The sequence below is a fragment of the Folsomia candida genome, unplaced genomic scaffold (genome assembly GCF_002217175.1).
Source record: "Folsomia candida strain VU population unplaced genomic scaffold, ASM221717v1 Fcan01_Sc005, whole genome shotgun sequence".
Classification (NCBI taxonomy): domain Eukaryota; kingdom Metazoa; phylum Arthropoda; class Collembola; order Entomobryomorpha; family Isotomidae; genus Folsomia; species Folsomia candida.
The window spans coordinates 6,743,991-6,888,169 of record NW_019091197.1 but is presented as its reverse complement, the minus strand read 5'-3'; the positions used below and the strand labels follow the sequence as shown (position 1 = coordinate 6,888,169).

Below are 144,179 nucleotides of genomic sequence, written 5' to 3'. Positions count from 1 at the left end.
ACTCGTGTCGTTGTAGTGGTGAAGGAGGGTCTTGAGTTCGGCAACTCTGCCGAAAAAAGTGGCGCATGGCTTGGGAAGATTGAAGTGGTGGACAGATCCATAGTTTTGAAGGAGTTCTATGTATGTAGGAGAGAAATAAGACAAGTTTGTAAAATTAAAATTACATAAAAATTTGTTTAATTTAAATTGTAAATTTGGTGGAAAGGTTTGCTTTTTCTGAATCTTTTACGCCTAATGTTAACTTATGCTTTTTACTTTCTCTTTGGTATCAACTTTCACTTTACTTTCCCGTTACTTTCCTATCGGTAATTTTAAGTTCAGGTGAAAGCCAGTACTTTCACCATGCTATCACCTTTTCCTTTCTCTTTAACGAGGTAAAGTTAAAATTACAAAATTAAGATTTATAGCAAAATTAATGTCATCTTCGACCAATTTGTAAAATACATAGAAATTGACCCAGCGTAGGGAGGTTCGGACGATATTTCCAAATGGAACTATTGAGGTGGACTTATTTCTAATTTCGACATCCACAATCGTTCATTCCGATTTTTTAAAACCGAATAAAGTCCGATTTTCGATTTAACCGAAAACCGGTTTACGAGTTTCAAGAAAACGGGTTTTGTAAATTTTACGCACCCGTAGACCGGTTATCGATTTAGTATTTCTTATTATTGAGATAAAAATTAATTTTTATAAAATACCTTATTCCCAAGTTCATGTCTAATTTTGTATTACATTTTAAAATTTGTACTGAAACCTTTTTGCATAGAATCGAAAACCGGTTTTACCAAAATTGAAAAATCGGAATAATCGAGAACCGGTTTTTTTAAAACCTTTTGATTTTGGAAGCCTCATTTCTAATACGAGAACTTTGAGATGATCCAGAATTATACCTGAATACCGCTACAAATATTTACACTATAATTTACGGATAGCAATAATCGTATTTATTGCAAATCATCATTTTAATTTTCGATAAAACAGTGAAATAGAAATCTTTTTTTTTTAAATTAGTGAAAATTACTTTCACTTTGCCTTAAAAGTAGAATCGCGATGTACTTTCAAAAGTAACATAAAAGTAACGGTAAAGTGAAAGTGAAAGTCGAGTCAAAATTCCCCGAATGGAAAAGTAAAATCTATGGTAAATCCAAAGTTTTACTTTAGCTTTGCCGTTGGAGTTAATATTTGCAAAATCCAAAGCAAAATTGAAAAGTGACGGCAAAAGTAGTGGTAAATCCCGAGTTAACATTAGGCGTTATTAGAACTACGCTTAATGTCTAGACTATTTATATTGAATCGTAATTTCCCAATAAGCCGATGTCTTACTGGTATGTTTAGAAACGCCAAATTTGCATGATATTGTTAGGATCTCGTAAAGACATGTCCAATGTTACATGTCGGCAGAGGCTTGTTAATCCCGTATTGAGGATTGGGGATTAGGATTAAGATTTGGGATTAATTAATCCTTAATCTTAATCTTTAATCCCTCATTGTTTTACTTTTAATCGCTAATCCTAACTCAATTTAAACCGAGATTTTAATCCAAAGTTGGGATTAAAATGGGATTAGATTAGGATTAAATCTCAAATTCATTTGATTTAACTTTTTCATAGGAAAAATCAAATTAATTCTTACTTTCTTGCATAAGAAAATTAATTTTCTTCACAAGATGGAAAACACACTGATTTTGAATTAATTATTGGGCGTGTTTGTAAGGAAGAGCAATCATGGAAAAGTTTACCCTAAACGTAAAGAGTAAGAAACCTGGAAAAACAGAATTGTAGTAGTACAGGTTTCAATTATAGCCAGATAAAATTTCACATCTCCCTTGAAAGTACATATCGTCGGACTAATTCTAAAACAACCTAAGTGACTTCGTTTCTTAATTCTAAAACAACCTAAGTGACAATAAAAACTATAGCTTTTACTGTCACATAGGTTGTTTTCGAATTAAGAAACGAAGTCACTTAGGTTGTTTTAGAATTAGTCCGACGATATTTGTTTGTTTGCTCATCCGCCTCAGTCGAATGAGACTTTATTTACGACGGAATGATTTTTTCATTCAAGAGGTCTAACCATTCAGTTGAAATGCTTACTATGATCTCAAGGTTTGTTACTTGTTAGTTTCATAAAAAAATAAGGTTTAAATTTAACTAAAAATGTTTGTGTGTTTTTCTAATCCGGGATTAAAATTAATCCAAATCCCTAATCCATGAATTCTGTCGAAACAATTTAATCCCAAGTTGATCTTAATCCCGCAGTTGAGTTAATCGTTAATCTTAATCATTAACCCTCAAATTTATGTGATTAATCCCTAGTCTCAATCCCCAATCCCGATTTCAATCCTAAGTCTCTGCATTTAAAGATTCATTATAACTATGCCCTTAAGATACCAATTTTTGTCACATTTCTGGAGATATCATTAAAAGGTGGTAGCCGAATGGGTTTACCTGCAGCAGCGTCAAGCTTATTGAAGCTCAGGATCTGGCACAGTTTTGAAATGGTAGCCTGGTCTCCATTGCGAGTCACCCAGTCTGTCAATACATCCCGTAATGTCGTCGCTGTAAGTGGAATTCCTCTCAGAAAGTTTGACCGAAGGTGATCCCTTAGTGAGAGAGACGTTTGTAAAATATCGACCACCAAGTATCTCTCCGAAGTCAGGTTAGAGTCGCGAATTAATATATTACTGATCTTGTTTGGTAGCACGATCGTCATTTTGCACTGAATAACAAAAAAATAACAGTAAAACTTATCTGGCCCGCAGCCGACGTTGGAATGAATGAATATTTGTTCGTGTAGATTATGACGTGGGGAAATGTATTGGTCAGTGTTCGCCCCAGCAAAAATGCGCTGTTTTGCTTAAATCAGCGGTATTTTGCTCTGGAAGTTCCAACAGGGTAGTTGTGTACTTAATACGCAGATACATGGCGATCTATAAAACAGTAAAAAAGCAAGAGCAAAAAGAACAAAACTGCAAAGAAAACCATGTAAGTAAAAAAGCAAAATAACATTCCAAGCTTGCCTGGTTTTTGGCTAACACTGGTATTAACTGATAGACAATGTTATCAGTGCCATGCAGGATGTTTATTTAATGACGAAGCAGTGAGAGCTTATCTACATACACACATTTCAACTACTTCATTCGATGAAGCGATTATGAACGTTGGTATAGTTTCATTTGAGCATCTCCTTTTTACACTTCAGTTACGGTTATTGACGGAACCGTTCATGAAAAACAATTTTTTTCATGGATTTTTCCATTACATTGGTTTCGCTTAGAATTAAACATGTAATTTAAGATTTTACTTGCCTGACCAAGACATGACATAATAGTATGGAATAGCGAATTTATTTTATATTTTATAAATGCCCATGAAATCAGATTTAAGTCAAATTTTTAACCGGATGATTAATCATTACAAATTTTTTTGAATGGGATATTTATCCATTAACCACAAACCACCTCATCCTCAGGTTTGCACTCGAGTGTTCCAAAATCAAATAAATGACCGATTGGACATCTATAAATCGAAGCCCCTCCCTCAATGCATATTATGTAGAGCGAGCAATTATCCGGGTGTGGAAACTTATGCATCCCTTCGGCCGGGCAGGTGATGGTGGTTGGTGGTGGTGTCGTTGGTCCCTGGGTTGGCTCGACTTCCGGGGTGTCCGTGGCTTGCTGGGTGGTGGGTGTAGTTATTTGTACAGTGGTCGGCGCAGATGTGGTCGTGGGAATTGTGGTCGTTACTTCAGTAGTAGTTATGGTAGTAGTTGTCGGTTCAAATGTGGCGCCAGGATTTAAATCAATCTTCCACACTTGGTCATGCTCAATATACGTGCCATTTCCTTGATTCGAATATCCTCCAATCATATAAATTCTGTCCAACTTTTCCACATAAACTGATCCAGGGGCGGACAACCAATGGCCGGCAGCTCCAACCGGGAAATTATCCACGGGAATCAACTCATACTGGAAATTGGCCGGGTTCAATTTTACAATCCCGTCAGTGCGAGTGGGTGTCGCCCAATCGGTTTTGTATCCTCCAATAACGTAAACATTCTCCCTGGTGGACACGATGGAGGGGTTATATTTTATCTCGAGGAAATCCGTGGGTCCGACCGTGCTTTGTAAATTGTCCAGATTAAAGATTAGTGCAGTTCGGGTCTCTGGAAACCATACGTCTTGTATAAATCCAACGATCACGGCTTTCCGTCCAACCCGGGCGGCCGCCCTGTTCCGCTGCGTTATTGGTAAAGGTCCCAACCTGCTGGTGGTTTCCGTTGACATGTCATAAGACACGATATCGTCATCGAATCCAGGAAAAATATAGACAAGGTCGGAATCTTCGTCGTACTTGACACAGGTACTGGAATCAATGCTGTACGGTAGGGAGGTGACGTCGGTCACGACCTAGATAACGGTGAGACGATTAGGATAGGATCATACTCATTGAGGAATCTAGCTTTGACAGGATCCAAACGCAAAAAGTGATTTTTAACCTTGTAGATTTCTAAATACAGAAATAATGTATTTAATCCATGTTTAAAAATCGGTGAGGTTAATAATCACTCGTCTGATTTTTGCGAGACAAGGTAGTAACTTTACTACCACTATTTTCGTGATGAGTGTGAGAGTTCGAAATAACTCGTGTAACGATTGGATGGAAAACTTGGGCTATTATGTGTACAGCTTTACTTTCATGACACTTTACAAATTACAATTATTATGAGAGTTACATCTCAAATTATTACTAATAATTTGAAGTGTAACTCTCATAAATAAAGTGCGGCAAAGCACGATACATAAGTAGCCCAAAATTGCTTAGAATGCTTCACAAAACAAAACAAATAATTCACCGATTCAAATTTTAATAATGCCTAAAAACGAATTAATTAAAAACAAACTAATTATCTTTAATTTACCACATGCTCTATACTGCGACATGTCGACAACACAGAAAAACATGTTTTGCCTAAATTTCATGCATATCGACCACAAAATGCCGAAATTAGTGCAGGCGATAAAGCATGTCGAAAAAAGTGTCGAAATCTTAATCGCCATATTGCGAAATGTCAACAACACCGAAAAACATATTTTCCCCAAACTTCATGCATATCGCCCGCAAAACGTTCCCCCTATGATTAATTTTGTTACATACTGTACATATTTATCACTATTTTTATCTACTAAACCTCCCACATCCTACCTGGGTGCTTGGATCATATTTGAACACCCCGGTGTAATTTACAGCATTGTGTTGTCTGCCAAAGTAGAATATGTTGCCTGCGGAGTCCATCTGAGCAGAGGAGGAGGTCGAGTAGGATGGCATTTCCCCAACAATCTCAACCGTCTCAGAGGAAATGCTGAAACGCAAGATATCATTGCGTAGCAGGCCTCGCTGATTTCCACCAAACATGTAAATGTAGTCGTCGCCATCGTAAACTGAGGCAAAGTTTGTGATCGCGCCAGGAAGTCGAGCAACCAGGTCAGTGTGTAAGGCTTGAGAGAAGCACTTATTGTTACACGAAAGGAAAACCAAGAACCAAATTTTTAATGGAAATGATCCCATGATTATGGAAATATCTGTTTCAATGATACGTATTATTTTTGAAAAATTTTAACTAAAATGCAGGTTTTTGTAGCGACTCTTCCCAGCGTCAGTAATATGGTGACTGATCACCAATTAAATACCTTGTTTAAATTGTGGCAGTGTCACAGTGACGTTATTACCATAAGTGAGATTCAGGTTCATAGATAAGATTAGTAACATTGCTTAATAATTAGGGCATTCGCTGAGCACGTGAGTGCCAAAACCTACGATTAGATTAGACATACCTACATACACTCGTGCCAGACCAATGTAGCTGGGCGTAGAATTTTTGCTTGATTTGATAATGTATTAATTTGTGACAGGAAAAATGATATTGAAAAATGGTATGAGGAAATGAAGGTATAAGAAAAAATTGTAGAATGAAGAAATGGTGGATGAAACAAAAATTTGCTCTTTAGAAAATCTGGTGGCCCTTAAACGGACTTTAGTTTTTGAAGATCCTAGTACAGAGGACTTGGTGGTAATGTTATTTACCTTTAAGAACTTTGAAACCAGAGTTTAGTTCCACGTTTTCAATATACATAGTATAAGCATTAAGGCTGAGTCCCCATTAATCAGGATTACTTAATCACGAACCTCTGCTTATCAGCCTCAATGCCGAGACGCATTATATTTACAATAGAATGTAATTAATTTAGTCACCGGAGCACAAAATCACAACTTTTCGGCTGATAATGCTTTATACAGGGTGAGGCATAAGTTCGAATAAGAAATTTGAACCCTTGTATCTTCAAAACTACTGGACAGATTTTATTCAAATTTGCATATGTTGTAGTACATGCACTGCAGATAATACGAGAAAATCAGGCCCTTAATTGACCTTCAAATATCGAAATAGTTTTGAACTACCTATATTGATCTATGGCCGATGAGATGTAATTTTGCCGGCATTTCTTTCATGATTTTTTTAGAGACACAAAATTTTTATGAAATTTACAGGGCATCCTTGCCGCCTTCAAAATTGTCCGTGCATAGTAACCCAGATGGTCGTAATTATGTCCTTATGGTGCCAAAACCGAGTTGTACAAAAATTCTAAATTTCATCATTGCGCGAGTGTTGGACTCGCTACGCCGTGCTAATTGCATCAGGAAAGTCAAGGGCTGATTTTTTTAAAGATAAATATATTGTGATTCTACAACATTAACCATTACTTCTTGTATCCATGTTTTATGACAATTTTGACCCCTAATAGGACAAACATGACCTGGCCCGAACACACTACCATAAAACTGCACGGACAAAATGATTTATGGGCCTTGGTGCCGTTCTTCACTCAAAGTGCACTATTCATTGTGTATTTTGGCAGTCCGATGGACAAAACTGGCCTAAACGTTGAAATTTGGTGGCACATGCAAAATTTCGATCTGAAATTTTAGCGGGTAGTGCAATTTTGACGTCCCGGAACGTCTCCCTTTTACATCCACTATATTCGAAATACAAATTTCAAGTCAATGAGAAAAATTACATTTGTTGCATAATGTTTGGGATCATCTGTCTTTAAATTTCAATTAATTTGGGGAAACAGCTCATAAGATATAAGGGTTTCACTCCTTATTCGAACTTATGCCTCACCCTGTACGTATGTAGCATGACTAGTAATCAGTGTAAACTGCGCATTTATGTATAACAATCAGTTGAACTGAATTGAACTCGAATTATTGTGTAATGGAGGACAACATTTATTAATCAAGGCAACGTTTTCTCCCAAAAATTGTGGATAATTATACAAGCATGTACATATGTACTTCAGTAAATTCCGTGGCGATGCATGATATACGTAATTTTGTATAACCAATCGTATAAATTTACAACCACTTTATTCTCCAGGGGTAGATTCCAAATCAACTCCAGCGAAACAGTCCAAGAAATTGGAAATAAAATTTATAAATTTTCCTCGTATACAATTAAGTACATGGTTTTTTGCAGTTCTGTTGGAATATCACCCTGTCGTGTGATTCTGGTAGTGGATGCGGACTCCTTTGAAGTCCAAGTCCATCAAAAAACTGACAACTCCACGATTAGCACACCCTGCATTGTAGGGACGGAATCTGGAATGTAAGTTTTAGAAATATTTGACCGTTTTAAAGTCAATCAATCAAGTACATAAGTTAGGTGTGATTGAATTTTCGCATTTCTATTATGTATATCTTTTCCTCACAATTTGTTCCTTCCGGACGAATAAATAAATGCCACAGACAATCCAATGGCTATCTTTACAGCTAAGTTAGCTGTTAGCTGAGCTAACACGATCACTCGATGAATCCAGATATCGTCACTGTTCGTGTACAACATACCAGGTCAAGAAGTGTCACGTTTCACAAAATACCAAGTTAAAAGTTTGTAGTTTCAATAAATACCAAGTCATTTTTGGGGAGTATTGAGATTTTACGTTTGTTCACGGCGCACAAGATAGTTTTTACCCCTTGACAATTGTGCCCAAAATATTATCATACCAATGAGGTGAATGTTTAAAATTGTGCTTGTGCTGTTATGAGAGCAAAATTTAAGACAACCCATCCACATATTTACTTGTCTTTATTAAAAGATAAAAATTTCAACTTAGATTTTAAATACTAATGTATTCTGTATTCGACTCATGTTTATGCGGTGTCAAAAATGATAAAATATGTGTTTTTTTACTGCGGGCATCAATTGATGTGAGCGGCTGAGATGAAGTAACAGAACTGCTGGCATTCCCAATGGAAGAAGCATTATTTAAATTGTGGAGTGGTATTTCTACAAAATTGGGGGAACCCTCTGTCAAATTATTTGGCAGAAAGGCGTGGAGCGACGAATTCTGGGGTTGGGGGGACCTGTATGTAGCATAACTGTAGGAGTAGCTATACATACAGGATGCGTAGCTATACGTGTAACTGTCAGGGGCGTAAGTATACGTCACTTGGCCCAGATCGCATCTTGAGGGGGATGATTTGCCATAATTGTCATATTTGGACGAACGTGTCATCTCCACCCCGCACGATGTAGAATTAGTCTCACAAATTGGTTGTGTCTCCTCCACAATTGCTGCTACGTCTTCATTCCGGTTTTGGAAGTAACTGAAAAAGTTCAAGAAAATCTGAGATCCTCTTTTTGTGTATAAAAATTAAGGATTAGTAATCCGGATCAGAGCTGACGGATTATTCAGTAACTAGCCCAGAAGCCCGTCTTAAAGACAGGCCGATTTTAAAATTGCCAACCACCATCTGAAAATTATGATATTATTGCAGTATATAATAGCTCAGTATATCTTTCCTAACTTTGCTCTATAATCATATATTGCCAACGAATTTTTTTAACGTTGCTAAGGAATTTTTTTAACGTTGCTAAGGAATTTTTTTAACGTTGCTAAGGAATTTTTTTAACGTTGCTAAGGAATTTTTTTAACGTTTCTAAGGAGTTTTTTTAACGTTGCTAAGGATTTTTTTTAACGTTTCTAACGAATTTTTTAACGTTGCTAAGGAATTTTTTTAACGTTGCTAAGGAATTTTTTTAACGTTGCTAAGGAATTTTTTTAACGTTTCTAACGAATTTTTTAACGTCGCTAAGGAATTTTTTTTAACGTTGCTAACCATAACCATAACCATAATCATAACCATAACCATAATCAAAACCATAACCATAATCATAACCATTATCATATTCATAACCATAACCATAATCAGAATCAGAATCAGAATCATAACCATAATCATAATCATAATCATAATTATAACCATAATCATAATCATAATCATAATCATAACCATAATCATAATCATAATCATAATCATAACCATTATCATAATCATAATCATAACCATAACCATAACCATAATCATAATCATAATCATAATCATAACCATAATCATAATCATAATCATAATCATAACCATTATCATAATCATAATCATAACCATAACCATAACCATAATCTTAATCATAATCATAACCATAACCATAATCATACTCATAATCATAACCATAATCATAATCATGATCATAATCATAACCATAATCATAATCATAATCATACTCATAATCATAACCATAATCATAATCATGATCATAATCATAACCATAATCATAATCGAAAATAGACTCGTGCTCTGATTGGCGGATACAGAAACCCAGCAGCCAATCAGAACGCAGGAATGTCACGGAAAATTTCACGGGACGGACTTTTCGAAATTATAATATAGATAATATGGATACGATCCGAATAATTTGAAAAATCCTATCCGGATTTCGTATTAGCCGGATCGGATTTTACTGATCGGATCCTTCCAGCCGCATAAATACATATTTATAAAATAAATAAATAAATGCGAACCTCATTATTTCGGTCTGTAACTGCTTGGATTTTGTGTTATTCACAAATCGGAGGAGACCATCATCTCCACGAATTAGATCAGCTGTAAAATTGAACATATTTCTGTTCAAGATTCCCCATCGAGCCACGTACTGGCGATCTTTCCAAGAACCGTGCCACAAGTGATTTATCCTCATCCCTGGCACGAATCCTACAATTGATTTTCCAGTATCTTTTCTCAAGTGGTGAAGTTTGTTGTATGATTCCTGAAAATTAATCGGATTATTGACAAGTGAAATTTAAATTTGTTAAGTACTAGGCATTTTTAAACATACTTGTGATTTATGGAGGATATATTCCTCAATTGCGGGGTTAAGCCAATGTTCCGCGGCACCAGAGACGGAGTTGATTAACGAGAATGCAAAGTGTAGATCGTTGGAACCCGTAATATCGAAGTCTGGGAGACCACCCATTTCCTTGAAGGTTTTCACCGTGGTTGCCCAACCGTAGCTTAATTTGAAAAAAATAATAAAAAAATAAAGTAATTGAATAATTGCAGACTCATTGTCAGATTAGGACTGACATTTTGGCCCGTTCAGGCCAAAATGTCAAAAATGTCAAAAATGACAAAATGCCAAAAATTAAACAAGAATTTGTTTAATTTTGTTTATCTTATTTATTTTTGAATGATCCTGAATTTCAGAAATATAAAAAAAATTAGCAACAACGAATGTATGAACACAAATTTTAAAAAAATAAGATTTGTTAGGTATATTTTTGAAATACTCGATTGCAGGAAAATAAACAAAGTAAACAAAAATAAACAAACATTACAAATTATCGGCCGTAGTCAGTTGTAGGAAATTTCGTTCCTTACCCAGGATGAGCATACCACTCCTGGTTTCCCTTAACTGAGGAATAACCAAATGAATGATCCGTTCTCAAGATCTCATCGTGGGGCCCGAGAAAATTTGCGGTTTCGAAAACCTGCACGATGAGATTGTCAGTCAAAGCAGCTTTTGTCCGATTGACCCAATCCGCATGTACAAACTCTATGTCGGCATCCAACCAGGCGACATACTTGGCATTGGGGGGCAATCGTGAGACTGCAATGTTGATGAGCGATTCTTTCACCCAGTAGACAGAGTGGGACCGGATCTAGGTAATAATTTTGTTAGATTTAAAAAATGCAAGTTAACTTAGTTACACATACTTGTGTAACGACTTATTATATTCCTTTTGGTGACCTAACCAATAACACATAAACGTATAATTGAAAATTTACGATTGACAATCAAAATAATTTATAAAAATTGAATCAATCCCATTACACATAAAATGAAAAAAAGTTATTACTGCAGACAACAAGTAGAATTTTCCAACCAAAATGTTTAACGTTTTCTATATCGACGCAATACAAGTGTTAGAATTGTTGAAATTTTTGTAAATGTTGAGATTTGCAATTGTTTCAAACAATTTGTTTGTCTGCTAAAAAATTGGGATTTGAATTTACGACAAAGACCCTTGTATAAGTACCTGAATGTGACTTTGGTTATTTTCCTCGGTTACTTGAAACTCATCCTGACCAATGGCTGGGAAGATGGCTTCAATCGTGACAAGCTGAGCTCCCGTTTGATTCATGTGTGTCTCAAAGCGACGGTAAAGATCGTACCGAGTTTTGTAGCAGGCTGGATTGAAGATGGCTGCTATTACGTAGAAATCATTCATGCTGGGGGTTGGTTCCGAGCCGGGAAGAGTGACATCTGTTATCCGGTCAGTTTCTGGGAATGCACTCTCCTAGAGGAGGCATTATTTATCAACATATGATCAATCACGATAAAACAAAATATGTACAAGTAAGGATTCGAATTAACAAATCAGATGACGTTCTTTTGCAGAACGTACTGTACTGGACTGAAAACAGAATTTCTGATAATGACGGTTTAAATGTGTGTCTATTATCTCCCATTTATTTCTCCTATTTATACATATTTCCTGCTTGCCTACACTCTAAAAGATAGATAATCATAATTGTATTCACCTGCCTCATAATAAAAATTTTACCACCTGGTAATAAGTAACTCTTAAGTGGTAAAAATTATTACTACTTTATTTACTACATTTTTATTTCCATGCAGTAATCAGTCCATCTATTATCGGATTAGTTAGTATATATGATTTCAGCTAGCACCAGATTATTTAGAGTGTATGCACATATTTTCATACTCCTCGATTTTCGAAAATTTAAGACATGCAAATATGAATTTAATATTTCAAACCTTCCGCTCCTCGTGAGGAGCATCTCCTGGTTGAGTTGGATGATGGAATTGGGATGTGAGACGGTTATGCGTGTAAAATAATTCAGGCATTTCACAATCTACGGGTCGACTTGCCAACCAAATTAGACACACCCATTGGATAGTTTTGCAATTCATGACAAATTTTAGTGTGGTGCAAATCTTTTGGTAAAATATTGCTACTACAAAATGTGAACGTTGCGTCTCAAGGGTGAAAGGTGACTGAAAGGGAAATGTTAAATAACCTGGATAAATGCCAAGGAATCCCGGTTTACGTGGTGATCATAGAATATTAAGTATGTATTGTATGGTAACAAAGGTTTATGTATGTCCCGGTATTAACGGAATTGTACCGTACGCATGGAAGAAGAGAAAAGGGAACCGGGTACAAAATACTAATTGACAGGTTGCCTTACTTATGTGGAATAACGACTTTTAACTATTCTCCAATCATCCCCAGCATGCATATGAACCGTATGTATGTAAATAGGTCAGGTTCAACTGTTAAAGATTTACAGGTATTCAGGTAGAATTATGTACTTCACCGGTAACGGAGGATGATACCGTTGGCTTTGGAAAGGACACACATCCAGACCGTTATGTTTCCCCACTAAACGAAGGAACGTGGCTCAAGCGAATTTTTCCTTGTGACACGTAGAGTGTGAAAAATCCTGAAGAATGGTGAATGCTTGATTGCACATGAGTCCAAAAAATGTCATCGCACAGGATAACAAAAAGAGCAAAAGTGGTCCTAAGTTTAACATATGTATGCAAGATGTTGCCCAGTTTTGCTGGTAAACATATTTGAGTGTGACTGGTAGCCTTTACCAGTAATTTCCAGAAGGTTAAAATAATTCAAATGTCAACTTAAACGTTAAAATGACTAACGTACATATGTAATTCTGCTCAAACTAATAAATTATTTGGGGCATTCACGTTGTGTAAATTGTAAATTAATCGTAGTATTAATCTAAATTGTAAACTTTTTGCTTGTTTTCATCCCTGACAATTACGACGGTGACGTGAATACCCTAGTAATATTTTAGAATCTAAAAATATGTATCCCTGAAATTAGTAACATACATGTCATAGTCCTACTTAACTTTTATTGTTTTACTCACAAATAGATACATCCCAACCAACCAAAGTCTGAAAATTTTGTACCAAATTTGTACTACTGGATTAATGCGTATTCACCGTTAAAATGTGAAGCGGATTTGCAGTAATTTTGTACAAGTCGCATGTACAAGATTCATACGAAAAAATTGTCAATGCAAGTTTACTTGTACAAAATATGTACTAAATTTACACAAACAGGTTTGTACGAATTTGGTGATGATTGATATGCAGTAATATGGTGAGAATTTAGTACCAATTTAGTGCGAATTTAGTGCTGATTATGCACTAATGATACGCATGAAATTTATGCACATTTATTTACACGGATTACTCAAATTTCAATTGTTTATTTATTTCAAATTCATCTTCATTATTTCCACATTAATTGGTTCTCAAATAATTCTAATTTATAGATTAATTTCTAATTAAAAGATGAATTGCAAATTGGCGTACAAAAATATTTATCATTAATCATCGGCAGAATTAAATATATGGGACCTTGAAGTAGATTAGCTGCTAATCGATTTGCGAATGGAATCTTGTCGCTTTTTTCCAGTATATCGAATTTTAGAACGAAGCTCATTCGTAATCATGGAATGAGTATGTCGTACACGTCCTTAGCCAACGACGATCCACCCTTCCTCGAAAGAGAAGCAATCTGAAATAATTGCATTGAGCTATAAAAATTGTTTTCCAACTTATTTGCATTGCATTGCTGCAGTAATTATACATACAAACTCTTACTTCTTCATTATAATAGGATGGATTTGCCAGTAACGCTTAGATATTCTCCAGCTCGTCCACAGTTTTTGAATTTGGGCAACTAGCTCTTGTTGATTTTATCAGAAGTTTTTCAAGATTTGCCACCCTTTCCAACAATATACATATGCTGATTTCTCAATGACTCTTCTTGAAATTCTGTATTCAAACACGAGTTTATAGAAATTTAATGTAAACATAATAATGTGAGACTAATAAATGAGCCTTACCTCTGAATTCTGATATAAGTGATTCAATCCCTGGGTCCGGCTCTAATTGCTAACTTTGAACCTGTGGGGTCTCGCTACTCACTTCTTCAGTTGAGGGGATGGCGATGGGGACGGTTGAGTTCCCGATGAAAATAAATATTAAGATTGAAGTGTGTTTCAAACTACAGTGAATTTATTATTTATGATTTTCTTACTATCGGTGCACAAATCGGTGTCAGGGGCTAGTATAATGTTCACCTCAGACGCTTCAGCTGAGAATTTGATTCTTGACGACGTCTTGGTATGTCACAGTCACTAGAGTCGATCGGTTTATTCTTTATATATTTTTCCAATTTCTTTACGGCTTTATCGTACGTATCTATAAATTTAGTAAAACATCTTTGCATTATTAGGCTAAATATGGATGAGCGTAAAATTAGCCAAGAATAAATAATTACCGTGTGTTCCGACATATAATATGCCATAATTCGTCCAACCTTCTTGCGGGAGAGAAAATGGGTCACTTTGATAACTCGAAAATCCCTTAGGAATGGGATTAGTAAACTGACAAAGTTGAATCCTTGAAACTCCATGTGGACGGCACAACCTCCACCCCCTCGTCAACTTCAAACTCGAATAATACGAATGCTTTCAAATTGTCCGACATAGGTTCACAATTAGCTCACCAACTTTCTGGTTGGAATTCAAAATGGAGAAAAAACGTGGCGACGCTACTTTGTCAGATGCCAACCTGACTGATTACGTTGCTCGAATTGGTTTATTTAATCGCTAATAGAGAAATAGTACTAATTTATTAATAAATTATCGCGGAATAATCGGCACGAATTCAGTACAAATATTCTAGCACATTTTTACTGCAATTGGATTCGTGCAATTTTCCAGGTGCGAATTATGTATGAATTTAGTGCGAGAAATCTCATGAGAATTTTATGCCAACAAATACGTACTAAATTTTCACTTCTCCATTTGTAATAATTTACTACTAATTAATTTGTGATAATTTAATGCGTTTTGCGTGCTAATTTATTAGTAGTAGACAAATTGATACCAGTTTTGTATGAATCTAGTACAAATTAATGATTGCATTTTTTTATGCACAAAAATTGCATAAACTTGCATTGGAATTCGCAGCAAATATGCATTGAGGTTACTTGGGATACGAGTAGGATGAGATGTTAATTATGCATAACTTACTTTAATAGAAAATATTACGATTGGTAGACTATTTTATATGGCACGTGCGACGCAGCGGGTTATGCACTGCATACATGTGTGTCTCCTGAGCTGTGTAGTCTACATGTATGTATAATGGGGGTTTTCAAGTCAACGTTGCAAATATGTAAATATCGCAACAAATGGTAAACGTCTCAAACTCTGAAAAATCCTAAAGCCTAAAAGTAATGAAATAAGTTACGAAATAATGGCAAGCATTGGCTAATTTCCATACAAAATATTTCTTTTTGGGCCAAGTTAAATCATCGCACTGGTTTACGATTTGTATATCGTCGTTCTAATTCTAAATAAAGCTCAGTGCAGTGAGTTCTTAATTTTAAAAAGAGCTAACTGCACTTGTTTTAAATATAGTGTTTATTGTGCAGTTAGCTCTTTTTAAAATTAAGAACTGACTGCACTTAGCTCTATTTGAAATTAAGCATTCACTGCACTTAGCTCTATGTAGAATTAGAACGACGATATGCATTCAGGGTAAATATTTTCATGGAATTCACATTGCAAAGTATACATACGTGTAGCAACACGTCGGATATTTTTATCTCTGCCAGATAAGAACGTATCCCGTCGTTTTGTGAATTACACGTAGTCATTCATTCCTCATCCAATTGTACTGGTAAAAACGAATAACTTTACTACAATATGTATTTGTACTTGTATTTAAGTATTTAAGCACAATTTGGTTAAACCGCTATTAATTGAGAATTTAAATTAAGATTTATGTACACACACTTGTCTACCGTCTTTTGAAATCTACACCCACCGCAAGTTCATAATGTTGCAGGGGGAAGGATCAAATTTTGGAGTAATGTGTTATAAAATAAACATACGAGTTTTTTATACTTAAAAAAATCATTTACATTATTATTTTTTAAGGAGAGTGCATCTAAGCTTTCCATTATGCCCCAAAACGAGTCGTTACTCTCGGAGTCGGAATCATTTCTTAATCACGATGTACATTTATTGGTATGCATAATGCATAGTGCATGAAAATGCATAATGCATTTTCCAGATTGGACAATTTTGATAAGTTAGGTTTGCTTATCTGAAAAATTGATCAGCCCCATATCGCGAATTTTTGAGTGGATTTCGTCACCATAAATCCAAATAAACTTCAGCTTTTAGTTTGGGACAATTTGAATTAAAATTTCACAAATTTTATTTCCAATTATTCATGCCAATAGTAGTCATAGTTTGTTACGGCTCTTGTAAATGCCGCTCCACTAGAAACTTTGAACTAAAAAAACTCACGGTTCCACCCATTTTGAATCGAACAAAATTTTTTGTTCGAATAAGTTTTTTTATGATTTAGGTGTTAGCACCCACAAATTTTCGACTTTTGAAACTTCTATGCATCAAAAGTTTCGTATTCATGGGGGCATATGCAAGTGTAGGTCTAACTCTTTTTTTTACCAAGTACACTCTCAATAATTTACAAACAAAATTGTCACCAATTTTGCTACCCTGACATGGTGACACCAACTGTCTCCCATCATGTAGTAATTTTGTCACCAAAATTGTCAACATCGAGGGTAATAAACATTATATCCTCCTAGGATATAATTTGTTTCCTCCGTGGATGTAGATTTACCTCCAAAATTATTACCCGTAGGTGAAAATTTGTCTCCTCAACCCCAAAGCCAAGTTTTAATGGCGGAAGAAACTCACTTTGAGTGAAGTGAGTTTCTCGAAAACGTTTTCCTCTCGCACCTGCCAAAATGACGAAAATTGTTCGGGTTTCGCATCGAAATTAGTAATCGTGGATTCCGATTATGAATCATTCTCCAGTTCAGGTAAATAATCTTAATGCATAGTTCATAGGATCACTACTGTAATTTTGTTGATTTATGTGCTCTATTTACAGTAAAACAGAAATTTTTACTTAATCCGGACACACAAATTTCATTCCAAGATGAATACGACGGAGGAGAGCCATACCAACTGTTCCACAAACCCTGTTTCCATTTTTAGCAAAAAGCAGAGTGAGAGTTGGACTCTGGTGGGTATCACCACCACCGGCGACTGTCGATGCGACAGTGCCGTATGGTGGTCTGTCTCACTTCTCACTCTCTGCAAATTGTTTACCGGGATTATGAACCAACTCGTGTTGAGATGCTTTTTATCTCTCACACGAGTTGGTTCATCTTTGGAATTCTCCAATTTTTTAAAATAAAACTAAAAAAGTGGGAGTTTTTTTTATAAAATATTAAAAAAGTGAATCATGGAGGCTCACTCCTCCCTCCCAAGAGAGCAGCCACCTTCACCACCACCCCCAATATCACCCCTGCCACCACCGCCACCCCCAATTTCGACATCACTTCCACCACCACCACCGGATACTACCACACCCACCGAAATAAGCCAAGGTAGGTACCTTTTAAGGTTGAATCTCTGAGAGCAACGGTCAAACGTGTCGAATTTTTTGTCTTGACCGTTTTAGATTGGTCGTGGATTTCAAAAATCGACTTTGTTTTGACTTGTCACGACCGTGTGACCGTGTCGCTTTACCTTTTTGCTACATTTCGATCGTTGTTTGCAACGGATTATTGAAAATGGTATGCTTTAAAAATCAGAGATGGGATAAATATTAAAATTGTTATATTATGTTATATTTTTAAAATTGTCAAAAACTCAGAGATGGAATAGTTTAAGTTGGGGTATATTTTAAAAATTTTCTAAAAAGCCGAGATAGCTTAATTATTTAAATTTTGCAATATTTTTAAAATTTTTAAACAAATAGAGATAGGATAATTATTTAAATTGGACAAGATTCCTGAAATTAAAAAAATCAGAGATGGGATAATTATTTAAATTGGGGAAGATTTTTAAAATCTTCAAAAGATCAGGGATGGGATAATTACTTAAATTTTGCAATATTTTTAAAATTTTCAAAAAATCAGCGATGGGATAATTATTTAACTTGGGCAGGATTTTTTAAATTTTCATAAAATCAGACATAGGGTAATTATTTAAATTTTGCAAGATAATTATTTAAATTAGGGAAGATTTTTAAAATTTTCAAAAAACAGATTGGGTTATTATTAACAGTTGGAAATTTTTACAAAAGTTTTGAATATTCAGAGACAGGTTAATTTTTAAAATTAGAACATGCTAATAAAATTCTATTGGAAGATTCCAATTAGTAAAAACGTTTCAAAGTATGTCAAAAATTCAAGTAGTGGTAATTGTTTTCTTTATAGTACGTCGCTGCGACATTAGACTCTGATTGCCCACCACCGATGGACTTGTTCTGAAGACGAATCTCGACCACTAGACAAGATTGTGCAAAGCAGAACTATGCAGTCTGTCAGGCAGTCATTTCCAGGTTTCAATTTCAAACTTATTTTCAGTGATAATTTTTTCTGTGCAAAATGCATTGAGTTTTTTGGACGGCGCCGTGTTCGCACATGTTGTCATCCAAAGCATAACAATAAATACAAAGGCAAAAATGTGAAATACATCACTGCGGAAGATTACTTTACCCAATACAAAGCCCTGGGATTATTACCAAATCAAGCGATATGCAAGGACACAAAATTCTGCTATGATGATACCCAAGAAATTCAAGATCAAGATTCGGAAGATCCTATCTTTGAAGAACCAGCCTCAAAGAAGAGATTGGTCGAGACGTTAACAAGTATCAAGCAAACAATTTCCCCTTCGGCCCCTGCAATAGCATTGAACAGAAGAAATCTCAAGCAACAAAGTAATCTAGTCACAAGAGAACTTGAGCAAGTAACGAAGACAATCACCACAGGATTCCAAGATGTCGGACTACCAATTCCAGACAAAGAACAACACAATCAAGAACAACTTCTCCAGGATTCTACAGATCTCAACTGGATCATGAAGCACTTGAAGCTAAGATTGCAAGGATGTTCTCAAGCCGAAAAAAAACAACTGCTTACCTTAGTTCCACCGTCTTGGAGTATTAAGAAGACTCAAGATTTCTTCAATATTGGGAAACGCTTGGTTCAGGGAAGCCGCAAACGTCGTAAAGAAACCGACACAATCCTTCCTCCAATAAAACCAAAATCTGGATACAAAATTACCCAAGAAACCAAATCCAATATTCAAGATTTCTATTATCAAGATGATGTGTCAAGAGCCTGCCCAGGACAAAAGGATTTTCTGTCCATCAAGAACAAGGAAACAGGAAGACGAGAACACAAGCAGAAACGATATCTTCTAAGCAATCTCAGGGAGCTCTACCAAAATTTCAAGATTCAGTACCCGGATTCGAAAGTTGGGAAATCGTCATTCATGATGCTGCGGCCACGAGAATGCATCTCGCTAACCAGCAAGGGATACCACAACGTTTGCGTGTGCATTTACCATGAAAATGTGAAGCTGCTGTTCCATGCCATCAAGATTTCATCCATCAAGCCTTCAATTTCACAATTAGTCTGTGAAAGTGGAGGCAAGGATTGCTACTACAGACGATGTACAAAGTGTAAAGGATCTACAACAAACTTCAAAATAGCTTTAAGAGAAAACGAAGTCATCAGGAACAACACGTCAATTTCATACCGAAGATGGCTGACGACAGACGGAACTCAATACGTGACTGAGGAAAAAGAAACCGAAGACTTCTTGGACTTTGCAACTTCGGAACTGGAGAAGCTGTTGAAACATCACTACATCAGCAAAGCTCAGCATGAATTTCTTGTGGATCTTCGAAAGAATCTCAAGCCTGGTGAGCTCTTCATTTGGGGAGACTTTTCCGAAAACTACTCACCTGTAATCCAGAATGCTGTCCAGTCCGAATACTTCTCCCACAAACAGATCACTATTCACCCCTTCACAATCTACTGGGCCGTGAACGAAGTTGTATACAACATGAGCATATCTATTATCAGTGATTGCACCACTCATGACACAAATTCCTTCTACGCATTCCAGACTAAGCTCATACCAAGACTTGTTCGAGAGTTTGCTGCTGCCCAAATCAGAATTACCAAAATTCACTACGTTTCAGATGGATCTGCAGCTCAATACAAGAATCGCAAGAATTTCTGCAACTTATACCACCATCAGAACGACTTTGGAATTATAGCCGTATGGCACTATGGAGCAACTGCTCATATGAAGGGACCTCAAGATGCTCAAGGAGGAATTGCCAAACGTCGAGCAAGAATTGCATCTCTTCAAGGTATCAAAATTACAACCGCAGAAGAATTCTTCCTCTGGTGCAGTTCAAATATTGAGGGAATTGAATATATATTCGTCTCGGATTCCGAAGTTCAGAAGATTATTGAAGAAAAAGATTTGACAACCCGGTACGAGACCATCACAACCATTCCTGGAACTCAACAAGCTCACCGTGTTGAAATTGGATCGGGAAAAATTCACCTTTATGAAGTTTCTCGGGACACCACGGTGATGGCAACTAAAATAATGGAATCCGAAGTTGCTCAACCTCTGGTCATCATCGATGAATGTGCCGTCAGCGATTGGATTGCATGTGTCTACGAAAACCAGTGGTACGTGGCCATCATCGATGAAGTGGACCTTGCTGACCAAGAAGTAAAGGTGACTTTCTGGAAACAAAACACCTCAAAATTAAAACTTGGAACCTCTTATATTTCTGAAAACGCGTCCTGTTACATCAAAATTGGACAAATTCTCAAGAAGATCTTCCCATCAAGAGCATCAAGACGTGGAAGGACAATCAACATCTCACTGGAGGAGCAGGAAGAAGTAGACAGACTCTTTAGACAATTTCAGCGATGAATAAGGAAGTGGTGGCGAAGATGGACTTCGAATGGTGGTGTTGGTGACTGTTTCCCAAAGATATTTTTTAATAAAGTTATTTATTAAATCATATCATTAAATAGTTTTATAAACCTGTTGTAAAATAGGTTTATAAACCTATTTAATTCATTCAATTTTACGAAAATAAAATCTCTTGGTAATTTAGTCATGATCGCATATCGCAAATTAATTCATCAACTTGGCTTTCAATGACTTGTTTTTAATTGGTAAGAATGTTAGTTTAATTATCGCGCGATAATTAAATTAACATCACCTAAGGCGCAAAGGACCAGGGTCCGAGATTGCTGCTATCTCGCTGATGACTGGATTTTCCAGCAGGAATTATTTATAATCAAATAATTCTTGGACTAAGCATAGTCGAAACCCAAAATTACTGCATATTGTCTACTAAACATTATAATACGAATTTTTTGTAATCGCCGAAATTCATGATTTTTGGCATTTAGAAATTCAGATAAGTTTTTAATTTGGAGCGATTTGGATAAACAAAACTTGCTAATCTGAAAAATTGATAAGTGCCGTCATAAGCTCTATAGCGTCAATTTTCGAGTGGATATCACCATTATAAAATCAAAAAAGCTTAAGTTTTAAATTTGGGGCGATTTGGATAAACCAAACTTGCTTATCTGACAAATTGATAAGTGCCGTGATAAGCTCTGTAGCGTCAATTTTCGAGTGGATATCACCATTATAAAATCAAAAAAGCTTAAGTTTTAAATTTGGGGCGATTTGGATAAACCAAACTTGCTTATCTGAAAAATTGATAAGTCCAGTGATAAGCCCTGTAGCGTCAATTTCCGAGTGGATATCACCATTATAAATTCGAAAAAGCTCAAGTTTTAAATTTGGGGTGATTAGGTAATTAAAATATCACAAACTTAATTAAGTTGGGTGGTTGAAATCCATATCTCATTAGTGGCCAGAGTTTGTTACGGCTCTTGCAAAATAAGTCCCTCCCTCAGAAACTTTGACCCCAAATTTCTCGTGGTACCATCGATTCCCTTCGGGCAACAAAAGCTGAAAATGTAGCTCTTCCCAAGGAGAAAAATCTGGCATCGGGTTGTCCGAAGTAAATGGGTGGTACCATGCGTTTTTTAAGGATTTCTGTGTACGTAAAAAAACCGCCAATTTTCGAATTTTGAAACTCTTGATGCATTAAAATGTTCGTATTTCAAGGGGAAGTCAAATTGCAAATGCAAGTATAGGTCTAACTCTTATTCTACACGATGTACATTGACTTTCTCATTTTTCCGAACTTTGTTCCTTTATTTTTATAGGGGGTGTGGTTGCACAGAATTCAAAAAATGTTGTGGTACATTTGTCCTTGTACCCACAATTGCATTTACAATTAATTTTATTTGATTCAATGAAATCGATGCGAAAAGCTATGGAACGTATCCGTCATTTTATCTCGACGCAGATATCGATGAAGATATTTTTCCGATTTTACTGGAACAACACACCATCCCAAACATCACATTGAAAATCTTTGGGGAAGAAGCAGATGTTATTTATGGTGAGGGAAAGCTATATTTCAAGTGGTAGTAATGTGTACTTAACATTGAGCAACATTTATTAGTTTACTGTTTTTTTTTAAATTTACATAGTTAACGCTCCTTTACTTCCGGCGACAATTGAAATCAATGCATCCCAAAGTTCAACTAACGAGCGGATCGAGATAGAAAGTTTTAAGCAGGTTAGCGCTCCTTTGTATTTATTTTCTGCAGTTTTATTGGCCAGTTATTAATTTAATTAGTGTGCTAGGGTCTCATATTTCTAATATTTTTGCTTTACAGATAATTGAGACATGTATTCAGAAGAATAATAAACTGGAGGAATTAGTACGAGAATCAGCGATAACTCATATGTGACTTCCTAGGCCTCTTCAATTTTGATAAAGGAACTCGTCGCCCAACTTGTTGACCTACAGGAGTAGAATATTTACTTCAAAATAGTTAACTTTGTCACATTCAAATCTCATTACGAATTCACATTTAAATAGAAATTCGATTTTAAATTAAATTATAAATTCAACTCGAGTTTAATTTAATTCTGAAGGAGGAGTTACATTTAGGGCTGTTTGCCGGCTAAGCGAATTTCGAGTTCTATCGTATTTATTTTGATAGATCATGGTAGTAGAAGCAAAAATCATAATGGGCGCATGGCCAAAAAATGCCTCCAAAACCTTCTGTAGGCCAAAAACTGGCGATATTGACATGTCAATTCTTGACACCTTCAGGGGCTATTATTTCCAAAACGGCTAAAGATTTCTTAATACTACCAATTTGAGAAATGATGGTACTTACATAGGGTTACTATAAAACCGCATACCAAGCTATGGACGGACTCTCGCTAATGGTATACATTGACTGTAACTCTATTTTTTAATTTAAAAATAAGTACCCGAAATGGATTCACATCCCGGCAAAAAAAATCGGAAAAATAATTTTTAGTCAAATTGCCCCACCCCCTCGCCCCCAGACGCCCCCAAAGGACCCCTGCGCTGGGTCAGCTTTTTCTCGGCCCCCAAAAGAGATAACTTGACCAAACTTGGCATGGGCCTCTCATATGAGGTCGTTCTTACTGACATGAAGTAATTAACCCCCTAGGTCAAAATCTATAATGCCGTTGACCTGAAAATTTTGGCCCTTTTTTTCGTTTTTTCTATATATTGTTCGTGTTTATGAAATGTTATCTATCCCACTTCAAAACTCTACAGAAACCCTATATTCTGCGTCCAATGCCGGTGGTCCGGACCTCCTAGCTCAAAAACAAAGGGTACTTTGTAGGAAGACCGACTTTGGTCGAAATTGCGACAAAGTGCCCTCAATGCTAACTTTCTTAATGACCGCTGGTTCGATTTGCTTCAAATTTTGGTATGTTATTGACTCTTAGTAAGCGAATATAGTTAAATTATAGGTCGAAATCGACCTGCGTGACCTTGTTTCAGAGGTCAGCGGGATAAATCGGAAGATAAAGTCTCACATAACCCCATACGTGGGGTATCGTAGAAAAGGTCTTCATGAGAGGATTAAGAATATATATACTTTGTGGGGTCTTGGATCACGCCCTCGTGGTCCAGGGGCAGAGAGACAAGAAATCTCGATTCTCCAGAATTTAACACAGCCGTAGATGGGAAGCTAATAGGACAAATATACAGAGAAACTCAAAAATATTCTTCTGCCCCTGGACCACGAGGAGGTGATCAAAGACCCCACAAAGTATATATATTCTGAATCCCCTCGCCAATACCTTTCCAACGATACCCCATATGTGGGGTTATGTGAGACTTTCTCCCCCAGTAAGTACCCCTGACCTCTGAAACAAGGTCACGCTGGTCGATTTCGACATTACGGTAATTTAACTTAATGTTGGGTTACTAAGGGCCAATAACATACCAAAATTTGAAGCAAATCGAACCAGCGGTCATTAAGAAAGTTAGCATTAAGGGTGTTTTGTAGAAATTTCGACCAAAGTCGGTCTTCCTACAAAGTACCCTTCGTTTTTGAGCTAAGGGCTCCGGACCACCGGCATTGGACGCAGAATATATGGTTTCTGTACGGTTTTGAAGTGGAATAGATAACATTTCATAAACACGAACAATATATAGAAAAAACGAAAAAAAGGGCCAAAATTTTCAGGTCAAGGGCATTATAGATTTTGACCTAGGGGGTTAATTACTTCATGTCAGTAAGAACGACCTCATATGAAAGGCCCATGCCAAGTTTGGTCAAGTTATCTGGTTTGGGGGCCGAGAAAAAGCTGACCCAGCGCAGGGGTCCTTTGGGGGCGTCTGTGTGCGAGGGGGTGGGGCAATTTGACTAAAAATTATTTTTCCGATTTTTTTTGCCGGGATGTGAATCCATTTCGGGTACTTATTTTTAAATTAAAAAATAGAGTTACAGTCAATGTATACCATTAGCGAGAGTCCGTCTATGATCATTTAAACTTGCTCCACTAAAAAATCAGATGTCACAAAAATCATTATTTGTTACGGTTTTTTGCAAATATTTCGCTTACTATGCTTAAATCCCACCGTACGATTTGGCTCGGGTAATTTTTATTTGGAAGGGCAACTATACCCATACAACATATCAAAAATTTGGAGATGGTACATTCTTAGTTTTCGAGATAAAAATCAAATATGTCAAAATTTAACCATGAAAACTTGATAATTTTGCATTTTTTGACTAAAGACTATACATGAACGCCTTATTTCGGATTTCCAAATGTTTGATATGAAAGAAATACTCTAGCCTAATAATATATGCACAGTTGGATGACAATAACAGTTAGGAGTTTTCCTATAAAAAACATATTTTTGCAGAAAATAGTGATTTTTTTACAAAAGAACTAATAAGTTTAATAACTTGTTTTTATGATTATATGCTAAAAATGCTGCAAAACTCCGTCACTAGAGACTTTCGGCTTCCTGTAAAATGTGTACATATTATTGGTTACGGCATCCACAAATGCTCATTTTTGATATGAAAGGTACCGAGGATGAACTGCTGACTCCTTCTGAACATTCTTCATCTTCGTCACTTCCATCGTTTCCGTCACTTCCAGAAGGCACGTCCCTAGCATCTAAGACGTTTCGGAATAGGTCTTGGGCTGGGTACCGGACTGCGTCAAGATGTCTCGCATACCCAAGATACCAAATGCAGGATGAAATGTGAGCACAAGCTCCTACGTTCCGCGCACCACAAGGACAGGTACAATACCACCCAGTGATTGACTCGCTGCCTTCATCGAACGGACTATACCTGAAATATTATAAAAGTGTATTTAGGTGACGTACGAACCTCACACAGTTCTAAGTTTTACCTTATATAAACCTTGTAGTCAACTGAACCTTTGCCTCGATTGTAATCTGACATGCAAGATGTTACGAAATTTTTTCTCTTTGTGATAAGAAAGTTTATATTTGCCATCAGAGAATAGATGCTCGGCTGTGTAGGATGGCGCAAGGTTGATTTGGTAGGAACCTAGTTTAATTTCCCTGAGATCGTCCATGGAAAGCCTTGGAAAATCCACCAACTCTTCTGCGTCGACAGTTTGCCAAATGATTCGCCTGGTGAGCATCTTATTTTCGATAAGAATTGACGAAGGATACCATTGAGAAAAGAAAGGAGGCGATGGATAAGCAAGTTACTGAGCAAGCCTGGAAAAAGTAGAATCGTAGATGTTTTGTCAAGATTATTGATTTCTAAATTTCAATGTATTTCATCATAACTTGCATCATAATAAATTTTCATTTTGATAACAAAATCTAATAAATACATTTTCAGATAAATTATGTAAAAATCACCCTTCTGCATTAATATGCTTTTTTACTTCGACAACCGTGACCCAGATATTTTGTACGTTGTCAGGCTAGAGTATATCTTTCATATCAAACATTTGGAAATCCGAAATAAACCGTTGCAAACGAAATGTCGCAAAGGGGTGAAAACACACGTAAATGTCCTTGTGGCACACCCACATCGTCTTTCAATACTTTCCCGTAAATTTCCCCAATTGTCTCACATTACCCCACGTCTCATTTCGCCCCGTGTAGACATAACTCCCGCGTACTTTGAACGTACACGACTATACCTTTCGATAGACATCCCACATGACATAATTCAGTTTGTCGACATGGCGTCGTCTACACGGTCACACGGTCATCGTACGTCAAAATGATGTCGATTTTCGAAATCCCCGTCCCAAAATACGTCTAAAACCGTCGAAACAAAAAATTCGACACTTATTCGACACGGCGTCGTCGCCATGGCGCCGTGACCTTACTACCTACAACGCCCATCTTCGAACTCATCCGTAATTTAAAAATTAGAAGTACTTTGGCGAAAACCGCATGTCGAAATTCGCATCCGTTCTAAAGTTATCGTGGATACGGACGGACGGACAGACAGACAGACAGACAGACAGACAGACAAGACATTCCCATAAAGGGGTTTTCACCCCTTAATAAGGCGTTCATGTATAGTCTTTAGTCAAAAAATGCAAAATTATCAAGTTTTCATGGTTAAATTTTGACATATTTGATTTTTTATCTCGAAAACTAAGAATGTACCATCTCCAAATTTTTGATATGTTGTATGGGTATACTTGCCCTTCCAAATAAAAATTACCCGAGCCAAATCGTACGGTGGGATTTAAGCATAGTAAGCGAAATATTTGCAAAAAACCGTAAAAAATAATGATTTTTGTGACATCTGATTTTTTAGTGGAGCAAGTTTAAATGATCATAGCTTGGTATGCGGTTTTATAGTAACCCTATGTAAGTACCATCATTTCTCAAATTGGTAGTATTAAGAAATCTTTAGCCGTTTTGGAAATAATAGCCCCTGAAGGTGTCAAGAATTGACATGTCAATATCGCCAGTTTTTGGCCTACAGAAGGTTTTGGAGGCATTTTTTGGCCATGCGCCCATTATGATTTTTGCTTCTACTACCATGATCTATCAAAATAAATACGATAGAACTCGAAATTCGCTTAGCCGGCAAACAGCCCTTAATGTAACTCCTCCTTCTGCATTTAGAATATCGCCGACGTCCAAGGACCAGAAGACGTTTGCTAAAGCAATTTTTCTCGTAATTCCTTCGTGGCGCTATCCTGGTAGTGCGGACGGGACGGTAAAAATATTATTTGAAACTCATTTGGAATTTTTATTCAGCTTTCTTTAATTATATGGATAATTTAATGTAGGATACTTTGTTCGACCAAATTGGACGAGGCGGACTGATTCAAGGTAGATTGCGGCATATCCACAGATCTCTAAATAAGGATACCCCAAAAGTTCTTAGAAAGCGAGCGCTACCCAGGACGGAAGATTCCTCGCAAAAACCTGTCTTTGTTGAATCAGAGGTGGCCGATGATTTGATGCTTGCTTTGATTCGCAAGCTCAGTGGCCTATGTCCCAAGACGGAGGAACAAGAAATAAAGCGACTCATGCATGCGACACTCCCACATCGTTCGATTTTGCGGCAGACAAACCAACTTGAAATTCTCAATACCTACAAGAAGTTTTTGGAGTGTGATTTCTTGGTACGCAAACACTATACATAAGTGCAATTGAATTTTACGACCGAGAAATTTTTGGAAAACATTTCAGATTAACTTCGAATTCTCTTTGATGCATGAGAATTCCGTAGAAAATTTTGTTGATATTTGGTCAGCTGCTGCACCGAAAATTAGACAAAAGGGACCGGAAATTAACAAAACTCCTGCGCTGCAAAAATTCTTTTTGGAAGAATCAAGCAAGTTTTTTAGTGTGGATCGTGGGACTGGTTAGGTAGATTGAAAAATTAACCATCACACTAATTTACAGAAAACTGGGACACAAATATTTCCGCGCTTTTCACACTGTTGCACCTTATTCCACCAGCTCCGCAGGGACAAGGACGAGGAAGTCGCTCTAATATTGGCGACGCCAAAGAACTCTTAATATCATTTTTTAAAGTAAATATTTTATTCCTTTTAATTTAAAAATATATTTTGGTAATATGAATTTTCCTGAATCTAGGTCGGAACACCTCTTCAATCAATTTTGGATACCTGGCCGGATAGGAAAATTCAACCAAATCTAGTTTATCTGGGCGATAACAAAAAGGACATTACTTCATTTTTCATCGTGTGCGACCGAAAGATAATGCCTATTGCAGCGGTAAACACCGTACAAGCCATCGACTGTTTATTCAAGTCACACTACGTTTTTGCCACAGAATACGATAAGAATTTGTCTGGATTCTGGAAATTTATTCAAGTGTATTTATACAAATTAGACGTAGAGACGACCCGGCTTCCGCGCAAAGTTAAAGAGGTCTACAGTCAACTCGCAAGTATTTTTTACGTCAACCAAGATTCTTAAGCCAATTTACCATGTTTCAATGTCCGGAATGTGTTAAATTGTTTAGTACAGCTCTAGAAATTAAGAATCACTTAAAATATATTCATGCTTTTGGTCATTTAAATTTTCATTCTATAGTTTGCCATGATATTCCCTGCCCCACAGAAATTAATACTTGGGGTGGCTTATGGGTCCATTTAAAAGCATTCCAGGGTGGTGGAAGTATTGCCGAAATTGAGGAACAAGGTGCTGACCTTGAAGAGGAACAAGTTAGGCAGAGTTCTAGTATTTCCGGTGCAACATCTGTCTCACAATTTCCTGAAAATTTAGAACTTTTAAGCGACATATCGACTGAGGTTGGAATTACAATTTTCACAGATCTACTCCATGATTTATGTTCGTGTTTATTAGCTAGTGGTATTAATAATTCAATTGGAGATTTGGTAATTAAAGAAATGAGGTATAGTTTCTCAGAGATTTTTAAACTGATTTGTAAGATTGGATTTAAATTGAATTGGATTGGATTGGATTGTACAAATGATTTTGAGGCCTTTTCTTGTCAGGTTAATAGCTTGTTGGCCGCTTCTTGTAAGGTGAAATCTGCTTATCAGAGGCTAAAAGTGTGTAAAAAATACCATCAGATTATTCTACCTGTAGAAATAAGTTTAGGTAGCCGTACCGAAACGAGAATTCGAAATCACTAGCGACAACAAGTCGTTGTTTCAGAAACATTTATGTATGTACCCCTCCTAAAAACTTTAGAGAGAATATTAAACTGTCCTGAGCTTACTAAATATTTAACTACTCCCTCGGATAGAAATAGTTCTAAGTATAAAAATTTTAGCGACACAAATAGTTATAAAACAAACGAATTGTTTTCAAAACATCCTATGTTCAATTATTTAAGATTCAATTATTTTACGTTGATTTTGAAACTGTAAATCCGCTTGGCTCGAAAAGAGGGATTCACAAAATTGGTGCCTTATATTTTATATTACGTAATTTTCCCGATTTCTTAAATTCACAGTTAAAAAATATCCACCTCTTAGCCTTATTCTGCTCAGAGGACGCAAAGAAATACGGCTATAGGTCAATTTTTAATCATATTATACCAGATATTAAAATTTTAGAAACTAAAGGCATTAAATTAGTCGGGACAAGCAATCCATTTTTCGGCACCATTTGTACGTTTGCCCATGATAATCTGGGGGAATTCCTTGTTAGGTTTTATGGAGTCCTTCAGTGCAAATTATTATTGTAGGATTTGTTGTGCATCAAAATCTGAAGCTCAGGAAAAATTTGATCACACTGACTTTATATTAAGAAATAGATATAATTTAAGGGACCATTTAAATGACTTGTCGCATGGGGTTGTAGGCTGCTGTCCACTCGACGATCTTAATTTTTATTCGTTTGTCGATTGTCCGTCGGTGGATATTATGCACGATATTTTAGAAGGGGTTGTTCCTTTTGAGGTTAAAATAGTATTGCAAAAGCTAATAAGTTTAGGTGGTCTGACTTTAAATATTATTAATGACAGGTTAATGGTGCATGATTATGGATATCTGGAGTCCAAAAATAAACCAAGTCCTGTTAAATTAGATGGTCAAAGTCATCGGATTGAACAACAAGCGGCTCAAGCCTGGTGCCTTATTAGATTTTTGCCTGTTATTATCGGTGATTTAATTGAAACTGCCGAGCAAAAAAAATATTGGAAATTAATAACTTCTCTGCTTACTTGTATGACCTATATTTTCTGCAGGAAATTTTCTGACACCATTATTAAGGGGTGAAAACCCCTTTATGGGAATGTCTTGTCTGTCTGTCTGTCTGTCTGTCTGTCCGTCTGTCTGTCCGTCCGTCTGTATCCACGATAACCTTAGAACGGATGCGAATTTCGACATGCGGTTTTCGCCAAAGTACTTCTAATTTTTAAATTACGGATGAGTTCGAAGATGGGCGTTGTAGGTAGTAAGGTCACGGCGCCATGGCGACGACGCCGTGTCGAATAGGTGTCGAATTTTTTGTTTCGACGGTTTTAGACGTATTTTGGGACGGGGATTTCGAAAATCGACATGATTTTGACGTGCGATGACCGTGTGACCGTGTAGACGACGCCACATGTCGACAAATTGAATTATGTCATGTGGGGGGGGGTCTATTGAAAGGTATAGTCGTATACGTTCAAAGTACGCGGGAGTTATGTCGAAACGGGGCGAAATGAGACGTGGGGTAATGTGAGACAATTGGGGAAAATGACGGGAAAGTATTGGAAGACGATGTGGGTGTGCCACAAGGACATTTACGTGTGTTTTCACCCCTTTGCTACATTTCGTTTGCAACGGTTTATTGAATGTCTGAAAGCCAGTATAATCAGGCATCACAAATTATTTAAAGAACTTTTTCCAGAAATTAGACTGATCCCTAAACACCATTTTATGTGCCATTATCCTTACATAATTCGCCAAAGCGGTCCCCTTATTTCTATGGACGATGCGATTTGAAGGGAAACATTACTATTTTTCTCAATTAGCTAACCGTAATAGAAACTTTATCAATATTTGTTATTCCCATATATTTAAAAATATTGACCTTCATGATGGACTTGAATTTGACAATGTGACGAAGGTTTCCATCTCAGAACTCGCAGATTCTTTTCATATTATTGAGTCTCTAAGATTAATTGAGGGGTTTGAATTTTCTTCCGCAGATACTTATGTGTATTGTACGAGTAAAATTATATATAAGGGCTATTCTTATAAATCAAACTATGTAGTATGTTTTGGAATGGGACCGGTATTCCCAAAATTCGGGATAATTTCTGAATTTATTCTTATTAACGATAATATGTGCCTGCTAATACTTAAAGAGACTACGGTCGAATATTTTGATCCGCATTTCTTTGCTTATAAAGTTCTAATGGGCGAAAATATAATTTTAGTTTATATTAAGGATTTAATTGTACACGATTGTATGGAAATTCAGAAAAATTGCAAAGTTGAAGGTTTGTTTTTAACGACAAGGCATCATTTGTATCTTATAATCTTATATTAAGCAATTTTATTATTTGTGGACACAATATTACTATAATATACATTTATATAGAAATTGTTTACATAATTTAATTTTGATATTTTTATGTATGTAAAAAATGTGACGGTATCTGATATCTAAGATGCCCAATGAAATAAATAAATAAGTAGTCACAAATTGTATATTTACCACCTCAGAGTTATAATTTATCACCGCAAGGAGACAAGAATATGCAAAACGGAGATAATTTATCACTAGTATTGTCACCGCAAGGAGACAAGCATATGCAACACGGAGATAATTTATCACCCATATTATCACCACGCGTTGGCAGTTTATTTCCCAGCAGAGACAAAAGTTACCTTCGTGTTGAATGCATTCTGTAACCGGCGGTAATAAGTTGTATCCCAAACGTTGACAATAATATTTGCCACTGCTCGGGAGACAAAACTCATTTGCCAACAGGCGGAGGTATATTACTACCCTACGGTAGAGATGCATAGTACCTACACGCGGAGACGATTTTAGTGACATTTTTGCTGAGAGTGTATGCAAAGTATGCACTGACTTCACATTTTTCCAAATTTCCTCCCATTATTTTTCCAGGGGGCGTGGTTGCACAAAATATAAAAATTTATGTATTAACTTGATCCTTCCGCCGTGAATTTCATGTGCAATTATTTTTATGATTATCCATCACATGGACCCGAAATGGTATGAATACGATTCGCTCATTTTTTCTCTGCAAAAAATTCAAAAGTTAGGCCAATTTTGTCCATCGAACCACAAGAATACGCAGTAAAGAGTGCATTTGGAGCGTCTAAGCCCTTCGGTTACTTCGTCCGTTAAGTTTTATGGTGAATTCGGGCCAGATCATGTTTGTCCCATTAGGGGAAAAATTATCGTAAAACATGAATGAAATACTTAGTTGTTAATGTGGTAGAATCGTTGAACATGTCTTCAAAAAAATCAGACTTGACTTGACTTTCTTATGGCAATCTGCACGGCGTAGAGAGTCCAACACTTGTGCAATTACGAAATTTCGCAAGTGAAATATACTTGCGTACGTAATAAAAATATACTTCATTTATTTGCAGGTACATTATATACACTTTATACATATACATTTATGCGTATGGATTTATATGTATATATGTATAATATGTAATTATGTAAATACATGCATGCTGTACGGGCGAGAACTCAGATGAGAGGAGAGAGGCAACCTTTTACGAGTTGCAGAGTGAGCGTGCTCAAATGCGTTGAGCAGCGTTTTTGAGATTGGAATAGGAGTGTCACTTACATATAGCCTATATGATATAGGACAGAGAGCGGTGTGATTGCCGTGTCTGTCTGGAAATGATTAACCAGAAGCTAAATGGGACTTTAGCTCAAGGATATATAAAAATGGCAATGCTTTTAAGCATGGCCATGTGTTTATACATAAGTTACCAGTGGAGAGTTTGGAACTGCCTATCTTGCACTGGTTGTAGGAGGCCTACCCATGCTATATAAGAGTTATGCGGCGGAACGGAGTCGAATTGGGAAAAATGACGATGCTTGGTCTTATAACATTAATCAAGTATAAATTTATTGTAGGGAAGAGGATTAGTTAGCAGAAAGGGGCCATAGAGCCGCTACCCCTGTCTTCAGTGGTAGAGACAGTCGCTGGCTTGTTAGTTTACATACATAAATGTGCATGGCTGGATCGGCCGCTCGTCTCGAGTGACTTAGGCCTCAGCCACATATGCGTCTTTTGCTGCGTGATGCGGCATTTTTTGATGTCACATCACGCATCACGACCGTTCACATTTGCGGCAAAAAATGTGGCAGCAAAACTTTTGCTGCGCGCAGTTTTTGCTGTCGCAGCTTTTGCTTCCCTACTGTTCACATATAATTTTGCAGCAACATCAATTTGCTGCCGCAGCTCATTTTCCTGTTGCGCATCTCAAAATCTTGCGGCTTCTCCCAGAGAAGCAGCAAAGTAGATTCTTCTGCATCTTTAAGGTAAAATCATGATCAAATCGGTTTTAAAACTTTGTTCACTGGTTCTTTGATTTAATTTTGATAAATTATAATTAGTTACGATATATTTCAACAATTTCAGTCAAAATATTAATGTACTCAATGCATTGTATTTATTTATGTCGACATAAAAATTAAAGCTAAATAAATGGAAATCAAGGAAATGCAAATGAGAAATTCAAACATAAATATCAAAATTAAATACCAGGCAACTTGTAATTTTATTTATAACTTCGACAAAAATATGCACATTTAATAGCAAACTTCAGGAATACTATTATTATATAAAAATCAATTTGAGCCGACTCAATTCCATTAAATTTTCTGTCCATTCTAAATTGATTATTGAGATCTTTCCAATAAACACCAGCAGTGACCATACGTAGATTTTGCGAATTAATTAACTCTCGATCTCCAACTGAAATAGAACAATAGCATAGTGTTATTAACATTGTTAAAAGGAGGGATCACATCGTTATCTTTATTCCGAATAAAGTTTAATAAAACCCATCTTAAATGGATTCGTTCCTCTGCCTGCTCGTGTACGGACCGATGGCAATGTCAAATTTACTTCAGGTCGACCTGATTCTATTTTTGAGGAACGCCCGAAGAACGTCGCATTGGTATTGACATGCAGGCCTGAATGTCGCTCAGTTTCTCACTTCACCTTCTGGTTTCGACTCCGAGCGTTATTGGTGATAACTAAACAAAGAAAATGAACAACTACATATACCAATCAATCGGTAGAAATGCACCATTAATTGATAAAAATTAAGTAATTAAATGGTCTCATACCCTCAAAGTTTCCGCAGCAATACTTGCGTTCCTTGATATTAGTGGGACGATTGTACATGTAGAAATATGTGCACGATATATACGCACTTCCTGTCGACAGGACTCGAAAAAGAGTTTATAAAAATTTAGTCGCCGCAATTGGAGCCCATTTTTAATATATGAATTGGAATAATAACCAAATTAATTTATTATTTCCAAGACTTGAAGAGAAGTGTCAACTTTTTAGTAAGATTAGCAGGTTAGCTTAAGTTTCCCACCAATTGTATCATGCCATTGAGTTGAGAATCTTGTGAAAGAACTGCAAAACTATTCACATTTGACAAACAAGTTGCAGCGTCAAAAACTGCAGAATCTCAGATGTGGCATCAAATTAATGTGGCAGAAAAATGACGCAAATGTGAACGATTTTGCATTTTTTGATGTGGGTAATGCGGAAACCGGCATCAGCATCAAAAAATGCCGCATCACGCAGGACAAAACGCATATGTGGGTGAGCCCTTATGGGGAGGAAGAGAAGTTGACTCGTCTCGAGTCACAATCATAGTGGGCGAAATCGAGCTGAGCAGCTCCTTAAATGGTCGGTTGCGGGCATCTCACCCGCCTTACATATATTTGTCCTTCACGGCAAATTATGTAGAACCAGTCTCTGGCTCTGCAGAGCCAGACTGGATAATTAAATAAATATTAAGTCGACGCGACTGACGCATGGAATTCGCGTTGTGTAGGCTTTCAGCCCTACAATGCATACAAACATTACTTATTGTGTCAGGCGGATACATATGTATACCAATTTAGCTAATGGCACTTGCTCACACATAGGTACGTAAGTATAATATGATTTTTAATAAGTGCCTGGTAAGCGATACTTCAAACCGCCTACGCTTATTTATTTATATCTACTTGACACAGTTATGTATCGATTTCCAATTAATGTAGGACAAAGTTAAATTGACCCCCTTCCCTACAATAGCTTTGCAAGAGTTAAGAATCCGCATCACTCTTGATAATGACGACTGCAGATATTTTAGATGGTTTAAAATCTCATTGTTTCTTTTGGTTTAAGATTTCCCTACTTTTTACAAAATTCCCTACTTTTTACAAAATGGTGACAAAATAATGTCACCATGTTGAGTACGGAGGACTCTTTCATACCATGCACTGTATCGTCCCCACGGCTTGAGTGGCCCATGATTCCGGGCATTGTTAAAGAATGGAAAGTTTAACGCATTTCCTCATCCATTGTCATGCAAATTCAATTTCTAGTTCGCGACACAATGTTGGGCATTTATGTACAGATTTTGGAACACATTTTTTGAGGAAATTGTAACCTAATTTCTATAAAAAAGACATTTTACGTGATGAGATAGTTCTAAAACTAAAAACATGGAAATATGTATGCATGAAAATGGCGTTGCGAAAATTGGCTGAATTTTCTTCATAAACTGATTCCGTACAAAATCTGTGCAGAATTAGACAGAATTGGGCAGAAAACCACTGCATAGTGGTTTAGGCACAACTTTTTTGCTTACATAAAATAGACAGTTTGCAACATCCTGCACAAATTTGTGCATAATTGTGCACGAAATTCAGCCAATTTTCGCCAGGTCATTTTCATGCGGGTCGCAGTATGAAAAGTGAACATTTTTTATGAACATTTGTACAGGGACTCATTGAAATATTGAATTTTTAATTTCGTTTTTGGCAAGTTTTTTGATCTTGTCTTTTTATAATTCGAGAAATTCATTCCAAAAATATTCCTTGTGACGAGTAATTCCTTCTGTAAACATGCTTTTAATCGGTCGTTTCGAAATACATATGTAAATCTGTACATATGTATGTACCTGGATTCCGACGATGGAACATAGTGGATACAATTTCAAGACATGCTCTTTCACTGGTAACTCCAGTTTGGAATCAAGATCGCACATGCATAAAAACTTGTGCATTTTTTACCATAATTAGATATGTTTTAGCAATACACACATATGTATATGCGCAATTGGGAAACCCATCAGCCATTCCAGGGAATTTCCAATAACACAATTTTTACGTAAGTTACATACATATGTACACACGTGTCGACCTATTGAGCAGGTTTGTAAATGTCAATAAGCCGATAAGATAATAATGACAGTTTTAATTAAATATAAATTAATACGTAGTATACAGAGCTTCGTGTAGCCCGAATTACATGCATATTTTTTCGATGTCGCGACTGGCCAGGATATCTTACATTCGTGTCGGTAAAGAGGGTGATCTTGGTCCGACTGTGATGATTATGTGATTGTTGTGATTATGATAACTTGAGGTTTTAACCTCTTTGATACTACTAATTTGCATATACAATTTCTCTTGGGGAAGATGATGATTTCATAATTAAACCTGATAGCAACGAATTAAAATCTTCATGATTTCCCATAAACGACGGAATATTTATTTCACCCAGTTTCCAAGTTTTGAGTTTTTTCACGAAAAACACGAAAAATCCACTTTTTAACATTGGTTGATATAGGGAAAATTCCGAAATTTGTGAAGAAAAATATCGAAAAAAATCCACTTTTCACCATCGAGTTTTCCACAAATTACCAAAGAACTGCTCTTATTTTTGAGAAATTTTTGTGTCAAGGTAATTTTTGCAGTGCACAAATGTGTGTACTTCGTCCTCAACGGAAAATCATCTCCTACACAAATGTGTGTATTTCGTCCCCAAGAGAAATAAAATTGTTGCACAAATGTGTGTACTCCGTCGTCAACGGAAAATAAAACAGTACACAAATGTGTGTAGTTCGTCCTTAAGAGGTTAAAGTGTAGTGTTGCGATAAGTGATTTATTGTGAGTTTAATAGACGGCGTCTATTAGACGCCATCTACATACATGTATACGTATGTAAGCAACGTAATACGGCTTGATGGTGACAAATAAAATCACACTAAGTCACACAATTCTCGACAAATCACACTGCGATGTGATTTCAGGAAGACGGTCTCAGAATTTCTGCCCTTGAAAATCATCCACTTCATCCTGCCTCCGTCCACAGTTACTGGGACATGCTACTTATGACCAGAACATTGGGCACAGTGTCAGACTAGCTTCTCGATAAGTTCCGAGAATAATCGGCGGAACGGACAGAGTGACACGATCAGCCAGTAGTCTCGAAACAGGAGATAATAAACACTTGAAAGTTACAAAATGCGAGTAAAAACGCGTATAAATAAATGCATACGTGAAGTGAAGCTTATTGCACAGTACATATTTAACATTCCAAGGAACCGAGTAACAGAGGCCAGCCACAAAATTCGCAAAATTTACAAAAATTCACAAAAACCAGAAATGAGAAACTGTCACCTACACTTAGCCCTTCTTGCCCTGCTGGGGATAGCTCATATAACATCCGCAACCCCGGCGGGAGAAAAGGTTACAGCCAACTTTTACTTTATCATGTTACTCTTATGCATAAAATTGGCAATTTATCCAGTGTCCCGCCTATTGTGTTAGCGACCTTATGTGTTGCGAGGCAGGCGGTTGTTATGGGGGAGCATGCGTAAGTTACTGCATCGAATGGAATGATGCCAAGAGATGTGTACATACATACATAAATATTTTTTTAATTATTACATGTAAGTAGATAGATTGCCGCCCAAACGGATTCAACTGTCTGACTGATCGACACTGTTGCCAAGCTGGTGGTTGCTATGCGACGAAATGTGTATGTTTTTGGGTATGAATCTTTGACTACGATTTTGAAGTAATGTTGGTCTGAATGCATAGATTCAATGCCGAGATTGGGGCTTTGTGTGTCAAAATCACTCCCAATGTTGTCCTGGGCATTGGTGTGGACCTCTTGGGCGGTGTGAATATGTGGTATGTAGAAGAATTAGAGATCGGTCCCAGAGGAGGACGAGGGGACCGATCCATGCCTAACACGTGGAAATGTTATTTATTTATTAAAATTTTAAAAATGTTTTTCTTGTTTGTTAGTTTCAACCGTAAAAATCGAGGTTTGTTGAGACGAATATCCACGAATGAAATTTGTTTCTGTTTAAAATTATGCAAACTATGTACATACCTATGTAGGTTATAGGAAGCAGTAAAGGCTCTATTTATCTGGGTTCTCATATTGATGTATGTACTATTTATTCACGAGTTGTTTAGCCCGCCAATTTCGAGCAGCACTTTGTTAAGCCCGTCGTCTCAACTTGCCTCGAGGGGAAGACCGAGAGCGAGTCATAGAAATCTCGGTGCGGGAGTCAAAAAAGCAGACACACACAGTTGAACTGGCTACTCTTTGTATGATGAGCCAACTCTGACGATGAGACTTATAATAAAACTTGTTTAAATTTGCGCTAGACTTATCGGTGCGTGGGAACTGAATTTTTAGCAGGGTTTCGATTGGTAAAAACCAAATTGTCCAGGGCAGCGGGAAAAAGTGTGAAGAAGGCACTTTTTCCAATATCAGTGGGAAAGGGGAAAAACGTTAGTTCTTACGCGACATACACTAGGTGGGGAAATCTTTCCCATTTTTCCCACTATTTCGCACTTTTTCTCACTTCCCACTGGGAACAATGTGTTCTGGACGGGAAAAACGAGACCCTGATTTTTAGCGCTCATTTATGAGCAGAATTAGGAACGCTTGTGGAGAATCCGGAAGTAACAAAAGTTACGGATGTGTTTTTTAATTCTGTTAAAAAATCAGTGCTCAACATCTTTCCAAAAACTTTCTTCTCCCACGCTCGGTTAAGAATGACGAATACTTATCTTTATTAATTACAACTTGATCATGATATCATCTGATAGATTCCAACGGCTCAATCGATATCCCAACTTGGGTCAATTGAAAATCTGAAATTTTGGATGAAAAAATATTTGTAATTGGAAGTAGTCCCGAGTGTTACACTAAATGCCTTCGTATTGTAAGCGAAGTTATGTATGTAATAGGTTCTTGATATAAATAGACATAGAATAAAATTCTAGCGAATTTACGTTCTTATTATGTAAAAGTTTATATCATAAGTAGCTATGTGCATCTGGAATACTTAATCTCCATAAATATTTATATAGATATGTAAGCACATTGCGAAACCAAAACAAAAATAAATAACATAATAAAGGTGGATCATCCGGTTCTTTTAACTGTGAGCAAACCATTCTAAAGCCCTTTACACACGACGACGAGAGTGTACACAATTAATGTGGCAGAGATATCGGTGCCATGAAACTCGGGAAGTTGAACACACAGCTCGAGTGCCATCTCTGCAAATTTTCTACAAGACTACATAAAAACTGACCCATGTGGTGGTGACTTGGAAACAGGGTGGCGTTTTGGAAACTAGGAGTTAATGATTAGTTCAGAAATCGCGCCCGGGAAGAATGAGACGCGAGCATCCACTCACAGCACGCTGATTTGTGTGCTGCACCGATATCAATTCAGTCCGATGAATTGACATCAGTGCAGCACTGACATCGGGGAAGGGGTGCATAAATCCCGACTACATGCAGATTTGATATTCACGCAGCCGATTTAACTGCTTGTCAACCAGATCGCCCGTGTGTAAGGGGCTTAACCCTTATTGAAATAAAGACGTCAAACATTCGACTTATGCAATATGTATGGACTTATGCAATAATTATGCAACTGAATATAAATACTCAATATCTTATAAATATGTATCTCCGTCTACCATTTTATTCTCCGCATTCCAAATCTGGATTTCCGATAGGCAAGACTTCCACAATGTTCGACGACCACAGTTCCTATTTCCTGCGGCGCCTTGTTCTCGACATCCAACGAAGTTCGCTACATACAGCGTATTGCTTTTCATGGAACGAGAAGACAAAACGGGCCATCCCATTGAGAAATAAGCCGCAATATTGGTTATTTCAAACAATCTGCTTATCCATAACTTTCGCCTTCTTACCTATTTCAACATGGCAAAGCTACCAAGCATTTACAATGGAAGCTACTAAAAAACCAGACAGACTTGCTTGCGTGCTCGCTTACGCCTTCACTTTGAGCATTTGGTCATTCGTCCCATACACTTGGGTATTCATGAGGTACTCTGGGACTACTAAATATATCCATGTTTTCGAGGCCACACAAAAGTTGGAGCAACGATTTACAGGTAAATATATAATCATACATAAGTAAATATTTAAACAGAAACTGGTTTGATTGATTTAATTTTATGTATGTGTGCATTCAGAAATTGTTGATACAAATAAGAGCTCTATCGACGCTGATATTTCCGCCATCCGGCTAAGAATTTTCAATTTGGGGAAAAGTATCTACTTTTGGTTGGATTGTATACTTCCTTTTTTGCTACTGTTTGTCAGTTTTTCCAAATCAAATCCACTTTTACGTTTTATGGTACAACTTCGTCGTCAATACGTATCAGAAGAAGTTCATGTACTGGTTTGTTACACGGGACAAGCTTTTTACGGATTCGTGACCTGGATTGGGGCTTTAATCTTGCTGGCTAGTTTTGGAACAGGCATCTTTATAAGTGGGTATGGCGTCGCACTCGCGCATCGGTGTACATTAGGCCTCGTCCCAGGCAAGTATGACGGCAAACTTCGTGGCGGACTGTGTTTCGGGGAAGCGGTAAAAATTTACAAGGAAATTCGCATCATGTGCATAATCCATTCGGGCCTGGCGCGAGACTTTGTTACAACCTGCATGCATCATTTCTATCTCGTTGCATGGGCGAGTTTGGGAATGTGGGCGTTACTCGAACCGATTGTGGATGGGGGACCGATATCAATCCTGATAACGCTTGGGTCTAGTACGACTGTCGTTCTAGACTTTACTTTGGAATGGTTCATGGTTAACTTTGTCTCAAAGGCGGCAACCGGATCGAAAGAATTTTTACATAGGATGAAAAAATATAATGCAAGGAGTAAATATAGACGAAGAGTGTTGCAGGCTCTGCTGCCAAATTCAATAAATTTGGAAATTATTGGATCCGTGGACACCATAAGGGATGGCATACAAGGCGACTACTTTATAAATTTCGTCTCCAGAGTTACCGACAATACGATTGGATTGCTTCTTGCAAAGAGCAAGACAGAATTTTTGTAAATTAAGTATTCGGTTCACTTGTAAATATGCGGTATGTTTTTTTTGCAGTAATTTATTTAACAAATTCATGTATGCACTTCGTATCGTAATAATTATTGATTTTATCAGGATATAGTTACCTAGCAGCATTCATGACTGTTGACGTATGTATTAATATGTATGTATCATTCATAAGTATTGGTAAGCAATGAAATTTAGTATATTACATTGAACTACATACACAGGTGAGCCTGCCATGGATGGATGTAGAAGGTGTTCAATAATGAACCGAACCAACTTAGCAATGCAAACACAATATGAAAATGATCCTTTCGAGAATTAAATGATGGAGGGAATTGTGGCAAATTTTATTTGCAACTTATAAATTAAAATTATGACATATGAATAACTTTGCTTGTAACTATCGTCCGCTTATGGCGTTTCCTTGACGTATAGGTTACAGAATCTCGTTGTAAGTTAGTTGGAAGTAAGTCCATTCCTTGGAAATACATGCGTATAAGTTTTAACATGTACATCTCACGAGGGAACGTCTCGAAATGTTCGGAGCCCCCAGCATAACCACTATATACATTCGACGTAGTTTTTAATACTAGTCCGATGATGTGACAAAATTTACGTCATTAGGTAATTTGTCACCAGATGTTATAATTTTAGAATTTTAACATTTTTTCCATGAATAATTTTCAATTTCCCGATTCCAGAAGAGGGAAGCTATCTCTATAAATATTTAATATGTGGATTACATACACAGGAATTTTAATCTCTCGTTTTATCTATGTATAAAGCTTACGCTTAAGTTAATACCAACGTAGTGTAATGTAATACACATATTTATGTTGAGTGGAGTAATTTACATAGTGCAAAATATTCTATAATTTGTCCAGATTTAACTTGTCAGATTTTAAATGATTGATTTCTAACAGAAACTCACTTAACCTAAATCTCCTCCAACTTATATACTGCTGCGGTAATACATAATCAATGGAATACAACGGACAAGCAATGACCCACGACTGCTAACCGTGGCCAGAATATTTAACCGCAATGTTATTAAAAGCTACGACACAGAGACCTGGATGGAGGATACATACGTTTATATTTCCGTGTAAAACTCGTACTTGGCGCCTCGGCGTGGTGCAAAAATTCGTAAAATTTGTTATATTGTATAATTCAAAGCCTTTGAATCTAAGGGCCATACGTAACTTTTGAAACACTTATTAGATTTAAAAAAATTGTGTATGGAAATGATCACGGGTTAAAATTTTAACAAAAAATACACGGACATGTTTTGAGCTTTTTCTTAAATTGAAATTTCGCGGCTAATGCAGAAAAATCACAAAATCTTGTTTTATTTAAAAATGTTTTTACTTAGTGATTTTTAATGTAAGTTCTTAAAAATTTGTTTCTTTGGATCATTTCAATCCAAATGGTTTGAAAATTTTATGAAAACTTGGAAAAATTTGAAATTGGTCGAAAGCCATATTTTTTAAATTCGTCATGGATTTCCACAATAATTATTATTTCTAATCTATTTACTACAGTAATTTATTTGACATAATTTTTTATCATGAACACGGCTCAGGTCTGATTGAACTATTTCTTTTAAGCAAGAAAATTAACACACGGTTTCCCTTCCTCATTCGTTGTATGATTTATACCCGTTTTTTATTGTGAAACAATCTCGACTCCCATTTATCAAAAGTTGCATGTGCACCACTTAAGAATTTGAATATTTTCTAGGAAAGGAATGGATCTCGTTAAATAATATGTGGATTACGGTGGAATTTTAATCCCTCGTTTTTTGATCCATAACGACTACAGCAGGTTGTGCAAGTTAATGCGAACGTATGTAATGTACATAATAAACATAGTTATGTATGTTGACTGGATTAATTTACGTAGTACGCAATATTGTATAATCTTCATCGGATTAATGCAGTCAGACTTTACATGATGGATTTCTACTTCAAACTGGCTTAACCGAAAAAAATCTTTACCATAAATCCTGCAGCTGACAAGGAATGAGCCTGGACTGTTAGTCGTGTCCATGGTACCAATAATGTTCTTGTGGAGCTTAGTATTGCCCTAGATGAAGGATTCATATTTCTGGATCAAACTAATATTTGGCGCCATGGTGTGGCGCAACAAATTCTTTGGATTTCAAAACGCCATAACCTTAGAAATATTAATTGGATTAAAAAACTGTATGAAAATAATTACAGAGGTGAATTTACAGGAAAGCGTAAAATTTTTGGAAAAATTTGGCTGAAGGTCGAAAAATCACACAAATTTATCTAAAAATATTTTATAATTTATTCTGAATTAAGTTCTTGAAATTTTAATCTTAAGATTAAAATCAAATGATTAAAAATTTTTAATAATTTGAATCGAAATGTTTGGAAAACTTTAAATTTGAATTAATTTGAAATTGGACAAAATCTTGTTCATTTAAGGTTTTTGGCGTGTCTCTGTGGCTTTAGCCGAATACGAATGGAAACGGATCCATGCTAGCTTTTAAAAAATTGTGGATGTCCTGACCACGAGGAGCAGTTGGGAGTCATTCCTTGTTAGATGTAATAAACTAATAATTATTTGCAACTGAACTGAATGTTGTTAATCCATTATATCATATCAATGACTGATACATTCACAAATCCTACTTAACATGGAAAGCTGCTCGCATTTTTTACTATGTGTACATACATAGCTCATCCCGTCAGCTCCGAAGCAGGCAGTCTCCTTCTCTGTGTTCAATAATTATTAAGGCATGTCAATAAAAATGATATAAATTGTGAAAATTCAAGAAATAAGTAACTCATTAAATTATCGTATTTTAACTTTATAATCTTGCAAATCTTTATAAACCATCTTTTGTGTAAATATGGCAACCGCTACGTACGTGATTGGTTTAATAATCGGGATGTTCCTGGGACTAATTATAATTGGCATTATTGGCGGGAACATGTTGGTCATGTTGGCCTGGATATTTCACCCGCCCGTCCGCAAACCTCAAAACCTTTACCTGCTCTCCATGGCAGTGGCTGACTTTGCGATTGGGGTTATCCTTGCCCCCACCCTTATGCAGGAACTGAGGTCGGATGACTGGCCCTTTTCGACGGGATGGTGCCAGGCATATCTCTTCATTATTGGGACCCTCACCTCAGTCTCGTTCATCCACGTGGCGGCAATTGCTCTGGACAGGTGAGTTTTTTTAAATTATGATTGTTAATTGTAATAATTATTGAGAAGCAACAAATCTAAAAATTTAGGGAAAAAAGAAGGACATCAAGAATTGATAAATTGTAGAATTAAATTGTACAAGGGATGATTGATAAGTCGTTGGAATTGTATCTAGTGCTGAAAGTGAGTCTAGTTATAACATGGTAGGCTCGACTCGACTCACTTTCAGCACTAATGTATCATTAAGATTAAGATAGAGCTTAGAGATTTCATCTTCTAAACGTCATACATCCAGTATATCTTGTGCCAATAATCATGATAATCAGTTAGCTTATTCTTTTTGCGAAATTCGTACAACGAAAACATCACAAGTAAAAATATATTTCAACAAGATTAAGATCCGACCCAATAGTTCGGTTTTTCGTACTAATTTCTATAGACGTTTAGGAATTTAGAATTTAATACAAATTTCAAATTTAATTGTAAACAGAATGATATACAAACAAATCAAAATCCTCGAAGTATAATGGTTTAGAGGAAATTTCGCCAAAATTTTACATTATTGTTTGAATTGATTTGTTTCAAAAATCCAGGTACCACATCGTATTTGACACCACCACATACATGCAGCGCCACACGTTTTCCTACTTTTTGCAGAGGATTGCCTTCATATGGATCCTGTCCATGTGGATCGGTCTCCCTGATGTTGTCGAGATGCCAGAAACGGAGAATTTTTTAAGCTTAACGGGCCAATGCGTGACCCCATTGAAAAATGGGTACCGGATTTTTCTCGCCCTGGGAAATTATTTATTGCCGACGATCATTATTTTGAAAACATATCGGGACATTTACCAGAAACTGAAGGATGTGGACATTCAGTTCAACAGTGATAAAAAGCAGGAGGCCTCCATGATTAAGGAAAATGACGACGAGGTGATTCCTCTCAAACGACAGAGGCGGGCTCTGCACATGTTGGCAATTATAATTTTGGCGGCGTGTGTTAGTTGGCTGCCATTCACGGTCGTCTATGCCGTCCTTGGCTACACGGACTGGTCTGGGAAACTCCTCACAATGCGGACCTGCCTGGCCATTGGATTTTCAAATTCTGCCATGAATCCGGTCATTTATGCACGTTGTAATCCCGATTTTAGAACGGGTTTTAAGAAGGTTATTACTTTAGGGGGAAGGATAAGATGTCTGTAGACGTACATACACTCTTAGCAACTTGGTAATAAAAAAAAACAGCGGAGTAGATATATGTATGACTCTACCGTGACGGAATTAAAAATTTACACCATGTTGGTATAGATTTAGTAATAAAATAACACTTTTTGGTGCTAATTTTGACACTAATTTGTGTTAATTTTTTTACCGTATAGTATTGTTTTAATACCAAAACATTACTATCGCGGTAGAGTCATATATGCACTCCGCGCAGTAATGATTCATTAAAATTTTGTTTAGAGTGTAGAAGTTATTGGTTAGGTTATTTCAATTATTTATAAATAAGAAGCCGAATATTTGTATCTATGTAAAACTCCATTGTATGAAATTTGTGTACATATGCACTTATGTATGTGGGAATTCTCTCTAGTTCATGCTGGAACAGCGGAAGTGGAAGAATGGATTCTTAAATAACAGAAAAAAATATTCACAACTTACCATTTAAAACTGGAAAATCCCTTCACCTGCACTACCGACAATGTAGTAAATGTATCCTCCCGCATGAAAATGTTTCGGCGAAAATGGGCTGAATTTTATGCACAAAATTTCTGGCATATGTATGCATGATTTATCGAATTTGGGAAGGATTCTACAAATTACGTGTGTGTTTTATGCACAAAAGTAGTGCATTAACTTTCATTCAGTATGTTGTGCATAATTGTACATATTTCTGCACAACTGCAGAACCAGTTTAGGCACAAAATTCAAATTTATACCAGGCCATTTTCATGCGGACTTGCACAGTATCGATCACCTATCATAGTACTTATCACAGTAAAAATCACGTGCAGACCGCATTTCTGCATAATGTTCTTGCAATTTATTAAGGAATTCCATTTTCAATAAATGAAGACCCATAATAAAACATAATTGATTTTAGTAAAATTGAAATTGGTTCCAACAGGCTTAAATAATGTGACAGTTCATGAAGGATGTTGGAAAGGGTTCATGGTTCCCATAGCTTTTTCCCGATTGAATTTTTTGGGTAGGATTCCCTTCTTTAAAAAGGGCGCTTTTCCCTCCATCTTGTCACATTTAGGGGGATTAATTAATATTGCATTCAAATAAAAAATTATGGTGCAAAAATACTTCGCTGCGGGGTTTCGAACCCACGCCCTTCAGATTAGTGAGGAAACAGAAAATCCGTCCCGCCACGGGGGCACAAGCTCAAAGGAATGCTGATATTCTTTTACTCTATGGTGGTAAAACTCAGTAATTTAAACCTGATTAAATTTTTCTCACGCCCCCTTCCACACCCTCTGGGGGCGTGGTTTCAAAATTCTAATAATGCTGTGGATATCCACTCATACAGCGGAGAAAATTGATATATCACATGATATTGTTTTCGCTAAAATCGACAATTTCCTTGGAGCCACACCCATTGGGGGGTGTGGTTTCAAAACTTTAATGAATCTGTCGGAATCCCCTTGCCGAGATGAGAAAAATGATATCTCACATGACATGATTCGGTTAAGGTCAAAAATTCGCCGAGGGCCACACCCACTGAGGGTGTGACATGCGACCATTTGAAAATTTCATGTAGTACCCAGGGTGTCGAGGCAGTTTTTCGACATACAGTTCGATGTTTAGTTATTAATTATATTTTACAATTTCTTTGACCTTGTGACCTTAATTTCGAGGGGGTGTGGTCGCATAAAAAATCTGGAAATATATATTTCCCGCATTGACCTAAGGTTTCCAAAACAGTCACGACTTCGGTCAGTAATTTGAAAAGTAATCGGAATTTCAATTGTCAATGTTGTTAAGCACAAGATCGGCGATTAAGCCTCTCAGCAAGAAATGTCTTTAATTTTGATTCCTCTATCAGAGTGTGTGGTTTTTACACCCAAAATACGCTCCTGCCACCACAGTTTGCTGAGAAAGTCCAATGAGTGAGTATACTAAAAGCATACTTGAGTAAAAGTAATTCAACTTGAATTTGATTTTTTTTAAATTTTATGACTAAAAGTGGGTGTGGTTGGAATAAAGCTTGATGGTCGCAGATGGTCGCAGCGGGGTATACCCAGCACACCATGGGCTGTTTAATGGCATTCGTTTTGAGTCCGCTATGCACGAAGTTTTAGGAAGTTTTTAGAAAGTGTATTCGCCCTATCTTCATAATGTATTATGAAAAGTTTACCCAACTGGTACGCCTGAGTGGGTGTAACATTTGGTTTTATATTTTGCATGGAGGACAGGTTGGTTCCGTACTACACGTTGAAGTATGTAAATAGCCAATTCAAGATACCGCCTTAATGGCCACATTTTTAGGCTCCTGGCCCATTGTGCAGTAGCCGAAGAAAGACTGAAACTAACAAAGCATGGTAAACGCAATTGAGCCTCCAAAAATATTCCGGGCGGGGCTATATGAGATCAGTGGTGAGTCGTTGCAAATGGAATATTTATTTTCGGTCATTCACGTTTGGTTAATTCGAACTTTTAAGTATTTTTATAGTTCAGTTACCAAATTAGCCGTAACTTTTTAAAATCAACTTAGCCGCCAACAATGTCCAGTAACCAGCGCAAGCATTCCATGTCATACAAGTCACGCTACAATTTGATGCAAAAGGTAAAAATCCTAAAATATCTGGGTATTCTAAAATTTGTATATCGAAATGATGTAAAAACATATTACATTGATGTTGTGAATTTTTTCGAAACAGATTAAATACTTGTTTAATAAGATAATTTGTCGCTTTTTATTTCTTGCAACTACAAATGTGCAATTCACTTTAGCAAAATTCATAGTAAAACTTCATATAGTTTCAAGTTGGATTAAACTTTCATATACGCCTTTTCGTTGTTAACCTCAAGTTTTTCCAAAATGAATAATTCAGATATGATATTATGTTTTATAATGTATGTTCCAATACGATCCCGTAAATGGTAACAATTCCATTGGGGACCCATCAATCATTTTCCAATATAAAAAATTCCAATTGGATTTTTTACATTGTTTGCATATATGCATCGCATCCTGTAGGAAATAAACTTTAATCATAAGGGATCCTGCAGGATCCCTCTACTATTCAGATTTCCCAATGGATCCCAAGTCTCAGAAATGCACGGGATAACCAGAGTCCGGAAATGTATGTATTTTCAACTTTTCAATAACAACCCGATTGAGTTGAAACTTTGGGATCTTGCTAATGATCATGCATAGGGCACAGGGTCAAAAAAATATTTTTACATATTTTATATATTTCGTGGTTTTGGTACATATAAATATGTTGTTACATATTTCGACGATTTTGCCTAAAATGTGCATTTTTTAATGCACATAAATATGTTTGTACATATTTTGGAAATTTGGTCAAAAATGTATATTTTTTTGAGGCACATAAATATGTTTTTACATATTTCAGCAATTTTGCCAAAAATAAATGCATGGCGTTTATTTTAATTTATTCGATGAAGAGCAATTATGGCCAAAAAGTGACAAATTTTATTTACTCAAACTAAATTATGTAGTGCACAATCCGGTACTCCAAGTTTTTAAATCGGCCGATATCCTCCCCATTAAAGAAGGAACCGTGCAAAATGTATATCATCGCAATTGAGCTATAATTTCATGAGTGATGCGTACATTTATGTGCATGTACATGTCTAACGTCAAAATTACTACATGCTGCCTTATGCAAGGAATGGATTAATGACTTATTTTTATTAAACTTCTAATAATTCAAGTACATTTGCATACTTTCATATCCTTCGTATTTAAATGAACTCACCGAGGAGGGTACCCGTTCAGTTAAAACTTGCATTACCAGAATTTTACGGTGTCATAACAACCTTTTACTCTATCCAACCGAGTATATTTTTAGAACGTAATATATTGATTACCATTTCTGAAAGCTTTCTAGTTCACGTTAACTTGTTCGCGGTGTGCAAATATACAGGGTGTAGCAAATTCGGAAGCATCATACTCGTTTGCGATTTTTGTTCGATTTTTCTCGCATATATCGCTTCTAAGTTTGGCAATTAGTATTTTTTCGCCATTTATATTTTTTAGCCACTACACTCTTAAAAAAATCATTACCAAGCTTGTTGTTTCTGGTGACGTTACCTGACGTATTGACTAGATACTAACATAGGTCGGAGTACTCCGGGCTTGGAGTACGTACTCCGGCCTCCGGTGGCCGGAGTTGTCGTCTTTTTTTGGAGGCCGGAGTACTCGGAGGCCGGAGTACACGAGATTTGCCGGAGGCCGGAGTACTCGGAGGCCGGAGTACACGAGATTTGCCGGAGGCCGGAGTACGCAAAATATCCGATCTATGGATACTAATGGGTAATAAATCATACCAATGCCGTATTAATACTATCAAATGAAGTATTGGATTAATACGATGCAGTAATATCAGGCCAGAAAAAATTTTAATACCGGAGTACTGGTATTGAAACTTTTAAAAATCAATACCCAGTTTCTTAGACTGTACCCAAACAATCCACTCGTAAATTATTCGCACACAACACCATAGGTTGTGGGGAGAATATTTAAAATAATAATAATGCGCATATTTTTTGCATGTGCTCTTTCCAAGATGTGGTAAAAAAAATGAGGACAAAATCTGCTGATTCGACTTGAAATAACTGAAAATTCCAACCATAAAAATTGCAACTTTGAGTATTTAATCCTCTTATTGTAAATTAAATTCTGATATTCATCTGTGTAAGTGTAAAAATTTATTGTTATAAATTATAAATTCTCAACCTATTCTACTTTATGGTACGCAAAACATTGACTGCAAATAATTTACAGTGCAAGCTGAAGTTAAACTGATCGTTGTTAATAATTAATTTAGTTAATATAGACCTATACCAATGAATTTTATCCACCCAACGACAGACAGGAGATAGGTCAAAATTTTCGTAATTTTTAATAGACTAAGAATCTGCAAACATATTAGGTCGTACCATATGTAGTTTTCCCGATAAAGTTCAATATGCAAAGTAAAAAAAATTAACTCATTACCAAAACTCGTGAAATATCGTTCAAACTCGGTTCTAAAATTATTTTTGACCTAGGTTTGGATTAGATTTGATGGCCAGATTTGCAATTTGCCAATTTTTAGGTTTCCCTTTCTCTAAGGTTTACAAGCAAACTTGTAACACCACTTGCAACCAAAACAAAAAATTCTAGCATACTATTATACGTAAAAGCTCTAGTTGGTCCACAGCTCACCCCAAAAGGGCGAAGGGACTTAACCACCTTTCTTGTAAATTTTTCTACAATTTGCGATCTAACAATTCCAAATTCTGTTCCCATACGCAAGACTTTCTCCGTCTGTAATACGCTCGCAAGTTTACAGCTATTTTTATAAACCCCTCCGGACACATTAAGAAACAAAATTCCACAAAGAAACATTGCGAATCCAAACTGGAACACGAGTCCAAGCTCGGCAAATGTAATTTTCTCCCTGAATCGTACCAAAACTACGGCCGCTTCCAATCCAAACATTCCAAAAAGTGCAAGTCTTAAAGGAATTAGTGTTGGAAGGTAGCAAATGTTATGAAATGTATTCAATAAGTTAATACAGCGAAAGTAGATGACTCGTTTTCCAAGTGGATCTCTGCATTTCCTGTTAAAAATTAGAGATTATAATAAACAATGTTCAAAATACTGAACTGATTTGAATCTTACCTTATTAAAGTTATCGATGTAGTCTTCATTGCAACGGCAATGATAATCCAACAATGGATAAGAATCCCCCATGGCATTACGACACATTTTATGTATACTTCCAGCATAGCAAAGATAATGTAGGCCGGAATGCTGTCAGGATTCGGCCATGCAGGGTACTGTGGGGCTCTTGGATTGTACAAGTAAACTATGGTAGCAAATGTACAGAATGATATTGCGGTTAGCACATTACCCTTGCAAATATAGTAGGCCAGTTTTTCTCCATTTTTTCGTCTCCGTTGAAGATCAGAGATTTGCAATTCTGAAAATATTCAAAATTTTGTTTAGAGTTTTGTAATCAGTTTACTAAAATTAGTTCAATCAAAATAATCCAAAGTCATATATAGTCACCGGCCTGGTAATAGGCAAACTTATTATCAGATGATAACAAAAACATTACAGAGCGGTAAAAAAAACTGCCATCACGTCTCATCTTTTTGTTACCACTCGGAAATAGTTTTGTTACCATTAGGTAATACGTTTGCCTATTACCAGGCCGGTGACTATATATGACTGAATTTATTACCGGATTATTTTGAGTATTGTTGTTTATACTTAAATATTTACATACCGTTTAACTTGTCATCGAAAATGACCACCTGTTTGTAGAAAACTGCCCAATCATCTTTTTTGAGAATAGGATTTAACAGCCCTTCAGAACTGATAAAATGTCCATAAAGCATCGTAGTTATCCAATAGATATCCATAATCTTGGGCTGTGGTTGTTTCACCGTGAGGATAAGTTGCATTACGAGATATAGAACATAGGTGACTTTGAGGCAAAAAAATAGTTGTGAGGAAAGGAAGGTTAACCCATTATTTTTTGTCCCAATAGTGTTCAATCTATTGTCCCAGCGGAATGGGAGGACTTGAGTGTAATCCATGTATGTGAAAGATTTTGCGATAATGTTTATAACTCTAGGAGAAAACATGTTGGAGACTGCTCTTTTGTATGAAATTGGAACAAATGATTAGAAAATTTGAACTATTTTCTAAAGCTAGATATAAAGTTTCGATTTAGTTATTAGAGTTAATTTACTATTAAATATTTCATGGGTTAACTATTATGTTCCTAGTTAATTGAGAACTGTCACCAATAATTTGTTGAGAAAAAGAGTCATGCTAATATGCGTATAAACTTAGAAAATTACACTTAATTGCATTTGTGTTATTTATTAGTAATAACTAGTTAATTGAAGTATTGGAGAAATTATGCTACAAATTGTGCAAGTTGTGCAATTATTGCGAATTAACTGGATTTGAATGAGATTATTATTTCGCGATTGCAACATCAGCGACGACTATTTATCAAAATAGTGTCAATCAAAGACACCAAACAAGGAATTAAGTTATATACACGTGGCAGATTCTTGGTAAATATTGGTGATGATAAATACTCTCACTGTTCGATAAATATGAAGACTGAAATTCGCGATGATTTATTCAATATATTTGTGAGCGATGATTTATTCAAAACCCAAAGTCAAGTCAGGTAATTGGATTGGGAAAATAAATAGTAGTAAGAATTGAAGATTTGCATATTAATTCAATGTGTTCCATCGGAATCAAACATGCAATGGGGGAAGAATCCATTGATTAGTTTTTGGATATATTTATTGTCACAGGTTAGAATCATTAAATTGAGAATCACGATTCATATTTATGTCCATATATTACTCTATTATGGCACCACATCGTCAGGAAATTGTCTACCAAATTTAGAACTTCTTGCATCTGATTTTATCTTTTCCCTGTAGAAATAATTGTTTCACGAACTGGGTGACTATAAAATCAACGGTTGACAAATGATAATGCGCGTTATATTTGTAAAATATTTAATTGAAAATAAATCAAACACATTCGTATGAAAGCACAGTTTTCAGAGTCCGGGGGAAGTCCACTGCATACTCCTTTTTAGTTTGTGTAACAATTCTTGGAGTAAAAAATTTATGTAAACCTGGAATAAGAATATGTAGTCCTCAATAAAAATAACTGTACATAAAATGTTGGACAAAGGTATCCAACATATTCTGTCCATTAAATGACATTTAGTAAATGTCCATCTATTCTTACAAAGTTTGAAAAAACTACGCCATGGTGCGATATGTATAACTTTTGGGGACGTCGTTCATATTAAAATTTTATAATGTAAGTATAAAGAAATTCAGCCTCTATTATATACGTATGTGGTTTCAAAAAAATCGAATATTCGGATTTCGACTGAATTTTCACTTAAAGTCCTTACAAAAGAAAGCAATGTACTGTAGAAATCATTGTACTGTAGAAATTTGAAGAAAAAATCTGATACAGGAATTGAATAAATTTTGTTATTCTTCCTTTTAAATTAGTTGTATCAGTTGATTTTAATCGTTCATGGTCTCATTTTACAAAAATCATAAATTTTACACATTTTGTCATCAGAAAATCATCAATAAAATAACCCCATTGAAAGCTATGGATAAAACACAGCGCTGGCTGCGCGATTGGTACGCACCCTCGTCATATATTCCACTCGTCGTTCGTCTCGCAAAGTGGTCCTTGCTATTAAATCAGTTCCCTTTCACAATACATGGTAAAAATTTCGTAATCGTAACCTCAAGAAAATTTCAACGTGTATCTGCAATTTTGGTTCTTCTCCTTCATTTATTCGTAAGTCTTACCTGGGTTATAGACCAGTCGCGGTATCCGTCAAATCCACCAGCGCCAACTTGGAAGTTTGTCCTGATGTATTATTGCATTACGGTTTATGCTTCTCTCGTGATTTTCATAATCACCTGCTCAGTACGGAAGGAAGAAACGGTATTGCTACTAAATTCCGCGGTTCAGGTTGAACAAAATTTTATTTCAAAAGGTGAGTACAGTTTGACGCAGGAATAAAATGGTTTTACAACTCCATGAATTTTTTTGGAGCATTTTAATTCCCTCCAAGTTCAAATTATACAAATGTCTGTTACATACATTTTAAATAAAACTGCAAAAGCCTTTTCATCGTACGCATAACTACTTGCGGGGCATACGGTTTTCCCCTAACATTCAAATTTTACCTTTCGCTCACCATAATTTATCAGCTAATCGGATGAGTAAACAGCCATCGCGTATCCTTATCCAATTCTTCTGAAACATGAATGATGCACTGTTTAAATTTCCAAATTTAATATACAGACATCATCCAGATGATTTACGTCCTAATTATCGCCATATCCATGATGTCCCTCTTTCTGATGCCGATAGCCTGCTTTGCCATCGCATTAATTCGACCCTGCATGCCGCTCGGGTTGTCGAGCGTTGTTCACCTCGAATGCAAATCGTGGGATAATGATGCCGATATTGGGATAATTCTACGAACCGTGTCAGCTATTTTGTTCTACTACTTGGCATGTTCTGCCGTATACTCGGGTGTTTTTGCGCTAATTGTCGCCCTTACATATCCCACTATTGTCAAGCTAATTCTTCTCGAGTCCATGAAAAGGTATACCGTATGCACGAATTATTAATTAATATTTGTATATTTGGTTAAATTTTACTCCTAATTTTACAGGGATTTGATCACAGGAAGTCAATCCAACTTTAAAACGTGCTTGAAAAAGTATCGGACCCTGCAGTTGTTATCGGACATGCATAATTCCGTTTTTAGAAACCCAGCAATGGCGGCAACCGTGGGATGCGTAACGATTGGCGAAAGTTTTGCATTGTACCCTTTAATAGCATCCGCATCTGTGGTTCCCCTCCCACTTCTCGTTCTGTTCGCGAATGTATCGCTTGATTTCTTCATTGCAATCGTGGGATTATTTAAAATCATGTCGTTCCCGTTCACAAAGTCGGTCGACCTATTGAATTCTCTGCAAAGAATTAATATCAAACCAGCAAATTGGGTAAATCGATATCTTCGGTCGTGCTCACCTTCAAAACTGACGTTGGGCGATGGTAGATTTTTTGATAGATCGACATCTCTTTTAATTTGGGCACAATGCGTCGACCTTCTTATTACTTTTCTTCTAATGTAGTTGTCTCAGAATTATGTGGGGATTGGATCCGATAACCTTAAAGTTTTGAACATTACGAGGGACTATCTAATAGTTACATGTATGCATTGACATCTAATTTTGGAGCATGCTTTTAAACAATAAATATTTTTAATTGGCTTCTATCTCTACATACAAATTTATTTATCTGGCAACACCTTTAATATTAATACTTTAATTTCGTAAAACTCGGGAATATGTTTGAAAGTTTTTGCTGACCAAAATTATGTTGTTGTGTGCATGGTGGGCTTTGATTTCCCTTCAAATTAAGGCACACTTTCTCACATATCTTCTTTTACCGTATATACATACATGCATATTTCCCACTTTCATACATCTATATTATTCAATAAATCATCTTAAACTTTCAGCTGTACATTGTTCTCACATTGTTGTGCTGATTTTTATAAAATTTGGATAAAAGCAATGACCGACACAATTTATTTACTAAGGAGGGCATTACGCCACTGTGATAATGATGAATGGCCTTAAAACCTAAATATTATTGTTGTTTGGCGTTTGTCAAATGTTTATGTGAAATATTTAAATGCCATGGCCAGAAACAATAGAATAAAAACAATTAAAATTTGGGCCTAGGTTTTCATGGCGGAGGAAAATAGTGCAGTGCGTACCGTGGTCCTCCACTCTACGAAATAAAGTTAAGTTAAATACCTACTCCAACACGCAAGTCATGGTAGCGCAGTGAGGAAACGCGTTTTTATTTTTGTTCACATAGTAAAACGGCGTGGGTTCGATCCCTGGCCGACACATCCATTAAATCGAGTTTTTGCATAGTTTAAATGACTTTTAGTTGACTTTATAGGATCATTTTTTTCTATACAAGTCAAAAACTATTTATTTCCGCAAGATTTTCATTATAAATAATTTAGTGTTCAAAATAGTCGATGTTTTTGTAGTATGAAAAAATTAAGTAATGAAGTAAATCAATTTTTTGTATCAATTTATCATCAGTTTTAATATGTTAGTATTCTCATATCGTTGCACAATTTCAAATATAACTTACAGTATAGACCTTATTGAATTGGTTGTCCATGTATTATGCAAACAAAAGGATGGGTCATTTTCATTCTCCTATCTTACCCATGTTAAATTTAACATGGTAGGATAGGATGACGAGGGTGGGTGGGTAGTTTTTGGCAATGATTTATATTTACATAATATGTATATGGACATTCCCTGAATCTGGTGAGACAAATTTAAAATTAATTCTACACTAAACTGTCTCGCTATAACTTTTATAAAACTTATCAAACATATATGTCAAGATTTTTTTGGGAGAAATTTCATTACACGGAAAATAAAAATGCAAAAGATTATCTGGTGGGCATGCTATGTACATATACATTACATACTTCCCAAAACAAATTTTTGAAGTGTACACAATAATTTATGTCATTACTCTGCTGAAATTTGCAGAAACAACGTTCATAATTAAATAATTACAGCAGAGTATTTCATAAGTAATCCTTATAATATCTCGTTATGTATGTATGCCTTTTAATTCTTCACTATTAAAATATATATGTAAGCTATTTTTTATTAATCATTTCAAATTTTGTTTTTTCCTCTGAAGCTTCTCTGTAGTGAATAAGTGGAGTAACACTAAACAAAGGATAATGATACTATTTTACAAAAACAGAAATATATACATACCTACATATTATAATACTATAACTATTACAACGAAACTATGCTCAAATTTACATAATGCGTTCTCTAATGTTCTATGTGAGACATGTTCCTAAAACTTAACTTCTTTAGTCTATCAACAAAAAGATTAATTAATATGATTTTATGAACATAATTACAAATTATTATTTGAATGGAGAACTCTCACATAATTCATAATGATTTGAAACCCAGAGGTCATGTATACAAATGATTTTTCGACAACGGGCACATTTAATGAATCTGGGATTTTCACAATCCGGCATCTGGCATGTTCCAGCTTCTTCGTCATCAAATGTAAAGCACACCTGCTTAACATTAAGGAATTCGGGCTTTTCTGTTGACAAGCCACTAGAAAACCAGGCGTACTTTATCATCGGTTCGAATATTGGAGCGGACATCATTAAATGCAGGATTGACTGCAATTTTAAGACCCCTTTCCTAGTGTTCCAGTTATCCTCTTGGTTTATTCCGTTTATATTAATGAAAACTTCCAATCCAGCTAAAATTTCACGAGCCAAATACTTCAATTGGCGATGAAACGTAGTGTCAAGTGGTTGCGCAATTGGTGTACATTTCATAGTCGATTTGTCATAGTCGATGGTCGATGATCGATGGTCGCGAAAAATTGGTCATGGTCGATGGTCGATGGTCGCAAGAAATTTGTCTTGGTTGATGGTCGATGGTCGATGGTCGCGTGAAAATGGTCGATGGTCGATGGTCGCGTGAAAATGGTCGATGGTCGATCGTCGATCGTCGATAATATGCCGATCTATGGTTACAAGCACAAGCGAGAAACTCGATCACAAATTAGTGAAAAGGGGTGTGACCACAAAAATTAAGACCTATACAAAAAAGTACAAGGAATCCGAAAATGATAATTTCAAAAACATGTGAATAATAATTATCAACTTTGACCTTCGTATGTTATGTAAGTCGATTGAAATATATTTTATAAACATCTATAAGCAATTATTCCTGTTATGGCAGCGAAGTTAAATATATCCGAGCATTAAAGTTAATGGTGAAAGCAAAATGTTAGAAGCTTTGTAACAAAACTAGTAATTTAGGAATACTTCGTACGTCCTACAAAACGTGATGGATATTCTAGAAGTGAAAAATATCTCTTTCAATATCCCTTATAAAGTAAAGACCGAGGATAAAATTTTGTTGTTTCCGAAAGTATGTATTGTAAAAATTCCATGATTGGTAGGTGTAGATTAACATGGCGTAATATACAGCAATACATGTAAGAACCTTGTATCGGGTATCTCTTGTTATCCACATCGATGGGGTATCTGCATCTCAAAGCAAAATTAACATATATATTTGTAAGCTGTATATTTCCAAGCTACATAAAGCAGGTGATACCATACATGTAAAACTATATTGGACCTGGTGGAAGAATAATGCAAGTGAAGCCCGTAGGTTTTCCAAAAAAGCCCCCATGGGGGAGGTGAAAAAAAATCTAAATACGAAATTGATAATGGAGTAAAGTCTAATTTGGTTGCGGTTTGCTACCGGTTGATATATGGTGAAAATAATCCCAAAAAATCCTTAAGATCATATTGTAGACGATCTGCTCCAGTTTCGCAGAAGTGTAAAATTTTAGGATTCCATGACATGATGACCCATCCATGATGACCCCCGATAATATGACCCGGCCATGATGACCCCGCGTCATGATGACCTTAACCCATCGTGACGCAGCGCCATGATGACCCCTATCCATTATGACCTTACGCTATGATGACCCATACACATGCATACATGTTCACTCTCACTCATAATTGTGCATATGAGAGGGAATGATAATAAGTGAAAATGAGTTTGGGTTAAAGTGAATGAGAATGAATGAAATAACATTCAGTCACTCTCACATGAATGAAAATGAGTGAAACGTCACATGACATACGTGAGAAAGTTTGAGTGAATGAAAATCTCATTTCACCTCACTTCTCATTCTCACTCAATTCACTCGCACAACGAGACACTATATGCTGCCCTTGCAGTACTGCGCTTAAATCATATGTATCTATGTATGCATACCGAACTAAATTAAAGCGAATGACTATTTATGGGTGTGAATGAAAATGAGTGAATCTGAATGAAAATGAGTGACTGAGGAACGTGAATGAGAGTGAATGAGAGTGGAAAAATGAGATTGAAAATGAATGAAAATGAATGACAGTTGGCTATTATCAATGTAAATGGGTGAAATTTGAATGAAAAATTACATTGAACATGCACGGTGCATATTCAATGTATTCTGTTGCATATTCAAGAAGTTCTACAATTTGGTTTGGCGTCTAGATGCCCCCGTCATGATGACCCCCGATAATATGACCCGGCCATGATGACTCCGAGTCATGATGACCTTAACCTATCCTGACTCAGCGCCATGATGACCCCCGATAATATGACCCGGCCATGATGACTCCGAGTCATGATGACCTTAACCTATCCTGACTCAGCGCCATGATGACCCCTACCCATCATGACCCCACGCTATGATGACCCATACACATGATGACCCCCTATTATGATGACCCCAACCAAAATATAAGCATCATATTAAATTCCATGAATCAAACAAATATTTAATTCATCTAGTATTGCAATTTAAAATTACTTAACCTGTGAAAATTATATTTTCTACAATATTGTTATCCTATTTTAAAAATAATTTTAAACTTAGTCATAACAAACACTTATAAACAAGCTTGATGATATTTATATTCCAATTAAAATTTGCCATGTTCCAAGTTAAATTATTATTATATTAGCAAAATCAGTCGTAATGAGGGAAATTCTTTCTAATCCTTAAAATAAATGTCATTTCTATTTTGTCATTATTGATATCAGTATAGCATTTATAAGCAAAAGGTTGGTCCCTTTTTTGAAAGGGTATATATGGTTACTTCCCCAGCTCACACATCCCTCCATCCCTCCTACACACTCTTTAAATGCACGCATATGTATGTATGTAAAGCATACAAGGCGAACATCCATGGCATTTTGATATTCAAATATTTATTTGATTCGTGGAATTTATTTTTTGGTTGGGGTCATCATAGTAGGGGGTCATCATGTGTACATACATGTTCAACTTTCATTCATTTTCATTCATTTTCAATGTCATTTATCCACTCTCATTCACTCTCATTCACGTTCCTCAGTCACTCATTTTCATTCAGATTCACTCATTTTCATTCACACCCATAAATAGTCATTCGCTTTAATTTAGTTCGGTATGCATACATAGATACATATGATTTAAGCGCAGTACTGCAAGGGCAGCATATAGTGTCTCGTTGTGCGAGTGAATTGAGTGAGAATGAGAAGTGAGGTGAAATGAGATTTTCATTCACTCAAACTTTCTCACGTATGTCATGTGACGTTTCACTCATTTTCATTCATGTGAGAGTGACTGAATGTTATTTCATTCATTCTCATTCACTTTAACCCAAACTCATTTTCACTTATTATCATTCCCTCTCATATGCACAATTATGAGTGAGAGTGAACATGTATGCATGTGTATGGGTCATCATAGCGTAAGGTCATAATGGATAGGGGTCATCATGGCGCTGCGTCACGATGGGTTAAGGTCATCATGACGCGGGGTCATCATGGCCGGGTCATATTATCGGGGGTCATCATGGATGGGTCATCATGGCCGGGTCATATTATCGGGGGTCATCATGGATGGGTCATCATGTCATGGAATCCTAAAATTTTACACTTCTGCGAAACTGGAGCAGATCGTCTACAATATGATCTTAAGGATTTTTTGGGATTATTTTCACCATATATCAACCGGTAGCAAACCGCAACCAAATTAGACTTTACTCCATTATCAATTTCGTATTTAGATTTTTTTTCACCTCCCCCATGGGGGCTTTTTTGGAAAACCTACGGGCTTCACTTGCATTATTCTTCCACCAGGTCCAATATAGTTTTACATGTATGGTATCACCTGCTTTATGTAGCTTGGAAATATACAGCTTACAAATATATATGTTAATTTTGCTTTGAGATGCAGATACCCCATCGATGTGGATAACAAGAGATACCCGATACAAGGTTCTTACATGTATTGCTGTATATTACGCCATGTTAATCTACACCTACCAATCATGGAATTTTTACAATACATACTTTCGGAAACAACAAAATTTTATCCTCGGTCTTTACTTTATAAGGGATATTGAAAGAGATATTTTTCACTTCTAGAATATCCATCACGTTTTGTAGGACGTACGAAGTATTCCTAAATTACTAGTTTTGTTACAAAGCTTCTAACATTTTGCTTTCACCATTAACTTTAATGCTCGGATATATTTAACTTCGCTGCCATAACAGGAATAATTGCTTATAGATGTTTATAAAATATATTTCAATCGACTTACATAACATACGAAGGTCAAAGTTGATAATTATTATTCACATGTTTTTGAAATTATCATTTTCGGATTCCTTGTACTTTTTTGTATAGGTCTTAATTTTTGTGGTCACACCCCTTTTCACTAATTTGTGATCGAGTTTCTCGCTTGTGCTTGTAACCATAGATCGGCATATTATCGACGATCGACGATCGACCATCGACCATTTTCACGCGACCATCGACCATCGACCATTTTCACGCGACCATCGACCATCGACCATCAACCAAGACAAATTTCTTGCGACCATCGACCATCGACCATGACCAATTTTTCGCGACCATCGATCATCGACCATCGACTATGACAAATCGACTATGAAATGTACACCAATTGCGCAACCACTTGACACTACGTTTCATCGCTAATTGAAGTATTTGGCTCGTGAAATTTTAGCTGGATTGGAAGTTTTCATTAATATAAACGGAATAAACCAAGAGGATAACTGGAACACTAGGAAAGGGGTCTTAAAATTGCAGTCAATCCTGCATTTAATGATGTCCGCTCCAATATTCGAACCGATGATAAAGTACGCCTGGTTTTCTAGTGGCTTGTCAACAGAAAAGCCCGAATTCCTTAATGTTAAGCAGGTGTGCTTTACATTTGATGACGAAGAAGCTGGAACATGCCAGATGCCGGATTGTGAAAATCCCAGATTCATTAAATGTGCCCGTTGTCGAAAAATCATTTGTATACATGACCTCTGGGTTTCAAATCATTATGAATTATGTGAGAGTTCTCCATTCAAATAATAATTTGTAATTATGTTCATAAAATCATATTAATTAATCTTTTTGTTGATAGACTAAAGAAGTTAAGTTTTAGGAACATGTCTCACATAGAACATTAGAGAACGCATTATGTAAATTTGAGCATAGTTTCGTTGTAATAGTTATAGTATTATAATATGTAGGTATGTATATATTTCTGTTTTTGTAAAATAGTATCATTATCCTTTGTTTAGTGTTACTCCACTTATTCACTACAGAGAAGCTTCAGAGGAAAAAACAAAATTTGAAATGATTAATAAAAAATAGCTTACATATATATTTTAATAGTGAAGAATTAAAAGGCATACATACATAACGAGATATTATAAGGATTACTTATGAAATACTCTGCTGTAATTATTTAATTATGAACGTTGTTTCTGCAAATTTCAGCAGAGTAATGACATAAATTATTGTGTACACTTCAAAAATTTGTTTTGGGAAGTATGTAATGTATATGTACATAGCATGCCCACCAGATAATCTTTTGCATTTTTATTTTCCGTGTAATGAAATTTCTCCCAAAAAAATCTTGACATATATGTTTGATAAGTTTTATAAAAGTTATAGCGAGACAGTTTAGTGTAGAATTAATTTTAAATTTGTCTCACCAGATTCAGGGAATGTCCATATACATATTATGTAAATATAAATCATTGCCAAAAACCACCCACCCACCCTCGTCATCCTATCCTACCATGTTAAATTTAACATGGGTAAGATAGGAGAATGAAAATGACCCACCCTTTTGTTTGCATAATACATGGACAACCAATTCAATAAGGTCTATACTGTAAGTTATATTTGAAATTGTGCAACGATATGAGAATACTAACATATTAAAACTGATGATAAATTGATACAAAAAATTGATTTACTTCATTACTTAATTTTTTCATACTACAAAAACATCGACTATTTTGAACACTAAATTATTTATAATGAAAATCTTGCGGAAATAAATAGTTTTTGACTTGTATAGAAAAAAATGATCCTATAAAGTCAACTAAAAGTCATTTAAACTATGCAAAAACTCGATTTAATGGATGTGTCGGCCAGGGATCGAACCCACGCCGTTTTACTATGTGAACAAAAATAAAAACGCGTTTCCTCACTGCGCTACCATGACTTGCGTGTTGGAGTAGGTATTTAACTTAACTTTATTTCGTAGAGTGGAGGACCACGGTACGCACTGCACTATTTTCCTCCGCCATGAAAACCTAGGCCCAATTCAATCTTTCAATTCAATCTTTATTCAAGTGACTTCAGCATATAATATGTTTACATATTGATCTCAATACCAGGTCACATACGCGTAAATAAATTAAAATCATCAATATAATAAAAATTGCAATAAATCTATAACACACATTTAAGTTAAAATAAAATAAATCCAGTAGCACAAGCAATCATAATAATAGACACAAATCAACATCCTTACTAAGTTACATCAACAATGAGCTGAAGATAATTAAATAAGGATGAATTCAAAAATTCATTCCGAGTTGCAATTGGCCATTAGTACTGAAGAGTAATCTGAATTTATCCTGGGTCATTCAATTCAAAAGTGGCTATTTTACAAAGAAGATGTCTTATATTACATAAAAACGTGAATCTAACCTCCACTGATTCAAAATTTTTAATTAGCAGGGGGTTGAGTAATTTGGCTAGTTTGTTCATAAGCTTGTCGACATTGATTGCTTTTTTAAGGTTAAACAGTACATTTACATTAGATATCTTAAATTCGGGTACACAGGTTGGACAAGCCCATTGCCTGTTCTTGACTATATGAAGATAAGAGTTTGTTGACATTTCAACATTACATCTGACTTTATGGTAAAAATTTAGACAGTACACGCATTGCAAAATATTTACTCTTTTTTTTGTATCTACGTCCCACTCATCTGAAGTGACTTCGTCTTCCCAGATGACAGTATACATGCTCCCATTGTATGTTAATTTTTCCTGGGTGGCGATAATTTCTTCATCACACAAGTGACAGGTCGGTCCAAACGCTTCCGAATCATCCCAATATTCAGAATCAAGATTCCGGAATATGAGCAGGTAACGGTCTTCGGTCACGTTCCCTTCCAGTATTATTACATTTGTGATGGGGTCAGCGAGTTTGATAATGTCCTGTAGAGTTAATCTGGGAGGGAGGTCCAAAGAAGTCATCTTCAATTCTTTGCTCCTCCTTTGGATTCGTGTCGATATATGTCGCCAAGTAGGGAAAGTAAAGCGTGAATGGTCCTTGGGGAGAGCTGAGGATAGCAAGTCCTGAACTTGGAAGAGTCAAATCTTAATTAGGCACTAAAAGTGCAAGAGAGTCGCCGGCCCCGCAGATACCGGTCATTCACACTCCGCGCCGGTGCCTGAGGGCGTAGAGACGACCCCCCTACACCAACAGAGTGGTGGGTATCCTTTGTGTCGTGGATAATCCTCAAATTATGGCAGATATGTATTAGGAGAGAACGGGCATTCAGATGATATCACAAAGAATATGTCAAAGTCAATTTAGGCCTGTCATGTTTGAAAATCCAAGGTAGTGATTGAGACATCTGAATATAAACAGTAGTAAGGCTGTATTTATAGTAAATTAATATCCAATAGCAAAAATAGGTTGGAATTTTCTCGCCTTGAATAGGCACTTCAAGTGCAAGAGAGCCGCCAGCCCCGCAGCAACCGGTCACTCATACTCCGTGCCGGAGTCTGAGGGCGTTGAGACGACCCCCCTTCACCAGCAGAGTGGTGGGAATCCTTTGTATAATGAATGACCCTCAGAATTTTGGCAGAACTGTAAAGTTGGTATATGCAGCCAGGAGCGACTTATTTTGGGGTAGAGTGTAGTTTTTATATTGAACAGAGTACAGTAATGTTACTTATTTTGGGTAAAAAATAATTCGCAATTTAGAACACTTTGGGGAAAAATTTATCAATCAAATTTATGATAAAAACGATCAGGAGAGAACGGGCTTTCAGATGATATCACAAAGAAAGCTGTGCGATAACTTTGTAATTAATTATCGTAGAAAACAATTTAATAATATGGGAGAGGCAGTTTAGTTGCTGCCTCTCTCTCTGCTATCAGCTTAAATTCACTCGTATGTTATTAGATTGATGGCCCAAATTTTAATTGTTTTTATTCTATTGTTTCTGGCCATGGCATTTAAATATTTCACATAAACATTTGACAAACGCCAAACAACAATAATATTTAGGTTTTAAGGCCATTCATCATTATCACAGTGGCGTAATGCCCTCCTGAGTAGTTTGTATGTCAAAATCAGGATGCCTTAATCGTTCATGAATCGACTGAAATAGTGACTTATTTTCATTTAATTCCTGATTTTATGTGTGTATCAGTACAAGTACATACACACAGCGATAATGAAGAATCACCCAGCATTAAAAACCACGAGAAATCCAGTAATAAATCAATAAAATTTCAACACCACCACAGAATACATACCAATCCATACAATTGAAGTTCGATAAACGCACGTGACTTTTAAGTTTGTTAAGTTTGTTTCACTCTAATAATCAAAGGGTTGCATTAAAACCGCTGTTAATTGGCTTAAATATGTGCTTCTTTATGAATGCCAGTATGCACAATGTTGCTTTAATGTTTGTAGTTTAAAATTATGCAAAAAATCCTGTTAAATGGTAGCACTTTCAGGTACATCCTTCTCATCATGTAGTGCAGATTTTTATCTCTGGACGAGACAAACAACAGCCAAGATGTGCAACAAAGTATCTAATCAACTTCTTTCAATCGTGCAATAACATGGATCTGAATGTACACAACCTGCAAACTGGTCATGAACATGCTTACGTTGTATGTTTTCATCATCAAAACTAACATAACACGATTAATCACCAAATCCGCTTTAAATTAATCCTCTTCTTCATTCACGTTGCCCAACAGCATTAAGCACACATTCATATATAGATATTCAAATTAATGCGACGAGACATTTCAAATCGGTGTTGATAATAAAAAAACTTGCACTTCCACAGTTTGGTAGTGTCGCAAGTGCCTTAACTAATCACGTACATCGTCACCCAGGTTGGCAAAATTCACCCAGACCTCTCCAAACTCTAACCGAGTTGAGTTCATTTATTTTTAAGAATCGAATTTTACAGAAATTTCCCTTAAATTTCTAAATATATCCCGCATACATCTAAAAATTATATCAAATGTCGATTAAACGAGATAGTCGCATTATTATGGTACATACCTTTTACCTGATTGATTATTCATTTTTGTATCAATAAAATAGTAACTTGTTTAACGACACTGCAAATATTTAGAGATTGGTCAACATGATCGTATTCGCAAGTTTATTCACGACAATTTTATCAAGCCCCACTGAATCTAGACATGATTGGAAACAAACGATCGAATCTGGATCCACAAGGCGTTCTTTAAAAGGTGAAAACAATTATTTGCATGTACTTGTAAGTCTGAATGTGCACAAAATTACAGATTACATAACCACGATTAGAGACATGTAACTTGAGTTTAATTCAGTTAATTATTTAGTCAACCATTGCTAAATTAGATGCGGATGGCTTGATTATTTCCATACATATTTATTTACATTTCAGCTTTGGGGATGACAAGATTAAACTTTCACAGTCGCCCATCTCCACCAAAAATTTGGTAAGAAGAACGAAATCAATTTATAATATGCAGGCAAATTTTCCCCAGTTTGATAGCGACCCAGACTCCATAAATACTCGAATATATAGAAATATGCATAAGCCTTGTAATTTTCAGTGTCCACGTTTTCGCTGTTAAAGATGAATACAAATAAGTATGTATGTGCATATATTTATATATTACATCTAATACAATTGTTTAGTTTTATATCGTCATAGTTTTCAATATGCACATATTTTCGCACGTTGACTAAAATGATGTGTCTAAAATTGTGCAGAAACTATTACATTAAGGATAAAATAAATTGTAATTTTATCCATGTTATAAATTGCAACGGGGTTTAGATTTGCTCAATGTGTTTCGCACAGATCTGTATGTATTACTTGGTGCATACAGATCTGTGCGATGACATAATTCTTGCTTGTAAATATTTAGATAAGATTGTACAAATAATTGAGTGGTTATCTATCAGTCCTGCCACGTAAGCTTGGACCCAACCCAATTGCAAATTCACATAATTCCCCATATGGAGTGAAGCACACACCCAAATTACTCGACTATATTTTGTGTCACAAATTTAACCGTTTCTTTGCATAAAAAATGGCTGCTTCCTCACCTCCGCCGTCAACTTTGACATATCAAACCTGCCTCGGCCATGGTGCATTTGGCATAGTTTTGAAAGCCGTCGACCAATCACTTATTGCTTCCGCGGTGAAGTTCATATTTCCATCCAGCGAGGACCAAGAGTCGAAGGAGCTGACTCAAATTTCTCGTGAATGTAAACTTTCCTCAGAACTGAAACCCCACCCAAACATTGTGCAGGTTTGGGACGTCACGGAACGTAAATTCTCGCTTTCCGAAATCCAAGTTATATTAAGCGATTCGGTTTTAAAAAACGAAGAACAAAGAAAATTAAAAAGCTACTACGTCGATAAAGCAAAGCGGAAAAATAATATATTCGGAGTTCGAATTCAAATGGAATTATGTGGGGAAAATTTAAGGACATGGCTAAACCTTCCACATGCTGTTAATGGTCCTACTCACAGAAAATATCAAGATGCCATAATACAAAATCTCACTTCCGGATTGGAACATTTGCACGACAACAAAATTATCCATCGTGACTTAAAGCCGGAGAATGTAATGTTCTGCAATGCGGGATTCGAACTTCCCGTAAAAATCGGTGATTTTGGTCTTTCCCGAAACATCCTTACCGCAGAGCGTACTGCTTTAACAAGTCAGGTCGGAACGAGAGACTACATGGCGCCAGAGGCCTTCACGAAGAAATACGACTTTCGGGCTGATTTATATTCCTTGGGGCTCATCATCTGGGAGGTCACTGAGCTGATTCCGTTTGTTAAAAGGAGACGCTTATTCGACCGCCTTGTCAACGGCAATGAAGAAAATTTGATTCAATCTAATGCAGACATTGCGCAACTAATTTCTCGTTTAACGAAACGACGGGTAGAAGACAGGCTGAAAAATATGGACGAAGTAACCAACCTCATGAAGAAGTGGAAGGCACCGGAGATTGGATTTTATCAATGTGAATTAAGCACAATTTCAAGAGTTAGTCCTGAAGGAAGTCAAGTTTTAGTTGCCAAAATTAGCTCGGAGCTACACACCTGTTTATTACAAGCAACAAGTGGAATGACAATCAAGCTGTTGGATAACGAATACGTGGGAAAATTTGTTCTTGATAAAGATAATATTACGCTAATTGGAGAAGGAGTAGCCGTATTTTTTAAGCGCGGTTTGGAATCGGGAACTTGTCTTTTTGTGTCGGGAAACCACAATAAAATTTCCAACATAAAGTTCTCCACAGCAAGTAGCGTACGAGTGTACCATTTAGACCTTACTGGAGATCAAAACTGTGTGAAAGGTGTAGAATTTACGGGTGGATACTGTGGCATTGGAATTTGTGGGAGGAAAAACATATTACAAAACATATATTGTGCGAAGTGTGATTATCCAATTAGTGTCGTAGGATCCTACAATATTATTGACGGAGCGGAGTTGTACTCCATTGCGGGGATTAGTATGTACGTTGCTAACAATTCGGAGGCAAACATGATTCAGAATATTACTGGGATAAATATGACACGTGGAATTGATTGCTGTGGGAAGAATAACAACTTTCATAAAATTCATTTCACGAGCAAAGACAATTACAAACACGAAGTAGGCGTATTGCTTAGAACTGATGGGAATTCTAACCACATAAAAAATCTAACTTGCATTAATTATTCCGGACAATATTTCGACCTAGAAATTCAATCGGACCGATCCACCGTCATGGGTTGCACGTGCAGAAAAATCTGTGTGTGGGGCGTAGATGTTACAGTTACTAATGTGGATTGTGATGAACTGGTCGTAGGAAAAGAAGCTGCTAACGCCACCTTGCGGAATTGTCAGGCTAAACTGCTATCATTATGGACATCCGTGGTACAGATTGAGTGTCGATTTAAGAAAACAGTAACGAAATGATTGATTCTTACGTTTAACATACTTACAATCATCTTCACAATAATTATCCATGTCAACTTGTGAATTACTATGGTGTATAAAAGAATAATAGACCCTCGGACGAAGTTTTGAGTTTTCTTCCCATACGCGAAATGTAAACTCCTAATCCCTCGCTGTGTTAAATTATGGCTTAGTGAAAAATTGTAAACTCAAAATTTTGGTTCGTCGCGCCAATCTCAGGGGGTTGCTCAACACCCAGCAAAGTACATATTTTCTGAATCTACTTTTTGGTATCTATCGAACGGCGTAACAAGATTTTTATAATTTTCATTGATAACAATTTTGTAGCCACTTCTTAAAAAATTTGGCCAGGTTTCTGTTATTCTTTAATCAACCACAGCTACTAACAAATTATTTTATGGAATGAAATCGTTAATTTACAAAATAAAGTATGCCGGGGAAAACAAAGTCAATGTAGGTTTGAAAACGAAAAAAAAATCTGGGTAATTTTATTAATAGTAAGATTTTACATTTTGTTCACCGTGATGGTCCTAAACTTTGATACTCTTATTGTCAGGTTTATTGTCAATTGAGTGGAAACATGGCTGAACATATGTACTCAAGTAGTATGATACTTCCCGATATTTTAAGGTTATGATTCTTAATGTGTAACTCCTTTGTAGTCCGTTTTTCGATATACATACATTTGTAATTTAGTAATTTTTAATAATGCGAACTATGTGGTACACTACATTGCTAATGCTAATAAACTTAATTTTAACATGAAATATGTATGTACCTTGACCCCAGCGTACTGACAAGATGACTGTACCATTAAACAAAAAAATTAAAAACATATATTTAGACAATGAAGCTATAAATGAACAGCTGGGCGAGCGAAAGTGTTGGAACCGAATTTTTTGGGACAGGTCTACAATCTCATTGTGAATGAAAATTAATTAAAAAGGAATGAATGCATAAGATCGAGCAAAGATAAACTAGAATAAATTTTAACATGGACAGAAATGTCACTGATTGTATGCACTATTTATATATGTACATACATATGTCTAATATACACATTTTAGGTTTAACATAATTATCAACATGTTTTTTGCCTTCTTGATTAAATAAATAGATAAATACATCAATACATATTTCCAGTTTTTTTAGTTCGAATATGTTCATAATGTATTGTAAATGTGTACATAAATACATACATCAATGGATATATGTATCCATTGATGGTTGAGGATTTATGCCAAAATCGGCTCCCAAATTTCAAAAAATTGCTAATAGAAAAGTTAAGCTAATAGAAAAGAAAAGACACAAGATTGCTGCCGAAAAAATTTTTCGTACAAAAAATGATACAATTAGATATCCATAGAACCTACTTTGCTGGAGATGAATCCTTCCTACAAGGTTTGATTGATTCGGCGGACAATTTGAAAGGTTTGAAAATCATGGGAATTTTTTACCCGGGTTTGACGAAATGTGCAAAAACGTTAAGAACTTTTAAATTGGTGTCCACAATACCGAATGATGATGACGTGAGAAGGGACAACAGGTAAGTAAAGAGGCTTCATTAGCAAAATTTAATCTAGAGAGTAAGGCGTTTACTCGGTCTCAAGTCTGGTGATGTTGCCGCCAGTCATGTGCCAATTTACCTACGGTCTGTACGCAAATTAGCTCCCACTTTCCCTCGCGCGCGGTTTGTGTCTAGTAAGCGACTGTATAAAAAGTGCAGTTTTGAGATTTCGCCCCATAAGCGCAATGTTATAACTTTTTAAAATACAACTTTTCAGAAAATCACTGTGGGCGTACAAAAAATCACACAGAGGTGTATGACATGTCTAAATGTTCGGAATTACGTCTTCTTTCGATATAAAAATAAAACCACCAAATAACAAAATTCTTTCTGGTAGTTGAAAATGAAAAGTGAGCTATTTTTGAAAAAGTTGTGACCTTTGACCTTTTTTAAACATTTCGAAAATGGGACCGGCATTCCTCCTAACTCTTTCTATTCTACTAACCTGCAAAATTTCAAATGTCTATGTCCACCAAATTGGAAGATAAGGCAAAAATTTTGTGGTGTGCAGACTTATGCTGCCTACTCTATGCATGTGAACAAAATACACGCATATTTAAATTATAAGTGGTTTCCACAGATGGCTAAAAGTTATGTAATGCATAATACATTTTTGCGATTCGGATTCAGGATATTCTTGTGACGAGATACGCAAATAAAAAATTTGGCAGCTATTATCAACGTATTCTGTAAAATTTCCACAAAATCTATCTACTCAAGTACTTTTTGACCTGTGAGGAATATTTATGTCACGATGAAATAATCAAGAATCCATTCCACCACATTGAAAATATTTTTTAAAGAGTTTATTTCACACACCATTCGTAACCCTAAATACGACATGATTCGAAATAATAAGGGTTCCAACCAAGGCGATGTACTGTTTTTATACTTCTGATAAGAATTACACCAGATGATCCGAAGTGATCCAAAAATTTAAATGTTTCAAAGCTAAATAATGCGGGATTATATTTCAAGCTGTTTATCAACTGGATAAATTCCCAGATTCCTAAATTTTAAAAAACCCAAATGCTTTGTCACCTCTCATCACCCGACGTATGTAATTCTTACCATAACTAAATACATAAAAAAACCTGCACGTCGCCTTAGTTTTAACTAGTCGTTCCCAAAAACACGGACACGGTACGATGCACAAGCTATCTTGTTTGCAAATATCTGCCACATGTCTGTATTTCCATTGGTTGGCATGGATTTCAAACAATCTGAACAGAAGGAACATGTTGCCTCGATCCACATCAATACATCGCCTTGATTATCCCAATCGACGCCTGCTTCATTTACAATTCTCGTTATTAGAACATTTCCATGGCGCAAGGTGTAGGCAACTTTCATGTTCGTATAGTCATTCACAAAAATGACGCAGCCGAAACGGATGCTAAGATGGTCGTCAATATGTCCATAGTTCAAACTGCAATTATACATATGGTTGATTAAAAGTTTTAAAATTTGACATGATTTTTTTCACACTGCGAATTAAAAAAATTAAATCCCCCAAAAAATGTTACATATAAACTCAAAAGACTATTTCAAAACTATGCTTGTTTCTAAATAGTTGATCTATCAAACTGTCTGAGTGGAACATGGTTTCAGTTCGCATTGTTGGTAATATTTAAATATGAAGCTTGCAAATCGTCCCCAGTCGGACATAAACCTTTACAAATCCGGTAATAATGTTTTACCAGGGCAGAGTGTGTATTTATGCATGTATACGTTTACTACTCTACTGCATAAGCTGATATTTTGAGAATATTAGATTTACATGCGAATTGAAGTTTTACGAATGAACGTAACATCCTGGAGTGTCGCAACGGTTCCATTTTCATGATTTATTTCCGTTACGTTTACTTGGTAAGAAAACTGCAGGGCGGTTTCTTGCATCACGACCGGAGTTATGATTGGGTGTACGATTTCACTTAGAAAACTCATCGCTGCCTTAGCAATGATGAAATTGGAGTTTTTAGCCAACCCAACGATCTTGTTGGCCACGATGAACGGTTGGGCGGTATTATATAACTGGCCGTTGGCAAGAACAGCATGGTAGAGTTCTTGGTATCCCCAAAGTTTCTGAAAACAAAATCCATATAATTTTTAATGTGGGAAGATCACAGTAACCATTTTTTGAAACATTTTTTGTCCGATGTGACAGGAAGTTTGTGGGTAGAAGATTGCAACCTCTCAAAATGTACTTTTAACGACAAATACGTACGCAAAATACATACATAGATATGTAACTCGAATTATTTTTTCTAGATCAAAAACACTTTAAATCGTTAGAAATTAAAAATATAAAGCAATTGGCTCGTCGATTTTGGCTGGCTAAAAAATTAATCCCGAAATGAGATTGAATTTGTCAATTTTACTCACAATATCGTTCTCAAGTAGGGAAAGAAAATCCAAAAGATTGAAGATATGATTGACATCTTTCAAGATTTCGCAGTAGCTTAACGTCACAATGGTGGATATGACAGTTGGGGCGTTTCCCTTCTTAAAGACGTCATTTTCGTAACGGGGCACGGGTCCGGAAATAATTTTTGCCACAATGTCCACAATTTGTACCTCCTTAAGGCGACTTTCTATATCCGCGATAGTCAATTTTAAGGAAAAAAGGCTGACACACACCGTGCTTACGGAGGCGATTAGCCCATCGATTTCCGGTTGGAGTTCGTCAGTCGCTAGAATTATATAAAGCTACAATTTGAAATTTTCAAACTAGGTCTCAAAAAATGTACTCAATTTCCGCTACCAAATTGTCAACTAGTTTTGTAAAATTTCTGTAAAAAAAAGAGTCGAATTTTCTAGGATTTGAAAATTAAATACCAAAAACATCTTAAAATGTGGTATCAAGAGACAGGATGCTTTTTCTGATAAAAATAAGTTCTGGCAATTGTTGGTACCAACTTTTACAAATCTTTACCATTTTTCGCCACGTTGTCAAGGGTTGTGTATAATTGAGCCAATTTTTTCTGCACGAGCGAAATCACGGCTCGCAATTCGTCGAGGTTACTGGCTGGGTGGAGAGAAGCGATTTGTCCTTCCATGTCAGCCAGGATATGATTCACTTCGTCAATCTGCTTCTGTATATGACCATGCGGATCGAAAGCCTGGAGAGATCTGTGAAAATATTTAAATTTCATTTTAAATCCAGCTTTAAAAGAACAATTTAACAGTTGTCAAGTTGAAGACCGAAGTACTTAAACATGTAAGAAAACGTCATTTTTTTTTACCAAAAATGAGCCAACGCAGGCAAACAAATCATATCCTTACATTTGAAATTTGCTAAAATTTGTAAAATAAAAATTGTGAAATTGTATTCAAAAATTAAAATAATTCCATAAACTTTTACAAAATAAAAAGACGCTCTTGCTTTGTGCTTCGAAACTTTTAGCCTCAGAAATTTTTGGAAAATTTTAGCCAACTAATTTTTTTTCTGTAAAACGTTACCCACAATTCTCAATGCAACCTAATCATTCCTAATTTCATGGTCCGTAATCCAGCAGAAATCTTGAGAACAGCATGATTCATCTTTTCATCAAAGTTATCACAATATGTTGAATTATCTGGAAATTCTTGTCGACAAATGGTCCATATTATTGGTCCCGATGCAGATGTTGGATTCGTCCTGCAAAAAATTACCAAAGTTGCATTATTCACAAAAAATGCAAAAATTTCATAATTCCAAATAATTTACTTTATAATTTAAAACTATATTTTACCCGATCAAAATATTAACACCACTTTCTTGCATGGCCATCCACGAAAAGATTCCCGTGACGACAGCGTTCGCGTAGAAACTTATCACACCTCGCAACATTTCATGCACCAATGACTAATAAATTTTATCTTTTTCAAAAGAAATACGAGTTGCGATTTAACAGAATTTGTGCTACTAACCGACTCCAGCAAAGTGAGTCGAATCAAGTCTATTTTATTCCCAATTTTTACCTAACTCAGCATTTCTCTCAGCATGGATATGAACTTGACAAATTGAAGGAATAAGAGTGAACTTCATTTTACGTACATGAGTTGAATAAATAGCTTTCTTTATGTCAGCATTTTTAGCGGAATGAGTGATGGAATCATACAATTAAGAAATGAATGAATTCTGTATGTTAAGTAAGTTTTATACATGAAGGCGAGAGATAAACTGGAGATTGATGACTACATAAATCTTCTTGCCATGCATGAACGTACTGCTGCATGAGGGTAATACATACATATGTACACACGAGTATGTGCACATTTAGATAATAAATAGGTATATACACATACAAATAATGACTGGATGAAGATCGAGCATATTTATTTATTCACGAAAACATGTTATTTAATTTGCGTGATTAATTTATCCGAATGACATAAATTATCAAGTTAAGCAGTGGTGTCTTATTGCATTCATACATACCTGAATTTGCACATATCAGTGCAACAAATGTCATTCATACATAATTAAGGAATAATACTTGGGCAAAAGATATGTATAAATCGCTCAGTACTTTTTGTGAGATTGCATTCCCTCATATTAAATAAATGGCGTGATGCTTGTTCAGCGATATTTTGTTAAAACTTTACACTGCAAAGACACAGAAGTCTTGATTTAAAGTGACAAGGGAAATATTTCATACTAATTTTGCAACAAATTATTATGTATATTTGGGTCATCAAGTTTGATTAAAAAATGATTTGAAATTCGATTATGATTCCATAATCAACATCCACTTCAAAACTTTGATGTGTATAATTATGTAAATGTGTAGAAAGCTGACTAAGTTTAAAAAATATATTTATTGGAAGCCTTCCTACTAAACGCGAGTATAAATAAAACAAATGCAATGTCAAAGGTTCAATGTAAGCTTGATTATTAAAAAACAAAGTAAATATCCATGAAACGCACAGATGAATTATTACAAATAGAAACGTGATGGCTGAGAATAGGTTTTTTTGTACGTTTTGAGCATAGGTAAAAGGAGAAACATTTTTCGAAATGATGTCCACTAATGAAAGCACTTTCTCGGACTCACCCACGTATGTATGTGTGTATGTATATGTGTACTCTTAGAATAAAGTACGATAATAATTACCCATTCTCCATCTGCACCACTTTCACCGATACATTTATCGATTACACCACTCCAAAGTTAAGTGGAAGAATAATAAAATACCCAATTCCTTTCTTGCTCAAAACTGGTAACCTATTATGTACATAACTGGTCGGACTAAATATGTATAGGAATTTAAAACCGTTTCGGCAAGATGTGTAGTGTTTATCAGTCGGAAAATACTGCAGGCAATCAAATGCAATTTGAAACGAGAAATAATTACAATTATGAGACCGTACGGCTCCTAAGTCCTCGATTCTCTTAATTTTTGCGAAAATTTATCTAGGAATGTATTAATTACTGTAGAATATTTATTTTCAAGCCATATTTTCCAGCACTTGCATAAATACCGATATTTACGAATTATGAACTTCTTATGCGTAATACATATTTGTGAACTTTTTTTTCGTTTTTTCAATAGAAGCATGGGAAATTAAAAAAATCAAAATCAAGTAAAGAGTCAAAACCATTCATCAAAATTTGTTCGGATTTCTTTAATTGTAAAGATTTAGAATAAAAATTAATACATATTAAATATTACGTCATGATATTAGCGGCAGGTTTTTAGCCAAGAAATTACTTGGCTACAAATTACTTGGTTTACAAAACTGGTCCTTTTAATATGTACATAATTGAGAAACATTGAATACATAAATATTTCCAGTAATTATTTTTAAGCATAAAACCCATTTTATCTGCATTTGTCCATTCCACTTACCTAATTATAAAATTCGCAAAAACTTAATTCTTTAATGCAACATACGAATGTCGGACATATTGCACCATCAAACCATCAGAATTATTTAAACGTTATTCACTTGAAATCTGTCTTTTTAAATTTTGTTCTCGCTAACCTTAAATTCAAGCAAGGGTTGTTTAATAATATACGTTATTACTTGGTTAATTAATTTAGTTAGTTAATTAGTACGTAAGTTAATCTTATCAATGTACTTTGTAAACTCGAGAAAATATTACTAGTTGTTTTATTTGATTCATACAGGTGCGAAGCGTATGCTTGTAAATCCTGAATCTTGTAATCGCTAGTTTTAGTAATTGAGTATAATAAATGCTTCAATTCAATTCAAAAACCAATTTACAAATAAATTCTATCCGCCAATTTCTTCTGTCTTCGTGACCGCCGCACGCAAAGTGCTATCATCGAGATTAAAATCACAACAAAAAATCCAATCACACAATAGTCGCCCATCGTCATCTCCCTATTTTCTACCACGTCGCACGCCAAGTTGCACGTATGTCCAGTGTGGCGGCCTCCTCCTACCGGGGTGAAAATGGGAATGAAGCTACGCCCCATACCGCCCCGATTTATGAGCCCTACTCGATGCACAGATCCAGTCGACTGTCCACCCGGAAGTAATATTTTTCTAAAAGAAGATGACGATCTCGAACTGGACGAGGAGGATCGACCTCGACTTGATGAACGTCCCCCACCACGACCACCACCACCTCCCTTCATCGCCATGACGACGGGTTCATCCTCCCCCCAAATCAGACTTATTCTGTCCTCACTTTTTTCAAGATCAATCACATTAGTCACGATAACTTCGAACTTGGCGCGACAAAGGGCAAGAAGTGCACATGTGTCGACAGTTGACACATTGTGGGCTACAAAATCGTCTAAAAATTCAAAAGTATTAATTAAGAACCAAATGGACGGACAGAACATTGTCATAAAGCAGTACTAACGACATAATTTTTAATAAACCATATATTTCACGTGCCTATTAGGATCGGGTCCAGATTTCGAATCAGTTGGACACACTTTTCCACATCCTCCAATTTCCCGTGGAGTTTGCATGCGTGCTTGAGCAAGGAAATCTTGTCAGTCTGCATAAGTAGGGTCAATTGGTCACTTTGATACATAAATATGTACACAATATTAGCGATACACAACCTACTTCATTTTCTTGTCTCGTATTAATCTCGTCCTGACACATTTGGCATTTGTCCATCGTCGGAATGATGACATCGTTCCATTTGCAATGTATGCAGTACGGGACCGTTTGGCAGGCTTCGGCTTGGCTGCAAATGGCAAAATTCACATCAATGAATGATTATAATTTTTTGGACAAAATCATTATTAAAATAACCCATTAAAATTACAAAATATTTAATATCGCAACTTCAAATCGCAAATTATGTAATCCTACCATTCAAAACTCTAAAAAAAAATCCATGTAAATTCCATCCCGAATTTGTGACGATATTTGCACTCAAGACAACTAAATATGTGTGCTCATGCCCAACAAATTGCAACAAACATGCAGATGAATTTCGAATTTCCGATAGCAACAAATATTTTGTTGGCAAATGTAAACATGTATGTACTTAACTTACCTCAATGATTCGCATAATTCTTCCAACCGTAGCTTGCAAAAATAGCGTGGTCCACTTATTTCATAACCTGCTTAAGAAAAATTGTCCGGATTTATATTTGCAAGATATACAGGACACTTTTTTCACCAAAATTTCAAGAGTATGTGTAACCTTTAAGACAAGAAATGTATCGGTATTTCATACAAAGTACGGTTAAAATCGCAGTCAGACTAATATTAATATTTACTCTGTACTTCCTCCCTGCATCCAGCCTGGTCATTTTAACGGGACACATGGTTCCCATACCAACAGGTTTTAGAAACTGAGGATCAAACAAGTGCAGTGCACGGAGAAAGTAGTGAAAGAAGGAAGAGAAAGTGGTGGTATGTATGTATTTATGAACGTGGGCGAGAAATCGATCCACCATCGGAGTGAGTAAACCCGTCAACGGATTGAACGGCATGCACATCGTCACCAATCGTAAGTTGCACGTAGTCAATTTTAGACTAAACGCAGCAAAACTTTCTCCACACACTTTCAGCTATGCGTGTACAGTATGGTACATACTACACGTTTTTATGTACAACATTTACACCTTGATTAGCAATGCGTATGATCAAGAACTTGTGCACTATTTACAAAATTTTAGTCATTAACTGCCAACGAATCGCTTATATATGTAGCTAAATTATCAATTGTTTGTTCTTAATATGTTGAGCAGGGTTTACGACTGAGTACTATCCATGAATTAAAATAAGCATCAGCCTTAACCAGATAGGAATTTTGTACATAAATGTATGGACTGATTTTGTAATACGTCACCAATCCTACTCGTATATGTGCAACACCGTGTTTACCCGCCCGTATTATGACATACATAATGTACATAGTTATCCAATCAGTCCAGGAAATAAATGTGCACATGCGAAAACTTATGATTGGCAAGGTAGTGTGACCATCCCCATCCAGTTCGGCTGATCACCGACCTGGATGAGGATTGTCCTTGAGAAAAATAATATTCTTAAATATTTAACGAGACGGATTTCTAGCTTGGCCAGCTAAAAATTCACTCAACATTGCGAGATATAGGCAATTGGAGTGGTGAATGTGATAAGAGTGTCGCGTCTCATATCACATTCCTAATTAAATTAAATATCCACTTCCTTTGGAAGTGGAGACCTCATACATATATTGGGATTTTTATCCCAATTCAATCACTTCTTTCTTAGCCTTCAGCTCAAGATTACGTGCCCTAAGCACTTCTCCACATTTTTTTTCAATGTGCCTCCATAGATAATTATTTCACCGTTTCTATAAAAATTTCTAAAATATAAGTTTCTGAAATAAATGCCTTTACAATTCAGTCTAAAAACGGCTCTCCCACACAAAATCGAGTTATTCCACCATAAAAACATGTGAACCGCGAACCTGTTATATCCTAAATACTTGTAAACGTCGATTCAACAACTTCAGGTCTATTGCAGAGGAATTTGTGCATGTCGGCATACACTTACGGTCGTATTCTTAATGACATAAAAATCGCCACTTACACTCAGACTTAGCTGAGTGTGAGTGTGAGTGGCAAATCTCCACTCAGCTCGTTTCGTATTCTTAATGAAAATGAATCTCCACTCAGATTTTGCGAGCTGAGTCGTTGATTTGTGAGCTGAGTTGAGATTTAAATGCGGGATTTTCAATTTCACTCTGCTGGAGAAAGTATTCCGATTCGCATAAATTGCTCACAATAATAATTTTAACAACTTTTAATTATATAATAAATTGGCGCATCAAGCTAAAAACAAATAAAACTTAAAAGTGTCGCAACGAAGTACAACTGAGCCAAGTGACATGTCAAGTTCGGAAGATGAGTCGGATAAAAAGAGCGCAAAATTACCCGCATTTACTACGTTGGAAAAAGAAATTTTGTTGGAAATTCTAAAGAAGCCAGAGGTGAAAGCTGTCGTGGAGAACAAGGCGACAAATGCGGTGTGGACGGCCCAGAAAAACGACGCCTGGGATAAAGTTAGTACTGAGTTCTGTTCGCACATATCTGTAGTGAAACGTTCTGGACCTCAATTGAAAAAGCATGGGAGAACCTGAAAGGTCGTTGTAAAAAGAAGGTTCGTAATTTTTAAAAGTTGTGCAATGTGTTAAGTTATACGGCCCATTAAATTTTGCTGAATTTCCTAGATTTCCAAAAGGAAGAGAGCGAGAACAAAGACCGGAGGAGGCTCCAAAGACAATTCTCTTTCGCCTACCTCTACTAAGGTCGCCGCCATTGTACCAGCACAAATTGTCTCACTTGCCAACAAATATGACGACGACGCTGATTCAGCGGGATCGGGTGTCGAGCTTGGATTTGACGAGTGGTTGCGTCGTACGCTATTTTGTCACAATACATTAATTTGTGTAATTAAATTTGTTTCATATTATTTAGGGCAAAATGCAAAGGAGTCCAACAAGGGAACAATGGCTAACCATGAACAAATTCCGACTGTCGTCCCTTCTGATTGTACCGAGATGAATGAAACATCGTTGGGAGATTCAATTCAGAAAACTAGTGAGTAAATTTCAACACTTTTGCCAGTTTTAAAGTTTTTGTGACCAGTTGTAATTTATCAGTTCAAGAAGTGTGTGATAAGCCCCAGAAGACAAGAATCACAAAACCACAAGATCGAAAGCGCAAACTTCTTGCAGGACACGAAATTATAATTTCAATGGAGGAGTAATTGCAAGCGAAAAAACTGAAATTACTGGATATACAGATTGACAGGGAAGAGCAAAATGTTAAAATGGATGCAGAGTTTCACAAGGCGAGGATGGAGCTAATTCGTATCCAGATTAAAGAATCAAAACAAGACAGTGATATGTAAACATCATTTTCTTTCAAAACAATCTAATTTACTATTCAATTCGATTTTGTTATGTATCAACGAATTATATATATCTCAAAAGATATATAATAAACAAATATATATATCCAATTACAACAAACGTATAACAAATAAATTCTCGTACAATTTATGAAAAATGTGATGTGATAATTCTATTCCTAGCAGCAATTCCTGAAGTTGTCGTTGCAGATTGGTTGGGCAGGTTTCCGTGCACATCGTCTTCGTCATCATCAAATTCCAAATCATCACGGTACAGCAGGGCAATATTATGTAGCACACAGCATGCAACAATTGTGGTCAGCGTCGTTGACAATTTTAGACGCATGTGACGCAGACAATTGAAGCGCTGCTTCAAGACACCAAAGCAGCGTCCGATCGGATTTCTGGTTTTTATTTGACAACTCTGGTATCGCTTTTCCGCTGCAGTTCTTGGCATTGTTAGAGGGGTCATCAGGTACGGGGTGCAACTGTATCCAGAGTCACCGACAAGAATGCCGGGTACTTCGCCTCGCTCCAGTTGTCCGCAAAGTTTTGAATTTTCGAAGATCCGGTTATCGTGACATGAACCGTACCAGCGGGGTACAACATTCGTAATTTTAAGATCGGACGTACACACTGCTTGAACGTTGACGGAGAAACTCCCGTGTCGATCTCGGAAAAGTTCTGCATTTTCTCCACCAACCGATTTGATAGGAACATGAGTGCAGTCAATGGCTAGTTTGGAGACGGTACCTTGTGATAATTTTGCCAAATCGCCGACTTGAATTTGGAAAGTTCCTCCAGCATAAAAACGTAATGCAACAAGTAATTGCAAAATTGGAGGGATTTGCACTCCTCGCTTCAGTGAACTGACAAGTTGATCCTGTATGAGATCAGCAACAAATATAGTGGCATTTTTGCTGAGTCGGCGGGCCTGAAATTGGTGTTCCGAGAGTGATTCCAGTGGATTGGATTTGTCCTTCAATTGCCGGCTCGGGATAACGTTAATATGCTCCAATCGGTCTTCATAATCTTGCAAACGAGAAAGCGACATGTTTTTACCCTGTTGAAAATTTTATGAAATTAATCCAAAAATCCAGAAAAATTTCAGGTATTTATAAATATGATATTAATTAATTTAATTGGTTGAATTTCTTACCTGATGATCCCAGAAAATAGTTTTTGAGGCGTCGTGAATATTTTCCGCATATATAAAATAATTACGTGAAATTTTGTGAAGTCAAACGTCGAAAGTGGACCCCAAAGATAGCTCGGTGCGTAACTAGCGAAATTGAGTGAGACTTTGAAAAATTCGTTGAGTGGAGAAATAAAAAAGTCATTAGGAATATGAAATGTGAAAATTTTCTGAGCTCCACTCATTTCCATGACCCAAAGGTCACTCACCTTTTCTCAAAGTCTCCACTCACGTGAGTGGAGATTATTTTCATTAAGAATATGAAATGCACTGAGCCTAAATGGCCACTCACACTTAGGGTGAAAAAATGTCATTAAGAATATGGCCGTTAATCTAATAATTGAGATTATTATGAGAATGAGGAAAAATAGAACTATTTGGTTATGCATACTTATATTTTTATGGGCTTAGTTTCACATAGACGAAATAAGTACATACATTATAAAACTAAAGATATCGTACATATTATGAAAACTTCATAATGAAATTATATAATCCACGAAAAATTAGGCACGACGCAGACCATAATTTAATTAATTACAATTTTATATGAAAGCCCCGAAATACGTATGCAAAATCTGCTGGGTTCCTAGCCCACCAGATTGCCGAATTATTTATATGAACCTTCCAAACCACAAGTTTAGTACTGTAGAAACAACGCAAAAACCAACTTCATGATGGCAACCCCCGGAATGTGGGGACTTTTAAACCTATTTATCAAACTGTACGGTGATAAGTTATATCTACTTCCTTTCAAAGTTTCCATTTCTAACAAGCAATTCCTCCTTGTTCCCAACCTATCAAAATCAAGACGATATTTAACCATATTCTGTGCCATTTGTACTTTCTGTCATACCCTGTTCTGTTTCGCTGTTTTGTGTAAACCCTTCTTCGTAAAGGACAAACATGAGGATCATTCTCTTCCAGGGATATCTCAAACCCTTAAAATTGTCCGCATCTATGGACAAATACTTGGCGCTTTATACCCTTCCGCATTTCTAGCTATGAATTATGTCCTGGCGTTTACACCAATAATTGCGCAAGTGATTCTTTGTAGCATTGCAGATTTCCAAGAGGAAACTAAAGGTAACCAGATATGACAACTATAAAGAGTGGGCCTAAGAAATTGAGACACGCTCCAATCAGCACCGTGCATGTTCAATGTAATTTTTCATTCAAATTTCACCCATTTACATTGATAATAGCCAACTGTCATTCATTTTCATTCATTTTCAATCTCATTTTTCCAATCTCATTAACTCTCATTCACGTTCCTCAGTAACTCATTTTCATTCACATTCACTCATTTTCATTCACAACCATACATAGTCATTCGCTTTAATTTAGTTCGGCATGCATACATATGTAGATGCATGTGATTTAAGCGCAGTACTGCAAGGGCAGTATATAGTGTCTCGTTGTTCGAGTGAATTGAGTGAGAATGAGAAGTGAGGTGAAATGAGATTTCTCATTCACTCAAATTCATTCACGTATATCAAGGAACGTTTCACTCATTTTCATTAATGTGAGAGTGGCTGAATGTTATTTCATTCATTCTCATTCACTTTAACTCAAACTCATTTTCATTCATTCTCATTCCTTCTCATATGCACAATTAGGAGTGAGAGTGAACATGTATGATCAGCACATTTATATTGATAACCTTTTTGGTAGTTGATCCATTTTCCTCAATTACAATTTTTTGAACTCGGACAATGTTAGCCTAATCACAAAATTTCAAAAAAGTGGAAATAACTTCGGGTTTCCGTCTTACAAAATTTGATGGAGTTATTTCCCAACCAAATCAATTAAATTATTTACGCTAACCGGGGATCTACGAGATAATAATAAAAGTTGACCGACATAAGTTCCGTAGTTTTGAAGTTATTAGATTTTGAAATTCGCATGCAACTGTGTCTCAGTTTCTTTAAGCCAACTCTTTACATAAATACTCAATTTTGTATTCATATGCATACATATCAATTAAACTGTACCAACTTTCAGAACTCAGCGCACCCAAGCTTCGTCATCCCAACTATTTCTTCGTCGAACTAGGAATGAAATTAATGCTTCCATTCTGTTTCTTCGTATCCATCCCATTTGCCCTAACTGCCGTTTACTTACAACTTGACCCACTTTTTGTTCTATCACAACACACGCAAAATATAATTTTACTGTTTTTACTAAGGTGCTTGATACTCGTCATAGTTGCTGTGGAAGCTACAAAAGCTACCAATGCTTTCTTCATCATTGGTCTTATGGTGGTCTGTGCGACAAATGATATTTTAAGAGATCTCACTGAATGTAAAGTTCGCTTCAATTTGGACCTGAGATTCCAGGAGAGTCACCTCTACATAAAACTGTTTCTCTGGAATAAGTACACGAATCAAAATTTCTGCACGTTTTCTGTCCCACCATTAATATTTTTTGGTTTTTCCGTCGTTGTTTTGTCATACTATGGTACAATCAGAATGTTTGGCAAGGCTAGTTTCCTAGTTTACCTTATAATTCCAAGTTTGGGGATATTATCAACTTTATTCGTTATAATGTTGATCCCACATGGAACTAGGGTTTTGGAGTTATCAGAAATCTTCATTTTGAGTCGAATCAATGCGACAGAGGTATCGAAATTTGAGCGAAAAATGTGGAAATCTCGAAGACCTTTAGGCACCCAGGTGGATTCTTTTGGACATGCGGGAAAATCTTTGAAAATATTAGCGTTTAAGTATATTGCTGAAAGTACGATTAATTTACTGCTCACATTCTAGTATACTTAAGGCTATGTGAATATGTATGTATTTGCTAGGGTGTGCGAGGGCAAAACGGAAGGACAGGTCGCTTTTTGCATGAGTTGTATAAATAATTACTTAAATTTGACTTGTTGCTGGATTGATCGCTTTTTCTCTAATTCAGTAGGTGGACTCATTGATCGAAAAGAAGCTCACGGGCTTATAAACTGAACAATATTACCAGGAAAAGATGCAGAAGGAATAGAAAAGATAACTATTTAGAGTGATCAAATATGCCAGTTAATGCTACAAGTAACTAGTTAAGTTGTCCACCTAAATGTCTTGTTGGATAGCTCCGTTGTTTTCATTAATGACAAATATTGCTATTTTAACCCTTTGAAGCGGAAGGACATGTAATGCCATTGTATTAACGTGAATCTCTGAATATCATATAATGAATGAATAGAATTGAAATCTAAATGATAGCTTCTAAAATAACATATTGTTTCGATTTTATTACATGCATGAAAATGGACCAGTGATTGAATTGTGTAGCTTATACTTATACAAGTGAATAAATTTAGGTGTGTATTTATTAGCCTTTATCCATGCACGCTAGAGATCCTTTCTACAACAGAGGTACAACAGGACCGAATATTTTTTGCGATGATTTTGCGATTTGGCCACATAGCTATTTTTAACTGTTTAATGTGGATATGTAAAACTATGAAGGCTCCTTAATTGAGGAATTTGTGTCCAAGAACAGAATTTCTACCGTGAAAAATATAACATAAAATTGACCTGTAAGCCCATAAATGTGCAAGCCAACCTTAACGTCTCCTTCCTTCGGCTCTACTTAAAAAGAAACAAATAATTCCTTACTCTATTTCGAATCGAGGCCATCATGAATAACTGACATTTACCGGATATGTACAAAAAATATGATGCGCATCTAATTCTTAATGGATCTGCTATTCTACAAATACATATATATTTTCATAAGAATACAATTCAATATTTCCGTTGTGGCATTTGAATTCCAAATCTAGCTAATAAATAATTCAAAAATGTCGCGAATACATATCAAGTTTACTCTTTTTGCAATTCTACATACAGTGCTCCAAGAAACCATAAAGCCGGCCTTGCATTTTGCAAAAAACCACTATACTGTAAATATTCCCAATTTTTTTTATATAATATTATACATTATGGTAACACGAGATTATATGCAAAAATTTATTATTCTCTTTTAAGTATCAGCTGAGTTTTCGAAAGAAATGTAAAAACATGGGTCAAAAACTTGCCAAGAAACCATAAAGCCACTTCCGAAAAAATGCAAAACATTAAAAATACTTGCAAATTCCATGAGAAATCAACATTTATTATAATTCTTAGTACTTTGTGAGTCCACCACGACAAAAAATGACATCAGCTATTTTTCTTGGCATTGAACCGACAAGTTTTGTAAATAATCTTGCTCTACCTCGGACCAAGCCTCGAGAATACATTTTTTAAGATCACGTATATTTTTAAATTGTTTGCCATTAGCATATACTTTACGTGCGAGCACCTCCAAACGTTTCCAATCGGATTTAGGGCAGGGGAATGTGGTGGCCAGTCAAAAATATTCATTTTTTGATCCTTGAACCACGTCTTCATGAGGGTTGGAGTGTGTATGGCGGCATTATCTTGCATAAAAGTATATGTTGAACCACCAGTTCTTCACCAAACTGGAATTAGATGAGTTTCCAACATGTTTTTGTAATGTACTGCCGTGCTGTTTGGAGAAACAAAGCCAATTTCCGATATGCCTTTGGACGAGAAAGCAGCCCAAATCATGACATTTCCGGTTCGTCTTTAGCGATGAGAAAAAATTTAATTTGGACGGACCTGATGGGTTTCGACATTACTGGAATGATCTGCGTAAGGAAGAACATATTTTTTCCAAGCGACACTCTGGGACTGGAACTGTCATGATTTGGGCTGCTTTCTCGTCCAAAGGCATATCGGAAATTGGCTTTGTTTCTCCAAACAGCACGGCAGTACATTACAAAAACATGTTGGAAACTCATCTAATTCCAGTTTGGTGAAGAACTGGTGGTTCAACATATACTTTTATGCAAGATAATGCCGCCATACACACTCCAACCCTCATGAAGACGTGGTTCAAGGATCAAAAAATGAATATTTTTGACTGGCCACCACATTCCCCTGCCCTAAATCCGATTGGAAACGTTTGGAGGTGCTCGCACGTAAAGTATATGCTAATGGCAAACAATTTAAAAATATACGTGATCTTAAAAAATGTATTCTCGAGGCTTGGTCCGAGGTAGAGCAAGATTATTTACAAAACTTGTCGGTTCAATGCCAAGAAAAATAGCTGATGTCATTTTTTGTCGTGGTGGACTCACAAAGTACTAAGAATTATAATAAATGTTGATTTCTCATGGAATTTGCAAGTATTTTTAATGTTTTGCATTTTTTCGGAAGTGGCTTTATGGTTTCTTGGCAAGTTTTTGACCCATGTTTTTACATTTCTTTCGAAAACTCAGCTGATACTTAAAAGAGAATAATAAATTTTTGCATATAATCTCGTGTTACCATAATATATAATATTATATAAAAAAAATTGGGAATATTTACAGTATAGTGGTTTTTTTTGCAAAATGCAAGGCCGGCTTTATGGTTTCTTGGAGCACTGTATAATGTTAAAGCGGAGATAAAAAGGGTTTTCATGTTGTAAGGCAAGTCAAACCTCTCCACAATTATGGCTTAATTATTAATTGGCTTTCTAAGCCTAATATTCATAAATTCTTATTTTGTGCCCTACTTTTACTGCATAAATCCATAATTCCGATCCTGAATTATTTAGCCACGGTAGAATATACTAGATATATTTTAGATTTCTGCACGTAGAGCGCCACAATGTGCCAGAATAAAAAAGTTGGGAAAAAAATACTAAGCCCCAGGAATGGGATTTAGACAAAATAAGTGAACAAAAATATTGTGGGGTGTGGCTATGAGGATTTGATGGGCGTGGTCGTCGGAAAAAAAATTACCGAATTTAAAAATTCCAACGAGGGGGGCTTATTAGGCATGTTGTTCGGGTAATTCACAAAAATTTTTGGACCTGTGACCTTGACCGTTCCAAAGATATTAGAAGAAAACCAAAAAAAGTGGTCAAAAATCGCCGGATTTGTCATGTTTGAAGGTGTTTTTCTAGAAATGCTTACAATTCGGGCAGGTTTTCTCATCTGATCTTTGAAGTACACTCATAAAACTTCAATTATTGAGAAAAACCGGCTGCCCAAATATCGAGCATTTTTTGAAAATCGCCATCGAAAATTGACAAATGTGCGAAATTTACACGGGTCAAGTCTCACGTAGCCCCATGTATTGGGTACCATTGAAAAGGTGACCGCGAGTGGAGTCCGAATATATATACTTTGTGGGGTCTAGGACCACCCCTTGAGATGTTAGAAGAAGATTTTGAGTTTTCACACTTCAAGTCGCGAGAAACCGTGTAGAACTCGCCAGAATTTAACACAGCAGCAGATTAGGAGTTTACGTTGCCGAGCAAATGACCAAAGTACACCGATTCTCGCGACTTGTAGAGTGAAAACTCAAAATCTTCTTCTAACTCTAACATCTCAAGGGGTGGTCCTAGACCCCACAAAGTATATATATTCGGACTCCACTCGCGGTCACCTTTTCAATGGTACCCAATACATGGGGCTACGTGAGACTTGACCCGTGTAAATTTCGCACATTTGTCAATTTTCGATGGCGATTTTCAAAAAAGGCTCGATATTTGGGCAGCCGGTTTTTCTCAATAATTGAAGTTTTATGAGTGTACTTCGAAGATCAGATGAGAAAACCTGCCCGAATTGTAAGCATTTCTAGAAAACCACCTTCAACCATGACAAATCCGGCGATTTTTGACCACTTTTTTTGGTTTTCTTCTAATATCTTTGGAACGGTCAAGGTCACAGGTCCAAAAATTTTTGTGAATTACCCGAACAACATGCCTAATAAGCCCCCATGGTTGGAATTTTTAAATTCGGTAATTTTTTTTCCGACGACCACGCCCATCAAATCCTCATAGCCACACCCCACAATATTTTTGTTCACTTATTTTGTCTAAACCCCATTCCTGGGGCTTACAATGCGAAGCCGTGAAGTGGTACGCTCGGATTTGAATGGGACCAATTTTAGTTTCTTCATCAGAAAAAATAAGCGTACCCGTATTTTTGCTTTTTCGATAATGGGTGAATTTAAGCGCGTGGCGGGCATTTCAAATATTGTTTCAGCCAAAACACCCGTCATTAAAATGGCTGTAACTTTTTGAATTTTGGCGCGAATTCAAAAAACTAAAAACATGTTTGCTTAGAATTACGTCCTCTAAAATATAAAAATCCATTTTCAAAAATTTTTGAAATTTCGAATTTTTTTCGGGATGTTGCACACTTTGAAGTTCAAAAACCATCTAAAAATTTGAAATTTCAAAAATTTTTGAAACTGGATTTTTATATTTTAGAGGACGCAATTCTAAGCAAACATGTTTTTAGTTTTTTGAATTCGCGCCAAAATTCAAAAAGTTACAGCCATTTTAATGACGGGTGTTTTGGCTGAAACAATATTTGAAATGCCCGCCACGCGCTTAAATTCACCCATTATCGAAAAAGCAAAAATACGGGTCCGCTTATTTTTTCTGATGAAGAAACTAAAACTGGTCCCATTCAAATCCGAGCGTACCACTTCACGGCTTCGCATTGTTAGTAGTACACATAACAACAAAAAGAATGATTTTTTTCCCAACTTTTTTATTCTGGCACAGTGTGGAGCGTGTTCCAAATGTATCTGCGCTCCTAACAACAGTAGTTTTTGCCGACTTGTAAGAACGTACCGATGAAAATTATCAAATTAAAATATTTTTTTCCAAGTACCTTAGTAAGTTGTGTAACCACCCGAGTTAGCCATCATTTGGTCCACCCTCGTTTTGAAACTTACCAGACTTCAGACGGCGTCGTCTTGCAGAAGTGATGTTCTTTTACATTCTAATAGATTCCAAATAAGCAAATCACAATGCATTTCAATTTCTAATTCATCAATATGCATATATAGTTTCAAGTCATGCATATAATAATTTGTGTTGAATTGTTTCTTACGTTTTACTCTAATGCGATTCTAAGTCATCTGATGACATGATGCTAACTCTGCCTAGATACAAAAATTCGTTGGTTAATTATTATTGCGTTGCTGTTTTACAATTTGACTTATTTCATAAATTCGCAATGTGCATGTATGTATGTACACACTAACTTAAATATTATTACACGATGACGACGACACGAGCAGAGGGTGGACAGAACACCAAAACCAAAACAAGTCTTCCTCCTGTTCCTCGTATTCAAAACTCGGTTCTGTAAAATAAAATAAAATCAACTTTGAATCTAGAATTTAAAAAAATAAACTACTTCGTCCTCCTCCTGATTATGTAATATAAATATACATATGTACGCACACATTCACACAATTAAATATCTCGCACAACGGCGACGAGCACAGCATAGCCAGACCAAATTAAAATTTCATAAAAAAACCCATAGTTAAAAAAATAAAAGAAGCATCATAAATACATATCTGAACAGTTTTGCTATAGTTGAACCATGTTTTTCTTCCAAAATTACGAAGAAAATTTGTGTGATGCATGTATTTATGTATTTTGAATGTAAAGCCGAGAGTAGGTTGATGTATGAGGGTGTGATGAATTGGAATGTAATAAATGTTGTGTTGTTGCATGGCATGATTATTGCAAAAAAATTTATCTGTCCCTTGCGTTCCGACTCAACCACTCAACTGCTCGTCCTTTATTTTATAAATTACTCGTCGTACATTTGGTAAAGTCCACACTCAGTTAATACGAAAATTCGTACGTATAATATGCTATCAGAGGTTGTCAATTAATTACTACGGCTGCAACTTCAAACAACTTTCCTCGGATATTAAAGATAAAATCTCATGAGACCGGGATTTTTCGAGGTCTCTCTAATGAATGCTAGATAATAAGGTTGAACACTAGCTCGATGCGTAACTTATTCAATACGTTGCTCATAAGATTGTGTAAAAAGTTAAAAAGTTGTTCCGAGCTTCTAGACCTTAACCAAACCGAAACCTTAACCAAAGTTTGAAACCTTGGTTATCTTGCATTTTGCTTTGTTTCAACACATAATGATTTTGTTTTACACACCGGATATCTTAGCCATTTTGGATAGTAATTCTCTAGAATCACATTTCCCTTTTTTATTCCATCTGTTTTGATAAAACAACAGCAAGATCTATTTTTGTCTCTTCGCTTTACCTCACCTTTTGTGGAACAATATGCCGTGGATTTAGTAATCGGACAAATTAACAAATTTTTTAATCCCTCTGATGCTTCGGACATTAAACCTTTCCTTAATTATTCTTCCTATTTACCCTTGCGCTTATCTTATCTTATTCTTTATGTATCTACTACACCCTATGATTGTCTTATTCACAACTTAACTCTTATTTTATCGACTTAGGGATGACAACTCACTCTACCCTCGTATTAAGACTGCAATAAGCCTTTGGTGCTTGCGCAGCTGACGGTCCTGTGTAACAATGGCAGGATCGTCACCCCACCAATTCATACATACCCTCGTATTATACATGCCCCACAGCAAGGTTTACTTGGGCTTGCTCTTCCCATAGTCTCAATCTGAATATCCAGATTGACCCAGAGCCGGATATTTCTTCCCTTGAATAAGATCTTATGCTTTTTCGTTTCTGCGAATTTGGTTTGAGTAACACATATTCCTCAGTTTGTTCTCCTCCTCCTCCTTCAGTCCTTTATCATAACCCTTATTATGCATGGAATTCTGTCTTTATTTTTCCATAACTACCTATTTGGTAAGATCTTTCCTCAAAATGTTACTTCCATCACAGGTTGAACAATGCTCAGCTTCTTTACAAAATTTTGGTAGTATGCCAAAATTTCTTTAGTATGCCAAAAAATGTTTAGTATGCCAGAATTTTTTTTAAATTCTGATTTCATACTTATTATCACTTTCACCAATACTTTCGTTTTCCGAGAACCGGTACTCAGACGCTTAATTTTTCACGTCTCAATTTCCCATGAATGTGATACATAGTCAGCTTTCGTGGAGCAGCATATCAAAATAGAGTCTCCGTTTCAGTGCAACTACTGTACTGGGGAAGTTGACAAATTAATACACTGTATCAGGAATGGTAATTCCTTCATATAGAAACTAGTATATGTATGCATAGTCACTATAATATAGATATAGCCAATAGTAATATGTATGTAAGTATGTAGAAGAATCGAGAAGCATCGAGCAAGAGAAAGTAAAGTTGAGTTGTGTAGTGAGAGAGAGGAGAGCGAGTCAGTCTACGAGTGGTGGTCGAGGAGAGAGGAAGCAATAAAGACTTGTGTGGAAAGCAACTCCCAGCCTTGTTCACTTCTCATTATTTACGATTAACACCTCCACCATCCTCATCTTATCAGTACCACACCCACTAAGGATGAAACCTGCACCCACATCAGGAAGTGGGACCACGGACCTGGAAACTACGGTTGGGTAAGGCGTGTATCATGTGAGACGAGGTCGATACGGTCCATGTGTAGGTATCAAGTCGTCATCCCCTTTTCCATTACCCGTACCCATAGTCTCATAAGTGGTAAATTTTTAAAAATATAACTGATCATGACTTTTTATTTGAAAATAAATTTACAATTATCAATGCTTGTGCGCTTTGTACACGTAACAAAATTAATTTAGGATAATACTCCAGAAAGAACATGACGCTTTAGCACGAAATCGAATTTCTTTAAAACAATCAATGGTGTAACGTTAAACTTAAATTGTTAAAATTCGACTTATCTATTGAAATACAACTTGCATTTCAGAAATCGACTACATCGTCGACCATTGTGCTCTACTATTACCAACGAGATTGATAGTGATATTCTTAATGTACATAGAATAAATCGATTCACACTTTGTTGAGAAATCAAACTCCACTCAGATTTGCTTCCTGAGTTGGGTTTTAGGAGTTTTGTTTTGAACAATTTGATCATACAAAATTATTTACAACCAAGCAAGCGATAAATATGAATTTTAACTAGTTTAACCTAACTATTTTTACATAGGCTGGTCCATTGATTACCGAAAAAACTTTTGTTCTCGGGATAGACGAAAATTTTGGTTGTTTGTTCTGGAGTCGGCCAAGTGCAGAGAAAACCAAAATAAAATTTTATATTACGAAATCTGAGTCCAACTGTAAAATATAGCGGGGAAATGTCCATAATTTTTGGAGCTGTTGATATACTTGGTGAATGAAACGTATTAGTTCGTACATTTGTGCATGGTTTTGGCATTATAGCTTGGAATGGAGTCGACTCGTTGAACGCCATCAATGGAATAATGACAAAGAGGAGAACTTGGATTTACTTACATGAAGCTTATGTTAATCCGCTAAAAAACTTTATTTTGACCGCCCTTTTATCGTCAAAAGTGATGCATGTGTCAAAAATCATTCAAAATGCATCAGAGATCAGGTTTTCTAATTGGGTGGTCAATCTCTTGACCTCCGCCCAATTGAGCCTTTATGGACAACTTTCAAGGTTCGGTTTGCAGAAAGAAAGTCGACAAATGCTGATATTTCGAAGTCGTTATATAGCGCTGAAGTAGGGGAAATTCAGGAGGAGAGTGTGACTGTTATAATGACCAATCTTGATGCCCTTATGTAAAATATGTGGTAGTACCCTATGAGAGAACTAGATTCTTTAAATATTTTATTCAATATAGGCGACTGGCTACCATGGCTCGGGCCACATTCACACTGCGCATTGAAGGTTTGAAAGTATGCTTGTATGCTTACGTTTGTCATAAAGTGAATTTGGAATGAAATGGATTTGACATTTATTAAAGAATTGGTCTTATCATAAATTAATTAGCAGGAAACAAATTCTGGATAATTGCAGACGAGTAGGATTGGATCGAAAAGTAGTGGAAAAGGACACCTGTAAACGTCCAGCTCCTCATTGACGCAGGTGATGAACAAGGCACAATCTTGCGGGTGGGGATGGACACCGTTGGGCTTTCCGACGCAGGTAATGTCACAATTGACTAGTTGAGGTGGCATACAAGTTTTGGAGACGCAATCAAAAAGTAAAGGTTCCGGACAGCGAAATAACTCCAACTCTCCGTTATGACATCCGAAAAACATAGAACAGTCGTAGGGATGAGGGTGCATTCCTGGATTTTAAAATTAAAGAATTAATATATTAATTCCAATTCCAATATTTAATTATATAATTAATTATTAATTAATATATTAATTTAATTATATTAATTAAGGACTTAAAACAATTCAGTAGAAGATGAAGCCATATTTTGATACGAATTTATTCACTCGCCTGCTAAGATAAAAATTTTATTGTTACTATTTGGTATCAAAATTGCTACCGCTTGGCACAGAAATGTTACAGATTTGTAACAAAATGAGTCACTTTCTCGCAGAAAGTTTCTCCCGTAACAATATTACATTGTTTAGATGGATTCCTAAGTCGTGGTGCTTAATTTACACCTGATCTTTCGCAGTCTACATTGTTAAATTAAAGCTTGGGTTTTATCTAAGAGCATACTAACAATGCGAGTGAATGAAGTGCTAAACTCAGAAATTTTTAAGACCATGGCAGTTTTACAGGTAAGTTCTTTATAAACTATGTTGGGTTTGGCATTTCCGCATATTCGTAGAAGTGGGCCACATTTTGGCGCCAAATCGAACGTTACATTCGATTTGCAAGGTGAAAACGTTGTTATTGTCTGATTTGATTGTAAAAATCGAGCCTTTTTGGCCACAAATTGAAAATTCAAGTTACTGGTTCTCGGTCAGTTTTTGAAGGATTTCAAAAATTTAAACGGTTCTGAAAATCTTGAACGATGGAGAAAATTTTAAAATTTTAAGGAGTTTTCTAAAGTACGACCACACCCCCTAGAAATTGTCAATGAATTGAAAAAATCGTTCAAAAAAAGGGTCTATTTTAATGAATCGACCATAATATTTCATGCACTCGCATTGTGAGTTTATTTAAATAAATCTTCTGAGAATTGTTACGTTTCCCAGGAAATTCCCAATATCTATGGGACATATTTATTAAGTTTGGACATTTATACAAGAGGGAGGTACGGCAGATTTTAATTTAGTGGGGGAATTGGAATTCTGACGACCGGCCGTACACACGGCGGTGAGACGTTGTCCAAAAGATGGGACGATGGCGAGTATCAAGTTTATAAAGGGAATAGGGTTAAGGAGGAAATTCATAATTAAATAATTCGTGCGCCAGGGAAAACGTGACTGATGAAGGGATTACCTGAATCTATTTATTTATTTTGGCTCCTATCAATTGATTGAGGAGGCAATCAAATCGACCAACCTCGGTCACTCATAAAAGGCCAAAAATGATACGTGGGAAATATTAATGAAGAACCTTTTTCGGCCTAAAGAAGTAATAAAGGCTCGCGGATTTGATTAGCTCTCAATGTTAACTCATGACCTTTATGCAAGTGATCTTTATGTATCTATTTGTATTGTGGGGATGAGGTAGTGGGTAATAATCGGGTAAAACAAAGAGTGTGAGGCTATGGATTGCAAAGAATGGAAGTTTGTTTCCCTTTTATATTTGCTCATCCGAGCAGAGTTGGTTAGATTACGAAATTTTTGACGCGTGGATTGTAGATTACATTGTGTGCTGTTGCAAAAGCGCTGTAATGTTATTCCACTTTGAGGGGTGACGCATGAATGAACACACTCTAAATAATCGCGTCGTTACGAAATGGTCACATTATTAATTTTTAAATACTGATTATTGAGTAGTTGTCAAATGTAGTGAGTATTATGTAGCATGTTATACGTATAATGACATTTGCGCAAGATAGTTTAGTGGATAAGAACTTATTAACGTTGGCTGGCATATAAATATTAGCATCATCTAGGAGATTGCATAGTATAGAATTTTAAGGGTGTTGTACAGTATGTTGTATGGAACGTGGGTGTGCTTTATTAGTAGACCATTGTGAGTGTTGCGAGTACGGTCAGTAGCTTAGGAGGAAAGGCCGCGAATAATAAACTAACGGATTTGAATGCCCTTTCCAAATATTGCAGAACTGGATGAGTAAAGCAAAAGTGAAGGAGGATTTTAGTCCATATCCACATTTTCGCCCGCCACACCCACTCAAAAGTATTAACACAACGGTCAAACCGCCGCCAAAAATATAATTTTTATCCGATTTTGATAATGCTTGGATTTTCTTGATCCAAGAGACATGTTTTACGATATCCAATATCAAAATAATTTTTTTATTTTGTGCATATTTTTGAAATTTTCTGACTATACATATATGCAAAGATATGAAAATTTCAGAAAAGTTGAGACCATGTAGGTGGACGCGTGTACGAGGGATTATCAATAAGTAGTGGCAATCAACCCTTCAAAAACAAGTTACAAAGCCAAGATTTTGTCTGTTCATTTACCCTATATCATGTACATCGTATGCTAAAAATCATGAAATTCGTATATCTGATCCCATCACAATCATGCACCAAAGTCAGATATCGTAAGCAAAAATGGATTTTCATAAAAGATTCACTTTTTCTAGTGTACAGTTCTTTGTATATATGTATTAACTCGCAACAGATCTTCGTGAAAATTTGCAAAGAGGTGATGGTAATAGTCAGGGTTACGATTGGTAAAAACCAAATTTACCAGGGCGGTGGGAAAAAGTGCCCTTTTCCCATCTTTACCATCCACCCAAAATAGATGGGAAATGGGATAAATGGGAAAAACTGGGAAGACGCTGTGTTTTGGGGTGATTCGAAACAATTTCTTTAAAACTTAATATTTTCAAAATCCAAATTCATAGTCGTTTTCTCCATTAAATTCTTAGAAACAAAGTGGGTAATACGGTTCAATTCGGATAATTTTGAAAATTCACATGTATTTTTATGAGAAAATCAGCAAAACAATCAAAACTGTTCAAAAGTGGCCATGTCGTATATCAAAATTTTCGCAATTTCATGGAGATTACGAATATGCAAAAATATTCCGAAAATACTGATTATTAAAGAAGTTAAATGTTTTCATAATTAAATGCATGGAAAGCTGATTTTTCCCGTTTTGGACGGTAAAAACCACTTTTTCCCACTTTTTCCCACCTGTCCTGGGAAAAATAGTTTTGGACGGGAAAAACGAAACCCTGGTAATGGTTCTTTATGAGATAGTGGAGCATTCGACTTGATGGCCAAGTCTTAGGGTGCCAGAAAAAATGGTCAAACCCTAACCTCGACCTTTTCTCCCAATTTCACTTTTTGTCGAGTTAGCACGTAAAAAACTCCACGAGTTTTTACAGTAAGAAAAGCGTTGTACTATAAATCGAACAACTGGGGGCATGGGTTTTACATGTGGCAGTATGATTTTCACTATATATTAAAAACCTTAGATTTCTGAGTGTTCATCTCATTGGTTCACATGCACGCTTACACGCCCGAAATATTTAGAATTTTTTTTAGGTTTTCGCAACCTCCTGAATTTATACAAATTAAGTCCGAGGACTGCAGCTCCAAAATTATGATTTGGTATTAGTCTTGAAGCCATCACAATATGGTAGGAGGAAAACAAAAGTCATTTTCGTGTTTTACGCAGAGGGAAATCCTAAGATCGTAGAAATAGTAAAGAAATCAACCTGTTAAGCTTTGGTCAATATTTTTGCGAAGACCAAAAGAGTTGTGCACATATAGTATTTGCCAAATTGAAGCATATTAAAGGCAAATCATTGTCTGGAAGTGCTAAAAGCATTGCACTACAAATTCATAAATAAGAGGACGAGAGGTTTACAATGCTGAAATTTTTTTGCTTGACGACAATTTTTCGTCTCAAAGTGCTCCAGTGTCAGAGCTGTATGGGATCAACCTGTATTCCTAAAAATTTACCATCTCGCAAATTTTCTTCGCCTGGCACCCTGTTACTAATATAAATTGCCACATATGAAAATAATCTGGAAACGAACCTGGAAAGTGAGAAGGACCTAATCTCATTCGTACGTTAAGTTCAAAATTGCTTAACTTAGGAATTTTTTCTCGGACGACTAAAACAAGTGAGGCATTAAGCTATACCGGGTATTTAACTTGGATGAGTTAATGTTGAAAAGTCATAAAATGAATTGGATTAATGAGCTTTCACCATTGAGATACATGCATATTGCCACTACTTACTGATAACCGTATAAATGTAGACGGAACCGAGTGTATGAGCTGTACCTCGTGTAGTTAGTGATAGGATGAGGCCAGCTGTTAGGTATGTGTATAGTTAGGTATGTATGTATATGCTACTTAAGACCCATGCTCATATGTAATTGCCATGATTAACAATAAAGAGCTTCTACTGTTAACATCTACCTCTCCTGTGCACATAACATTGGTGGATCTTGTGAACAAAAAGCTCACACTTTACTACTTTACACTACATCAAATTATTTTTACATAGTTATGTGACACAATGCCCTTAATTACTGCACATTATCATGCCCCTGTGGAACTTTTTCGGCCTTCGTGAACCCCCACCACCCCCACCGCGTGCCGAACGCAATCGTTCTACTGTTTTCGTTCCTCGGCGTCGTTTCCAGCGTTTTCGTGATCCCTATGAGGTTGAGTCTGAAAGAGAAGACATCGAAATTAATCCTACCGATAGTTCCCAGTGTGGCATAATTACTGACGAATTGGGCAATACCAATAGTGACCCACTTCCGCTGTCCGATCTTCCTTCTCCTCCGGACCCCACTTTCGCAGGCCATCATTCCACGTTCAGCATTCTCCCTGAAAATAGAATTGACAATCAGGTACGTCAACCTTCTCCACTTTCTTTCGCACACAACGATCCGAACCAGAAGTTCGTGCCATCGCCTGACCGGACGCGTGTTGATCATACTCGCAATTTGAGCCCACCGGCCGCGCGACCGGCCCCCACCCACAACTTTTTCTTTGGCCCTCGTGCATTGAATCCAGCCGCAGCTTTTCAATTTCCGTCTGCTCCTCCCCCACCAGTACGACCTTCTACACCACCTTCGCCGGCTCACCTTTCCATTCCAACTCGACCATCTACGCCGCCTCCACCTCCACCTCCACCGTGTCCTCCCCCAAACGCAAACATGGCCAATTTCTTTTCCACGGGCATTCCTATCCCACCACACCCACCGCAAGCCCCGCTGGTGAAACCTTGAAATGCCAAAATATGGTCATCAATTGTCCAAACTCGGACTGCGACTCTTTATCCAACGTTTCCAGCGGTGGACGGAGGCCAAACGTTTGACCGTTCCTCAGGCCAAATTAACCCTCCCTTTGGCGTTTTCGAATGCTATCGCTCAGCATTACTTCATGATCAACTTTGCTGAGCAAGATGACCCCAACATCGACTGGGCCACTTTCATAAAAAATTTCCTGACCAAATGCCCAATGGAAGTTGACGATCCAACGTCCATACTCGATATACTGAAACGACCGAAACCAGACCTGGAGAAAGCCTCGGTTTATCTACAACGACTCCGTGCGGCAATGTCGGAAGAATATTCCCGGCACGCGGAGCCGGATGTCATTCGTCTCCTTATGGATAACCTCGACCCCGCACTCCGTCAGTTTCTGGAGTGCAAGGGCCCTCCACTTAACTATAGCGACTTGGTGTCGCTGGTGAAGCATTATGAGGACAGAGGTCTTCAGAAAACATTGACCGCCCAACCACCGCCCCCGCAAACAAATTTCACTCTACCCGCACCTGCACCTGTCGCCGCCGTCGGCCTTGACGCGTTTGCAGGTCTCCAACAGCCACCAGCAGCTCCACCCGGGCCGCCATCTGCCCCGGCTAATTGTACAGACAATGCCCTAGGAATCAAATTGCAGACCAATTTTACTGACATACAAGGCCTTGTCAAGCACGTTAATGAGTTGCAGGCCGCCATAATGCAACTTAACATATCTCCCGACCAGCCTGCTCGACCACATAGCCATGACCAAGCAGGACAATCTGCTCGGGGGAATGGACGCCGCTCACAAGAGTGCTCCTACTGCGGCCAAGGCGGACATGTCATTACCAACTGCTACAAGAAGATGCGCGATGAAGGGGTTGAAGTGCACACACGCGGACGCGGTCGCGGCAGAGGCAACCCACGGGGGAGATCCTTTGGCGACCGTCGCGATGCACCTCCTCGCGATTTTCACATGGTTCGTAGGAGCGACAACTTTCCCCGCGATTACCGCCGACGGGATGAGTCTCCCCGCGATTACCGCCGACGAGATGAGTCACCGCGTGAATACCGCCGACGAGATGAGTCTCCCCGGGATCTACGTCGTCGCCACGACTTTTCGCCGCAGGATTCTCGTCGCAACTCCGACTCTCGCGGAAGTAATACCCGCCGTCGTGATGACCGCGCTGCGCGATCCCCGCCCAGATCACCTTCCCCTTCGGGAAACGGGGATCCCTGGGCAGATTGATCTGTCCCCCGGCACCGCAGCCAAAATCAATTTTACGCCCGCCACAAGTCTTTAATCCAGTCCAACGCCATGTCACCTTCCAACAAAATACTATTGAATTACGGATTAATTTGCAAGATTTTTCCAACAATCATGGTCCTGTCACGATTGACACCATTATTAATGATCAATGCGTCACCGCCACCGTAGATAATGGTGCCAAAGCCTCAATTATTTCAGCTCACCTGGCCGTTGGCCTTCCCCGCATCAACCCAAATATGCCTTATCGCCTCTCCGACTTTGGCAACCACACGATTATGGATTCTGGCCTTGTAATTTTACCAATAACTATTGGTTCTCATAACATTTCTTACCCGTTTTTCGTCGTGCCATCCAGCCCTTGTCCGCTTTTACTTGGACACGATTTTCAGGAGCATTTCCTTTTGTCCAGCAATGAGTCCCTCCGATGTTTAATGTCTCCCATCCTTGGTACAATCCCTTACACCAGCCATCCACAACGTTTATTTCATTCCTGCGAAAACAAGGAAATTTTACAATCATTAAACTCCGGTGTTCCACTCAATTTTATCGATGCCAATTATCCGGGGACCACTTCAGATCAATTAAATGGCGTATCTCCTCGTCTTCCACTTTCACCATCACCACCAGCAGACTCAGAGGCACCTGAAATTTTACCTCCACCAGCCGCAGCAGAGGACCCTGTACTTTCACCACCATCACCACCAGCAGCAGAGGACCCTGCACTTTCACCACCAATGCCTGTCTCAGCATTTTCGTCTCAAGATTTTGCCAATATTGATTTAAGCAAGCTCAAAATTAGTCCTGACATTTCGCCACAAACACGGACTAAGCTTCTTGACCTGATAATGGAGTTTAAGCATATTTTCTCCTGGGACCCAACCAAACTTGGTCGCACTGACCGTATCCACTTTGATATTGACACTGGTGACAATCCACCTATTCGGATGCAGCAATATAACCACCCGGAGAAAATTCATAATGACATAAAGACTCATGTTGACAAGCTTTTGGCTCAGGGCCTAGTTCGCCCCATCCGTGGTTCATGGTCCTCTCCATGCTTTTTTGTTCCTAAGAAGGATGATGACGGTAACCTGACCTCTCAAAGATTTACGGTCGACTACCGCTCTCTGAACCGGATAACCAAGAAGGTACAGTGGCCTCAGACACGTATTGACGACATTTTTCAGTCCCTGCGAGGCAATAAATACTTCACCAGTTTGGATTTTTGTTCGGGTTACTACCAAGTACCTATGACTCGAGAGGCTCAAGAGAAAGCCACATTTGTAACTCGGGAAGGTACTTTCGCCCCCACAGTTCTTCCATTTGGAGTCTCAAATGGCCCCGCAAGGTTTGCTGAGCTGCTCGACATTGTCCTTAAAGGCCTTAAGGGTGAAAAGAAAATTTGTCAGAATTTTTTTGACGATATAGTCTCCGGTGGAGAAAGCGAAGAAGAAGCATTAGCCAAGTTGCGACTCATTTTTGAGCGTATATCCGCGGAAGGACTTTCTCTCAAGCCTTTTAAGTGCGACTTTCTCCAGCGTGAAATCGTTTTGCTTGGTTTTTCTCTGAATGAATTTGGTACCAAACCGGATGAAAAGAAGTTAGCTGGCGTAGCAAAATTACAACCACCCACCACTGGTCACAAAGTCAAGAAAATGGTCGCATTTTTCAGCTATTTTCGCAAATATATACCAAATTTCTCACGTATCGTCCATCCGTTGCAATGTTTATCTTCCATTCGAGGCAAGATTCATTGGAAAAAGGAACATCAGTTGGCGTTTGACACCGTCAAGGAACGCCTCTTGTCACGCCCCGTCCTGAGATTGTTTGACCCCACCCTTCCAACGCTGCTCGAAACCGATGCAAGTACCTTTGGCCTTGGAGCCGGACTTTTCCAATTTTTTGATGGTGAGAAGCATCCTGTCGCGTTCATCTCACGCACTCTCTCCGCTGCAGAGAAACGGTATCCTTCAATCATGCTCGAGTTAACCGCTATTTGTTGGGCACTTAAGCGTCTTCGCCCCCTCATTTATGGTGTCCCAATTTCCATTGCTACTGATTGTCATGGAATTTGTTGGCTACTCCAAGGATCCAAAAAGGAACTTAATTCACGATTATCGAGCATGGTGGTGTGTCTCATGGACTATACAATTAAGGAAATTCGCCACGTCAGTGGTAAGAAGCATGAATGTGCCGATTTTCTCAGTCGTTATCCAACCGAACATTTTGACCCCAGCCGTGATGAACTTGACGAGCTTCCACTATTAACCATAGGCTCGCTGAATCTACTTTCAAGCCAAGGTGACGACCCTGAACTTCATCAAATTATTAGCCAGCTCCAACTAGGTCACAATGCCAAGATTAATGAACATTTTACTTTGAAAGATGATGTACTTTTCAACCGCAACAATCAATACAATCGTCTTACTCTGGTAATTCCCTCCAGTCTAGTTCCTTCCATCCTAGAGGAATGTCACGATAGCCCTTTTTCAGGCCATATGGGCTTCACCAAGACTTATGATCGCGTAAAACAACGGTATTGGTTCCCTGGGATGCGTCGCAAGATTATGCGTTATGTAGCAACTTGCACTCAGTGCCAATTCCGTAAATCACCTCGAACAAGACCTAGCGGACTTTTCCAGTGTATTAAAGTCCCTAAGAATGCATTTCAGCGTGTTCAGATAGATGTTGCAGGCCTTTTCCCGAGCAGCAAGTCCAACAAGAAATATATTATTACAGCGTCATGTTACCTGACCAAGTGGCTTGAAACAGAAGCTGTTAAATCCGCTCAAACTGAGGATATCATCAAATTTCTTGTGAAGAAAATAATCTGTCGACATGGTGTACCTGCCATCCTCCAATCTGACAAAGGTACAATCTTCACCTCTGACTTATTCTCTAAACTTGCTGCTGCCCTTGGCATGAAACATTCATTATCCACCGCTTATCATCCTCAAAGCCAAGGACAAGTAGAGCGTAGCCACGCCGTTTTAAATGATTGCATTCAGATTTATCTGCAAGATTCACTAAAATCGCATTCTGATTGGGATTTTTGGCTCCCACATATCACCTTTGCCATTAACTCTACCAAGCATTCCACCACGGGTTTTAGCCCATTCGAACTTCTGTATGGCCGTGAGGTGGTCCTGCCCACCGAAGCTGCATTTATCGCTGAAGAATATGTAACTTTGCAAAAATTCCTTTCTCACGTCCGCTCCGCAAGAACATTAGCGTGGGACCGAATTCGACACTCTCAAAGTGTTGCAAAATTCTATTACGATCAAAAACGCCAACATGTGGAATTTCCGATAGGTAGCCAAGTCTTACATCGCAAATATATACAGAAAAAAGGCTTAGCGTCCAAATTAATGCAGTACTGGTTTGGGCCTTACATCATCAGTCGCAAACTATCTGATGTTAATTATGTTATTACTGCCAGAATGTCCAATGGCAGAATTATCTCTGAAACCACCCATGTAGACAAGCTCAAGCTTTACCACCCAAGATCCGATGACACTACTGTCAGCACAATTTCTCCAGAACTCTTGGACGTTTCCCACGCTGAGAGCTTAGACCCCCCACAAAGTGCTAAACTACCCGACTCTGCTGATGGGGACCTTTTTCCTCCGGTCCCTAATGTGCCGTCACCAGATTCTTCCCCTCCCACTATTGAGTCGCCGTCAGCTCCACTCATTACCATTGCCACTTACACTCCTGTTTCCGAGCCAGCTCCATTAACTACTGCGTTTGACCCTGATTTACCTCAACTTTCACCACAACCCAGTTTCTACGAATCTACGTTGTCGCAATCTTCGCCACCGGTTCTTTCACTTGCTTCGCCACAACTACCATTACAAACACCTGCACACGATTATAATCTCCGTTCACGTAAAAAAGTTACCTTCAAAGTGGGACAATGAATCCCACGTGCTTTGTGTTTGTTGCACTTGTTTATGGTGCCAACTTTATCACCTGTGAAGAACCATCTTCGTCGCCAATTGCGCAACTTTCCACTGGGATTTTGGTTGACACGGTCAACGTTATCGCCTACGAATCTACTGTTCCCCTGATCTACGAAATGGAGCTGCCGGACCTGGACCAATGGACTCGACTTTTAACCCCACTGAATGACACTGGTATTGGGCAAATCCTGAATTCTACGCACTCCCTTGCTCTCCGCTTACTTCCTATTTTTCCATCCCCCAATTCTACCCGCCGCCGGCGTTCGATCGAAGTGATTGGCGATTTTTATAATTGGTGCTGTGGTGTTGCACAGCAGAAATCTGTGAACCAACTTCAACTCAATGAGTAGCACCTTGACACCTTTTCCCAACAACTTCAAGCCGCATTGACAGCCGAACATTCCTTTGCAGTTCAATCCACCCAAATTTTTAATAGAGACCTGCAGGCACTCGAGAAAGCCCTCTCCGAAACAGACCGGACGGTGCAAAACGAATTCCGTACAGTAGCAAGAGAAGAAGAAATCATTGAATCAAAAGCCCAGGATGACCACAATGCCCTTTATGCCCTGGCCGTCGCTCAGTTCCAGACCGTTCTCAATCAAAATTGGATCGCAACCGTCAACGACTGCAGGCAGTCACGACTCCCCCGGTTTCTCGTTCCCCTAAAAATGTTGCGACGCGATGTACGGGTCTTACAGAAAAAATTATTGCAACACAATCGCGAGCTCGCCTTTCCCTCCAGAGGGTTGGAGGAAGTTTACCGCTACCCGTTAGCGACGTGTTTATTTAGCAAAGCTAAAGTTATCGCAACTGTGCGTATTCCAGTTGTGACCTTATCAAGAAAATATATTATGCACCGTCTACAACCCCTTCCCTTCCTCTTTAACGATGATGTCTGTCAAGTCAAAATCGATATTAATTACGTCGCGTCTTCCAACGAACGTCTCATTCCCATTACGAGTGCCCTGCTCCCCAACTGTGACCCCTCAACCCATGTTCTCTGCCGGCTTCCGCGTTACGATGCTCCTATCATCCCCGAAAATAACTGTATTCGATCTGTACTCACGAGTTCCTCCGTCGCTGAAATTAATCGAAATTGCCATCTTTCTTGCACCAAACTCTACCATCCATTGATTCTTCAATTAGGACCTGCTCGGTTTGGAATTATTGCCCCCAATTCCACGATAGAACTCTTTCCCTCCTCTGAAAGTGCCTCCCGCATCATTTCCCCACCGAAAATCGGACTACTGGCTGTCCAATTGTCTTGTTCCAGTCGCCTGTATGTGGACTCTCTTCTGGTGACCCCCGACTTTCCTTGCCTAATCTCCAATGTGGACCACACCTACCACCATTTAATCCCCGCCCCCTTCACCAAGCTCAAAACTCAAATCATCACCAATGCGACTCATTTCTCGACCTTGGATGAAATTATCAATCAAGAATGGCATGAGTCCATCCCTCATACCAACTACAGCGAACCTCCACTTCCGGCCTCACACCACATCCCAATGGAAATCCATGCAGCCGCATACGTTTCTTACACTTCTTCAATTATTTTATTTCTTGTCATAATTCTCGTAATTTGGATTTCCTACAAATTATTTTGTATTCCAGTTCCAATTTTCCCTGGTGTACGAGCCAACCCTATTCTCGATACTATTTCAGTCACCTCAGATGCCCTCACCGTTCTTCTCCTCCTTCTTTTGATTCTAATTGCCTTGACCATTCTCCGCCGCCTAACCCAACTCGCTAAGCCATTACGAAACCCCAAGGACTCCAAGGACTCTGACCCGGACCCGATTTACCCTAAACCAAATCCTCGACTCATCTACTCGAAACGCCCTGCATCCCCACCCCCTTCAATTCCAAATGCTCATCGGATGACCACCTTCCCAACTGCACCCCCTCCGCCGACCTCTGGACACCACCACTTCGACGCCTTTGGAAATTATGCATAAGTTCTTGTATCTACATTCGTTATAAAAAACCATTCATTTCACATTATTATTACTAACCACTAATCATCAATGATGCCACTACTTATTTTGATTTTATTAATAACACCACTAATATGTATTTCATTTATTTTAGTTACGGGAGTATGGCAGTCGGTGGATGACGTCACTCACAATTTCCCATGTTTTCTGAAATTTTTAAAGTTCCCGAGGACCCCCCTCCACCCACTGACCACACCCCCGGTGACCTTTGACCTCTGGCGGGGGTACTTAAATCCCCCTTCCCCCCTCCCTTAAGGACTTCCCCCCAGAGGGTACCCTTAGGTCACTTTGGCTGCACCGTCGTGCCACCATTTCATCAGATTTATTAGCTTTATCTACGTAATGATAGTTGTAGTATACATAATTGTAAATATCGCTTTTTCAAAAACCAAAAAACATTTACAAAATTGTCAAAAAACCAAACAAAAAACTCAATATTATTCACTTACCATGTTACGTATGTACATATGCTCCTTGTTGTTTCTAAATGCTGTTGATGCTGTTTCCGTTCTCTTAAAACCTGTAGATTTCAATACTTGTATATATCACCACACAATTTTATCAAAATTTTATCAAAATTTATGTAAATAATTACCAATTGGGTGTGTAAAATTGTCCAAATTTTGTTCGGTATGCTCGCAGCAATGGCTGCCTCAACTACGTAGTTATATCCGCCTCCTTCTTTGTTCCGAGTCTTCAGGCTCGTTGTTCGTCGTTAGTTGAGTGGTTAAGTTAAGTTACTAGGTTAGTTATGTTTGATTTTCAGGGGAAAATCTCTTTGTCTTCGTGGGGTGTGTTAGGTATGTGTATAGTTAGGTATGTATGTATATGCTACTTAAGACCCATGCTCATATGTAATTGCCATGATTAACAATAAAGAGCTTCTACTGTTAACATCTACCTCTCCTGTGCACATAACACAGCATATTGGCTTCATTCTACGCAGTCTTTCTCTTATATAGTCAATATCCAGTGATACTCTAAATAACCATAAATGTCTTAGAGTGTATGTGCACACCTGCCTTATCTTTGACCGAATTGTGACGTATGTTTTTTCGTGTCATCAGAAATGACAAGATAATAAACATATTATGATGGACGACGCTTTGTGGACTGAAGTCCAATAGGAAATAGGTTGAATTCTGTGTAATTGAAACAGAAGCTGGCTTATCGTGATCGCTGAATTGAAGGTGTCCATGTATGTCATTGTGAGATTGTTTTTAGTAGCGCACGTGTGTACAAAGGTCATTTTTCGAGACAACAACAACGTCATTCATTTCCAACAAAACTATTTATTACCGGTTATCTTTAATACTTGATATTCCACTTTTTGATTAAGATGCCTAGTTACATATTTAAATTTTTTATGCAAACATGCCCCAGCAAATTGATCCGATTAAGTTTTTAGAAAATAAGTTAAACAAAATCTCCCCAAATGGAAATATGACACTCCTTCATACCAACATAAATACATACATTTATTCACAAAATCTTTTGCATTTTTCACGGTATGTCACACATAATACCATCATTATAGTTACCCCACTGCACCCAATTATTATACTGACCATCCACCAGGTAAAATAATAAACGACAGGTCGACAATAATTAGGATTTTGTAAATCATCTGTGACAAAATCAGTTCTATAAAGCAATACCGCGGCGGCAAGTAACCAACCAAGTTCTACCAGTGCCACAAACCCAGTGATATATTTTCCCCCGTCTTTTTTAAAACAGGGGATTACAATTATTTGGATGAGAAATATAAGTCCACCGACCATCAAAATAATCGGCAATTCTTCGGCTGGACACTCATCGACGTGTTTCCAGCCGACGACAATCATCGAAATTGGCAGGGCGAATATTCCAACTATCAGGCCTAGGAGGAAGAAAATAACGCAAGTTTTCCCTATACATGCAACACATCTGAATGGTGTCGATATTCTGGTTCGAATTGGGGGATCAAAGTCCGGTAGCGTGGTGCTAACTTCCGGTTGTAGATCACGTTCTATAGTAGCTACCGTCCAGTTCTCGTAAAGGCTGGACGACATTTCGAGAACTTCTGGATCCTATTTTTCATCCATTTTTTCTTCCAAACTGTAAAAAATAGTGATCAAAAATTATGTTTCTGCATTTTCTATTAAGATATTTAAATTAATATAAACACAAATTAATAAATGTTTAAAATAATTATATTGTCGATTTCCTACAATAATTTTATTAAATGTTAATTAATTTCGTAATGTGAAATTAGTCAATGATTAAAAAAGTAGTCTGCCGATTTGCTGACCTTTCCCTTGTTTTAGTTAACCTTCTAAAAATGAAGTGAAACTATCTCTCGCCAATGCATAAACTACATACAAGTAAAAATTTAATATTGTGAAAGTAGCGCTTAGGCGATTTTAAAAAAAACTGCCACAAGCATGGGATTTACTAAATTTTGTGATTATTTGGGAAGTAGACGCAGCGAATTTTAGGACATCAATGAATATATAATGGACTTATTAATGGCTGTTTATTACCATTGATGAGAAATTTATCGTGATAACGGCTTATCTTGGACAGGTATACCTTATCTATAACTTATCAACTAATTGTTTACACGACAGTGCTGTTCGGGTTTCCTCCTGGGGTTCGTTTGTCGGTTTCATGCTCGATGATTAAGTTGGGTCAAACACACAATAGCTTACCTGGAAATTGATTGGTTAACCGATGTGACAATTTCTTCATTTTTGAATACATGGAAATTTTCCACTGGAAAATAAATCGTACAATGCTTGGCATTTTAATTAAAAATGACAGGGGTGCCGAAGATTAGAGGTAAATTTATGTAGTTGAATACTAATTGTAAGTATTCAATACTTTGTTCTGCGAATGTGGAATGAATTTTTGTTGTTAAATACTATCTGAAGTGTGAGGTGACCCCGTGTTATGTTTACCTATACTTTTTGACATCTTCCAATTTAATTTGCGTGAATTTCTTATTATTTCTCAAAATGTTTTAAAACATTTTACAGATTGGAGCATTTTAAATGTTTTAAAATTTTATACTATTGAATAATTGTCCATTGTAACGTGACATTTTAGCCACCGTGTACTTAAATGACAGATATTTAGATACATACAGAAAATATCAAAATCCTTTAAGCAGAAAAGTTGTTGGATTTTGGTTACGAAAAAAAGCGATAAAAATAATTTTTAGCATGCCAAAAACTAGTGTGGCAGGCTAAACTGAACTAAATTACTGATAACTTTAATTGAGCATATAATTAATTTTTACTAAATACTAGTTAGTAAATATCATGAATTAATTTTTAGTACTTTTTCTCGTCAGATACACTTTTCGAGTTGCTCGTAAAATTATGATTTCGGAGAAACGGAAACTAGACCTGCAGATCTGCAGCCTTCAGGCACAAAATGCTGCACATCCACAAATCTTTGAAATGTGACCTTTTTTAGAGCAGCAGATCTGCACGTCTTCAAAAACACAAGTTAATAAGTACACATAAAGATCTGCAGCTTTTGAGGGCTTCACATCTGCCGCTGATGACTAGACTGACAGAGGGCGCGACCACACGCCGATATCAATTTACACGCCGCCTCCGCCTGCCGCCGAGGTGCTTATATTTCAAATTGCAACAATTTCTTAGACATTGAAGGAACCAATCTGTACCACAGAAATTTGAATTAAATACAATCGCATATGTAGTTGAAGGATATCATTCAAACCAAAAGATGTATGATTTTATTCATATATCAATAAAATCATACACATTTCCCCATCCATATTAAGTAGCACATACATATGTATATGCTACTTAATATGGGCGGGGAATAAGAGTTGGAGGACAGAAAAATAGTTTCTGGTATGTAATTACACAGTAATGAAATTGGATTTCTTGGAATGACTTACATAGCTATGCAATCTAATATTTATGGGATGAGAAAACCTAAACCAATCGAATTAAGTAGAATAAGTATGGTATAAAATGGGTGGTTTTGCTACGGCCTTAGACCGTAGCGAAGCCACGGTTGATTTTTACAAGGTAGATTGCGACCGTGCCATAAAATCCATATTGATTTACAAAATTTAATCAAATTCAAGATGCTTGATTCATTTCCTTTATTCTTGATATAGAAGGCGGTTCAAAAAGTAGACTGACTAGAAGGCAAATAAATCTTAAACGTTTTGATACTGTTCTATTGCTCACTATACACTACGCTTGTCGCCTTTTGTAATAATAGTCGCCAAAACAGTATTAACTTCATTTGCAGTTAAAGAAATATGTCCAATAAATCTAAATCCGCTGCAAGTTATTTGGCATTGTAGTATAGATAATTTTTAAACCACCTTGTACATTTACAGATCGGTAATCTCCAAGCCAATCGATTACCAATTTTTCAGCTACAAAATTCCTTAATGAAATTATCGATCCCTCACAAAATGTGTATTACAATGGAAAAGTAGAACCTTAACTAGTTCTGTCTGGAATCTAAACTAGATATGTTTCTAAATAATTCTTGTCACTAGCCATGACTCCGAAAGGATTTTTTGGTTTCTTCAAAAATTTCAGGTTCCATAACCAACCTCCTTTCGAAGAAACAGATCTTGTTTCCCCAGCCCTGTGGAGTATTGCGGGAAAATGTTCATCCCTATACGGACCTATGCTTCCGATCAAATTTTCGATAAAAACGAGGAAAATGCTTTTGAAAAGTGTCTCGTTCCGGAAAAAGATGTTCTCAATACTTTCCTTTCTGTTTTTCTGCGCTCACTACGTAATGTCTGTTTTCATTTTGATTGACAGGCTTTATTTCAACTATATCTCTAGCGCAACCCGCGGGCCTCACCAAACGATGAGAACAGTGGTCTTGTTCTATGGAATATTTGCCTGTCCCCTAGCAATCCTTGTAGGCTGGGTGCTTACTTTTCGAGGGAAGCAAATATGTGAGATGATCAATCCAATTGCTGAATTTGGAAAAAGATTACGAGGTAAGATACATCCGGATAATTCTGGATGGAAGATTTTATGACTTCAACTTCACATTCGGGTTTCTTACTGACTACACATAGACGATTTATGGCACGAATTATATTAATTTGTGTCAACTTTCCAGATCTTGGTACAATTCGGCAAGAATCTCGACTTATTCAACTTCTAGAATATGGATACTATGCATTTGTTCAGATCTCTCCATTCTACTCTTTAACAATGGTTCCCATCGTCTTCATGGACCTTGATCCCCTTTTCTTGGTTCTAAATGAGTTTCCGGTTTTCCAAGTATCTTCTATTCCAAAATATTTAGTAGTCGTACCATTTCGAATTTGCGTTTTGTCATGGTGCGCGCTAGAAGTTCTAAAATCATTTTGTTCTTTATCTATTATGGGACTTATTCTGTTGCTGGCGTCGACGCAAATTATGTCGAGGTGTATAAAAGGTACAGAAATTGGCGCAAATGGTCAAACCAGGGTTATACAAGTTTACAAGGAAATGCAAATTTGGAATGATTATGTTAACCAAACCTTCTGCTATTTTGCAATACCTCCGATATTGTTTTTTGGCATGTGCATCACAATTGTTGCAACTACATGACAATTCGGTTACCCGGTAGGGTTCCTATGACTATGTATTTCATAGCTCCAGCAACCAGTATGGTTAGTTTCTTCGTTTTGGTGATACTTATTCCGCAGATGACGATATTGTGGGAAATGTCAGTCATATGTCTTAGAACTCTGAAAGGAAAATGCAGAACAAAGTATGAAATAAGACTAGCCCGCCCATTGAGAAATGTGGCAATCTCTGGGGGACCGGTTGGGCCTATGACAAAGTCTTGGAAAATGGCGATCTTGGAGAACATTGTGAATTATACGATTGACTTGTTGTTGACCTGAGAAATTTGATATGCAGCATTGGAGCAAAATCTACCTTCTAGTCAGAAAGTATTTGTCTAGAATCACTTTTATTAATCCTACCCCTGCTTGAATACTGTAGCATTTATACCAAAAAACATATATTTGTAAGTGGAATACATACATTAAAAATCCCTAAGTTACAAACATTATGATATGCAATATTGAAATTTATTAGCGTACTTTTGGCAAAGCTAATCCAAGACGGTTCTTTCTTGTAACTGACACGGTGGAAATATATGTGCATTATGTATATGCACACCAAAAACATAATTAACCTAAACTTGTTATTCATTCCTCGGATCACATACATGACAGAGAGAAGGCTAAGCCATTATCAGCCTTATTTACAAATTAAACTGTGTGGAGCATTTGTTTGTTTAGTAGCCCTCTCAGTTTTAATTTCAATTATGTGTTCATTTACTTGGCATGCAGAAAGTTGATATGCAACTCCGTCTGGTTTTCCTGCTCATTCTGACCTCGTGCGCGCAGAAATAACAAATACTAGTCTTTCAGTAATCCAAGAAAGCCTATCCATTACTCTTTGTTTACAGAAATGTCGAACCACAATTTACGCATTTGGAACTCTCCCACACGCTTTAGGAACTCCGTCTTGGAACGGTTCGTCCTTTATTACAGGGTGTCTTACGCTATTTTAATAAAGCTAAAAACTGACCTAACTCCCCGCAAAAGTAGTTTTGCGTATTTATAAAAAAGTTAGTGATGAGTGGAAGAAGATTACCCTCGAAAATATAGGAAAAGGAATTAATTCGTGGAAACGACGATGTAGGCAAGTTAGCTAGAGGTCTTGGGAACACGTTGCACAAACGAAACAAATTCATCGACGTCGACTACATTTTTAAGCTCAGTTTTTAGCTTTATTAAAATAGCGTAAGACACCCTAGGTACATCTTAGTACGGTCTGCATTCATATACTTAGGAGGGGAACCCCTCCACATGCCATTCTCAGATCATGATGCCCTTTGCATGTGTAGTAGCCCTAGGTGAGGGGTGGATAACCCTAACGAGCTTTTACTCCATGGCCCCATTTGCGCCCGCCACACCCCCTCGAAGGGGTTCCCAATGCTAAACTAGTTGATTTCAAACCTTCGCCAAAAATACAATTTTGATCGGCTTGCATTTTATTGATCTCAGAGACTTGCATTATCATATTCGATACCAAACTCAACTTTTTTTTAATTTTCTGTTTTTTAAAAATTTCCTACCCGGGGGTGTGTTTTCGAAAATTTCAAAATTTCAAAAAAGTTGAGTTTGGTATCGCATACGATAAAGAAACTCTCTGGGATCAAGAAAATGCAAAAAGTATCAAAATCCGATCAAAATTGGATGTTGGGCGAAGGTTTGAAATCAGCTAGTTTAGCACTGGGAACCCCTTCGAAAGGGTGTGGCGGGCCCAAATGGGGCCATGGAGTAAAACCACTTTAGGGTTATCCACCACTCACCTAGGGCTACAAAATATGCAAATGGAATCGGGATCTGAGAGTGGCATGTGGAGGGGTTCCCCTCCTTAGATAGGTATTGGGCCCCTGGTAAGGCCTGAAGCCGTACGCTCCAGTTCGCTCCGTCAGTGATACGGCAAACGCTTTACACAAACGCCAACTAAGTCTACACATTTCGTGTTTTTTTTATATTCGTGATAATTTTATGGGAGTTGATGAAATTTCAACTTTTCTGATACAAATCCATATCTCATCAAAAAACGTGGTTATGTCATACAAACAAAATATTTAGATTGCAATTTAGTTTATTCCAAACATGGGATATAAATATGTATTCATTAACATAAATTTGATCATGAAATTTCAGGGATATATTATCATTAATTGGTAATCATTGCCAGGAAACACCGGCTCACGTGGTCATGCGGCGCACTGCTATCAGACCATAAGTTGACATAAAGTTGACCAGTGCTCTGTCCACACATATGTTTAGAATAGTGAAAAACTCATCGTACTACAGGATTATTAATGTAGATATGTAAATATCTCAACTTACCCCTTCCCATCCTGGCTGGATAAAAATTTCTACCGTCTCCTTGTACGTAATCCCGGCAATGAATTCTTTCCGCATAGGGACACTCGCCAATTGCAAGGAACCGGACGGTGTTAAATGTAGCACAACATCGTAACTGATTTCCGGAAAAGTGAACCCTATCACAAAGCAGGGATGGTTACAAACTGTTTTATAAAAGCACCTGAATTATATTTTACCTGGAACAAACGCGACCCCAATTTCATACGTTCGCCCCACAACCATAGAACATGGAGGAGTCGTACAGCTGGTCATCTCCAGCTGTATGAATTGTCCAAATTCATCTGCAATATATTAATTTAGGGTAAATTGTATGGAGCAAACTCGCAAAAAATAATTATTCCGTATATACGTTACAACTTACACTGTATGCATCTCGTCGGGGTGGGCGTAATAACGCCTGTCGAATTATTAGACGCTTCCAGTCCTACCGCAAAGGTGCCAATGATCACCAAAATCGCAACGCTAATCGAATTTTTCATTTTTGTCGATGCTTATACCGAATTTAATCAATATTTTCCGGATTTTAAGTAATGTGTGACCAATGATAGGCATCAAGGCGTCCTTAAATACTAAACGATCCCACCACCGAGTGACGCACATTGGAAGATCAAATATTTCATATTATTAAATTAACCAATTCTTGTAATCAATCTATTGACGTCAGAAAATTTTTCTAAAAATCGACCGATTACTTATTTATTCCGCTTTGTCGGAAATCGCTATGTATAAAAATGAGAGTTTGAATACCCGAGTAGAAATTTTCGCTAATATTAATATTAGATCTAACTAACAATTTCAATATTAATTTTGTCGCTTTTGCCGATACTCGGCGCATACTCCAGTCCCTATGCATGGGCAATGCGGGATTACATATTGTTTAAGTATTAGCCCAGTATTGGCGACCAGTAATATAATACTCAGACAATGTTAGTATAATATGAAGCAAAGATTGAATCAGTATTGGATTTGCGTTATAATATAATACTTAGATTGCACTCATGTAATATGATATTTTTTATTCATTTTCAATAATATACTTAACATGGTACTCTAGAAAGAAAGCTATAATTACATACAAACCTTTACAATACCAGACACATTTACGTTACTGTTCTAAGTAATTATTACATAGCAAAAATAACAAAATTATTTAGTTCTAGGGGTAACAGAACACATTTTCGAGCTATTGATGTTTGGGGAAAAGGAATGGAACAAATTGAGAGTTTGCATACACGAAAAATGTTTAACAAGCTACTATCTACAGGAAAGGTAAAATATGGTTCTTTACGCTCAAATATTTTAATAAAAAATATAGCTCCGTCTTGATTTCATACTCAATTTTGCCTACTTCTCTGATATTGAAAATAAATAAAAACATCTACAAATATGTATAATACAAAAAATTCGTACTTTTCAATGCAAGTTCCAAATTCTTAAAGTTGGTGAAAGCAGCTTTCGCCGGAAGAGTAGATGTAAGCAATGAGAGATATTGAACTTGGACAGGATCAAGTGGCAAAATTTCGCTATCATTGGCATGGTTGTGTGAGAAACCACTCCCCTCTGATATGGTGAAGTAGTGAGTTTGGGAAGTTGTCATGGACCAGTGGATCCTGCTCACCTGAGGACGTTCAAAACTTATTTTATTTATTTTAAAGCAAACGGTCAAGTCAAATTGGTCTTACCAAGATGTAGATTTTCCTCAGGAATGCTAAAGCGAGTAAGTGCGGAAGTATTTACATCCGCAGGGATTGGTATTTCATCATCAGAACTGGAGCTGGTAATGGGCGCTGCCTTCTGTGGCACGGGTGATCGCGGTGGGTGTGGATTCTGACTCAACCCCTGATGTATCTTGGGCAAGATTGGCCTTGTGTCTTGCATCTATTAAATTTTCTAAAAAATGCAAAAAAGGTTTATTATCATGTTAAATGAATATATTGAAATACGGTAAGTACCAAAACTTGGTACAATAATTTTGAAATGAATTTGTTACCTGACTGTACCAAAACTTTGCAATTGTAGGATTTCCAGTCTGGTTTTAGGAGGGCCTACTACTAATAAATTTTCGTAAATTTGCTGCAGTGATTTTTTCCAAATCAGGATACTGACAACTATTCTTGGCAAGATTGACCCAAATTGTTAGAACGGCCTCCACTGTTCCTTCGTTAGGAAAAATTACAACGGAAAATTTTTTCTCCAATAATTTCAGACAAGATTTAATTGCGAAACAACTACTCGCAGAGGCAAGGAATGGGGATAAAGTGTAGTATAGTTTTCCCACCAAATCTGAGCTTCTGGGAGGAGCTAAATTTATTATATAAATATAATACTAAAATAATATTAAACAAGTATTGGATTGACTCGGGATGCCAATATTCGATGAGTATACTTTAAGCATTTGTTATTTTTAACTAAAAATATTCACACTTGAATAATGTTCAGTTTGTCATTTTTGTAAAATTATCATTCAAGTTCAACATTCTATAATCTTAATGCATTTAACTTGCTGACGCATAACAATTTTGGTTAAGTTAATTTAACAATTAAGTGAACCTTTTTTCTTTCCATGAACCAAGTTTTGTAACATGTTTCCACGAAGTCTATTTATGTACACTAATTTTCGTGCACCTTTTTCCTCATTCACTAAAACTATAAATAAGGGTGCAATACCCATTCTCGGGTGATGCTCTTATGTGATTTCTTGTCAGTCTTGAGCCTCTCTCATTCAATGTACTTTTATCTATTTTGACTCAAATTCATTATCTTTCTGACCAACACAATTGTAATTCGTCTCAATTTTCCTAATGTAAAATATATTGACTTCAACTGAAACCAAGTGTCCTGTTTCAATTACATTTATTGTGCAACCTACAATTCTAACATATCCACCCACATTTCCACCAAGTGCCACACCCACTAAATTCACCCACACAAAAACATAACTCAGTGGGAATCGTCACCCCCATCAAATAATACAGAACCAATGCAGGTGATCAAATATTGATGTCGAATGTAATTCTAATACGGCACCGTTCAGAAATTATAAAAATCCGATGCGAATACTTATCCAATACTCAGTATATTGCCTCAGTATTAAAATAATATGCACTTCTACTCGGGTATCTCACATCGTGCCTACATGCAAATTTACATACATTTATCCATATATATGTATGTAAGTAAGCACCAATTTACGTCAAAGATCAGTTTTGTGTTAAATATGTATGGACAATTTTATCAATAGATAAGTTTGCGAAGTTGATGAAATTTACCGATCTCCGCCAAAGTACATCTTATCAATTAATTGTCTATGAATTATTTCCAACACGACGGATCGTAAACAACGGGCGTGGATATGTAAAATTCCTTACAAGAATTCCAGAATTACAAAAATTCCTTACAAGAAACCTAGGATGGACTCAACATGTGAGGAATGCATAAATTCAATCCAGTTTGTTTGGATTATTTATGCACTACCTCTTAAATATCTGACGTCACTATCGTACAACCGACTATTTATATAGATGATGCTACCGATTTATTTTAACAGATCAATGCGTAATCTAGCAGCGGAAATGAAACCAATTTATTTGAAGGTTCGGCTACAAGTGGATGTGCGTCATAACTTAATCTTAATTAAGAAGCGTTTTAGCCCGCATATGCGGGCCAAGAATTAGAATTTGCAATAATGTGGTGACAATGAGTTCTGTTTTTTTATAATTTTGCATTATAAAACGTAGTTTCTAGTGAGGAATTTTTTTCACAAAGTTGAGACTTCAGGATGCAAAATTATAAAAAAGCAAGAGTAAAAACAAACCCTAATTTGCGCTCATCAAAACCAAAAGAAACTAAAAACCTGTTTCCGTTCATATAAACCTTCATCCCATTGTTGAGGTCACGCCATTGTTGACGGCTCCCAATTGTTGAGGTCACGCCATTGTTGAGGTCACGCCATTGTTGCGGTCACGCCATTGTTGAGGTCACGCCATTGTTGAGGTCACGCAATTGTTGAAGTCACGTGACCCCTCTGATGTTGTGTCCCCATTGTTGAGGTCGCATGACCTCTGATGTTGTGTCCCCATTGTTGAGGTCGCATGACCTCTGATGTTGTGTCCCCATTGTTAAGGTCGCGTGACCTCTAACGTGTCCCCATTGTTGAGGACACGCCATTGTTGACGTCTACCCATTGTTGACGTCGCGTGACCTCTGATGTTGTGTCCCCATTGTTGAGGTCGCATGACCTCTTACATTGTCACGTATTATTCATTTTGAGTTGGGTGAGTTTGTACATATAAACATGTAAAGGGGAAACATATTATGAAGTAAAATCTCACGTTACCCCAACCCATGAGCCAAGCGCATGTGTTCAAACCGGACAGATTACCCCGGATACCCAAGCCCATTAGTAATATGATTTTCGCACATACACATACACACTGTAAACATGACGCATTCGGGTTGACTTCCTGCCAGAATTTACTTATATTCATATGAAGTTCAGTTCAGTTAAGTGTAAAAATTCGGCTAATGACTCTTTACAGAAATTTCAACACAATACGTTATACAATAATTGTAACACATATCAATTGCAATTATCTGACATGGTTTGCGTTGAAACGTAATGACCCCGTTATCTGAGGTGTTTCATTGTATGAAATAAACCGTTTAACGGAGTGTAAACAATGGGTGAAGCGAATTGCCATATCTGCAGGTGTTTTAAGCATCTAAGGGTTAATGTTTAAAGCTTTCAGGGCAGGGGTTAATGGTTAAAGTTCTAACGTCATGTCATGACATTCCATGTCACCAAAACAAAATTTGAGACATATGTGACCTTTGACCTCATTTATCAAGACACCTTCAATTTGCCAAAAGAAAACTTTTTGTAGTATGCCAACATTTCTTTAGTATGCCAGAAAATGTTTAGTATGCCAAAATTTCTTTTCAATCCTGATTTCATACTTATTAGCACTTTCACCAATATTTTCGTTTTCCGAGCACCGGTACTCAGAAGCTTAATTTTTCACGTCTCAATTTCCCATGAATATAGTGCATGGTCGGCTCTTGTGCAGTACGATATCAAAATAAAGTCTCCGCTTCATAGCAATGCAACTTCTGTACTGGGGAAGTTGGCAAATTAATACAGTGGTAAATTTTAAAAAATATAATTGATAAATGACTTTTTGTAATTTGGTCGCTATTGAAATTATTGAAAGTTCCAGAGTACTTCGTAATTCAATTTCCACATGTTATACATATTTACTCATGGAACTAGCTAGCACCAATCTTCTGCTCAGTTTTATCTACCTATGACGTCAGCATAAGACAACTGCTGTTGGACGACCTCGCTATCTCCAGACAGATTACTTCCTTGCTCCTGGCCTGCTTGGGATGCTTGGGGATCCGACCCAATAGCTGTCTGAATTCGTTGCCTAGTCCGTTCCAATTTCCTCAATGCAGATTCAAAGATAGCTACTCGACTTGTACACCACTTCTTTTACTTTACACACGTCATGAGCGTTAGTTGCGAAAACTGTAATCAGTACCTCGCAAAATAACTTCCTGGGCGACAATGAAGCGCATAATTCGTTGTGGGAAAGTGTGGGACATGTCGGTCACATGTATTAGAAGTTAGCCCAGCCCAGCGTAGCCCAGCCCAGCGTAGTGAAACCCCTGAGCCGAGCCGAACCGAATTTGGTATTAAATGGCCAGATAACTCTTTGGGGTGCCACAAAAGTTAAAGGGGCTCCATGCGACCACACCCACTTCTTATGGGGCACATTGAGATTATAGTTTAAATCGATATATTACGGATTCGCCAAACTAAAAAAATAGTATGGTTCACCCCCCCACTCGACCACACCCAGTTTCGGGGTAAAATGAGATTATACTCATATTCGCTTCCGGAAGCAGATGCAGTCGATAAATGAAGTGGGGCTGGCTCCCCACTTGACCACACCCACTTTTGATGCAAAATGAGATCAAATTGAAATTTGCAAACAATTAAGACGTGCTTATACTAAAACAAGTGGGGCGCAAGCTCTACTTGACCACACCCACTAAGCAGGCAAAATGAAATTTATATCCGCCCAACGTGGTCATTCATACAAAATTTGTGGGCATTTGCTTTGATTTTATAAGTATGCAATCCTTCAGGTGGGCACCATGTCTCAACGGAATATCTTCCCACAAACTAGGCGTCCCGCCGGGATTTAGTTCGTAATCATATCTATTGGGAAACTCTGAGAATCCGAATTCATATATTCTTGTAAATGTACACAATTTTTTGACATTTACTTTTATTTTGAAGTATTAACTACCAACGACGGGAAGGGTCTATCAACTTAGTTGTAATCCTCAGCACCGTAGATTTCTGATGCGCTTTACCTCATGGTAATATCTAATTATGCTAATGGTTGGGGTGTAGTCACTTGTTCATTGCTACTAGTACTTTATTTCGGTTTAAACTTACACAAGTCCTGTTTTAAGACACAACAAAAAATGATCAACCATAAATATATATATACATACATATATAAAAACTAAATAAGTGAGATAACGGATGTTTTTAATTTGTAAATTTATGTACTCACTTAATTCACAACGATACAGTTTCGTATTTATAGATATTAAAATGTGCAGGAACGCTTTCGTTTCTAAGAATTTGTCAATTATACACACTTCAAACTGCAACTCCAAATCCGCTTTGCACAACAAAAATGCATTTGTCATGACCTTCAGTTTGCTATAAGTCTTGTCGTATTTCTTGACCTTATTGAATAGTGTACTTTTCAATGTTTTTAACTCCTGCTACATATCAACGACATATTCTCCTTTCGGCTCCACTCCCTCAAATAGAGTCAATTTCTTCCTAACATCGACGATTTTTCGTTTTTTGGATAACATTTTTGATATTGTTGTCGGCACTTGTTGTCGTTTTTTAACCTGTTTGATTACTTCTGTTGCGTGGCCACATTTGTCCAAAAACATCCTTCCATCTTGCGTCGTGTTTATTAGATCGGCAATCATCTTGTAACGAAATTCCCGGCAATTATTTCGGTCCACGTTTTTAAGATGATTTAAACTAAGTAGTCGCATTTGAAGGTTCACTAAGCTTATTACAACACAGTCGTTGTTAATTTGTTGAGTGGATTCTTGGTTAAAAATTTCCCAGGCATCGATGGAATATTTTACAGACAATAAATTTTTAAGGCATTTGAATATATTATTCCGTTCTGCATTTTGAATATAGCCTTCTAAGGAATCAAAAAAATTGATTTCGCGCCGCTCAAATACGACCTCGATCAAGAAGGCATGTTGTTTGTAAAATATTATAGTATAAAGTTTCCCGTGCATCACATCACATTCATTTTCACTTGGGAGAAGATTTAGATTTTCCTTAAACACTGGTGACCCGCTGGTAACATCATTTCGGTTTATTTGATAAACGACCTCGGACCCCACAAGCTTTGTTAACCTCAGGGACGAATAGTCTATTACGCTTGACCCCATGATCTGATTTGAATACGGTATTGCAACAGAAGATGATACACACGTGTCGAATTGTAGACACAGAAGGATTGTATATTTATAAAATCAAAGCAAATTCCCACAAATTTTATATGAATAGCCACGTTGGGCGGGCATAAATTCTCAGAGTTCCCCAATAGATATGATCATGAACTTTGGTTCGGCGGGACGCCTAGGTTGTGGGTAAGATATTCCCGTTGAGAAATCGTGCCCGCCTAAAGGATTGCATACTTATAAAATCAAAGCAAATGCAAACAAATTTTATATGAATGGGCACGTTGGGCGGATATAAATTACATTTTGCCTGCTTAGTGGGTGTGGTCAAGTAGAGCTTGCGCCCCACTTGTTTTAGTATAAGCACGTCTTAATTGTTTGCAAATTTCAATTTGATCTCATTTTGCATCAAAAGTGGGTGTGGTCAAGTGGGGAGCCAGCCCCACTTCATTTATCGACTGCATCTGCTTCCGGAAGCGAATATGAGTATAATCTCATTTTACCCCGAAACTGGGTGTGGTCAAGTGGGGGGATGCAACCGAACTATTTTTTGAGTTTGTAATATATCGATTTAAACTATAATCTCAATTTGCCCGATAAGAAGTGGATGTGGTCGCATGGAGCCACACCCCCTTTAACTTTTGTGGCACCCCAAAGAGTTATCTGGCCATTTAATACCAAATTCGGTTCGGTTCGGCTCAGGGGTTTCACTACGCTGGGCTGGGCTGCGCTGGGATGGGCTAACTTAGTGCAACATTTTGTAACATTGATGACTTTACGACATCAATATTACAATGGTTTATGAATTTCAACATACATAGATGTAGTTTACATGTTATATGTGCTTAGTTATGGACGGGCATGGATGAGCTCGTACATAAGAAAATGCATTGTACATGCATTTAGTAATGGAAGAGCACTTTTGCTCTTGAATACGAGTTATGTAGTAGAGAAGAGATGTGTGCTCGTCTTCCAATATATAAAAGAGTGTAAGAGAGAATACGAGAAGAGAAGTAGTTGAGACAGCGAGCAGTAAGGGTCTATTCCCAACCATCAAGGTTTTAAGATAGATACCTATAGTAAAGTAAGATAAGTGCTAATATTAAGGTTCTACGGATAACCATCAAGGTTCCCGATAGATATTAGGAAAGAGGATAAGTTTCTAAAAACAAATATCTTTTAGGAAATATATATATATTTAGTTTAGCTCTCCCACATAGTTATTAATATAGATATTAGATAAATCATTATTTTTCAGTCGGTAATGTTGTAAATAAATACTTTTATAGTTTTCTGTGAATTAAACCACGTAATATACGATTTATTGCATAAAAGTCACAAAATAAAGGGCATCCGCGAAAGAGGGTGTGGCTCAGGGACACGCAACTCAATAAAAAGACTGGGGGCGTTACAAACCAAATCCTTAAGTCTTATTCCATGCGAAGGCCGTGAGTAGACGAATCGTTTATATCTGCATTTATTATTATATCGTTTTTTATTTGCAACATATGAAAACATTAACTAGTACATAAAATTCAAAGTCGATAATCATATGACAAATTTTGCATGCATAATTATTTCTGCAATAATTTGCGCGAACTTGTGGCATGGAAATTAACGTATAAAATTATCTGCATAATATTTCCACCGCGAATTTTATATGCTTATGTATAATGGTCTGCATAAGTAGAAACTAATAGAACAAAGTGCAAAATTTAGCCAATATTGTCCACTACACTTTTATATTTCTAGAAATTATGTACATTTCTCATCAAGGTGAATTTTACATCTTTAACGCAATAGCTTATTCTAGTCAATTATATCGATCCGAAGAAATGCCTTGCGCCGTTGAAAAATTTTTCTAACCAAATTGAAATCTTTTTTATATGTTCTTTAGTAGGTGCGTAATTGGTGTCCTGCAAATTGTTAGTGTACATAATTATGTTTTGAGTAGGGAATCATACATTGCAACACAAATATGTCAATGTTAATGATAAGAATTATTTACGCAACATAGAGAATTACAGAGCTTGGATTAATCGGGATTACGGACTGGAGAACTTTTTGTTTTAAAATTAATCCTTAATCCTTAATTAATCAATTCTTAGAAAAATAACTAATCCTTAATCCTTAGAAGTTTGAGATTTGTAATCCTTTAATCACGATCGGGATTACTTTTTGGGATTAACTTCTCCAATCTTGGGGTAACGCAAATTACAGATTTTCTCTACTGGTTTTCAGTAAAGACTGTACTCCTTGTACACATTGTCTTTAACATTTTCCAATATTTTTTAAAATAGTAATATTTCCAAAATTGGTACGGTTTCAAAAGAGGACTTGCGGTTTATATTTAACGCCTGATATTGAAAGCATAAGGTTGGTGGAAAAGTATCCGGCCAAAATCAAGTCAACATAAGTTCAACACTTATTGTTACCTCCTGTCCAAAAAGCGTTTAGCTACGACGTAATCATAGGGTCTCCATTAAGCTAGCCTATCCTACTAATTATTGAGCCAGATTGTGTTAAAAGTTAACTACTAGAAAGATTTAAATTTATTTTTACGTTGTCAGTAAAAATTGGTATTACATTATATGTATTACTATCCATTTCCAAAATTTTAATCCTTAATCCCGAAATTAATCAATCTTAATCCATTAATCCTGCTTTCTCATAACAAAATATAATCTCAAATTAATTCAATCGTGGTTTGAGCTTGATCCCAATCCCTAAATTTAATCCAGATTTTAGAAAAAGTAATCCTTAATCCTTAATCCAGTTAAAAAGCAGTTTAATTTCCAAGCTCTGGAGAATTCGCGTCTGCAGTTTATATAACATTATAATCAATCATTTTAACTTTGTAAGGGGTTTTTGCATGTCAACTTCACCAATCAATTATATGACCAAAAAATTATGTAATTTGTTATTTTTATACGTTAAGGTGCGTGTACAGGTGGGATAAATGTACCGGATAAATTTTTGTAATTCGATGGTAAATTACAAATTCGCAACTTTTATCTGTTCATTTTTGTATAACATTACCATAGATAGGATATTTTGCGTACTCCGTACTCCGAGTATTCCGTACTCCGGAAAAAGACGCGTACTCCGGAGTGCGGAGTACGTACTCCAAGCCCGGAGTACTCCGACCTATGAACATTACGTTATACAAAAATTGCGAATTTTTAATTTACCATCGAATTACAGAAATTTATGCGGTACATTTATCCCACCTGTACACGCACCTTTAATTTACATAATCACGATTATCCAGTTTGTTACGGTATAAGAGTTATACTGAGGGGAGGAAGAACTTTGGGGCGCTCTGATTTTTATTACTTTACGCGCCTTAGACATTTTACACGTTCGCAATTCAAATCCATAGATGTAGCAGGGTCTTATGGACCCTTTGTATACAAATTTAATTTATATGTATTTGTATATAAGACGATTATGTGAATCGAAAATTAGACCAATGAGAGTCCACCATCCAAGGGAGACATACAAAAAAATACACAAAATGTATATATCTACCAACTTGGCATCTGACATAAAATTTATTTAACGAAGACATTTAAAGATATGTGCAAATATTTATTTTGCATTAGCCTTTCCTTTTGTTTGTCACATACGCTAGTCAAGTTTTACTAGCTCTGACTTTAAACAAAGAATTAAAGCGATTCAACTTTTTCTTGCAATTTAACCGACCAACATACCTGACTTAATGAGTGATTATCTTCAGCTTTTACGGGAAACCCGACCAATTATACGCAGTACGACTCCCAAATTTTGCCATTCTCCAGTCTAAGTAACCTACCCGTATTGAAACAATTCAACGTCCTAATCATGCAAAACATGTGGCAATATACCCTAGAAGATAACCTTATCGATATTATAAAGCAATATGTCAGTGAAGGTGGCTCCCTAGTGACAGCGATGACCTCCTGGATTGCAGATGTCAATTGGGACTTTTACGGAAACAGACTGACCCGTGACGCCGGAATGATTTGGTTGTCCAAATATACATTCGCCACATCACCTAACGGCAACCTTAATACATCCACTGCCTTACTGGTTGACACGCATAGTGATCTTGTGATTCAAAACGTCATCACGATTCTAACCAATCCGGAAGTCGAGTTCCCTGGAAGCTACAATCAACTAGGTGGGATAATCAAGAACACACTTCAACACCTCCCACATGATCGCATCGGTGAATTAGCAGCCTTAAAAAATGCCATATCCAACTTTACCGCCATTATTCCCAGTAAAGAAAATCCCGTGGCATGGACGCCATACAATAAATTTCAGGTTGATACAGAATTTTCTTTGTGGGCTTATGTTTTCGATCCTCAGGAAGTTACGGCACACCCGTCAAGCGCCATATTTCCTGGAGCGGTAAATTCAACTGAGAGAGTACAAACCGTGGCAGAAATTTCAATTCGATATCGACAATTTCATACGGGACTTAAAATTCATGGGGAGGATGGTCCATGGGGCAAATTCGAGAAGCCTGAACCTAACCTTCAAGCTGTTGAGGGATACAGCTCTCACTGGTACAGTACGGGAAGTTATGCTCCTCCAGGCACCCTTGTAACAGTAGGGTTATGGGCGGCTTCAAATATATCGGCTTTCACGGTACGCATTGGCTGCCATAGGGATGACTTAAGCGATAAGACGGAATGGGTTAGGTACCCAGAGATTGTAATTGTTAAAAGGTAATTTCTTATAAGGTTTGGTCATTGAAATGAGGAATTTTTTAAGGTGTTACTACAGAGTCCACGTTTTGTTAATTTTTACGACTTTTATCAGAAGGATGGCATTGATTGTTCGTGTTAGTGTTAAAAATTAACCAGAAAGTAGCAATTTCTGTCAATGGCACTAAGCTTTATAACTGCTTTCTTACCCACTGTTTGAGAACAATCGGAAATTTGATTTTTTTCCAAAAAGTAACAAATTTGAATTTAGTTTGTGGATTAGTTTCTTCTCAAGAATAAACTAAACGCCTTGTCAGCCAGATGAACCGGCTAAGCTTTGTTAACCTTTATATTGTCAACTTAATAAATTTCGGTCGGAATGAACCAAATATTTCCGTTACTAACCTTGTAAACAGAAATATCTCTCTGTGACGATTAAAATATTTTTGCTTTAGAATTTCTGGTGCCTCATCTACTATATCGAGTCCTTTTGGTGGATTGATCTACATTTCAAACGTCGTCTCGGACGAGGCTATTCAGACTTTGAATGTAACGTGACAGGGTCAGTAGTCAGCCCCTCGTTTTTCAAGGGGACCACGTCTGTTCAAGAGTGGAGAGACACTATTCGGTATATTTTATTGTTCGAAATTTTGTAAAACGAGTTTTTCCCGTAAATTTTAACATTTACATTTTCGAGAATTCTATTAATTAGTATGCAAAATTTCCCGTAGCTGGATTCCCTAATGCCATATTTTGTCCTATGATTTTATGCTACACCGCGTCCAACAAACACGAGTACATCACTACTATTTGCTCGAGTAATTCTGAAGGCACCGTTCAGAAATACCAAAAACCGACAGAACGGAGTAAGAAAGCCTGTACAGGCCTTTTTACTTCTAAAGTATTTCTACAATATTTCTTAACGGTGACCTTGGAATTAGTCACGCAAATAGTAGTGACAAGAATCTGATTTTTCAGTAATTTCGCAAAAAACAGCTTGTTGATTCTATTTCAAGAGCTAATTAACTTAGCTAACTGAGCTAATTAATTAGAAGCGTCAACATTGTTCTGTTGTCATGGATTGTGCCCTTCAATAAATTTGAAAACCTCGACTACCCCGACTACCCGTGGGTATTGCTCATATTTGCTACCCCAAAACCCACGAAAACCCGCAAAAACCCGGGGTAGCATACCCTGGTGATGTACTTGTTTTGTTGGACACGGTGTAGACCTAAAACCATTTCGTCATGAACTGTAAAATCTACCGATTTTAAAAATGTACAAAATTATAACGTTTCATCGAATTATTCCATATCTTCTAATTTCCCGCTGATTTTAATGGACGCTAAATACTGCCACTGTCTTTCCCCCCACTTATTGCCCATTATCTTTTGAAATTAGGTTTAGCACTGGAAATCCTTATTTCACTTCGATAAATTATCTAGTTTTATATTACTTCTATATTTTAGACACTTTGGTGCTCCTTGGTCAGAATTTGTCGGCGAACGTGTGGTCCTTTCCGTTCCAGCAGATGTCGCAAGAACTGTAGAAGATCCGTTTGAGATCCTCGTATTTTGGGACGATGTCATCAATTCTATCTCTGACTTTGCTGGCGTAGTTCGTTCTGAGAATTACCAGCGATTCGTGTTCGACGCTGATATTGGGGGAGGCTATATGCATTCCGGATTTCCAATTATGGCACTTCTCGGATCGGCGGGAAATAGCGTCAATTTGACCATTATGCGCCAAAATGTGGGCAACAACTGGGGGTTCTTTCATGAATTGGGGCACAACCATCAGTGGAACGAGTGGACCTTTGAAGGCGGAAGTATGTAAACTGGTCAAACAATGCAAGGTTGCTGGCGACTGCATTCAGATAATTTGTTCAGGAACACAAATAAGCTCGCCCTTTTGTATTTTTCTGAATGCGCGATTTTAACCGCGTGGCAAAATTTTCAGCCAAAACCTAAGGTTTTCAAGACGCTGAAACTCCTTGAATTTTCGCGCGATTAAAAAAAATCAAGAACATGTATGCTTAGAATTAGTTTATATAAAATGAAAAATTCATTTTAAAAAAATGTTGCAAATTCGAATTTTATCCAACTTTTGATTTTCCAAATATGTAAACTCCCGATAAAATGCTAATTTGCAAAATTGTGTAAAGATAAATTTTTGCATTGCAGAGGGACTAATTCCAAGCGTACGTGTTCTTGATTTTTTGAAATCGTGGGAAAATTCAAAAAGTTATAGCGTTTTGTAAACCCCAGATCTTGGCTGATAATTATTTTGACAATTACGCCACACAGTCAACATCGAGCATACAAGAAAATGTATTTAAAAATACGGCTATGCTTATTTTGGTTCCTGTATAAATTAACATTTTTCCCATCGAAATCAGAGTGTATCCGTTAACAAGCTTGCGTTGTAAGTTCTAATAAAATTTCAAAGGCTCGATAAAAAGATAAAGCATATATATGTAAGGCTGAATTGCTTTTTGCCTGCGTTTTTTCAAGTTATTCGTGCTGTTTTGTTTTCAACCTGACGCCACCTAGCGGCATCACGTGTACATACAGTATGCTATAGTTCCAAATGCAGAAATTTTAAAACTGCCAAAAAAGAACAGTATTTTGGCTAAAGCAAACAAAGCACCTGCTCTTTGGCTGTACATATACATGAAATGAATACATGTGGGCTTTATTGACAATTAAAAATGTTTCATGTTCCAAAATTTAAACAGCCGAAGTCACCTGCAACATATTCTCGATGTACGTCATGAACCAATTCTTGGGTCACCCCATGCCAGACACTCGTCCCCACGTCTTACTGCCTGACAACCTTCGGAGGTACATAACTCAGTATATCTCCGATGGAATTAACTACCCAAATTTTCAAAGGGACTACGACCGCGCTCTAATTTTTTATTACCAATTGGAACGAATTTTTGGATGGGCCGCTTACAAAGAGGTGTTCCAGAGGTATCGCAACCTACCGGGGGATGAACTACCATGGAACGATGATGATAAGCGTGACACCTGGCTCATTATTTTTTCAACTGTGGTGCAACGCAATATTGCCGAATTGATGAAATCGTGGGGAATTCCGGTCTCCGCCGCGGCAGAGGATCAAGTTGCCCACCTGCCCGATTCCGGGTTTACGATTTACTCCTTGCTAGAGTAACCAAGCTGACATATGAATGAATGGGAGGCCTCAATATTTTTTTTCGTGTAAACGACCAATTTTTTTATCTGATTAGCTCTTGATAAGAATTACACATTTATTTGCCGTATGTGTTTCACCCTGACGGTACCTATTAATTTGAAATTATGTATGTAAGAGATTAGCTCTCTGGGGGGGTTTTTTCGACTTATTGATTTTTTGCGTGCCCTCCCTCGAAAATATTGAGTCCCCCAAAGATACATATTTATCTGGCAATAATGTGTAATAAATTGAAATTACACAAATTTACAGTGCCTGTTCAAATATTTTTCCTTCATTCAAAATTCATTCACTTCGAAATTCAATTGAAATTATGCATTAATTATTCATTCATTCCATAAATAATTCATTCATTCAATCAATCATTCACCTTATGTATTTAACATAGAAAAAAATTGAATGAATAAAAAACTCATTCATTTTAAAATATTGAATTATTCATTCATTATTAATTCAATGAATTATTGGGCCATTTCACGTCAAGTTTGTAACCAACGTAACTGCGTTACGTTTGTAAACTTACACACGTTTGACCTGAATTGATTTCGTAAAGATTTTTGTAAGCATTTTTCTGGATGATTTTGTCGAGCAATGGCAAACAAATCAAGCAAACGGAAGTTAATTAAGTTTTATCTAATTCTAGCTTTCGCTCTTGTAACTGTTTTTGATCATCGTAATGCTTCAATTTTAAGTCAAATTCTTGATCCATCCGCATCTTCTCATATTCCCATTTTTCTTTAGAAAGATCAAATTCTTCACGCTGAATCTGAAATCTAATTTTTACGGTCTCCGCTAACGCTGCAACGCCCGAGTCTGCTTGATTTTTGCGCTTTCCAAGGGTTGGTCTCTGTACAGACTGAAGAATTGGCTGAGAAGTGGTTTGTTGAACTGACTGTGAGGGTATTTGTTGAACCTGGCTATGGTCAGCGATGTCATTGGTTTCCGCGTGATTGTGTTCAAGCCATTGATCTACATTTTCAAACGGTTCGAACAAATTTGACGGTGTTCCATTTGAAGTCTCATGCACATGGGGTGGATTAGATTTAATCTTCTCTCCATAAATCTCATCTAAGTCTTCGAAAAGTGGACACATCTTGAGAAGCGCTTCTGGGAAGATAGTATGATTGATTAGTATTCTAACTTATTTGTGGTATTTATTATTATTACTTTTAACGGATTCTTCGCCTTCATTCTCCAGGACACCTTGGCCAGTCTGATTCCTCCATTCCAACGCCTTATGGTATTTAGTTTTTAAGTTCCGGACCTGATTTTTAATTTGCACAAACGTGCAACTATCGAAATTGAGAGATTTTTCTACTTCCTGGTAAAATGCTGTTGCATTTGGTTTCTCGATTTCCTTGTCCATTTGAATAACTGATCGTAAATGCTGCAGTAGTGCACGATTTTCTTGCTCAGTCCATACTCGTCGGACTACAACGGATTTTTTCGTCTTAGTAGTGGTATCAATCAGATTCAAATCTGATGACTGATCATCTACTGCGGTTGTATTTTTCTTATTACGCTTGGGTTTGTTCGGCGAAGTCATTTTTACGATAATTTTGATCGGAAATGCAAAAATTAATCACCGAAATAGTTTACGAACTTTTGTTTACGAACGAAAAACATGCCTTTGAAGTGCGTAAGTTTCGTAAGAGTTCGTAAGCTTATTTTCCCTAGAAATGTGTGTAAAAGTTTGTAAAAGTTCGTAAGTTTACAAACGTAACGCAGTTACGCAGGTTACGAACTTTGACGTGAAATGGCCCATTGACTCACTCATTATTGATTTCGTAGTAATTGAGGCCCAGTTACCATGATGTCGATGGTTCTCTTGCTTCCTTGTTTCTATCGAACTTCCTCATTGACACAGTCGTCTAAATTTTTGTACAATTTATGCAACTTGTATACAACTTTTGTGCAATTTTGTGCAATTTGTGCGCTCTTCAATGAAACTAAGGAAGTCATACTTATTATAAATCCCATTTGGTGTTTCTTTTGAGATGATTGTGCTAAAGTTTGGTAAAAATATCATGATTCACAAGAACAATCTCCGATTAAATCGCTTGATTACGATGAAACTGATCGGATATTTTAGTCATTACCAATTTACTGGAAAATAGCTGAAAATTAATTTTAAAAAACTAAAATTAATAGTTCTGAGGATACATGTTTTAGATTTTTTAATTCGTACCAAAATTTGTATGTTTAGTTGTTTGCCAATATGAAATTTTATTTAAAAAATACTTATTTTTGCTTCCGAATCTGGATGGACGTTCCAGTATATCGGTAATTACTTCCTTTGCAACATATAACTCCATTTTTAAAATTGTTTGAAAATTCGAATTTTGTTGGGATATAATATACATATATCGATATTTAGAAACTGGCAAAAAATTCGAATTTGATATGATCGTACCCTGGTACACACATATTGTTGCGAAGACATGTATTCAAAAGACGTGAGTTGGATTCACCCTGGGTCACTAAATTTTTCACAATATTGCAATTCCGTATTTAGAAATAAATATAATTTAGTTATTAATTTATTCAAACTTTTCCTTACTACGTCTATTGCAGAGGATACGTCTGAATAACTTAATAGAACAGTAAGCAAGCATAACCGCTGTACAAAGCAGCGACAATAGAAACACGATTACATCAATGGAATGCAATTCTAAATAATTTAGACTTCTTGCCGACGATCTAAGATGTGGGGCTCCATCATATTTCAGTACGTGGTTCGTCCAGAAAATTGCTCGTTCCATTGGTGAATTTATCTGATCTTTGAAAAGCCTTGAAAAAAGTTTGACCCGTTCGGTATACCTAAATTTAAATTTTAAATTTAAATAGCGAATAAAGTCAAAAAATCAAGATAAAAATTAGGAGTCACGTGGTACTTATCCTTCCGTTGAATGTCCCCTTTAAATTAGTGAAAATTATTGGGAATAAAGTTCAATTTTTGAGCATATTTTCCCTTGCTTTTCCTCCACGGGGCGAAAACCAAGGCGCTCGTGTGAACTTTGACCCCCAATATTTTTCTTCAATGGGGCCATTCAACGGAAGGATAAGTGCCACATGACTCCTAATTTTTGCCTTGATTTTTTTGACATTATTCGCTAGTAGATCTCGGTGTAGCTTGAAAAAAGGTTCCATTGTAAGTAATTACTTTGGCTGATCTAAAACTTGTCGAATAGCAACTTCCAACTCGTCCTCGGTAAAATTCCAAATATCCATCTCTATCCCGATACCCTGTTGTGCGATGAGTTTGGCGTTTGCTAATTGGTCAAAAAAGAAAGGGAAGGAGATTAATGGAACGCCATGGTACATGGCTTGCTGCGTACTGAGGAGGCCACCGTGTGAAATAAATAGGCGACAATTTGGATGGCCTGTAAAAAAAAGAAATTATTGAAACTGAAATAATTCATAGAATTAAACATTAATCTACCTAAAATATCTTGCTGTTGAAGCCAGGCCTTGAGGATAATATTACTAGGTAAATTATCCATTTGTTCCGTTTCCCATTTCCAAATGACACGTAGTTTGAGACGAGAAAACGTTGAGATAAATTTTTGACGAATAGATTCTGGTAACGATGTCCCGTTCAAAACTGAACCGAAGCTTATCAGGATAAATCCATTATTGAGAGGTGGACTTGTCACAAATTGTTCAAGGTCCTACATAAACGTAGAATCCGTAAATTAGTCAAAATAAATTAGTAAAGTGAGAAATTTCAGAATATTTACGTGGGATAAAGGTTTAGGATCGTGGCAATGGAGTCCTCCAATTTCCACCACGTCAGGCATAAGGGGTCGGTGGTGGTTCGTGAGAAAATGCGTATTCATCATAACCAGGCTGGCATTTCGGTGAATTTCTCGAACAGACGGCAGATCAGCGCCGAGATGTTTCCGGTAAATAGACTCAAAGGCGGGAATATGGTTATACTCGACTTGAAAATAGACGCCCCAATCCACAACGTAATTCTGTACTCTTTCTAAAAATGTCATTCTATCGGTCAAGTCGAAGGTTGGGAACGGAACGTGAGATGGAGGCATATACATTCCTAGATCTTTAAGGTAATAGTTGGCCGCGGGGTATGTGTGTAGGAGGATGAAGGGGCATCCGATCTTGTGGACGAGGCCGAAAAACGCTTGTCCGAAGTAGAGATTGAGGAAAATTAAGTCATATTTGGTGTCAAGAACGGCCTCCTGGAATTCTGGATGAGTGTAGATCTTGTCGAGAATGTGGGTATATTGGTTCATGTCGAAGAAACTGATGTCCCATTTGGATGGAATTTTTGTGATGTCTTCTTGATCAGAGAAGGCCTCGTGGATGGAGATGGGAATTATTTCAGTCACATTACCATTCCGAGTGGGGTTTTGTACGTTGGTAATTACAGTTATGAGGTGACCATGTGAGGCCAGAGTGTTAATTAATGGTTGGAAGAAGTGTTTCTGACTTAATGTCGAGATTGGGATTAGAAAGAGGATTTTTTTGCACTGGATTACTTGAAGGGTTAAAATAGAGGAAAGTATGAGATGGATTTTCATGACGGGAGAATGGCTGGAATTTGAAAGTCGAATATTTTTAAAAATTGCCCAAGAAATAAAATGAAACTAAAATTTACCAGCCAACGACTCGGTCTTGGGACTGAAATAAATAAATAGTGACTGTCTGTTGGTCAGATTTATGTGATTTGTTTCATATGAATTAATAAACAGCAAGGTACAAAGTACAATTTATCTGACTGTACATATTTATTTATACTTTGCACATGCCACGGAACATGGGAGGGCATTAGGGGTTGTCCCATTCCAACATATCTATGGTATGGGCATTAACATTAAAGAAAATTTTTGTTTAACTTGCAAATTTAGAAATTCGAAAACTTTGGTATTTTTAAAACTCAATTTTTGCCCATAGCGGTAAATCCTTTTGTACAAAAAATTGGAATTTTAAAAATTTGTCAAGAAATAGCCTAATTGTTAAATTAGACCAATTCCAAAATTTACAATTTGAGTAAAAATTGTCTTTAATTTTTGTGCCCATATTATAGGGACCGTTCAAGTATTACGTAGTCAGCTTAGTCAGTCAGTCCTTTTGGTCGACCTATCCTTCCATGTTAAATTTAACATTGGGAGATATGTATGATGATAGGTATCCATCAGTCATATTTTGCCAAATTTTTGATTACGTACTCCTTGAACGGCCCCATAGGCGAAGAGCTTATTAGGGTATGAGGTTTTAATGTCTGTGAGAGAATTACCCCGTGGTTCTGCGGCACCTGATAGCATGCAGATAAAGTAAGTGGATATATTTATTTAATGGTTTACATAAGCTCATGCACCAAGATTTTAACTTGGACGAGTTAGCCTGGCTATGTATTAATAACATAGCTGTGCCAAAGGTTGACCCAGTAAGTAAGTAATCTTTTATTCGAGTGTCAATAAATATCAATTCATTACAAACTGCTTGATTCATGTATCATTGCTTTGATTTTATCATGGGTTAACAGTAAACTGATATACATACATTTGTAACGTATGTTACAAGAAATAAAAATCTCACGGTTGTACATATTACATAATTCGCCTCAATTTGTATACAACTTTTGAAGCTAAGAAGTTTCTAATTTTTAAAAAACTGATATTATAAGTGAAGGATGTCGCAAGTTCGATTAGGAAAGTGTGTGAATTTTCGGAAATTAGAATTTTAGTAAATTTGTTTCTTACAAAAATGAGATCTACAGGGGTTTTCCAATTAATGCTTAACATGGGGCATTAAATATGGGGCGGGGGGTGCTCAATGTGTTAGCAAAGCAACCTATGTTTTTGAATAATTGAACTCCATACTCACCAAATTTTTAATTTCAATTAAATTTCAATTAGCTCATTTTTCTTGTTCTTTCCGGAACTATGTATTTAACTCATTCCAAGCTTAGAATAGAGTACATTTTGCTAATTTAAAATTAAGCCGACGTTAATTGGTTTTTAACTAATTTGTACTGCATTCTACATAATGATCTGGAATTTAATAGATCAAATTGGTTTGCAGTCAAATAGGATTGAACTTGGCGGTTGGGGCTCCTCCAACAATTGGATATATTTTACTTCCCTGAACCGATGAGGATTGGTTGGACACATGTCGAAGCATAAAATAATTTGTCTTATGCCAATTTATTGTCGGAGGTTATGCTCCTCATGGATGAAGAGGTTAGCAAAATAATAAAAAAATTCTTGGTGAAGCTTCCTTTTAATATAAATTTAATCAGATATCGCGATCTTCTTCAGAATAGTGGTAATAAATTTATATTAAGAAACCCCAAGGATTACACGATCTGTAATTTTCAATATTTTTAAAAATTCTTCATAAAATAAGACAGCAGCATCGGCTGCCAGGTGGAAGTCTTCTGCCCGGCGCAATAGGGATTCTCACTTGTTGCACGACCTCTGGAGTCGTGTGTGGCTTCGGGTTTGCAGGCGGCGTTGAGGTATTTGGCTCTGGCATGATTTATTACGGTTTCGATTTTCAGTTAGTTTATTTTTAAATCTAGATTTGAAAATTTGAAAATAAAAGTTGGATCTAAAAATTATGTACATTATTAAATTAGTGAATATTGGCTGTTCAATTGTAGACCATTAAATAGTATTTAAACAAATCCCCGATGGAACTACCACCATATAAAGGTCAGATTTAAATACCCCTAGCTGACTTTCTGCCTGGCTGACCAAGAGGATTTCAAGAGTTTCAGATATTGTAATCCGGATTAAATGGATGGTTGTAGAAATTATTCTAAAAAATTAGAGATTATTGTGATTTGTACCTGATTTATGTATAATGTAAGTCAAAAGAGTTACTAAACGCTTTAATAATTCTCGCTTGACTAAGAGAACAATTTATTTTAAGTACTAAATGTTCTGGTTGACTTAACACTTATTGAATCAGTTCTCTTACCACCAGAATTTATTTAATTGATGTTTGATATCAATAATTGATAACGATAAATTGCGATAATACCGAAAATGGAAAGTTCAAATATTGAGGAGGTTAATCAGACGAACATACTTTTCAAGGCAAACTAAGTATAAAATCAATTAATAATGACATGCGATAAGAGTAGCAGATTGTTATGCAATTAATCAATTAATTTCTGCCAATAAATCTTAATGATGGAAAATGAGGGATACGTACAAATCTTTGTCGCATCGATCTCAACGATTTCCATAAAAATTATTACAAATTTAATTATACTTCCAACCATCGCCTTCAGAGGTCACGATGAAGACGATGTTGACATGTAGTATGCAGACTCACTCTGCTAGCTGAGGCGGGGATGGTAGTACATAGGACGACAAGTTCAGTCGTACTATGTGTGGTGGAAGTTGCATTGCATTCGTTTGGTGAGTTCATCCTTCATATGGAGAAAGAGAGAGCGAGATGCTGGGTTTGTGAGGGAGAGAAAGTTGGAGGAGGAAACAAAGCAGGAAGGACGGATGACGGGTTTTACTTGGAGAAGCAGTTTATTTATAAGTATTAATCCACCATATAGTCGTGTGAATAAGCAAACTATAAGTAGATGGTTGAAATGTATCTTAGATTTAGCAGGGGTCGATGTATCAATGTATAAAAGCCATAGCTATCGTCATGCAAGTACAAGCAAGGCTTCGATGAATGCAGCCAGTTTAGATGTTATATTTTCTCGTGCCGGTTGGACTAAAGGTTCCAAAATGTTTGCACGATTCTATAATAGGCCATTAGATGAACGATGTAGTTTTGCCGAAGCTGTTCTAAAATAAATTTTTGCTTGTTAATTTGTTGACTCGTCGCTTGTTCTTTAAACATCTACATGTCAACATCGTCTTCATCGTGACCTCTGAAGGCGATGGTTGGAAGTATAATTGTAGATTAACCTTACCTGAAAGGTGAGAAGTTGATCGTAATTATACGACAACCTGAGCCTGAAAGAGGTCACGTCCCTCCCACCCACACCCTGTTTCGCGACTCGTTTTCTTTAAACTAACTGACGGGTGATTGGAGAAGGAGCGGGGGAATAAGGGATGCATTTACTTTTTACTTTGTTCTTTAAACTACGCCTCAGCTAGCAGAGTGAGTCTGCATACTACATGTCAACATCGTCTTCATCGTGACCTCTTTCAGGCTCAGGTTGTCGTATAATTACGATCAACTTCTCACCTTTCAGGTAAGGTTAATCTACAATTTTCGGTGGAAGGGTTCACGTAGTATAGGAATTTAAGAACTGCATGTAACCACACCCCCTTTAAAAATTGAGACAAGAAACTGGGAAAAATGAGAAAGCTAGTATACACTCGGTACAACAAGAATTAGGCCCCAACTTGCATTTGACATTCGAATTCCCCCCTGAATAAGAACATTTTGATGCATCAAAAATTTCAAAATTCGAATATTCGCGGTTTTTTTACATACACATAAATCGTTAAAAAAGTCATGGTTCCGGTCATTTCACTTCTGACAACCTGATGCCAGATTTGTCTACGTCAAACGAGCTATATTCTCAGCTTTTGTTGTCCGAAGTGAAATGACCGGAACCATGACTTTTTTGAGGTCAAAGTTTCAGTGGGGCCATCTTGTATGGCAAAGGCCGTAACAATGAAATGTGAAATGTTTGCCAGAGAGAGACAAAGACTGGTGATTTTCATACGCTCCTTCTGCGAGCGGGTAGTGACACCTGCGAGAATCAGCCTGAATCTCTGTCTCTCTCTGAAAAATGGAATTAAGAAAAGTTGTACACTTCCAGTGGAATTCATCTAATGTTAAAATGAAGGGTGGAGGATAAACTATAACTTTCCCTACAAAATATCAGGATCAATTATTCCGAACAACGATTTATTGTGAGATTACATTTAGATATTATAGTTTATGGAAATTTTCATTTACATATACAGATTTAGAAATCTAATATCAGTGTTGTTTAACTACTCGATAAAGTAGTTGAACTAGAACTACGTTTATGGAATGTCGTTGAATTTTAACTACATTTTCAACTACTTCCTGAAATGTAGTCAACTACTTTTCAACTACTTTCAACTACATTTCAACTACTTTTTTTATTTTATTACATAGCATATATTCTATTCATATTATTAATTTGAATCTCAAAGCTTCTTTCGACAATTACGAATTGTGGTTCAAAATTGCTAATGCGACACTTTGTTTATCCCTGGCTCATTAGTAATCCCCCATAATCGGGATGTTTCCTCTACAAAGTTAGCTTTTTTGCTTTCCTGAAGTACAAGGATGATCAAAATTCTGACATCTATGAAAAACAATAATAGCGTTCCAATTCGTTAGATGATATGCACTGAATTTGATATTGGGTTTATCCTTTTGAGCACAACTGAACAGGTTAAGTAGTGCTGAAAGGTATAAAGTTTACTCACTTGAATTTCTATATAAACACATTATTAGTGTTACTTCACTGACTAGATGTTTTAATGAGTTTGAAAAAAAATCAATAACCTCATCCACTCGAGCTAAATTTAACTTCGTAGTTCCACGCATGAAAACGTCATTTGGTCAAAGTACATTCACTTATCAAGCTATTAAAAACTGGAACACAATACCCATGACAATTAAAGAAAGCAAAAGTTTTGATATCTTTTCAAAATTATTACGACAACACTATGTATCAGAAGGAAGAAATGACTTCATCAGACTGTAATTTGAAGCTTAGATTCTAGAATATTACCACTTAGGAAATGTAGAATTAGGAATTTTTTAAAATTAAAATCATGTTGTTATTGTTATTATTATCCGATGTTTTTAACCTTTTTACGCGTATGTGACCCAGGGTTTCGTTGATGTCACTTTTTGAAGCCTAATGCCAGCATTAATGGCAACAACCGGCATCAAGTGGCATCAAGTGGCATTAAGTCAAAAAATGGGCGGATGGAACTGGCTAGTGCCAGCCACTTGATACCACCAGCTAGTGCCACCTGAAACCTTGATGTGACCTATAATATGTAAACATATTATATGCTGAAGTAACTTGAATAAAGATTGAATTGAATTGAATTGGATTTGCAATAATTTTTAAAACCGCCATAACTATTGAAATCCTGGGCGGATTTTCAAAAAAATTTCCAAAAATCATGAAAAAGAGATTAACTTTCGTATAGCATGACATTTTTCGAAATATTTAAATGTTGCAATGATGTTTGTTTAAATTTTTTTTAGTTTTGCGATATTCTTAGACACAGGAATTTGTCGATTTGTGGAATTTTTTATTTATTTCTTAAAATTTTGACCTTTGTGATTATTTTAAGCCCAAAATTTTGAAAATCCCACGGAAACTGCAAAAGTAATGGAGGTTTAAAATTGGTGGAAAACGCGAATTTTTAAGTTTGGCGCCACGCTACAGCCGCAAATATGAGTTTTACACGGAAATATGAATAGATCCTTCGTCTAGGGTCTTACTAGGTGTACTCAGGAGGTGTCGTCTGGAACTAGCTATCCCACTATGTTTTTTTAGAATCTACTTAGGTCCCACATGAAGGATAAAATCTTTTGCCATGTAAAACTCATATTTGGCGCCGAGGTCAGGCGCCAAATTCACCAAATTTGCGTGTTTTTAATTTTCAAATCGCCATAACTTTTGAGATTCTTGATTGATTTTCAAAATTTTAGTACCAGAATGATCACAAATAGTTAAGTTTTCACACAAGAAAATTTAGATACATAGATAGATAGATAGAGTTTATTCGATCCCTATCGAGGCCACTGACGGGCCCATGAGGGTACAATTGTTGCAAATACATTGATTATTTTACAAGAGAGACGCTTGGTTTACAATTCATGGTCAGTTTCATACAAAGTTTACATTGAAAATGGGTAATGAGAGCGGAGTTGACACCCCTAGTTACAAGACATTTACAAAACAAAGGCATATATAAATATGTTAAATTGTTTGTATGTATGCATCAAAGACTATACGTTACTACATATATCAACATATGAGTAAGTTGAGCTGAAGGTTTCCATCGTGGGAAAGGAATTTAGGGCAAATGTGTCGTAAAACGTCGAGTGTGTATGTGGAGCAGCACAGCAGACAAGGAAGGGGAAGAATGGACCATATTTGAGACGTCACATCCGGAGTCGTGTTGAGACTTGTAAGAATTTGAAGGTGATGGGGTGTATGGTATTATTAATGTGGCGATGAATGTAAATGTACCACCACCATCAAACTGGATTGGAAGGCCCAAAGGACGGAGTGGGGCTGCCGGAAACTTGTGCGAGGAGCTGAACGTGACCCAATCTGCAGCGTGAAGAGCATGACGACCAACCCCCCAGATGGTCGACAAGACAAGTCGTTTGGAGCTTCCTCCTGGGCCAGAGAGTGGGAGTGGCTGGAAGGGCGTCCCCGTCCCGGCCAGATCCCCGTCCTGCACTGCAACAAGCGCAGATGCAGGGCGCGAGCAGCCAATTTTACGGAGCTGTACCGCGTATTTAATTACGTAGCGAATTGGTTGGCGTTGCACTTTTGTAGAATTAGCACTCTCGATAACTTTTGCACAAATGGGAGGAAAATATCGGTCGAGTATTCGGTCAGTATCCCGTGCCCACTGTTCTTTAAGTTCACAGATCGCGTTATCAATTGCTTCCTGAAGATCAGTTTGAAGTGCCATAATTATATTGGTTTTACGTTATTGTTTGCAACTTGATGTACAGTTGCTCTGAGTAACTCTCTCAGATGAGATGCGTTGTGAGAGAAAAAACTTAAATGAGAGCGAGCAGAGGACCAGTCTGCTCAACTCGGTGTCTCAATCGCGTCTACATAAGAAAATTTAAAAATTCTCGTTTTTCAATTATTTCGTAAAATTCTGATTAATTGTGATCACTTTGATCCAAAAATTTTGAAATCCCGCTTAAACTTAAAAAGTTATACATTTATACAGTTATAAGTTTGAAAATGGTCGAAAATACATCTATTTAAGTTTGACGCCAAGCCTCGGCGCCAAATATGAATTTTACACGGAAATAATATTGGATCCTTCATTTGGGACCTAAGTAGGTTCTAAAAAACATAGTGGGTACTCTGGACCCGCCACCCATGTCAATAGTGTCCCTTATAAGGCTACATACATAATTATCCAGATTTCGTCAGAATCGGAGCAAATTGCATCATCGCATGATCCAATCGAATCTGCAACTCTGGTTAACGAGACTTGTCTACCTCCAAGTTATGCATAATATTTACAGAACTATAATTTCAGCAGATGACAATTCATTCAATTTGTACATAAGATAAATAAAAGCCCAGTAACATTTAAATTTTGTTAGTGTCATAGCCGTTCAGCTTGACACCAAAAATTAAACTAGGCACTAAAATGATTCATTCTTTTTTGTTATTTATTTCATCTCAATTTCGCCATATTCAACTATGAAGATAATGTCTCAATTTACTAAAAATATTTGTTAACCAAAATATTCTCAACGGAATTATGTTTTTCATAATTTGATTAAACCCACCATATTGCAAATATTGCAAATATTCCCACTTTCCTGGGTATGGGTTGCCTTAAAATAGAAATTGAGCTCGTCCAGATATCACATATTTCTAGTTAACAATTTCACACTTTGTAAATAAATATTTTTGCCATAAAATAAGTATCTGCAATTCATGAATGATTGAGTAGCCACGATTTTTTTACGTACGGGTAAAAGATTACACCACAAATTACTGGGCCCATACTTACTTATTTCAGAAAAAAGTTTTTGATCGATGCAACACAATTAATTATGTAGCACTGGGTGGATGAACAACATGCCTGAAATAGATTTGTCCCCGAGTCCTTCAAAGTTAGCAAGTTGTATAACAGAATAAACTTTTTCCAGGGAAAGCGCAGAAAGTTGTAGAGAATACTGTTTAGATACATTTCTACGCAATAATTATCCCCAGACCGGAAATTACTCGTTACTTCATTATTGCATAATAATGACGTGAGTAGAAATCCGTGGTGTCGTGGGCAGATATTCCGAAATTGATCGGGTTTTACCCTGCTAAAAAGGCTTATATTTCTCAAAAATGAAGTGATCGCAGATATGAAGAATCTAGAAGACGCAGAAGTCGGCTATGGTCTAATTTTTCAAGGAACCCCATATGTAATTTTAGAATCTAAAATCTT

General features: G+C 36.9%; 10 protein-coding genes and 7 long non-coding RNA genes across 19 annotated transcripts in view; 5 read left to right on the top strand and 12 right to left on the bottom strand.

Moving 5' to 3' along the window:
* The window catches only part of LOC110850468, a 4,566-nt gene extending 1,388 nt beyond the window's left edge, over positions 1 to 3,178 (bottom strand). Inside the window, exons 1-2 of the mRNA XM_035852146.1 lie at positions 2,451 to 3,178; positions 1 to 116 (exon numbers count right to left, since the gene is read on the bottom strand). The exon at positions 1 to 116 is cut by the window's left edge and continues 1,388 nt beyond it. Coding sequence (XP_035708039.1) covers positions 1 to 116; positions 2,451 to 2,715 — 381 coding nt within the window. The 5' untranslated portion in view covers positions 2,716 to 3,178. The remainder of the gene's footprint in view (positions 117 to 2,450) is intronic.
* Positions 3,179 to 3,322: 144 nt separating this feature from the next.
* On the bottom strand, positions 3,323 to 5,677 carry LOC110849659. Its single transcript, XM_022097091.2, has 2 exons — positions 5,208 to 5,677; positions 3,323 to 4,411 (listed from the first exon to the last, which is right to left on the bottom strand). The coding sequence occupies exons 1-2, from the start codon at positions 5,568 to 5,570 to the stop codon at positions 3,449 to 3,451; spliced, it is 1,326 nt and encodes a 441-aa protein (XP_021952783.1). The 5' UTR covers positions 5,571 to 5,677; the 3' UTR covers positions 3,323 to 3,448.
* A 1,725-nt stretch (positions 5,678 to 7,402) lies between these two features.
* LOC118435856 lies at positions 7,403 to 7,987 on the top strand. The gene is made up of 2 exons (XR_004835035.1): positions 7,403 to 7,668; positions 7,809 to 7,987. It is a non-coding gene; the product is annotated as an uncharacterized LOC118435856 (long non-coding RNA).
* Positions 7,988 to 8,179: 192 nt separating this feature from the next.
* Positions 8,180 to 12,461, bottom strand: LOC118435914. Its single transcript, XM_035852434.1, has 6 exons — positions 12,181 to 12,461; positions 11,438 to 11,698; positions 10,779 to 11,059; positions 10,237 to 10,411; positions 9,923 to 10,167; positions 8,180 to 8,669 (listed from the first exon to the last, which is right to left on the bottom strand). The coding sequence occupies exons 1-6, from the start codon at positions 12,334 to 12,336 to the stop codon at positions 8,180 to 8,182; spliced, it is 1,608 nt and encodes a 535-aa protein (XP_035708327.1). The 5' UTR covers positions 12,337 to 12,461.
* Positions 12,462 to 13,654: 1,193 nt separating this feature from the next.
* LOC118435666 lies at positions 13,655 to 15,325 on the bottom strand. The gene is made up of 4 exons (XR_004834954.1): positions 14,744 to 15,325; positions 14,307 to 14,664; positions 14,062 to 14,235; positions 13,655 to 13,975 (listed from the first exon to the last, which is right to left on the bottom strand). It is a non-coding gene; the product is annotated as an uncharacterized LOC118435666 (long non-coding RNA).
* A 22,930-nt stretch (positions 15,326 to 38,255) lies between these two features.
* On the top strand, positions 38,256 to 39,131 carry LOC110850083. The gene is made up of 5 exons (XM_022097566.2): positions 38,256 to 38,430; positions 38,492 to 38,557; positions 38,642 to 38,722; positions 38,785 to 38,877; positions 38,995 to 39,131. The coding sequence occupies exons 1-5, from the start codon at positions 38,347 to 38,349 to the stop codon at positions 39,004 to 39,006; spliced, it is 336 nt and encodes a 111-aa protein (XP_021953258.1). The 5' UTR covers positions 38,256 to 38,346; the 3' UTR covers positions 39,007 to 39,131.
* Positions 39,132 to 45,053: 5,922 nt separating this feature from the next.
* LOC110850467 (octopamine receptor) lies at positions 45,054 to 46,474 on the top strand. Its single transcript, XM_022097901.1, has 2 exons — positions 45,054 to 45,292; positions 45,865 to 46,474. Exons 1-2 carry the CDS (start codon positions 45,054 to 45,056, stop codon positions 46,472 to 46,474), a joined length of 849 nt encoding a protein of 282 aa, XP_021953593.1.
* A 21,784-nt stretch (positions 46,475 to 68,258) lies between these two features.
* On the top strand, positions 68,259 to 71,694 carry LOC118435575. Its single transcript, XM_035851847.1, has one exon. It carries the CDS (start codon positions 68,365 to 68,367, stop codon positions 70,249 to 70,251), a length of 1,887 nt encoding a protein of 628 aa, XP_035707740.1. The 5' UTR covers positions 68,259 to 68,364; the 3' UTR covers positions 70,252 to 71,694.
* Positions 71,695 to 72,609: 915 nt separating this feature from the next.
* LOC110849693 lies at positions 72,610 to 75,753 on the bottom strand. 3 transcript variants are annotated; one of them, XM_035851848.1, is made up of 6 exons: positions 75,553 to 75,753; positions 75,281 to 75,458; positions 74,754 to 74,950; positions 74,204 to 74,511; positions 73,599 to 73,903; positions 72,610 to 73,247 (listed from the first exon to the last, which is right to left on the bottom strand). In XM_035851848.1, exons 3-6 carry the CDS (start codon positions 74,875 to 74,877, stop codon positions 72,935 to 72,937), a joined length of 1,050 nt encoding a protein of 349 aa, XP_035707741.1. In that variant the 5' UTR covers positions 74,878 to 74,950; positions 75,281 to 75,458; positions 75,553 to 75,753; the 3' UTR covers positions 72,610 to 72,934. The 3 variants fall into 3 exon arrangements, with proteins under 3 accessions (XP_035707741.1, XP_021952821.1, XP_021952820.1); XM_022097129.2 differs by having other exon boundaries at positions 75,285 to 75,458; XM_022097128.2 differs by having other exon boundaries at positions 74,754 to 75,458.
* Positions 75,754 to 76,578: 825 nt separating this feature from the next.
* LOC118435638 lies at positions 76,579 to 79,586 on the bottom strand. Its single transcript, XM_035851974.1, has 5 exons — positions 79,441 to 79,586; positions 79,291 to 79,357; positions 78,852 to 78,975; positions 78,675 to 78,780; positions 76,579 to 78,570 (listed from the first exon to the last, which is right to left on the bottom strand). The coding sequence occupies exons 1-5, from the start codon at positions 79,571 to 79,573 to the stop codon at positions 78,029 to 78,031; spliced, it is 972 nt and encodes a 323-aa protein (XP_035707867.1). The 5' UTR covers positions 79,574 to 79,586; the 3' UTR covers positions 76,579 to 78,028.
* A 1,646-nt stretch (positions 79,587 to 81,232) lies between these two features.
* Positions 81,233 to 82,122, top strand: LOC118435878. The gene is made up of 3 exons (XR_004835047.1): positions 81,233 to 81,389; positions 81,460 to 81,829; positions 81,892 to 82,122. It is a non-coding gene; the product is annotated as an uncharacterized LOC118435878 (long non-coding RNA).
* A 168-nt stretch (positions 82,123 to 82,290) lies between these two features.
* On the bottom strand, positions 82,291 to 83,196 carry LOC110850466 (putative nuclease HARBI1). The gene has a single exon (XM_022097900.1). The coding sequence runs from the start codon at positions 83,194 to 83,196 to the stop codon at positions 82,291 to 82,293; it is 906 nt and encodes a 301-aa protein (XP_021953592.1).
* A 16,398-nt stretch (positions 83,197 to 99,594) lies between these two features.
* LOC118435766 lies at positions 99,595 to 108,410 on the bottom strand. Its single transcript, XR_004834995.1, has 5 exons — positions 108,227 to 108,410; positions 108,081 to 108,151; positions 102,005 to 102,162; positions 99,898 to 99,983; positions 99,595 to 99,821 (listed from the first exon to the last, which is right to left on the bottom strand). It is a non-coding gene; the product is annotated as an uncharacterized LOC118435766 (long non-coding RNA).
* Positions 108,411 to 109,084: 674 nt separating this feature from the next.
* LOC110850066 lies at positions 109,085 to 110,111 on the bottom strand. The gene is made up of 2 exons (XR_002547919.2): positions 109,922 to 110,111; positions 109,085 to 109,728 (listed from the first exon to the last, which is right to left on the bottom strand). It is a non-coding gene; the product is annotated as an uncharacterized LOC110850066 (long non-coding RNA).
* Positions 110,112 to 116,643: 6,532 nt separating this feature from the next.
* On the bottom strand, positions 116,644 to 118,575 carry LOC118435637. The gene is made up of 3 exons (XR_004834934.1): positions 117,585 to 118,575; positions 117,277 to 117,484; positions 116,644 to 117,212 (listed from the first exon to the last, which is right to left on the bottom strand). It is a non-coding gene; the product is annotated as an uncharacterized LOC118435637 (long non-coding RNA).
* Positions 118,576 to 133,228: 14,653 nt separating this feature from the next.
* Positions 133,229 to 135,735, bottom strand: LOC110850464 (UDP-glucuronosyltransferase 2B20). Its single transcript, XM_022097898.2, has 5 exons — positions 135,644 to 135,735; positions 134,763 to 135,579; positions 134,465 to 134,693; positions 134,186 to 134,405; positions 133,229 to 133,842 (listed from the first exon to the last, which is right to left on the bottom strand). Exons 2-5 carry the CDS (start codon positions 135,564 to 135,566, stop codon positions 133,563 to 133,565), a joined length of 1,533 nt encoding a protein of 510 aa, XP_021953590.2. The 5' UTR covers positions 135,567 to 135,579; positions 135,644 to 135,735; the 3' UTR covers positions 133,229 to 133,562.
* A 1,527-nt stretch (positions 135,736 to 137,262) lies between these two features.
* On the bottom strand, positions 137,263 to 137,942 carry LOC118435819. Its single transcript, XR_004835019.1, has 2 exons — positions 137,840 to 137,942; positions 137,263 to 137,565 (listed from the first exon to the last, which is right to left on the bottom strand). It is a non-coding gene; the product is annotated as an uncharacterized LOC118435819 (long non-coding RNA).
* Positions 137,943 to 144,179: the final 6,237 nt, after the last annotated feature.

Excerpts from the sequence above, each read along its gene's own strand:
- LOC110849659 (XM_022097091.2), bottom strand. The coding sequence starts at position 5,570 with ATGGGATCATTTCCATTAAAAATTTGGTTCTTGGTTTTCCTTTCGTGT. Across the intron at positions 4,412-5,207 it reads AATATGATCCAAGCACCCAG|GTCGTGACCGACGTCACCTC; the intron begins GTAGGATGTGGG and ends ACCGTTATCTAG.
- LOC118435914 (XM_035852434.1), bottom strand. The coding sequence starts at position 12,336 with ATGAATTGCAAAACTATCCAATGGGTGTGTCTAATTTGGTTGGCAAGT. Across the intron at positions 11,699-12,180 it reads CTCCTCACGAGGAGCGGAAG|GAGAGTGCATTCCCAGAAAC; the intron begins GTTTGAAATATT and ends TGCCTCCTCTAG. Across the intron at positions 10,412-10,778 it reads GAGTGGTATGCTCATCCTGG|CTACGGTTGGGCAACCACGG; the intron begins GTAAGGAACGAA and ends TTTCAAATTAAG.
- LOC110850083 (XM_022097566.2), top strand. The coding sequence starts at position 38,347 with ATGAGAAACTGTCACCTACACTTAGCCCTTCTTGCCCTGCTGGGGATA. Across the intron at positions 38,431-38,491 it reads CAACCCCGGCGGGAGAAAAG|TGTCCCGCCTATTGTGTTAG; the intron begins GTTACAGCCAAC and ends CAATTTATCCAG. Across the intron at positions 38,558-38,641 it reads GTTGTTATGGGGGAGCATGC|ATAGATTGCCGCCCAAACGG; the intron begins GTAAGTTACTGC and ends ACATGTAAGTAG.
- LOC110850467 (XM_022097901.1), top strand. The coding sequence starts at position 45,054 with ATGTTGGTCATGTTGGCCTGGATATTTCACCCGCCCGTCCGCAAACCT. Across the intron at positions 45,293-45,864 it reads GCGGCAATTGCTCTGGACAG|GTACCACATCGTATTTGACA; the intron begins GTGAGTTTTTTT and ends TCAAAAATCCAG.
- LOC118435575 (XM_035851847.1), top strand. The coding sequence starts at position 68,365 with ATGGCTGCTTCCTCACCTCCGCCGTCAACTTTGACATATCAAACCTGC.
- LOC110849693 (XM_022097128.2), bottom strand. The coding sequence starts at position 74,973 with ATGAAATTTAAATATTTTCACAGATCTCTCCAGGCTTTCGATCCGCAT. Across the intron at positions 74,512-74,753 it reads TGACAACGTGGCGAAAAATG|CGACTGACGAACTCCAACCG; the intron begins GTAAAGATTTGT and ends ATATAATTCTAG. Across the intron at positions 73,904-74,203 it reads CCCTACTTGAGAACGATATT|AAACTTTGGGGATACCAAGA; the intron begins GTGAGTAAAATT and ends TTTTGTTTTCAG.
- LOC118435638 (XM_035851974.1), bottom strand. The coding sequence starts at position 79,573 with ATGGGAACCATGTGTCCCGTTAAAATGACCAGGCTGGATGCAGGGAGG. Across the intron at positions 79,358-79,440 it reads ATACATTTCTTGTCTTAAAG|GTTATGAAATAAGTGGACCA; the intron begins GTTACACATACT and ends TTTCTTAAGCAG. Across the intron at positions 78,976-79,290 it reads GAATTATGCGAATCATTGAG|CCAAGCCGAAGCCTGCCAAA; the intron begins GTAAGTTAAGTA and ends TGCCATTTGCAG.
- LOC110850466 (XM_022097900.1), bottom strand. The coding sequence starts at position 83,196 with ATGTCGCTTTCTCGTTTGCAAGATTATGAAGACCGATTGGAGCATATT.
- LOC110850464 (XM_022097898.2), bottom strand. The coding sequence starts at position 135,566 with ATGAAAATCCATCTCATACTTTCCTCTATTTTAACCCTTCAAGTAATC. Across the intron at positions 134,694-134,762 it reads ATCCTAAACCTTTATCCCAC|GACCTTGAACAATTTGTGAC; the intron begins GTAAATATTCTG and ends ACGTTTATGTAG. Across the intron at positions 134,406-134,464 it reads TCAACAGCAAGATATTTTAG|GCCATCCAAATTGTCGCCTA; the intron begins GTAGATTAATGT and ends TTTTTTTTACAG.